The 144,179-nt window shown below is 40.4% G+C and overlaps 3 protein-coding genes across 3 annotated transcripts; 1 reads left to right on the top strand and 2 right to left on the bottom strand.

The window, feature by feature from the left end:
* The first annotated feature begins 12,994 nt into the window (after window positions 1–12,994).
* LOC125083471 (ubiquitin-conjugating enzyme E2 L3-like) lies at window positions 12,995–13,682 on the top strand. The gene has a single exon (XM_047700100.1). It carries the CDS (start codon window positions 13,007–13,009, stop codon window positions 13,469–13,471), a length of 465 nt encoding a protein of 154 aa, XP_047556056.1. The 5' UTR covers window positions 12,995–13,006; the 3' UTR covers window positions 13,472–13,682.
* Window positions 13,683–43,144: 29,462 nt separating this feature from the next.
* CAVIN4 (caveolae associated protein 4) lies at window positions 43,145–53,669 on the bottom strand. The gene is made up of 2 exons (XM_047700906.1): window positions 53,151–53,669; window positions 43,145–45,521 (listed from the first exon to the last, which is right to left on the bottom strand). Exons 1-2 carry the CDS (start codon window positions 53,556–53,558, stop codon window positions 44,865–44,867), a joined length of 1,065 nt encoding a protein of 354 aa, XP_047556862.1. The 5' UTR covers window positions 53,559–53,669; the 3' UTR covers window positions 43,145–44,864.
* Window positions 53,670–54,059: 390 nt separating this feature from the next.
* TMEFF1 (transmembrane protein with EGF like and two follistatin like domains 1) lies at window positions 54,060–142,623 on the bottom strand. Its single transcript, XM_047700291.1, has 10 exons — window positions 141,967–142,623; window positions 115,208–115,317; window positions 106,812–106,941; window positions 103,174–103,200; window positions 100,876–100,972; window positions 83,283–83,431; window positions 80,773–80,838; window positions 67,557–67,680; window positions 58,645–58,803; window positions 54,060–55,183 (listed from the first exon to the last, which is right to left on the bottom strand). The coding sequence occupies exons 1-10, from the start codon at window positions 142,160–142,162 to the stop codon at window positions 55,099–55,101; spliced, it is 1,143 nt and encodes a 380-aa protein (XP_047556247.1). The 5' UTR covers window positions 142,163–142,623; the 3' UTR covers window positions 54,060–55,098.
* Between the last annotated feature and the right edge of the window lie 1,556 nt (window positions 142,624–144,179).

Below are 144,179 nucleotides of genomic sequence, written 5' to 3'. Positions count from 1 at the left end.
ATGTGTGTACTGGGGGGGGGGGGCGGTGAGGGAGAGTAGTACATACTAACTAGAAGGAATTTCTGGGGTAGTGGAACCGTTTTATAACATTTTTAAGAGTTATAAAATTTAAGCAGAGATCACTGGTGGTGAGAGAAGGAAAGAAACAGCAATTTTCTAGCCTGGTAGATAGGCCAAAAATAGCATGTGAAGGGGAAAAAAAAGAACTTCAAAGGACATTTGTTTCCACCTTTTAAGGCATACTTGGGAAATTCACCAAAAGATGACATTTTAAAATGCTTCTCTTTTATAATGGTTACTCAAACTAGCCTTCACCCGGCCCATGAGTGCAAATAGGAGATAAAACCACCAACCCAGAAAAACACCAGCTGTCAGAACAGACTGTCACATTGCAACTTCACTTAATTCAGGCACAGAAATGCCTTCACTGAAGCACCAGGCTCTCTTCTCTCCCTCCTCCTGTGGGGGACACTTCGACACAGCCAAATCATTTTCTCTTGCCTTGCAGTCATCTGTCTGTCGTCTTTGAGAATATTTATTATATTTCCATTTTTTGTAAGTGTTCAAATTTCCTTCATCACTAAAAACCATATATAACACCCCCTTCAGTTTGTATGAAAATTCATTCAACCAGCTCTTTCCCAATAAAAATGGAGTGCACTTTTCCTCACTTTGGATTTCACTAATTCCCTCAATAAGTTCTAACAGAATTACACCTATATTTCATCTCCCAATGCCTTTTTTCCACTAATTCATTGGAGGATTGCTAGTTCAAACTATTTCAAGAGCCCAGATAATTGATTGATGCTGACTGGTATTACTCCATTTCTCCAGAAGATTGAACAAAAAGAAATGGGATTAAATCACATCTGAGAGGAAATACTGAGACAGAAAGAAAAAGCTTCTTAAGTATATAAATCAAATGTTACAAGAGTTTCTATGAAGGTTATAGAACACCAATCATCAGATTCTTTTAAAAAAGGAGTTGAGACTATTTTTAAAGCCCAACCTCCTTCTTGATGCCTTATCCTTCACAAAAATTCTATGATTAACAGATATTACAGCAGCAGACACTACTAACTGCCTACCCAACATCCATTCTTCCCTCTTCCTGACCAACAGACTCCTCTTACGCTGCTAGAGATGACCATGTAACCTCGCTAATGAAATGTACGCAGGGGCACCTGAGGGGATTAGTCATTAAGCATCTGACTCTTGATTTCAGCTCAGGTCTTGATCTCAGGGTTGTGAGTTCAGGCCCTGTGTTGTGCTCCATACTGGGTGAGAAGCCCACTTTAAAAAAACAAAAACAAAAACAAAAAAACAGTAACTGAGAAGGAGCTTCTGAGGAAGATTTATAAAAAGGAACCAGACTCAGCAGTCATGTTCCTTTTACCCTTTGTCCTTTGCTCTTTTTCCTTTCCCATTCTTCCAACTGACAGGCAAACTCAAACCTTAGAGATGTAGCCACCATCTTGGATATGTGACAAAGGAAGTCACACATTAGGGGCCCCTGGGTGGCTCAGTGGGTTAAAGCCTCTGCCTTCAGCTCAGGTCATGATCTCAGGGTCCTGGGATCAAGCCACATCAGGCTCCCTGCTCAACGGGGAGCCTACTTCTCCCTCTCCTCCCTGTTCCTGCTCTCTCACTAGCTCTGTCACTATCTCTCTCTCTCTCTCTCTCCCAAATAAATAAATAAAATCTTAAAAAAAAAAAAAAGTCACACAGTAAACACAGCAGAGGAGGAAGACATAGGCACCTTGTGCTGGTAGTCCAGCCAAGGATAACATCTTCTAGACTTTCTGTTACAGGACAAAAATAAAATCCTTTTTTAGTTAAACCATTGTCATGGGTTTTCCTATTATCTACAGCCAAACCTGAAGTTCACTGGTACAATTATATTCCCTCTTTCTTAAAAACGGTCTACCTTGGCTCCTGTGAAACCACATTCTCCTGGTTTTCCTCCTCTCTATCCCTTCCTTCTCTTTCTCCTTTGCTGCATCTTCTCTGTTTAGCCTCCTCAGAACCCTCCTGGGATTAGTCTTGGGCTCTTTGATATGCAAAATAATGGCCTCCAAAATTGCTCACATACTAATACTCAGATGATGTGGCATCTGAGGCACATGGCAAAAGGAACTTTGCAGGTATGATTAAGGATCTTGACATGAGGAAATCATCCTGGATTATCCACGTGGACCCAATGAAATCACAAGGACCTTTATAAGGGAAAGGGGGAGGCAGGAGAGTCAGAGTTAGAAATTAAGTTACGATGATGGAAACGGTGAGTGATATAAATATAAACATGGAAAGGAGGGGCCACAAGCCAGTGAAAGCAGGTACCTCTGAAAGCTAGAAAAGGTGAGAAAACAGATTCTGCCCTGGAGTCTCCGCAGAGAACTCAGCCTGCCAACACCTGATTTCAGCCCAGTAAGACCCATTTCGGACTTCTGACCCTCAGGACAATAAATAATAAATTCATGTTGTTTTAAGCTACTACTTTTAAAGTAATCTGTCACAGCCATGATAGGATGCTAATACAGGTTCCATTTCTTTCTCTATCTCTATATTCTTCCTGAGAGACCTCAAGGCATCCTGTGGCTTTAAAAACTATCTGTATTCAGCAAATTTCCAAATCTTTCTCAGCAAATCTCACTTAATCCAGGATGCCAGATTTGTATATTCAAATTAATACTTATGGGTGACAAAAACAAATTGTAGCCCTTTACAAATGCAGACTTATCCAAGCCTATTTTTATCTGAATGTGTTACTTGTTGAATGAGTCTTTCTGTGCCCCTCACAGGTGATGATGAGACAACAGCCAACAATAGTGAAGATGTAGTGACAGCACAGGCCACCAACTACTTCATTCATTCATTCCTTCCTCCAAATACGGTTACTGACCCAACCTAGAATGTGCCAGTTGCCATGCCAATCCCCAAAGTGGATAAGGCATGTTCTTTCTTGCGCATCTAGTAGATATCTCAAACTCCACACAGCCATTTCAGGACCCCTGACTCCCCCAGCTCATCCCACAGCATCTTCCCCTCCCCACCAGAAAACACTCTGCTCCTTTCCCAGGCTTCCTCATCTCAGTAAAATGCACCATCATCTACCCCGTTGCTCAAGCCAAAAACCTGAGTTTACCTTGCACTCATTCCTCTTCCCTCATTCCGCACATCCAGCCTATAAGCAAATCCTATCAACTCCATCTTCAAAACACACCCAAATGCATCAGCATCTTCCCTCTCTACTGCCTTCTCTTGCAATCCAAGCCACTGCCATCGCTCATGTGGAACACTGCAACCACCTCCAGCAATCTAGTCCCCACACAGCAGCCACGAGGACATGTTTTAAGTGTAAATTAGACCCCACCACTCCCCTGCTCAAAATCATCAATGACGCCCTGATGTTCTCAGAATAAGGTCAATCGGCTTTCAGAGACTTTCTTCCTGCTTCCTCTCAACCTTGTCCCATGCCTGGCTTGAATGAGGAAAAGAGGACAGTAGCCTCACTGTATCCTCAGATGCTGCCTCACCACCCACGAAAGGCACACACAAGACCTAAACTAAATTAACTGGTAGCAAATGCAGACAAAAGGAGTTAAGCCTGCATTCTCTATGGGCGCTGCTTCTATGACTCCAGCGCTCACCCTGGTCAGTCTAATGGTCTGGTGGGGTCCCCCGACCTAGGCTCAGTGTAGAATAATACCCCAAGGACTCTCAGCTTAGAAACACTATGAAGAGTATAAAAAGACTGGTGGGAGATTCCTAAACCCTCAGTTTGTAACGGGAACAAAACAGTTCACTCAGTATACTAATACACGAAAAGCCATCAAAAATGTTGAGGGGATTCTGGTATGTCTCGTTACACTATGGACTGATAATAATATAACTGCATTAGTATTTGCACAGCTCACATTTACGGAGAATTCACTAGGATCCAGAAACTTTGCTACGAGCTTTATGTGAGGTGTGCTATCATTACTCTTATTTTACAGGTAGCATGAATGAGTTGGAAGAACACAAGGTCACAGAGTTATTACCTGGCAGATTCAGGCTACAAACCTGGTGACCTGAATCCTGAGCCCACACACCTAACCACAGTACTAGCCTGAATTAAGCACCAGGGTCTGAGATTAGTCAAACTTTCTCAGGTGGTTCTCTCTGGACCCTTTTCTGAATGGCTTAGCATGCATGGCTCCCATTCCCACCCAGTTCTCTGTTGGGATGTCTGGAAGTCTTCTGTTTATTTCAAGACTTTTGTTGCAAAGTCTTGAGTCTCTGCTTAAGTACTTATCCCAAGGGCTGATTTCATCATATCCTAAATCCCGACCCATCTGGCTTTGCTTCCCTCCCACAGATTCTGGCTAATGCTGTGACGGCTGCTTGGTGGGGGAGCCCCCTGGCTCTCCAACCTGAGTGCCCTCTCCAGGGGGCTCTGTGGACCCCAATGTCCCCCACTCTGTAGCTCAGCACTGGCAGCAGGATTAGCATATCCCAAAGTCTCACTGACATGAAGAATATATAACTGCTTGAAGTGCAAAGTTAAAACAAGTCCTTCATCAGACAGAAATCTGGAGGGAATGACATTCCCTATGAAATATATTTAACAACTCCACATTAAATGTTTAATTATTCCATGCCCAATTTTATATAGGTTATCCTAAACTACTCTAATAGGGAGCAGGACTTTTTAATCACATTTGGTAGATTCTAAATTGAAAACACGTTAATAAATGAAATCACCAAGTGCTTTGATTTCTTCAGATTTCCACCCTGCAGTGCACAACGGGGGGTCGGGGGTACCTTCTCTCCAAACGATACTCTCGTGGCACTTGAGTCATATAGTAAGTGACAAATAGTCTTTCCATCACGCTTTTTTGCTTTGGCATTTGGCCGTTTACCACAAAGGAGGTGAAGATGACAAGGATCAAAGACAGAAGTGTGGAGTCCTGCTACCTATTTTTCCTACCAAATATTTAAGGGACATGGTCTCTACATCATATGTCTTTGCTTTGGGTTCACATTATGGGGCTACTCAGAAGAGCCTGGGAGAATTCTAGCCAAACTGAAAAGGAAAAGGCACCCACAGAGTTATCATTCATGTTTTCAAGCAGGTAGCAGCATATTTTTAAATGCCAAATAATATGAATAAGTACGATGTCGGAACGCTTAAAAAATCCATCTACGTTTTAACCACTAACATCTCCTGCCTCACTAAATGCCATAGGTAAACTTCCAAATGGGGGCCATGTCACTTTAAGAAAATTAAGGCCCTAAACATAGTAGAAGCATAGCCAATTACAGTTACCAAAAATAATTCATGTCTATGTTGCTCAGGGCACAAGACACTGTTTATACCCAAGAAGAGATCGGGCTTTGCGGCATGGTAGCTCCTCACAGCTGTCAGAAGCTAGTTTCCTTATCAGTCCAGCAGGAGTGTAATTAAAGACAATAGCCAGAGCAGCTGTATTGAAAAAACAAGTCATTTGTCTTCCCCTTCCCCCACCCCTTCTGCTCACATAGTTAATCTGAATATAACATCAGCTCCATCGTCAAGCCTTCTTCAAAAGGCAGAATAATAGAAAACATATATCTGTTTCCCACTGTGGATTGTGAAGGTTGAAGAAACACTTGCTCTTATCTTGGTGTTACATTATATATAACGAAAGTAATTTAAGCCTGGAAATTCAAAAACTCCTAAGATAGGGCAAGTTTTTGAAGAATGAGAAAATTTTTATCAGGAATAGAGAGAATCTCGGGAAATGACCTAAACTTTGGTGTCCTGGAGAATGTTTAACAACAGGCCATTGAGGAGGAAAGCCCTGCTTTGTAACATTTCCAGTTTCTGTAGTTAAATATCCTCACCGTGGTTGATGTCAGGCTACCAAGGTGACATCAGAGAACAGGTGGAGAGACGCAGGAGGAGGCCAATACAGTGTTTACACCACACATACAATAGATGTGCATCAACTCCTGAGCACAGATGATAGATAATCTGGACATAATCCCAAGAACATAGATTTTAAAAAAAAAAAAAAAAAACACTAGGAAGTGGTGAGTTTTGATTATTTGTTACCTTGTTTTTAATGTAATTTACTGACATTTTATATAATTTAATTTTTAATAATGGCTCTGTTTATTGCCTTGTAGAATTCCTGAGAACCCTCATTTCTCACAAACTGACCCCAGTCCACCACGATCTATACTATATGCTGCCTGCCACGTTCCTAGAAGTCACAAATTGTCCTCAAGTTTTAACAGATAGAAGAAGATGCAAAAGAACAACAGTCGTTTTTTTCAAGAACGGAATTTTGTCCCTTCCTTAAATCATGTTCCCAACACCTATCTTTCTAGAATAATCTCCCCGAAGCCAGGGGAAAAAAAAAAAAAAAAAACTCTAGGAACATGCGTATAAGTTGTTACTGAAACAGTGAGAACACAGGTACTTTTCACAATCATGATTGTTGAGAAGGTGTTTTGTAGTCCTCTCTTCATGCACACCTATATAACTAAACGCTAGTAGGAAATCTTGGCTAAGACACTGAGACAAAAAAGCCAAGCCCCCAGTGAGGGGCAAAGATTTGCTGAGAACTTGCAAAAGAAGTGATTAAAAAACAGTTACACAGATTTCTACTTCGAAGATGGAGCTGACCTACTTCTCCCAGTCTCTCCCACTAAGTTACAACTAAAAACCCTGGACATTATACATAAAACAAAAGAAAGTCCCTGAAACATGGAGAGAAAAGACAGGCAGTGAGGGAGTAACACAGAAGTGAGTTTCCTGGCTTATGTTTTTGCCTCCTACATCCCAGAGTAGAGTTGAAGAAGCCAGCAACCCAGAAACACTAATGGGGGTGACTAAAAAGCCCCCCAAAGTCTGCACTCTCTAGCCAAAGGATCTTGGAGGATGGGACAATCCTGTATCTTGGCTATACTGATATCGGTGTGCTGACTGTGTGACACTGTACTGTAGTTTTGCAAAAGGTTATCATGGGAGGAAAGTGAGTAAAGGACACACAGGATCTGTCTGAATTATTTCATACAACTGCATGTGAATTTATAAATATGTCAAAATCAAAAATGTAATTTTAAAAAAGTTATGTGTCTCCTACTCCCTCAGCTATATCAAGATATAAAAGGGTCAGAAGTCAGAGATTAGGAAGTTCAGAGAAAGTTATTGGTGTACCAAGAGGCCCACCCTCTCTCCCAAGGTAGCAAACTAGGGGCTGTTTTCTCCATCCCTGCAAATGAAAATAGAAGAAGACCTGCAAATCAAATTAAGAAGACCATTTAGAGACCATGTTGGCCCCGAGAGATGGAGACATATAAACTGATTCCCACCCAAAAAATTTAAAAGGCAAGATGGGACGCCTGGGTGGCTCAGTGGGTTAAGCCACTGCCTTCGGCTCAGGTCATGATCTCAGAGTCCTGGGATCAAGCCCCGCATCGGGCTCTCTGCTCAGCAGGGAGCCTGCTTCCTCCTCTCTCTCTGCCTGCCTCTCTGCCTACTTGTGATCTGTCAAATAAATAAAAATCTTTAAAATAAAAAAAAAATTTAAAAGGCAAGAAACCAGTTAGCTAGACGTTTTGGTAGAAAAGCAAAAGAGAGGGGCACCTGGGTGGCTCAGTGGGTTAAGCCACTGCCTTCAGCTCAGGTCATGATCTCAGGGTCCTGGGATCGAGTCCCACGTCGGGCTCTCTGCTCGGCAGGGAGCCTGCTTCTCTCTCTCTCTGCCTGCCTCTCTGTCTACTCGTGATCTCTCTCTGTCAAATAAATAAACAAAATCTTTAAATAAAAAAAAAAAAGAAAAGCAAAAGAGAGGTGGCTACTTGGGGCAGCCTATATTCCTGGTGTTTGTGAAACAAAAAATATGTGATTATTTCCTGTGGACCAGATGGAGACCATGTGCAAGACAGCTACCCTGGATCTTCTTAGCTGGTCCAAGAGAGTCCCTGGAGGGGCAGAAAGACCTCAGCAGGAAGAAGTTCGGATGCTTCTGAGTTCCCAAGGGATAAGGAAGTTTTCTAAACCTCCATTCAGAAGAAAAATGCCAATGTCAATGCAACTGGTGCCTTTCCTCTTCTGAGGGATCAATTACCAAGGTCAGCAACATGGGGGAAGAGGAACAGAAGCATTAGGTGGGTAAAGAACACAGAGCAGCAATTGCTGTGTAGTGTCACATGTGGAGTTTTCTTGTGTTGCCTCAAGATGGCAAACACTCGTTACTGGTTCTCAAACTGATCAATCCTGAGGGCTTTGGAAAACAGGGGCTTGTAGAGCATTTCATTTTTAACCATCAAATAAACAGGTCAGGGTCTTCATTGCTGACATGCACTCTGAACTGTTTTTTAATGAACACAATTACAACAAACACAGCAAGAGTAAATTCATTAAAAAGAAGGAATTCAATGGAATCATTTTCCCCCTAAAACATACTCTCTGATGTTGCAGTCTTCTGTGAAATGACATACTTTTATGGGCTTCTTACTTCTCCTGCCCACCTCACACCCCTGCTCCAAACCCATCCTCACTCCATTCTCTTCTCCAAAGACAGAAAAGTCTAACTCTTGAGTCATTTTCCAGGGCACAAACCACATAAGCTAGTGGGTGAAACCACCATGCAGAAAAGGGTCAGTATGTAACTATGCTTTCTTCCTTCTCGGGTTGTTTGCTGTTGAACTGATGTGCTGATCCATGTCCTGGACATGCATGGTCTTAGGATGAGAAAATGATTCTCAAGAGATGTTAAGGGGAACAAAAGGAGATTACAGGAAGTTACTAGAGTTTGTAATATCTTGCTTCTGGTAGCTTTTATTCCATTCTTTTTCTAAAAAGACATCGTAACATACTTTTTTATTTTGCACCCAATAACTCTATTATTCAAAATCCTTGAAGTTCTAATTCTGCCACCTGTTTCCACTAACTCAAGGTGGATTGTTTCCTTGTGTGTTGTGTACTTTCACATTTAAAGCCCATGTTTAGTGGAGCTAGACACCCTTGAGGCTGAGTTGAGGATGTGTGTTTGCTTCGTGCAGATGCCTTGGGGCTCTTTCCGCATTAGGACTTTCATATTACTTGAGGATTACTGGATATGAATCAAATGCACAGGGTGAATAAAAGGACTGCGACTACACGTTCTCAGAGAGTACCTTTTTCCTGCCCAGAGCTCAATGGAAACACACAAATCACAACCTCATCTCCCTTTGTATGTGGATTGATTTTTTTTTTTCCTAGTTTGCCCTTTCCCAGCTATTCAGCCCTTGAGGACCATGGCCTTAGACTGGAGCTCCTCTCCATGGGCCCCTCATCCTCAGCACAAGCTCTTATCCCTACTCCCAAACCTAAGCTCCTTGACTACCGGCAACCTCTCACAGGACAACCCATACCTCAGCATCCACTCACTCCTGTTTTTAGTTTTTGTTTTAGTCCTTAACAATTTCTCTTTCTCTTGAACTCAGTTATTCTTCAAATAGATATCTATTATATTTTACCTAGTTTCCCAAGCATTCTGTAACAGGAAAGATTTCAGGTTATCTAATCTCCAAATTGGCAAAAGAAAAGTCCTGTATGTAGAGAATTCAATTTACTATATATTATATAATCTACCCCATCAATGCTTCTCAGACTTCTATTTACATAAATATGAGCTGAGGATGTTGATAAAATGCACATTCTGATTCTAGGTCTTGGACTGGGGCAAAGAGTAGACTTTTCTAACAAGCCCCCAGTAAGGCCAATACTGCTGATCTGCAAACCACACACTGAATTGCAAGTTTCTCGATGAATATGTTTTTAAGTAGTAGTTATCTACAGATACACTACAAGTGACTTAATCTTATCCTTTATACTTTTCCGTTTTCTGAATGTTTCAATGATTTGAAAAATAATGATGTTATTTCCATTTTTAAGAAAACATACTCAGCTTATAATTACTTTCTAATTACTTTATGGTTTAGGATCTCAAAATCCTACTAGATCTACTTTACTCCTTCTGTCTCCACTGACGTAGTTTTGTTCACTACTACGCTGTCACACAGAAAAATGTTATTTCCCTGGAGAGAAAGAACTGTACCTTATTGTAAGACTAGCAAGATCTTATATTCAAAAAGCAATCAAAACAAATTTTTTTAAAGATTTTATTTATTTGAGAGAGAATAAGTGAGAGAGAGCATGAGAGAGGAGAAGGTCAGAGGGAGAAGCAGACTCCCCAAGGAGCTGGGAGCCGGATGCGGGACTTGATCCTGGAAGTCCGGGATCCTGACCTGAGCCCAAGGCAGTCGCTCAATCAACTGAGCCACCCAGGCGCCCCAAAAATATTTCTAAAGAACAACCAACTCTGGTCATCTTTCAACCTCTAACTTCAAAACCAAGTACATAACAAGAACACTCCCATCATTTACTCATTTAATAAACATTAACTGATATGCCAGGGGCACCCATCAGTCTCTTCCCATAAGGAACTTTAGAGTTTTAGCTACCTGTACAATTTGAGTCAAATAATCGACATCTCAGTCATAATAATAGCTAACACTTACTGAACAACCATTGGATGCCAAGCATCTGACATGTATTATTTCACTTAATCCTTCAACGGTTCTCTAAAGGAGGTACTACTGTTACCCTTATTTTATTTATTTTTTAAAAGATTTCATTTGACAGAAAGAGAGACAGTGAGAGGGAACACAAGCAGGGGGATTGGGAGAGGGAGAAGCAGGCTTCCCACTAAACAGGGAAGACCGATGCAGAGCTCAATCCCAGGACCCCAGGATCACGAGCTGACCCAAAGGCAGACGCTTAATGACTGAGCCACCCAGGCACTCCTTATTTTATTTTCCTAAAGATTTTATTTATTTATTTGACAAAGAGAGAGAGAGCACAAGCAGGGGAAGTAGCAGAGGGAGAAGCAGGCTCCCCATTGAGCAGGGAGCCCAGTGCAGCTGGATCCCAGGACCCTGGGATCATGACCTGAGCGGAAGGCAGACACTTTGACTAAGCCACCCAGTTGTCCCTTATTCTTTTTTTATAGATGAGAAACACTGAAGCTTATAGAGAGGCTGATAACTTTCCCATGGTCACTCCACTAGTAAACTGTAGAGTAAGAATTTAAAATCATGTCATCCTGACTCTGGAACCCAAATTCTTACCCACTAGGCTATACCACAGTGACACATAAATTTCAAAGCACTCTGGTTCAGGCATGAGGCAAAGATAACAACGTAAGGCAAGCAGGGGAGGGACCACAATGAGATCCAGGGGTTTCTCATTCCTGTGGACATGAAATATGGGCTGAGGATGGATGGCAGACTGCAAACACCAGCTTCAGGGAAGACACACCCAAGGTCTGGTCTGAAGAAAGCTTAATTCCAAATTAGATGAAACACAGAGGCTGAGTCTGCTGCCCTCCTGACCCCGACTGGAACAGCTCTCGCTGCAACGATGCTGGGCTTTCAGATGTCCAGCTGCAGGGAATTGAGGGACAAAATGAAGTTGGAGGCTCTGTGGTAGGGGCAGGAATAAAAGCACAGACACCGGTATGGTGACACCCAACTTCACTGATGTGCTGAAGAAAGCCCACCATTTAGTAATCACTTTTTATTAGGATGAAGAAATTAGGATTTTCACAATACACTGTGGTATTTGAAAATGCCATTACCTGGGTCTGGAGGACACAGCCCTGTAAAATGTATAGCTTCTGGTTTTTAAATAGAAGACAAGTTCAGAAGAGGGTTTGTCGAGTTGAAAGCATGAGAACCTAAGAGTAACAGGATTAGGGAGTGAGCTCCTGAGTGGTACTTTTAAATCGTTAGATAGATAGATATCAGTGCCAACAAACAACAAGTATGCTTGCGCCCACCTACTAGCAGATGCAAGCTCTTCTAAAGAAAAGATATTCAAAAAAAAAAAAAGGTATTTTCAAAAACTCAGACTAAATGGGATAGAATAAAATTCTCACATCTGAATAGAGGGTTACACAGCCTTGAAAATCTCATTTTAATTGTTTATATCACTGTTTGCCATCTGCAAAAATTCTACCTAGAAAAATTAAGAGAAAAAAACTGTACACATTTTTTAATAATAACTCATGGTCTTGAATATTATGAAAATAAGCATTATGTAATTATTCACCTATCAGATTCTTGCCTAAGGCTGATTAATCTCAGAACACCAGCAAGGTGTAAATGAAGCCATGCCAAGGGTCAGTCCTTATGATGGCTATTCAGGGTGACTCTGCTTCATGACTGCCACCTGACCCTCACTTCAGCCGGTGGCAAGGGCACAAAGCAAGAGAGAGGTAGAAACAGTCCTAGTGATCACAGAGGAATGGCACTGCTTTTCCATATAAAGGAAAACATATTATTAGGTCATGGAAGACATTTAGTAGGTAAATTCACTCAAATGACTTACCACTTCATAGCCTGTAATTTTATGTGATTCTTTTTTTAATAGCACACTGAACAGATGCACATTTCCCATTTACATTCAAAATGACAGCAAATTCTCTTTCCACCAATATGGCTCTTGTGAACAATGAGGAAAGAGAAGGCGAATGTTCTAGGGAACCACACAGATCTCTGGCCCTGGCTGCCTGTCTCAACATTCCTCTGCCTCCATTTGCCCTCTTCACCTAGATGAGCCCCTTCCCTATAGTCCCTTTATAACCTTTGAAGTTCTATTCTTCCCTCTCTCAGCCCCTGAAAATATGAATGTACTTATCACTTAATAGATACAAATATATAATACATAAGAGATCATCCAATTCTCAGGAAAGAGAAAGTGACCCATCTCCCTTTCTCTCACTATAACACCTGTCTTCACCCATCCATCCATTAAAGGTTTGCTGTGACTTTAAATGCATTTTTGATAGTATAAGAGAAATACAGTAGGCCCTAGGTAATTAATCCCCTTTTCTTCTCCATTCCTTTCCCCTACCTTACCCACACTTTACAGAGAGCTCTCCTCTCCTTTAAAAAATAAATTTTGAAGAGCAGCACCAGATCCAAGATGGCGGCCAGCAGGAGGCTGATGAAGGAGCTTGAAGAAATCCGCAAATGTGGAATGAAAAACTTCCGTAACATCCAGGTTGATGAAGCTAATTTATTGACTTGGCAAGGGCTTATTGTTCCTGACAACCCTCCATATGATAAGGGGGCCTTCAGAATCGAAATCAACTTTCCAGCAGAGTACCCATTCAAACCACCGAAGATCACATTTAAAACAAAGATCTATCACCCGAACATTGATGAAAAGGGGCAGGTCTGTCTGCCAGTAATTAGTGCTGAAAACTGGAAGCCAGCAACCAAAACCGACCAAGTAATCCAGTCCCTCATAGCACTGGTGAACGACCCCCAGCCCGAGCACCCACTTCAGGCTGACCTAGCTGAAGAATACTCTAAGGACCGTAAAAAATTCTGTAAGAACGCTGAAGAGTTTACAAAGAAATACGGGGAGAAGCGACCTGTGGACTAAACTCTGCCGCGACCGATTCCAGCGAGTGTGAGCGGAGACCCTGAACAGCGCATTCAGACACCCCGCAAAGCAGGACTCTGTGGAAAATTGACACGTGCCGCCGCCTGGCGTTTGCTTGTGGCAGTTACTAACTTTCTACAGTTTTCTTAATCAAAAGTGGTCTAGGTAACCTGTAAAGAAAGGATTAAAAATTTAAGATGTTCTAAAAAAATAAATAAATAAATAAAAATAAATAAATAAATTTTGAAGAATGCTCTTTAGGAATGTGTAATACCCTATTGATTGTTAAATTGACCTTTAAAAAGTTTTTGAAAGACTGTGTGGACACATACCCTTTGTTCCCATGGCTTTTCACTTTTATATGAGCACCATCAGTAATACTTAGCCACCTAAAGTTTAAATTTTCTCTGAGGATTATGCTGAAGGCTTACGAGTCTTCTTTCAGAAGATAAAAGACAGCAGTCTCCTGCACATAATGTCCCTCTTGCATCAAGCATTTTTTTAATAAGAAAATTAACATCCTCAAGTTTAGTAAAAACAATTTGATTCAAAGGAGAACTGATTGCTGCAGATGGTCCTCAAATTCTGTTGCAACTTTGGAAAACATTCTTCCCAAGTAACCAAAAATGATTAATCTAATACAAAAAAATTAAATCTCAGTTCTTCCATAGAAAATGTAGCAAGAGCCAGTGTCTTGCAGAGCTAGAATTGAGAAGAATAGCAGGTCAAACAAAGGCACCGCATTAAAATATTTGTCAATCGCGGGGTAGCTCATATTATTGTTGACTATTTGCTCCCTACCCTGCAAGAATTACACATCTTTGCTGTTTGCCATGATTCCTGCAAAACAGAGCACATCTCACTGCCCATAGTCAGACTTGGCCATTGGCTTGACTGGACAATGAAAGTCAGCAGAAACCAGTGTGCTTACTCCAAGGGGAAGCTTATTTAAGAGGCCTGCTCTTGCTTTTTAATCTCTGCCTAAAGGATAGCATATCCTTGATGGGATGCCCCATTAGTCTGGATTCCAAAATGAAGACTCACGGATAAGAGCCATATGGAACAGAGACCTGGCCACAGCTGCATGCTCAGGCAACGAGCCTGAGCTTACCTATAGTGGTAAGCTTGAACCCATCCCATCCTCCGAGGACATGCACTGGGATGAAGAAATAAATTTTTGTTGTTATTTGCCACTGAGATTGGGGGGTTGCTTTTTATCACAGATTAGATGATTAATACAACAAACGAGTCATGATGTGCTTATCCCAAGAATGGGGAGACTAGGTTTCTGCATTCTAGGAAAAAGGAAAAAGAACATCTATAGAACATTTGCTCAAGGCTAACTACTATTCTAAGAGTTTTCATGAAATTGCCCACCAATCAGATGTCCAAAAAAAAAAACCTCTTGAGTCTCATCCAGAAAATGAAAGGTTAGGCTTTTATGAACTCTAAGTAAGTCTGCAGAGCCAGCATTCTATTATGAGTTCCTTACTGGAACCATTCAGAAAAGTAAAATTCACTATATAATTTAGAGTCACTACATTTTCAAGAGAGTGGCCAAGAGTGGATATCTGGCCCTTTGTTTTTCCATAATATGACTGATTTTAATGTACCAAGAATTACTAGTACCATTTTCAAAGAAAATTGTCTTCCAGTTTCCTAATGTTCTCTAATGTTTGAAACTTTTATTTCAGAGAACAAAACCCATTTTTTATTTCCTATACTCACCTACTTATTACCTAACTATCAAAAATGTTGGAATTCTTCCATCTTTAATGGCAATCTTCGATTAAATTTTAGCTTCCTTTGATATTGCCATGAATTTTGTTAAGATGCCTGTAAACATAATGATAATAAAGTGAATCTGACTAATAATTTGTCTTCTCCAAAAGTTTATAAGTGATAATAGTGATATCATCAAAAGATTTCAAGTCATCAGAGTCTAGTATTATTAAAGATCAATACTGTCACCATTAATGAGACATAATCATTGTTCTCAGAAGGGAGATATATCTAGAGTTTGATAAATGGATTTCAAAATAAAGAGCAGAAATAATCTAGCCAGGCTGAAAGAAAGCTTTTAAAGGCTGGCAATGTCAAATATGATATTCTAAGGCAAAATTCTCCTATCCTCGCTTCTGATCTGAAAAAAAAAATTTTTTTGTAGAAAGATACCACTTACATTTTATAGTGCTATTAATACTTTTAACCATTTTATTCAACATTTTAACTACACACCTGTTGGGTAGAACAAGAAATCTATAAATGTACCAATCTTTTTAGTTCTAAGCAAAGAATGAAAAACTATTGGGCCAGAATTAGAAACACAGTATTAGAAAAAATATATGAAAGCTATTTTTTTCCAAAGTATATCATTAAAATTCACTGTTATGAACATTCATTTAACATGTGCCCTGTTATATCTGTACGTGAAATAAAGGCACAGACTAGAAATTAAAAAGGTAAATTTAGAAAGGGGATTATGGTTGATTTTCTTTAAGTATCTTTTATTTTTATTTTTTTTATTTTTTTTTAAAGATTTTATTTATTTATTCGACAGAGAAAGATCACAAGTAGACGGAGAGGCAGGCAGAGAGAGAGAGAGAGAGAGAGAGAGAGAGGGAAGCAGGCTCCCTGCTGAGCAGAGAGCCCGATGTGGGCCTCGATCCCAGGACCCTGAGATCATGACCTGAGCCGAAGGCAGCAGCTTAACCCACTGAGCCACCCAGGCGCCCAAGTATCTTTTATTTTTAAACAAATAACAAATAAATAAATAAACAAATAACAAATAAACAAATAAATGCTGCTACTATTGTCTTATGATATGCTTATTTTAATGTTGTATTTATATATGTTAATTTTAGTAAATCTAAGCAATCCATGCTCTTTCCAGAAAACATATACATCACAAATAAAAAAGAAAACAAAAGCATCCATATTCCTATAAAAATTCCAAATTCTTGGAGTCTTTTGTCTGTGTATATTTATATGAATAGAGGGAAAAAACAGTTTCCACTTCAAGGATATCTCAGAATAGCCATCCTATTGAGAACAACAAAAAGAAGGACACATTGTTTTAAAATATATATTTGAGGGCACCTGGGTGGCTCAGTGGGTTAAGCCTCTGCCTTTGGCTCAGGTCATGATCTCAGGGTCCTGGGATCGAGTGCCACATCGGGCTCTCTGCTTGGCAGGGAGCCTGCTTCCTCCTCTCTCTCTCTCTCTGCCTGCCTCTCTGCCTACTTGTGATTTCTCTCTGTCGAATAAATAAATAAAATCCTAAAAATAAATAAATAAATAAATAAATAAATAAATAGATAGATAAATAAATAAATAAAATATATATTTGAAATAAACGTTGGTCTCAAAAAACTACCAAGTTAGTGACAAGTTATAGCATCAAGATTTAAGAGAAAAAGGAAACCAAAAGGGTAATTCCAGAACTCAGGGCACTTTTCCCTCTGGGCAAATTGCCAGTTTTGAAAAGGATAAACAACAAATAAGAACCTGAGAAGGTGAACACAATTTTCTTCACTCTCACAGAACTAGGGGAATAAAAATTTAAGTTTAAGGCATCCCAAAAAGGAGTGGCTCAGTAAACACTCAACACTTCCTGTGAGATTCTGAAAGAACATAAGGGTGAATTAGAAACAGACAAGCCCTCACAAGAACTGGAGCTCAGATCTGATCTCAGGTTCTGATGGGATGACATTGATTCTATCCAGATGAACTGTATACAAAAGCCAAAGGAAGAAAAAAAATGGAAGAAAAAAAACATCACCCAGAGCCTCAAATTATCTCTAAAATTTTTTTACAAACAATGCCTGCCCCTCAATTTAAAAAAAAAAAAAAAGCATATAAGAGAACAGGCTTTACCTGAAAATCAAAGAAAAAAAAAAACAACAGAAATAAACTCACAAGTGATACAAATATTGAAGTATCAAAGACAGATAAACTATATTTAATCAATAACTGAGAAGATGGAATTTCAGAGAACTGGAAAGCAGAAAATAAATCAAACAGAAAGCCTAGAATTGAAAAATAAAACACAGTAAATTGGCAATAGGAGATGACATGCAATTGAAAAGATAATTAGTGAAGAGAACATCAGAGGAGAATATATACACTGACACGTGGAAAATCAAAATGAAAAAAATAGAAATGATCCTAAAAGACACATAGACTATGATGAAACTGTCCAAAAAATAAGAGAAAATAAAGCAGAAGTGATATTTGAAGAAATAATAGCAAAACTCTTCCCCCCAAAATGTCAAAAACACCAAGAAATGCTACAAACTCCAAGAAGAGTAAATACAAAGAAAACCACACCATGAGCAGAGCATTCTCAAACTGAAAAACAAAGATAAAATCTTCAAGTCAACCAGAGGAAGAGAGATGTATTACCTTTAAAAGAACAACACTAGGGACGCCTGGGTGGCTCAGTGGGTTAAGCCACTGCCTTAGGCTCAGGTCATGATCTCGGGGTCCTGGGATCGAGTCCCGCGTCGGGCTCTCTGCTCAGCAGGGAGCCTGCTTCCCTCTCTGTCTCTGTCTCTCTCTCTGCCTGCCTCTCTGTCTACTTGTGATCTCTCTGTGTCAAATAAATAAATAAAATCTTTAAAAAAAAAAAAAAAAAGAACAACACTAAAACCATCAGCTGATTGCTCAACAGGAAAGAAAACAATGGAACAACATCCTCAAAGTGGTAAAGAAAACATCTCCTAATACAGAATTCTATATCCACCAAAAATATCCTTCAAAGTTTAAGGCAAATACATTTAATACAAAAACTGAGAAGATGTGTGATTAGCACAAAGGCACTCATGGAAATTCAAAAGGGAATGCTGCAAGAGAAAGAAAAATCATCCCAGAAAGAAATGCCAAGATGCAGAATAGAATGCAGAACAATGGAAAGGGCAAAGTATGTCAGTACATGGAAGTAAATATTGATGAGGATATAATAAGAATGTCATATGGAGTTTAAAACATATCTTAATAACCTTGACATTAGTAGCACATAAGGCAAGAGGGGGCTGCTCCACCATCTTTGCATTATCCAGACCTGGTAAAAGTAGTAAGACTACTCTCTGCTCCACAGGGAACCTGCTTCCTCCTCTCTCTCTGCTTGCCTCTCTGCCCACTTGTGATCTCTCTCTGTCAAATAAATAAAATCTTTAAAAAAAAAAATAAGCAACTCAATTACATGGAAAAGACAGACCATAAATAAGTGAGATTGGAAATTAAAAGGGGGAAAATAATATATACTATGCAAACCCTCACTAAAAGAAAGCTGGTAGAGCTTCACTACCATAAGATAAAGCCAACTTCAAGGCAAGAAGCACTAGTCTTCAGATGGAAGGAGGGATTTTATTTTTTTAAAGATTTTATTTGAGAGAGAGGTAGAGAGAGACAGAGAGCGTGAGCAGCACGAAGGGCAGAGCGAGAAGCAGACTCACCACTGAGCAAGGAGCCTGACGCAGGACTCGATCCCAGGACCGCGGGATCACAACCTGAGGGGGAGGCAGCGCCTAACCAACTGAGCCACCCAGGTGCCCCAAGAGGAATGTTTTTTATGATGATAAAAGCAGAGATCTAAAGGGAAAATACAATGCCTACCTTTGTATTATGAACCTAAGAACACTACCTCAAAATACAGAAAGCCTAAAACTGGCAAAAAGAAAAGAAAAGAAAAATCCACATCATGGTTAGAAACTTGAACACATTCTTCTCAGTTACTCATAGAAAAACCAAATATGACATCAGTAAGGATGTAGGTTTGGACAAGATTAACAAATGACTTACGGGACAGATCAAGAGCAAAACACCCAACCAGTGCCAACTACACATTCTTTACAAATACCAAAGGATATTTACCAAACTGTCTCAGATCTGAGCCAAAAATCAAGCTTCAAGCAATTTTAGGAGATTTAAGTAATACATGTCATGTCCTGACTAACTGCAGAGGAATTAGACTAGTAATTAATACTAAAAAGATAACTGAAAAAAATCCCCATAAGTTTGGACATTGACTAATGCCCTTCTAAATAGCTCATGGGCTGAAGAAGATAATAAAAGTGAGAAATACTTGAGATGAATGACAATAATTTTCTTTAAACTACACATTCATTTTTTACAGATGAAGAACTAGCTCCACACTTAGAAGGACATTCATGGCCTGAAATGTGCATTTAAGAAAATTGAGAAAGGCTAAAAATCAGTGATCACAGCACTCATCTCACAAAGTCAGTAAGAGAAAGATTGTAAAATTAAACCCAAAAAAGCTGAAGAGAGGAAAAAACAAAGATCAGAAATTAAATAAAAAACAACCATATAAGAAAATCAAAAAAGCAAAAGACTGCTTCCTTGAAAGACCTATGAAAATTAATCAACCCCCACCAAGACCAAGACAAAAGGCAAAAAACAGGAATAAAAATAGACATCAACTGCAGTATCTACAGACATTAAAACATGAGGAAATATTAACTTTATGCCCCAAAAATTGAAATAATAAATTAAATGGATTAATTCCCAGAAAAACATAACTCAGCAAAAGTATCAGAAAATCTGAAGAGTCCTCTATCTACTAGAGAAATTGAATATAGCCTGGTGTTTTTTCATAGAGCAATAGATTAGAAACATTTCCTTATGACATTACATATACTTGTTCAAGGATAGAGAACAGTCATTATAGTATACTTAAGACTGGGGTTTCACTTAAGCTTTGCTAATTCTTAACCATGTGACCTTTGATAAATTATACAACCTCTTCATACCATAATTTTTAAAATTCTGACCTCACAGACGGAATATTAAATTTACTTAGTACAGTGTCTTGGATCTAGTAAATGTTTGAGAATGACAGCAATGCGTATGTTTAATGACTGCATGGTAGCCTATATTCCCTTCTTATAAACACTGCAACAAATCCCTATCTACCTTAACACACATCCCTAATTTCCTCAGGACAAAATCCTGGACATGAAATTAATGGATCAAGAAATTCATGATGCATTGGGTCCAATCATCCTTCAGAAAAGCTGAATCAGCTTACATGTCCACAGACAGTATAAAAAATGCTCATTTTCCTACACCCTTGGCCACCTGGATATTATCCTTTTGTATTTTTGCTGGTTTGGTAGAACAAAGTGGTAGATCAGTATTACATTTATTTTGCATTATATGAATTCTTTAATAAGTATGAACACTTATTAGATCTATTGGCATCTACAATTGTCCTTTTATTAATTGCCTTTTCCTATCTTTTACCTGAGCAGAAGAAAAGGATGACAACTGCAGAAATCACACAGTCCTGGTGGTCAAGGAGCTCCAAAGCAAGTACGTTTTGGTTCGCAAACCCAGGGTGAGGAGAGGTAGAAAAAGAGACAGATCAATCCAGATTGGCAGCTGGCCAGTTCAAAAAGCAAGGGAACTTCCTAAGGAGGTCTGTTGGGGGCAGCCACAAGGTGAAGTGATCTCCACACTGGCCAGCTAGAATCTTAAGTTTATATAGAGGCCTTCATGGGGTTCCCTCCCATATACCACCCACTGTGGGAATGGTGGACAAATGGGGCCGATAGAACCACCCAAGGGAAGAGGAGGGGGTGAGGAGCCTCTGACTGCCCACATCCAGCTTGCGGGTCAGCCGGCAGTCACGTCCTCTCATGACTGCCTCCAACAGGGCCATCCGAAAATGGTCTAGATAGTCTCGCCTTTCTGGGGACCTAAAAACTGTTGGCATATAGGCCGCCTTCTTGACAGCCCTTTTTCATTCGTTTTTCTTCTGGGATATTTGTACTTTTTCGTATTGCTTTGTATGAGCTTTTTAGAGTTTGTTGTTTACCTTTTAATTCTGTTTAGGTTTATTTACTTTCATTCTCCTTAAATAAGGGTAGTATTAAGGCCATGGATTTGTCTCTGCAATTTTGGTTGTATCCTGTGGTTTTTTAATAGGTAGTTTCTTTTATTTTCAATTTTTGCATCTACAATTTATTTTTCTTAGCATCTGGATTTAGTACATAAATATAAAAGAGAAAACAAAATCAGGACAGCAGAAGGACCAACTCACATTATCTGTTAGGTTTCAATTCTTGAATAATTTAGAATATCAAACAAAGTACATGAAAACCATATCATGAGGATATGCTCATCTAGAGTGGATTGAGGTTTTTTGTGTTTTTTTTTTCCAATTCAAAGGTTAAAGAAAAAATATGGGAGCAGAGAGAGAATATAAATTCTAAAAGGCAAAACTTATACATAGTCACTGTCAGAAGCTGTATGTGTTTGAAATTATACTGGAGTCATGATCAGACAATGCTTTAACCTACCAGATGTGATCCATAACCCGTGGGTCTCAGGAAATGAGAACAATCCAATGCCAGGCTGTAGACCAGCACAAGCTGCCGGGGAGCCCTTAGCAATTGCAAACGAAAAACATGTCACCACGACAAACTTCCCTGAGGTCTGTTTTCCTGGAACTAGAAATTACCTCCATGATTAACAGTGTGTGCAGTAGCATTGTTTCTCTTACAGCACTGGCAGTTTAGAGATTATTGGCATTTCTAAAAGAGCCATCTAATAAGCGATTTTGAAATAAGTTGAATTGAGGACACTCCAAGGCTTCTTGTCAAATTAAGCTCCTGTTACGTGGCTAAAGAGACAGGTCATGAGTAATCCCAAAACCGGGCCTGTAGGGATGCAAAATTTAATGAACTGATGCAGAGGCACGGACTGAACCCAGGTAATTACTGAATTTTACACTGTATCTTTTTAGGTGAAAGCGGCATGTAAAATCTGGGCAACATATGAGAAAAACAGGCAACCCTGATTTTGCTCAATCATATTTGTGAGTGTTTATCAAAAAGATCAAACTGCCCAATCCAGTGAAGTTCAGTAGTTTCCCTTATCCGTAGGGGATGCATTCTGAGACCCCACCGGGTGACTGAAACCCCTCATAGTACTGAATCCTGTATATATTGTGTTTTTTTCCTATACACACATACCTATGCTAGAGTTAAGATTATAAATTAGGCACCGTAAGAAATTAACAACGATAACTACTAATAGAACACTTCTAACAATATACTGTTCCACTATACACATATAACAAATATACACTTACAACAATAAAAGCTATGTGACTACAGTCTCTTTCTCAAAACCTCAGCGTGCTGTACTCACCCTTCTCCTAATGACGTGAGATGGTAAAACGCCCACCTGATGAGAGAGCCCTGAGTGACGCTAGCGTTATGACGTAATTAACGTGAGGCTACATCAGAGGGAGGAGCATCCGCTTCCAGACCAGGGTGGTCTGCCAAAGGAGGCTGAAGCCTCGGAGAGCGAAACCGCATATAATGTGGACCCGTGCCGACTACCGCTCTGAGAGCTCAGAAAAGCAAAGTAACCAGCAACAGACAAAATACGCAGCTGCGAACGGGACACTCATTCTACCTCTATTTTGGTACCCGTAACCCTGTGTCCGTCAAAGCATAGCTGAAAGGGGCTCAGGCACTGGCTTTTTTCAAATGCCACAGAATTTCTTGACATCAGCATTTCCCAAACGGACTTCCCACAGAATCCTTATAATCCAGTGCGCATTTAACTTGGGTCTGGGAAACACCATTTCGAGTATATTTTATAAAAGAATGTTTACTGACATGCATACAATATATTCCCAAATAGTTCAGCACTATAAGATAGTAGCAATTGTTATTAGATATTTTCTGTATTATTTATTTATGTATCTAAATATATGTAAAATATTTATATAGTTATATTTTGTTACTATAGACACATATACAATTGATCTACATTATTCCTAGGTTCCAATTTGCAAATTTGTCTATTTGCCAAAATTTATTTGTAACCCCAAAATCAATACTCAGGGGACTCTTGCAGTCATTCACTGATATTCAAAAAAATGAGGAAAATTTTGAGTTGCCCAACATTCAGGTTCTTAGATGAGGTTAAACAGGCGACATTCAGCCTTCTTGTTTTAACTCTACTACAAACAGAGGTCCTTTTCATGGTTTACTTAGTGCCATCTTTTTCCATATTCTTGTGCTTTTTGTTGGTAATTTTACATGGACCCCAATCATAGGCTGAAGCGCTGTCTAGTGTTCCTAAGTGCAAGAAGGCTGGGATGTGCCTGATGCAGAAAATACATGTCACAGCTTCATTCAGACGTGAGTTATAGTGCTGCTTGCTACAAATTGAATATTAACAAATCAACGATGATATTAAATAGTGTCTTTCAATAGAAACACATATAAAACAAGGTTATATATTGATCAGTTGACAAAAATGTGACCAGAGGCTCACAGGAAACCTAACCCTGTATTTGCCCTACAAGCAATGCTGCAGTTTTGGCTAATTCAGTGTTCGAGGCAACTTTATAGAATATAACTGCCAGCAAATAACAAGAATAAGTTATACATAAATTGAGTCACAGAAACTTAAAGAACTTCTATTTTTTTAAGCTAGAGAAATGAGCCTGAATAAGGTCCATCTCTGGTAGCTATTCATTTTTTCAGTTAATATAGATTGAATTCTTCTATGCATTGGGTATAAAAGTGGTGCACAAATATGGACATTGCCCTGAATTTCTAGATGTTTGTGTTCTAACAGGGAAGGGCCACCATTCATTTATGCTGTATAATGCACAACCTGACTGGGGAAAAGAGATGTAACCAAATAATCACATTAATAAATTAATGATCTCAGACTTGGATTAGTGTAAGAGAAGAATATGGTTCTCTAACAAAGAGTCACCCAACTTAGATGGAGGTGGGAGATTAGGATAGTATTCCAATCAAAAAACATGGCCTGGGGGGCGCCTGGGGGGCTCAGTGGGTTGAAGCCTCTGCCTTCAGCTCGGGTCATGATCTCAGGGTCCTGGGATGGGCCCCGCATCGGGCTCTCTGCTCAGCGGGGAGCCTGCTTCCTCCTCTCTCTCTGCCTGCCTCTCTGCCTACTTGTGATCTCTGTCTGCCAAATAAATAAGTAAAATCTTAAAAAAAAAAAAAAAAAAAAAAAAAAAAAACATGGCCTGGGCAAAGGCTTGTACCACGAAACAGCATGATATTCTGTAGTAACTGTAAGAAGGACATTGTGCCTAAACCAAAGGAAAGAAAATAAAAATGGTCCAAAATAAAACTGGAGAGACAGGCAGTGGGTGAACCATCCAAGGCCTTGTAAGCCAAGCTAAAAGATGTTGGTTTTATTCTGAGTGCAACTGGAAGCCACTTATAAAGGGTGGTTATATTATGTACCCTAAAAGATCGTTCTGGCTACAGTGTAGCCAAAGCGGAAGGGGGTGGGTAGAAGAGTTAAATTAGCATAACCTCCCTCAAGTGTAACTAAGTATGCAGACTGGACCTTACCGTAAGGACTATCTACTATCTTTACCCAAAATGTTTTGTCAGGAAGATCTGTAGAAAATGTATTTTACTATTTAGAACCTGTAAAATGAGTTAATGTGATTCTGACTTAGCACACTCTGAGCACTCACAAACTCATAAATAAGTGTAGGGGGCACAATTTGCTATCCCAACATATGCCTCCTTGGCATGTGGATTATTTCAGGTCATTTTTAAGAAATAGAAGACTCAAGAAATTTTTCTTTTTTTGCCTCCCTTGTAACTGCCTAAAAGAATTTTGATAGAGGACCTGCTTCAAGAAGGAAGCCATCACCATGGATACCTATAGTGTAATATCAACTAGATATGATAGACAGGGAGAAACCTAGCAAGGCCCACTTGATCTAAATCCACTCTATGTTCTGTTGTTTCTACGGCCCAACAAATATGTTTTTTAATTGCTTTGTTTTGTTTTTTAAAGATTTTTATTTATTTATTTGACAGATCACAAGTAGGCAGAGAGGCAGGCAGAGAGAGAGAGGACGGGAAGCAGGCTCCCCACTGAGCAGAGAGCCCAATGCGGGGCTCGATCCCAGGACCCTGGGATCATGACCTGAGCCAAAGGCAGAGGCTTTAACCCACTGAGCCACCCAGGTGCCCCATGTTTTTGAAATCTTTACTCTTCCCATGCTTCTTGTGAATTGCATTCCTTCCCTTAGAAGCCCCAGGGCCCTATCCCCTTCTCCTTAGGCCAGAATGACATATAAACCTCATTTTTTCCTGACTGTCTTTGGAATCTTGTTTTTATGTGGATTCCCCATATATATGTAATTAAATTCCATTTTTTCCTATTAATCTGTTTTATGTCAATTTAATTCTTAGACTAGCCAAAAGAACTTGAAGCGTAGAAGAAAATCTTTCCTCCCCCAAGTAAGCCACACCATCCATCACAAGAATATTTATTGAATGAAAGGTAAATAGCTACAGGGCCTTGGTTGGTATCTTGACAAATGAAATAATTAGTATAACAGTGACTTATTAGTCTTCCTGTGGGAAAGCATTCTAAGAAACCACAAAGAATTTACATCACATATGACCATATTTTCTATTTTAAAACAGAAAAAATATAGCACACTTAAATGTATAATTCCCAGAAAGAATTAATAAATATAATTCTGACTTACATGGGTACAACTTCTAAGAAACTCCAAGGAATACATATCATTCCCATCTAGAATGTTTGCTTCTTGGAAAGAAAGATCTTTCCCCAAAAGATCAAATCACTACTTTTTATGAAAAGTCAGCTAAATGCTAACCAGATATTAAGGCTTCTAAATGTTTACATTCCTCTAAACCAAAAGTTTCCCGATTTTGTCTTAAAGGGCCAAATAGTAAATATTTTTGACCTGACCAAATGGTCTCTATCACAACTATTCACAGTCATACAAAAAACTGACAATATGTCAACAAATGGATATGGCTGGGTTCCAATTATATTCACTTACAAAAACAGGCAAAGAGCCAGATTTGGCCCTAGGGCCATAGTTTGCTGACCTTTCCTCTAGAAATCAGTTAATGCAAAACAAAGTGTGAGGAGTCGGGCAGTAAACACTTCCCACCTTTCTTCCCCCATGAATCAGAATTCAATGGTCTTGTTTTCTTTTTTTTTTTTTTAAGATTTTATTTATTTATTTGACAGATCACAAGTAGGCAGAGAGGGAGGCAGAGAGAGAGAGGGGGAAGCAGGCTCCCCGCTGAGCAGAGAGCCTGATGCGGGGCTCGATCCCAGAACCTTGGGATCATGACCTGAGCCTAAGGCAGAGGCTTTAACCCACTGAGCCACCCAGGCACCCCAGTGGTCTTGTTTTCTAAAGAGAGAGAGAGAGAGAGAGAGAGAGAGAGACACACACACACACACACACACACACACACACACACACACGAAAAAATAGCATCTCGGGGAAGCAAACAAGAATCTCTCCTTTGTCTTGATTATTAGCATTCCAGACTGTTCCTCAGACTCCGTGAAGAAATGCAGATGCAGAGGACATTTTCAGAGAAATCTTCTGTAATATGTAACTCAATCTCACTTTAAGGGGATCATCTTCTGGCCCAGAAAGTCATTATAGCCTGAAGCACCACTTCTTATCACAAAGGGTATCAAGTACCAGAGTGTCTTAGCCTGCCATCTTGTGGCAGATTGGAGTAAGGAAAAGAAGTTGAACCAAGACCCCTGGCCAAGGGGAAATGCCTGCTTTGTAACAGCACTGGCAGTATGTGCTAGATGCACAGGCCATAGAGGGAGCAAAAAAAGCCACAGTCCCTTGTCCTCAAGAAGTTTACAATCTGTAGGACTGCAGATATTTCTCAAAAAAAAATTGTACAAATATATGTAAAGTTACAACCATAGATAATGGTCTGACGGAGCCTTACATGCCGCCCTGAAAGTGAATATGAGAGACTCAACCTAAACAGGGAAAGTGGAGAAAGTTTCCCTAAAGATGAGATGATTAACATGAGGCCTGAACAAGAACAGGGATTTCCTAGATGAGAAAGTGAGGGAAGATGATTTTAGGGAACGGGGACAGTGTCCATAAAAACCCTGCCACAGGAGGAAAGCAAGAGGGACCCTGGTATGAGATAAATCCAAGGAGGGAAAGAGAGGACAGACTAGACAGAACCTCAGAAACCATGAAAATGACGGGGTTTTCTTTATCCTATAAGCAGAGTGAAACCATAACATGGTCTTAAAGAAGAGTGACGAAATCAGACTTAACATTTCAAGAAGATTGAACGTGTTATCAGTCAGGGTCCAGTCAGGATATAGAAACTGCCCAGTAATTTGAACAGGGAAAATTTAAATCAAGACTTACTATTGGGGCGCCTGGGTGGCTCAGTGGGTTAAAGCCTCTGCCTTCGGCTCAGGTCATGATCTCAGGGTTCTGGGATCGAGCCCCGCATCGGGCTCTCTGCTCGGCAGGGAGCCTGCTTCCTCCTCTCTCTCTGCCTGCCTCTCTGCTTACTTGTAATCTCTCTCTCTGTCAAATAAATAAATAAAATCTTTAAAAAAAAAAAAAAAAAAAAGACTTACTATTTATCAGGAAATTGAAGTAATGAGGAGAACCCTAAAAAATACAGGCATAGAGACGTAAGAAGCAACCACTCCCCAAGCAAGGTCTCCCTAGTCCTAGGGCTGAGCCCCAGATCTTCTGGAGAGGGAACCTCTGTGGCTCCCTGATGGCAGAAAAGTCACAATGCTGCAGCTTGCAGCAAATGTCCTCTCTGGGTGCCAGGGCAGCCCTTCAAAGGTAGGTAATTCTTTGGAGGCACATCACTATGAAACCATCTAAGGTGGGGGTGGGCAATCCATGAAAAGTGTCTGGCTGCTGGGCACCCCTGGCCAGAAGACACCACAGAAGCTGGGCTCAGGAACCTGGTCCTCGAGAAGCTGGGCACTGGAAAACCTGTGAACAATGCAGGAGACTTCAGGGAGCAGGACATCCCAACTATAAAAGAAAACCCCTGGGGCACCTGGGTGGCTCAGTTGGTTGAGGATCTGCCTTCAGCTCAGGTCATGATCTCCAGGTCCTGGGATGGAGCCCCATGTCAGGCTCCCAGCTCGGCAGGGAGTCTGCTTCTCCCTCTACCTCTGCTTCTCCCCCTGCTTGTACTGTCTCTTTCTCAAATGAAAAGAAAAGCCCTTCTTCCTCCAGTGCCTCTCCAGTGCCCTCTACTGACGAAGTTTAGCATGGTGCCCGCTGGCAAAGGAAAATATTTAAAGGACACAACAGAGCCGGCAATTTGAAGTCAGTATCCATCTTGTTAGTTCGGATGAAAGAACATTAGAGGGGCGCCTGGGTGGCTCAGTGGGTTAAAGCCTCTGCCTTCGGCTCAGGTCGTGATCCCGGTATCGAGTCGATGTGGGTCCCGGTATCGAGCCCCACATCAGGCTCTCTGCTCAGGAGTTGCCTGCTTCCTCCTCTCTCTCTACTTGTGATCTGTGTCTGTCAAATAAATAAATAAAATCTTTTAAAAAATAAAAAATAAAAAAAAAGAACATTAGAGGTTATACCCTCCCCAGGCTTGGCCAGAAAGGACACAGATCCAGGCCCAAGAGATAGTGGTGCTTGTTTATCACTCAAAGGAACATGAAGAAATGCAACCATGCTAGCTTACCCGCATATGAGTTGTTAGTATGAGCACGTACAGGCAGCTAATCGGCACTAGCCTCAACACGAGCACCACATGCACCTAATAAAACCTCTAACGCAAGAAATAAAGATATTTTTTAGATTCCAAGTCTCTTGAGATAGAACAGGCCTGATGAAGGGGCACCAGTCACTAACATGACTATACAGACCTGCAATCAACAGCACCCACCTTCTCAGGAGACCCCTATCTCAAATTTTGCCCTCAAAAACCCTCATTCGTAAGCCATCAGGGAGTTCTGGACTTCACACATTAGCCCCCTATTCTCCATATTACTGTATAGCCCATCTTTCTTCACTGCAAAAGCTTGATGTTAGTCTTTTGTTGGCTCACTGTGCATGCCACTGATAAACTCTCATTTGGTTCAGTTACAAATGCACCGTGGATCTGAAACTGAGATTGGCCTCTATGTGGAGAGCCTCTAAAAGAGGAGGAAATAGGCCAGTTTAGGAGGTACTGAGTAGCAGAGAGGGGAAGAGGAGAGAGAATAGAGAATTCAGCACCTATAAGGTGCTGAACAGAACACACTAGCATGGGAACACTTGGGTGGCTCGGTTGGTTAAGCGTCTACCTTCGGCTCGGGTCATGATCCCAGGGTCCTGGGATCGAGTCCCACATCTGGCTCCTTGCTCATCAGAGAGCCTGCTTCTCCCTCTGCCTGCTGCTCCCCTTGCTTGTGCTCTTTCACTCTTTCTCTGACAAATAAAATCTTAAAAAAAAAAAATACACTAATATGTTCCATCACGTACTACAGAAAAGACACCAAATAGTGTGGTTTATGTCAGTGGGCTCACTAGACTTGCAGAAGTGCTGCTTTGGAAGGCATGGCTAAGAGAGCAAGGAGGGTCAGCTGTCATGGGTCTGAAAATAAGAGACTGACAGCATTAGCTGCACTGAAGCAAATCTTTGCAGACAAAAGGCACAGGTGTGGTACTCCTCCCAAGAGACAGACTTGTCAGGCTTACAAAACACATCATGTACAATCAAAGCTACACCTAATCCATGCAAACACTACCACAGCCAGGCTTGCCAAAGCAGGCCTTTGGGTATAAAAAGTTACTAGAGAAAAGTGAGCATGATTTGTAACATTCCTATTCTTAAAAAAGCTTTTAAATAAATGATCTTTTTAATTTTTACTATTATTATATTAACAGACAGCAAGCCTGGCCTTCTGGGGCTTCACACAGGCTTTCAATTCACCTGCTGTTTCAAGATCCAGGGGGCGGGGAGGGGGGTGTATGTCCGGTCCAGGTGAAGAGGGTAAAGCACCACACATGGTCTGCAAGGAGTCACCCCTCATTTCTCCAAAGCATTAATATCACCAGCTGGTAGAACTTGAAAACTGCTTGAGAAGTTAGGGTTGAAGTAAAGTTGTCAACAGCTAAAATTTACTAAACATGAAAGCAAACAGGAGTTATGGCTCCTTCTGGGGAGTGGAACTGAGGGTGGGGAGAGGAGTGGGGTAGTTGTTTTGAACTAAATCCTTCTATGTGGTTTGATATTTTTTTTACCAGGCCTGAAATAAAAGTGGACAGAAGCTTTCAAATGAGTAAAGTCATTTTATAACCCTGGCCTGGAATTTTAATCACTTAAAGATTACTCTTGGGTCTGAAAGTGACTCAAGGACTTTTTATGATGTGAGAGAGGTTAAGGAAGTTAGAGGACATGGATGAGATGGTCTGTGGGGAAAGAACACAATGTCCCTCTGCTGGCACTTCTGTGATCTCAGCTCTCTCAATACAAGTGTACCCACAGGAAGTGCACTGAAAAAGAGCTAGTTTAGAATCGAGCTCTGCTAGTAAGGAGGGCACTTGTGATAAGCACTGGGTGTTGCATTAAGGATGAACCACTAAATTCTACACCTGAAACTAACAACTAACTGGAATTTAAATAAAAACTTGGGAGGGAAAAAAAAAAAGAATTGAGCTCTGCTTGTTCAGTGGAACTGGGATTTGGTCTGAATCTAGGGGTAGCCTTGGTTTCTGACATAGAGATGACCAACAGCCTTTTTTTCATGAAGGTTTTCCTTGCTCCTTGCAGACTGATTCTGATAATGCTACAGCATCGAACCAAAACTCTTGTTTTGGTGGCATTAATCAATATATCAAAATATTTGGAGGCATCATCAGTAGTGAGACAGACCATCCTGGCAGTGAGTTTGCAAAGGAGGACTTGGCTAAAAACCTTGAAACCATCCTCCCGCCCATAAAGAGATATAAAAGGGTAAGAGTACAGTCTGGAAGAGGATGGAAGATTTCTTTAGAGACCTGCTGATCTTCCAACCAAAGGTGGCAAGTATGAGAGGCTTGCTTCTAACTTGAAGCCTAGCGGAGGAGACCTCCACAGAATCCCCCAGAGTTTGCAGCTGAGGAGTCCCAGTGGATTGCTGTCTTGACTCCCACCTGGGAAATATGGAAAACAATGGTGACCTCCAGGTGTGGCAAATCCTCAGGGCTGATTCTTTTTCTTGTGGAGCACTTTCAGAGGTTCCTCCTGCAATGCCCCTCCTGCAGCACGACGCTCAACGTCAGCATCTAATAGTACATCTAATAGTATAGCTCCTTCCCCCTCTGCTGAGGTCCCCTAACCCCTGAAAAAGTCCCGTTAGGAGAATTCTTATCCAAGTGACCACCACGCCAGCTCCCCCACCCACAGCCCACCTGGCGCAGACACAACTCATTCATCATTGCCCTCCTCAAAACTGCAACTGGTTCCTAAATCTAATGCCACCTATGGGACGGTAATTGCACCTGCCACCCACAAAGCTTTGAATTAAAAGCTTGGCTGCCAGCCCTAAGTAACGACTCAAGAAAAGAATATTGGTACGTAGACTGTAAACAGACCAACATACACACTCTAAACTTCTGGCTTGCACTGGTGTAACAGCAGAATATTGCACCGTAAGTACATGATTATATTTTCATTCACGAATTCCCTATTGGTAGGCGGTTAAATGGCCACCAACTTTTTATTAACGCAAATCCTACAAATCCAACTGTGGGATCACGTGGGGCTCCAGTCAAGCGCAGAACGGGGGACCTTGACACTCGGGAGACACTCGCCGCGCAGCATCTCGCGCCTGCGCACGGAGACGCCCCACCACCGCCACCACCACGACCTCCTCCAAGCCGCTGTCCGTCGCGCCAGCAGTGCGCATGCGTCACCCAGCAGGTGCTTCGCGTCCATCTTCTCCATTCCTGTCGCCCTCTTCACTCCTCCTGCTTCCTCGTGGGACCTGTTTCAAGATGGTAGGGGGTGACTTCTGGAACAAACCCTGTTCGGGGGAGCACGCCCATCCACGGCCCGCCTGCCCGGAAGCGTGCGCTTACCGCCTACCTGGGGGACTGGGCAGGGCTCCAGGGAAGCAGGGAGCCTCTCAGGACCGAGGTCCCGCCCCGTTCGCAGCACCAGCTCCAGGTAGGCGGGGTGGTATTCTGCTTGAAGATTTGTTGTGAGGTTAAAGAAAGTACTAAAAGTTCTTTATACTTAAAGAGCACAAGAAATTTGTAGCTATTGTTACCTCCCTCGATGTCTACTCATTTTCCTTACGCGTTAATAATTAATTGGCTCCACTTCAAGATTAATTTTGTGGGTTCAGTCCACTTTCAGTTTCTCAAGAACTTCTAGTTGTCACTCCTGTAGCCTCCACTTTATACTTTTCTAACTGGACATTCTCTTTCAGCCCATCTCCCCTACCATTTATATATAAATATCCTTCTGTTGTCTTGGGTCCTCACTGCTACCTCTACCTCTCCTCCTCGTTCTTCCTATCTCATGAAAACTGTAAAGGATGACCCTATCCATCTCTTCTTCTCCCCTACCCCATCTTCTTCACTGGAATCTGGCTTCTTGTAACCACAACTCTAAAACTGTCCCCAGCGAGTGCCATTAGATACAATGAACAAACGGGTCCATGCTGCGCTCTCCACACCTAACACGTCTGTCTGAAATCGCTGTAAACCCTTCTGCACTCCCGTTGATATCCATAATGCCCACACTCCTCGTTTTCCTACCTGTGATCACTCTATCTGCCACGAGTTTGACTTCCTTGTTCTGCCTCCTTCTGGTTCCCAAGTCACACTAGCCCTGTTTGTTTCATGCTTTCATAGGGGAGCTCTTTTATGTCACTGTTTTGCAGTGTCAGTGACCCTAATTCCATACCTCTAGCCTAGATTTTTCTTCTGAACTTCAGACTCTCGGCTATCCCACAGGAACCCCAGACTCAACACCTCTAAAATTTACCTTTTTCAGCAAACCTGCTTCAATTTCTGTGTATTATCGTTTTCCTGTGCTCTTCATCTCAGTGGATGGCGTCATGTGCTGTCTCAAGCCAGAAATGAAGCAGCTACCTTAGACTTCTACCTCTCCCTCATGCCCAGTTGTGGGTCTGTTCTCTAGGAAATCGACTCTTTTTTTTTTAAAGATTTTATTTATTTGACAGAGAGAGATCACAAGTAGGCAGAGAGGCAGGCAGAGAGAGAGAGAGAGAGAGAGAGGGAAGCAGGCTCCCTGCTGAGCAGAGAGCCCGATGCGGGACTCGATCCCAGGCCCCTGAGATCATGACCTGAGCCGAAGGCAGAGGCTTTAACCCACTGAGCCATCCAGGCACCCCAGGAAATCGACTCTTGAGACTTGAGTGTAGGTGGTTGCGGCAGGCTGGGGCAGGGGGGCGGGGTTGCTCTCAAGAATAGCACCTCTGAGGACTGAGGGAGGGAGGATGAGGTGGAGTTAAATAGTTAATGCAGTTAAAACAGTGCCCTCAGCCAATCCTATGGAGACCTGGAATGGCCTTTCAAAACTGTTCCACATTGAGGCAAAGGGTGGAGCACATCCCCCCAATTAACCTGTCATTGGATGTGGGCTGCTTTCAAGAAGGGGTGTGCCTTAGGTGGGGTGGCTCTCTGTACTGAGGGCAATTCCTATAGAGGATCTAAGCTGAAAAAGGCATTGGCCATCAAAATTCTCAGCATCTGGAGGGATGAGTGCCTTGTCTAAAAGAAGAAAATCGGGTGCCTGGGTGGCTCAGTGGGTTAAGCCTCTGCTTTAGGCTCAGGTCATGATCCCAGGGTCCTGGAATCCAGGCCCACATTGGGCTCTCTGCTCAGCAGGGAGCCCTCTTTCCCCTCTCTCTCTACCTCTCTGCCTACTTGTGATCTCTCTCTCTCTCTCTCTCTCTCTCTCTCTGATAGATAAATAAAATCTTTTTTTAAAAAATAAAAGAGGAAAATCACACACACCACAATACCCACTACATCTCCATACTCAGTCACCAAGTGTTTTACCTATTTCTACATTTTATTTTTTTTAAGATTTTATTTATTTATTTGACAGACAGAGATCACAAGTAGACAGAGAGGCAGGCAGAGAGAGAGAAGGAAGCAGGCTCCCCGCTGAGCAGAGAGCCCGATGCAGCTTGATCTCAGGACCCTGGGATCATGACCCAAGCCGAAGGCAGAGGTTTTAACCCACTGAGCCACTCAAGCGCCCCTATTTCTACATTTTAATTTCAAGCAAGATCTCTCCTTCTCTTTAGACCACTCTCTTTACTATTCAAAAAAAAAATTTTTTTAGTCTAAATGCACCAGGCACTGTGGCAGAAACGAAGTAATGGGTGAAGCAGACATAGTTTCAGCTTTCAAGATGTTTACAGTCTAGTTGGGAAGTGAATAATCATCCAAATATATACTTTAAACCTATGATAAGTGTTCTGAAGAAAAATTAAAAGTGCAGAATTTCAGAGTTGTGCAACATCACCATAATAAAAATAAATAAATAAAAAGTGCAGAATGCTATGAGATCTTATAAGGAGGCTTGCGCAGCATAGTGGGGTGGAGGCAGGGAACAGTTCCCTGAAGAAGTGTCAAAAACAAGTAGGGATTTACTACGTGTGTGCTTGGCTGTTGGACTGGAGTAAGAGGAGAGAGGTGTGGACAAGACAAGGAAACTGCCTTTGCTAAGTCTTGCGACAGATGGGACAAGGGGCTGGAGGACCTGAAAGACCAGCACGTCTGCAATGCAGAAACTGAGAGGGAGAAGCAGCAAGAGATGAAAATGAAGAGGCAGGCAGGAACCAAGTCATGGAGAGCTAGATACTTGGGTCTTTTTTCCTACAACTAATGAAAGCCACTGAACGGTTTTAATCTCAGTGTAGCATAAATGATGTACCTTAGTTAAGCAGAATATTCAACCACCCCAATCAGTGTAGATAAGATGGATCATATAGATATACAAATGTGTTAAAAGCTAAGTTCTGCTATATTCAAGGAAGGTAATATTATTACAATAGCCTGCTTCTCTACCTCTAATGGCTTCTTATGGTTCCTCTGAACAATAACTCCTAGCTTACTAAGTGCCAGTGTGTTAAGTGCTTTGCATAAATTAAATGACTTATATTTGTGGAGCATAACAAATAGCATGGAGGACAAGGGGAGATGGAGAGGAGAAGGGAGTTGAGGGAAATTGGAAGGGGAGGTGAACCATGAGAGACTATGGACTCTGAAAAACGATCTGAGAATTTTGAAGGGGTGGGGGGTGGGAGGTTGGGGGCACCAGGTGGTGGGTATTGTAGAGGGCACGGATTGCATGGAGCACTGGGTGTGGTGCAAAAATAATGAATACTGTTATGCTGAAAAAAAATAAAAAAATTAAAAAAAAAATTAAATGACTTAATAAAGCATCTTTATGTAGTGGGTACTATTTGGACATTGTGATAGAGAGTGCAACTTGTATAAGTTCTCAAAGCCCGTAAATGGTAGAATAAGACATGAAGCCAGATGTCTAATTATAAAACTAAAGTTATTCACTAATACACTGAATTAAAAAGCTAAAGCTACTGACTAAGCTTTGGAAACATCCAACCTCACTTGACTTGAGTATTTCCACACTGCCTTGAACTTCTTCCCATCATGCCCAACTCATGAGATCAGACCTATCTGGTACATCAATGTCCACCAAACCCCATGCAACAAACCACAGGCTACCTTTTGAGGGCCAGCCTAGAACCAGAATGCTTTCCCCTGGTTGATCCCACTGGTCCTGACTTATTCCCTCCTTACGAGCCTATGATTTTGATGCTCTAATCTTCTGGCAGCTAACCCTAACACCTTTAAAAAAAAATATTTGCTAGAAAAACACAAACTTACCTGAATACGAGCCAAAGAAAAAGAAGAAGGCAAATCTGTAGTCTTGTCCTAATAATAACTGTTTTATCATCCTGTTTTTTATTTCTATGTTAAAGCTTACCCTCTATTCCTAATCAAAAGCTATTGCGTTCCAAACTCTAGGTTTATAAGGTTATGAAAGTATCCACTAGATGTCAGCCTTGAGCTGCAATGGGCTTTACTGAGCTGGGCCAAGGAGCGAGCTATTAAGGAGGGAGCATGGACTGGAAAACGTTTGGAGTTTTGGTGATTTCTTTTGCAGTGTAACTGTAGTTAGCTCTTTGTACCAACACCATAGTTTGATTTTTAGACAAGTATAACTAGATCAATACATTTGATCGTGTCACTTCTCTGCTCAACAAGGTCCAATGTGTCCCCTTCTCACTCAGAGTAAAAACCAAACTCTTTACCACAGCCTATGACACCCCACTCTTCCATTCCCGTCCTCACCCACTTCAGCCACACTGTTCCCTGAACCCACCTAATCAGGACACTGTAGCCACCTTCTCTAGAGAGGCCCTCCCAGACACCCTTTGTAAAATGGCACCCAGGCCACATCACAACACCCGTAACGCCCTAACCATCCCCCCCCCAATCTGACTTACTTTTCTTCCTAATGCTTATCACCTAAATATTACATTTACTTATTGTCAGTCTCTTTCTGGAATGTTAACTCTCTGACAGCAGCAACTTTTGTCTTATTCACTGCTTTATTCCCAGAGCCTAGAAGAGTACCAAGCTTGTAGGAGGTGCTCAGGTAAATACCATATAAATGAATTACCCTAATTCAAAGATATCCAGAAAAGATCTCACACTTCTAAGAGTCATTTGTTTTCATTCAGTAAATACTTATTAAATACCTAATATAAAGAAGGCATTGAATTACGGGAAGTATAAGAGACATTATCTTACTACAGTGAGGCAAAGTCTCTTGCTCATGTAACATCTCAGAGATAATGCATGCGTAATATTTAAAAGGTTTAACTACATGACAATCATGACTGCCCACTGTGGAAAACTCTGGAACAACAAAAACATGCATTCATCTCTAGGCATATTTACTATCCTGCCTCCAAATAGAAGATTGTTCAATTCTTAAACCCTCCCTGAAAGATGTTTTTCTGCAGAGTAGGAACCTTTCTTTGTGGGTAACCCAATTTCCTTCCCCCGCATTTGAAACCCACTTATTTTGCTTTGTCCTCAATGACAATAAAAACTACCCAGTTATCTTTTTCCAGAATATTCAATATGCACTATTTAAAGGTGTTCCTGGCTTTGATCTTTAATTCGAAGCTGAGTTGTATTTTTGCCCAGAAGACTCAATTTTAAGTTTCATGAGTTCCATTTTCACTCCCATTCCTACACCTCATGCCCCTGGGAAAAAAACAATCATTGTCCTTTCTGGGGGGTGGGGGGAGTGGTAGTCAAGAAAAATAATCCACCATATGCATATAGTCTGGGTTGCATCAAACACTAGGAGTAAATTCAGGCTCCTCTGGACCCAAACCAATTATCTGACCTCTTTCCAGCCCCTCTACCCTCACAGATGCAGTCATTCTGGAGGAAAAATAGGAGGGAGATGCATAAGCTGATTATTACTGGAAGATGACAATTTTTTAAGAAATGCATTTAAATAAATCTTGAGTGATTTTACTCTCCAACACAGGTTTGCTGGTAATGCTGTTGCTGTTAAATGTGAGAAATATGTAGGAGTTTCAAGTAGAGAACATTTTGGTGCACTGTCCTGTGGACCTATGGCCTATTTGGATATTTCCTCCCCCTGTGGAAGGCAGTTTTGTCCTGTTTCTTTACAGTTGACAAGTACAGGAATGTTTCCCTCTGAAATCTTATCCATTGCTTTGAACTACAGCCAAGTACATCCTACGCATGATCCTGTTAATTTATTTTCCTTATGGAAAATCCCAAATAAATGGGGCCACTTGAAAGGTGCTAATACAATTAAAATGACAAACTCAGAGGCACCTGGGTGGCTCAGTGGGTTAAGCCTCTGCATTCGGCTCAGGTCCTGATCTCAGGGTCCTGGGATCGAGCCCCGAATCGGGCTCTCTGCTCAGCAGGGAGCCTGCTTCCCCCTCTCTCTCTGCCTGTCTCTCTGCCTACTTGTGATCTCTGTCAAATTAAATAAATAAAATCTTTTTTAAAAAAATAACAAACTCATTTCGATGGATTTATTTTATCTTAAAACAATGTATCGACATAACCAGTTTGTTGAGAATTTAAAGCTTTTTTAGATAAAAGGCCTAATGAGGCCCTAGTAAGTTATGAATATTAGCCCCTGAGATTTCAAGGAGAACTTGGCTGCTTTACAACAGTACAATGTAGGCAAACTTCAATCAGGAATACTACCTGAATGGACTCACAGCAAGAAAGTGAACTGAACCCCCCAGACTGTGGTGCTCCTTCTAGTTCGAAATTTAAACTTAGAACAGTATCTATTGTTTCTCTTCTTTTTAAGTGAACAATATCGGGAAGGTTGAGAAACCCAATAATATTTGAGGACAGAGAGTTCCTGCTCTTACAAAGGTAATGGTAGTCACAGACTGATCAGGAGAAAATTGTTCTTGAAATGAGAGCCCAAGAATCGTTCAGGAAATAGCTTAATTTGGAAGGTAGCCAACTTCTTTACCCACTCCCTTCCTCAAAGTCCAACTGCCCCAATTTTGTTATGAAAATAAGTTCACTTATCTGTACTTTGTCTAACAACCCTGTTTCTCCAGCCCTCCCCTTTGGGCTATGGCCTACCTGCCTGAAACCCTCACCTTGGTCCTACCAAAGAGATGAGCTCCTCAATTCATTATGTCCAAGCTAGACCTACAAGGAGTAGCAGCTACCTTTGTGGGGCTGTTTAACTCTGCACTTTAGGCCTCAATAGCAGAAACCAGGCTGTGGCTTCAAATTGGACCTTAGGTTCTGGTGTGGTGGGTTTTCCAGTCCTAGAGTCCTGGTCTCTCTGCCTCTCATCTCCTTGCTACCTGCTCACCTGAGGGGAGGTCTTCTATCCCCACAGCTCCCTCTGGGTAAGCATGTGAGGCAGGCCTGTGGGCTTCGCTACTAGCCGTTAAAATGAACTCTGCTTCCACTCCACAAACCTTGTTGCTCTCCCTACTACCACCTTAGAGCAGGCAGGCAGAGAAATCTCCTGTCTTAGGTCCAAGACACATTTTCCAACAGAATTTACCAGATGCTCTACCTTTGAGAGATTTACTGGACTTTTGCCCAGTCAGTAATAATGACACCTTGGTCTCCATTTTGCTGACAATCCTCATATGAACTCTTCTATCAGCCAGAACTTTGGAGAAAATAAAATGGGTTGCCTCAAACCCCATCTTCAAACCCCTAATACATTTATGATGCCATGACTCAGATCTAACACAGCAGACGCTAGGGAATTAGATTTGCAACCACAGTACCCACAATGAGATTGAACCGTGGCAGCTGATAGGAGTTAACTACATAAAACTAGGTAATTGATCTTGGTCAGTGTACCAGGTTATAGCAGCTTTTACTACAATGTCAGCTGCTTTGACACTGTACTGTCAATCACAGCTCTAACTGGAATCTTCAGGGGCCAAACAACGGATATTAGAGGAAAAAAAAAAAAAAAAAAACACCTCCATTCTAAGTGTCAAGAGTTTTTCTTTGGACCATACAATGAACAAGTAGAAATCTGGCCTTGGACAAAGATAGAAATGGAAGAAGTTCTCACAGTAGCTTAAACCTAAAAGACAATGCTGCTTCTCAAGGACTCTGGAGTCCGAGTAGATAGAACACACTTGCTAGAGCCAGGAAAGGACCACTTCAAATCAGGCTTTGCTTCGAACATTGGTGAGAACCATGATGGCAAGATTAGGCAAATCTCTAGTGTGGAAACTTAAGGAGTATAGGCATCGTTCCCCTTTGGTATCAGGCTACGCCAAGAGACCAGGAACCAAGGTTATCAGAGCAGAGAGTAAGAAGAGGATCAGGAGAATGTGGTCTTAAAATGCCTGGACAGGGGGCGTGTGGGTGGCCCAGAGGGTTAAGCCTCTGCCTTCAGGTCAGGTCATGCATGGTCTCAGGGTCCTGGGATAGAGTCCCACATCAGGCTCTCTGCTCAGTAGGGAGCTTGCTTCCCCCCCTCTCTCTGCCTGTTTCCCTGCCTACTTGTGATCTGTGTGTGTGTGTCAAATAAATCTTTTTTAAAAAATCCCTGGACAGAATATCATATGTCCTATCCCAATGAATGACATAGCCACTTGCCCAAGTTCCAGTTATCATTTTCTCCCCATCACAACCCATACCCCAAGTTTATCCTGTCCATACTTCTGCTAATGTTATAGGGCAGGTACTACTCTCTCACCTAGGAAAACACAAGGGCCCTAGTAACTGGTCTCTCTGCATCTGGTATGGTAATAAGAGCATCCTTTTGTAAACATAAGTCATGGCACTCCATGGCTTAAAACCCATCAATGGCTCTTCTATAGCCTTTGACATAAAACCCAAAACACCTTCACACAACCTCCATAGCTAAATCTTGTCTTTAATTCTGTTATTTAGCTGACTCTTCGTTAGTCTTCAAATGGCAAGTGAAGCATCATTTTCTCTAGCTTTGCCTGGTAGCCCCTAGCCCGCTTGTTAGATGCTCTTCCTCTGTGGCCCCATCATCCTTTTTTAAATCTGAGGCTCCTATCACAATATTGGGTTACCTAACTCCTCCACCAGGGGAAGAACTTACATGCAGGAACCATGTCCTTCATGGTATTTAATGATAGCTAGCATGTGGGAGGCTCCCCCAAGTGCTGGTGACCCAAAGAGGAATAAAATACAGTTCCTGCCCTTGAGAAGCATAGTCTAGAAAGCAGTTAAACAAATAAACTGGAAGACAATGTAAGTGCTATGACCGATGTATGATCAGAATTCTATACAAAGCACCTTTCATTTTTACAGTTCCATCGTCTTACACACACCACGAGTCACGTTGCTGAATTTTTGCTTGACGGTCTCCCAGAAAACTGTAAGCCCAAGATAAGGGTTGAAAAAGTGGGAGGGAGGGGGAGACACAGACTATGTTCTATTCATCTTTGAATCCTCAGTGCCTCACATAAAAGCTGGCATATAAAGGTGCTATATATATTGAATATATGGAGTAATTAATCATACCCTTCCTGAGTGGGGGGGGGGGGGTGGGAGGTGACCAAAGAAAGCCAAAATGAGGAAAATTGACATTACCACTGAACTTGAACGTCCTCTCCCAGAATGAAAGGGAGACAAATGACAGGTGCAAAGGCATCAAGAGGCAGAGCAGTTGGGGGAGGGGAGGAGCTGGACAAGCACAGCTGGTTTTAGAAAGATGTGCAAAGTAAATTCAAAGTCTGAGTATATTCTACCACTCCACTCTGACCTCTCCAGGATCCTTGGATGTCCTAAGCAACTCACAGCGAAGGTCTTCTATCTACCTATGAAATATACTGAAGAATTCGGACCTGGTAAGGACAGTTATAAATCCTCACACATCACGTAACTCAGAGGTAGTGGGTCACCAGAATAATACACAAAATTCAGCCCTAAGACTTCTTCATTTTTCATTCACTACAGACCCAACAGGGTGCCCAATATTCAAATAGAATTGAAGATGAAACCATAAGCATCATTTCTCATAGTCTTGACTCCAATATGCCAGAAGAATTTATCTTGGGAATGTAAACTGTAATTTTTTTAGTAGGGTTCAATAAAAGAAGCTATAGAAAACATGTCTCAGAGGGGGGTGGGGAGGCTCAGTAATTTGGGCCTGGAATGGAATTGTAGAGCTAAAAATGCTTCTGTGAAATATTTTATGTAATAGAACCCATGCTCTTTACCTGATAGATTTGCAATGAACTTCAGGCTTTGTTCTAAACCAAACACTTCAATGTGGATAAAAGGCAAAGAATGAAGTCAAAATGAAAATACTGTATTTCAGTTTGTATTTTTAAATTTATGAAAAGTTGTTGAAAGGAGATCACACACACACCCCCCAACATGTTCCCAGCAAGCTAGATTTTCATGCTCCTCTTATCGCTGTTTCACTCTTGGCCTGTTTTTTAATGAACGAGCCAGAACCAGCCCAGCATAACTCTCAGAGGAAAGCCCCCGGACCTGCCATGCATAGGAGACAAAGCCACACCACCAACAGTCCTTGCCGTTGGCGTCTTATGGATGTTGCACGATTTTGCCCCATAAAAGGAAAAAAACTAAATCCCGCTCATGTTTTTATTGAATAAAGTGTTTAGAATCTAACATGTATGATTTCAAAAACACAGAAGAGTAAGAAAAGCAGAAAATCTGTGTTGTCTGAAACTTCTGAACTAAGGAACATTGACGAGAATGTTCTTTGCATGAAATGGCGATGTGGGATTATAAAGCCTATAATGAATAGACACTCTTTACATCAAGAAAACGGGGTGAAGAGAGAAAAAATTATGAATGTGGAATTGAGAAATGCCCTAAATATACTGGAAAATGTCAAGAGACAGAAGCAATATGGAGCGGAAAATCCTAGTACCGAGAAAGCAGCATAAGGTTTCAGTGAAACTCTGCTAACATTCAGCTGTGTTTCTGGGGTTGTACAAAGTCTACCAGGATAAAACGCTGACCAGGTTATAATGCTTTCCACATCAAAATTCAAATGTATCCCAATGGAAATACTCCATAACGTCAAGTCTGGTGATGTAATAGGTCAGTAAGGAAACAAACTTTACAAAAATTCCTTGAGAGTTATATTTGCAGTTATGTTTTAGCCCAATTGATATTTATTCTGCATAAGGCCAGAAAAAAGAAAAGGCTTATAACCTTCTTATATTCTTCTTAACTTAGAAACATATCTATTATGAGAAGGGTTACTATATCAAATTCATGCCATGTTATTTGCATCCATTATTAGTAAAAATATTTACAAACAGGATACCAACATCAAACTTTTTCAAATTCAAATTTATTATGGCTTTAAGGAAATACGTGACGAGGCATCCAAGCTCTTTCTAAACTACATTTTTAAAAATTGTTCTTTTCAAAGAATGTTGTAAACACTTTAGTGTTCAATATAAAAAGATGATTGAGATGCACAACTCATGATTTTATGTATTCATGCAGAGTGAAGAGGAAATGATGTTGAGTCAAACTCCCAAACCCAAATATCTGGGGAACCGAGTCCAATACTTGAAAGCTGATTTGTGTGTGTCTGACTCTGTGTATCTGTGTATATTTGTTTAATTTTTAACTACTTTAGGAGCACCCCAAATTGATCTGAAAGCTGCCTGTCTAAACTCTTCAAATTCAACAATTCCATCATTTCTTCCCCATTATAAAACCAGAAGACTTAAACATACCAGAAGTGCAGAACCAGTAGGACCATTTCTCTCCTTAGCAATAATATCAACTTCCAGATTGGCTAGGTCTAAAGCTAATGGTTAAGTGGAATCTGGCTTCCTCCCAAACCAGCTACGATGCATTCCTATGGTCCCTGTTTTAGACAGACAGGCCCTGAGGGGTTCACCCTGGAAAACAGAAACATGAGGTCATTTCCAAAACCCACTGCCATCAGGAAAGACTTTAGAAAGTCCTCTTGAAGACACACAGTCATCGTTTTATGCTTCATGCAGTTCAAAGATTGCTCTAGTCTACCATAGCTCTAAATCAAAAGAAAATTAGAAAAGGAGTTTCCAGGAAATATTTTAAGACCCTTACTGAAGGTTGGATTTTAGTCTTTTGACAAAAAAGATGTCACCCGAACATTTATTTTTCATTCCTATTCTGTGAAAAGGCTTCCGAAGACCAACTTTGGCTTCTGTCTAACTTAGGTCCTCAATGCTTGGTGCCTAAGTCTTTTTCAGAAGGTCTAATTATTTCAATTCTGTTCCTCAGGAACGAGTGGGGTTTGTTTTCTCTGGAGGTGCTCCCTGTTCCCCCCAGAATATGTAACATTTCCTTTGATCATCACAACAGTCCTCTGAGACTAGAGAGACAAACCCTCTCCATTTTACTGATGAGTTTATTAGCAAGTGACTTGCTAAGTGGCGTGGTGTAAGTAAAACTAGAATGCCAGAACAAAACACTCGAGTCCAGCACTTCATAGTTTTTATGCAAAAGCATCAAAAAGAGGTATGACTACTAATTGACTAATGAATCTATTTGAACATGTGGATGATATAATCTCCACATGGGTTATTCCCTTTTGAGCTTGGCCACAACACCCATCTAGACCAAAACTGGGAGTTTACTTGCAAATGATGGCTACAACTTTGCCCTTCACATGTTTTAGACACCAAACGCCTAACTGCCCTTGCTAAGAAACTACTTTCCTCCTGGGCAAGAGAAAAGAACTTAAAAATCCACAGCTGCCAAGAGAATGACTTAAAAGATAAAGTTGATAGAATCGTATAAGCCCAGGGAAGAAAAAGGAATTCCCAAGGAAGTTATAAGGAAATGTCTATACTTGTGTTATCTTTAAGATTTTAAACATCAGAAATGAAACCAGCCGTATCATTCATGTTTTCCTATGAACAAATGTAAATGACTACACTATTTAATAAATGTACATGACTGTACTATGTCATCAACGTCAATGACTATACTATTTAAACTAGAACCTTGTGATTGAAGAGATGTATACTTATGTTTAGTTCCTCTTTATGATTACTGCTTTAAATCTAGCAAAAGAGATTCATCGTCCTCAACTTTCACTTGGGGTTTAAAAGTAACTTTCAAAGGCTCGGGGATTGAGATCTCCCCTTCTTCTCTGGGAGGATACGCAGCCCTGGCCTCCTCGCGGTCTGTTTCACTGAGCTCATCAGTGTAGAGCTCACTGATGGGGCCCAGAGACTCGCTTCTGGCAATGATGTCCACACCCATCTCCCTGACCTCCTCCGCATCCTGGGCCACAGTTCGGTCTTTTGCTTTCCGAAGGCGACGCATCTTAAAAGCTTCCCTTGAGGGAGCTGCGTTAGAAATGGATTTCTTAAACCTTTCCCCTGACTGTCTCAGCCTTTCCCCCGACTGCCTTAGCCTTTCTCTCCTCTCCGGGGTCACTATTCTAGTTCTAATTCTGTTCACTTTCTTGTCCAAATTCTGCCGTGTCTTCTGCATGTTTTCTTTGGAAAATGCCTTTTTGATATTATCAATGCGCTCCTTGCCTGACTTTCTAAGCCTGGAAGATCTGCTTTCTTCGACATAATATTCTTCATCTGAAGACAGATCTATTGGGGGGTCAAAGACATCCTCGTCGGTCTCTTGATTCTCAGTCAGGCTTCTGTCTTTAACAATAGACAGGGATGTCGGACACCGAATCTCCTCCTGGACGAGAAAAAAAGAAAGCGCGTTAGGTATCCGTTCTTTCACCTTCTGGCCATGCCATTTCCATCTCCTCCACGGGCTGTGCACCCTCTGCCTGCTCCTTAACTGTTGGCTTTTCTCAGGGTTTCTCTCTCCTTGTCTCTTGTGGCTTCGTCTCCCCAGCTCAGCTGGAGCAACCTGATCCACTCCTCTGCTTGCAGAACCAATGGTAAGCACCCGCACAAATATTTTATCTTCACCTCTCCCCTTCTCCTAAGATGACACACAATTCTAAATGTTACCTGGATGTAACAGAGACACGTCAAACTTAACATTAACATACCAGGGGCCCCTGGGTGCCTCGGCCAGGTAAGCGTCTGACTCTTGATTTCAGCTCAGGTCTTTTTTTTTTTTTTTTTTAATATGTTATTTATTTATTTATTTGAGAGAGCAAGCGAGAGAGAGAGAGAGAGAGAGCGCGCTAGAGAGCACAAGCAGGGGTAGGGGCAGAGGGACAGGGAGAAGCAATCTCACTGCTGAGCAAGCAGCCAGATTCAGGGCTCAATCCCAGGACTCCAGGATCATGACCTGAGCCAAAGGCAGATGCTTAACCAACCAAACCACTCAGGGGCCCCTCAGCTCAGATCTTGAGCTCAGGGTCCTGAGTTCAAGCCCGACATGGGCTCCATGACGGACATGAAGCTTACATACATACATACATACATAAATAAAATTTATAAAACTTAACATGTCCAAAAATTAAGGTCCACATAGCATCTTCTCCATACCTGCTTCTTTTCCTGGGTCTCCCAGCACCAAGCCCCCTCTAGGTATGACCCAAATAGAAATCTAGGAATTTCAACCCAAGTATTTCCTCTCCTTCTCATCCCATATCCAACAGGTCACCAAGCACCGTTAATAACACTGCTTAATAACCCCTGTCCCCTCCTCCTTCCTCCTTGTCTCTACCAATGTCTTAATTCAGGTCTCTGTCATCTCAAGCCTGAACTTATACAATAATACGTCTACCTCCAAAGCATAACCTAAGTATTTCCTGGGAAAAATTTCTAAAGCATAGCTCTGATCACATCCTTTCTCTACTTCAAAACTTTTGGGAACTCGTCAATACTCACAGGACAGAGTTCAGTTCTTTAATATGATTAGAAGGCTCTTCAGTTTGAGCTAAACCTACTTTCCAGTCCAGCAACATACAACCACTGTCTGCTCCTCAAACAGAGTGTTTTCGTCTCTCCATGACTTTGTATACTTTTACTACCTTTTTTTTTTTTGCTTCTTTTAATGCCTTTCATCCCTTTTCAGCTCTGTCAACAAAATCTTCAAGAATCAATTCAAATGTCCCCAACTTCCCCTCAAGAAGCTAATTCTTTTTTCAGTTTATACCAGAATGACATGTACACACCTCTACTTACAACACTTAATCACTATTTGAATTGAACTGGAACTCTACTCATTTATATACTGAGGCCTTCACTAAAGAATAGGTTTGATGAAAGCAGAAATGTGTCCTGTGTTTTATACCCACTATCTGTCAGAGAGCCTTGTACATAGTAGTTACACTCAATAAATGGCTGTTCAATCAAATAGGGCATACACCTTCAATCAATGGTTTCTAAGCACCTAGCATGCACCAGTCAATGTTCTAGGAACTGAGAACCTCCTAGGAAGAAAACAGAGTAAAAGAGCTTATATTCTTGTAGAGAGAGAAATAAACAAGTTAAATATGTAATCTGTTGGATGGTGATAAATGCTTAAGTGAAAAGTAAAGTAGGGAAGGGGACTATACAGTGGTAAGTAAGATGATTAGAAAGTCCTCACTGATAAGATGACATCCTAGCCTAGACCAGAAGGTAATACACACATCTGGGAGAAAAACCAAAATGGCAAGGAAGGCAGTAGTATTGTGGGAGCAGAGAGATCAAGGGGCAACAAGAGGAGGAAAGAGAGGTAGTGGGAAGGCCAGCTCATGCAGAGTTCTGTATCCAATAATAAGGACCATGGCTCTTATTCTGAGTTTGACAGGAAGTCCTTTTATTTTAAGGATTTTATTTATTTAAGAGAGAAAGAGAAAACGTGCATGAGCAGGGGGAGGAGAAGAAGGAGAAACAGACTCCCCGAGGAGCAGGGAGCCCAATGCGGGGCTCGATCCCAGGACCCCGGGAACATGACCTGAGCTGAAGGCAGACACTGAACTGACTAAGCCACCCAGGCGCCCCTTCCACATTTTTATCATGAAAATTCTTTTCACTAAACTGACAACGCCTGATAGGAAGCCCTCTTAAAAGTTTTGAGAATAGTGACATGATTTGACCCATGCTATGAAAGGATGACTCTGTTGAAAACAGGCCCTAGCCCGTGAGAGAAGAAGCAAGGATGGCAGTTGGAGACCACTGAGGTAAGTCAGGTGAGAGATGCATGAGGACTCTGGCAGAGGCCGTGGGGAGCAGCCTTATTCTGGATCTCCTGGGAAGGTAGGCACTAACAGGACTTACTGCTAGATTTGGAGATGCTAGATGTGGAGTGTCAGCATCAAGGACGATTTTCGAGTACATGGCCTGAGCAGCAGAAGGATAGATCTCCCATTAACTGACATGGGGAAGAAAGCAGGAGGAAGAAACTGGAGGGTAAGGTTGGGATCCGAGATGTCAAGTAGGCAGCTGCGCTTACAAGCCTGGAATTCAGGAAAGAGGTCTGGACTAGAGATATAAATTTAGGAATCATTAATGTCAAGAACTAAAAATCATGAAACAAGGTGAAGGAGACTCCTAAGAGACTGAGTGAATGGGTCAACACTCAATGTTACCCAAACTTCTGGGGCCAAGGTACATTTCCAGAATATTTCAGATTTGGGGAAAACAACATATTACATTACATTCCTAGTTAGACCTTCGGAAGAAACAATTCTGTGATATGAATGTGAATATTCACTCTAAGGTGGAATAAAGAGTATAAACAGACTTGTGCTATTTCTGGTCAGTTTTGTCACCAAATGAGTTCAGGTCAATCCTAGGTCTTGCTACCCAGTACATTATGAAAACTTTTTTAGAAATGTCTGGATTTGGGACGCCCGGGTGGCTCAGTTGGTTAAGCAGCTGCCTTCGGCTCAGGTCATGATCCCAGTGTACTGGGTTCGAGTCCCACATTGGGCTCCTTGCTCGTCAGGGAACCTGCTTCTCCCTCTGCCTCTGCCTGCCATTCTGTCTGCCTGTGCTCGCTCTCTCTCTCTGACAAATAAATAAATAAAATCTTAAAAAAAAAAAAAAGAAATTTCTGGATTTTGGTATTTGGACAGATAAATGGATTTCTAGATAAAAAGGAAGAGATGAGAAAGAACCAGAAAGGAGACATAGCCAGTGAGGCAGGAGGAAATCCAAAAAAGCAGCACCCCTGAAGGCAAAGGAAAAGAAGTTTCAAGAAGAGAGGGAGGGACCAACTATGTCAGATATACCAACGGATAAGGATGAGAATTTGATTTGGGAACATGGCAGACACTGGGGACCCTTGAGAACCAGCCCAGAAACACAACTGCTAAAGAAACCCAAATACTGAGAGATTATTTACAAAACTAAACAGGCAAAACTTTAAGGATCATGAGATTTAAGGGAACCCATGAGTTAAAATTTCTAAAAGAAACTAGGCTCCTATTTGAGATCCAGATTAAATCTACTCAATCAAAAAAAAATTAATATATAAGAAATAGGCTTATTCCAAAACCCATTAGCCTGACAGTCAAGAAGTTCCTTGGAAACTTATTGCTTTGGATACTTGCTTAAAATTAAATTCTTTGGCTACAGGATTGGAGAGTCTAGCAGCTTAAAAAAGAAGAAAAGAAAGGTGGGCGTCTCATAACTCTCTGATGAATCAGTGAGAAGCAGCAAAATTATTCCTCTCCTTTCCTGACACCTGCTATAGGGAGTAGCTTCAGCAACAACAAGTGGGTTGGTATGGCCTGAGAAAGTATAATTAGAATAGGAAGGAGCCAAAAAATAATTATTGCTTGGTAGGGGGAAAACCCTCACAATCTTGCTATGAAGGAATCAAACATAGCTTAACTCAGGAATCATATTCCATTCTTTTCAATTGCACTAATTATATAACAATCACCCTTAAAAACAAAACAAAAGTAGTCAGAGAAAGTACTTGTGACATGGATCTATTTGTTGCAATTCCTACTGAGTCAGAGATACCATGAATTAATGATGAATATACTGTAATAATAACTGAAGATTACGGGGTTGAGTTACAGTTGATTTCCAAATATTATATCTCTTCTTTTTAAGATTTTATTTATTTGACAGAGAGCACAAGTGGGGAAGGAGGGAGGGAGGGAGAAGCGAGAAGCAGACTCCCTGCTGAGCAGGGAGCCCGACCTGGGGCTTGATCCCAGGATCCCAAGATCATGACCTGAGCCAAAGGCAGACACTGAATCAACTGAGCCACCCACGCACCCCTTTATATCTTTTATGTAAAAGTCCAGGTAAAACGACTTTTGTAAAACAAAGCGAGTACTATGGTTAGGGTAAAGTAGCTTTGACTGAGTACCAAAGTAACGTAGCTAGGGGACTTTTGAATATAGAGAAGTCCAGGGCTCATCATTAGGGAATGGCTGAACACCTCATTTGGTAACCACAGGCATGTGGTTTGTAAGCAAAATTGCTAGAAGAGATGGTATGACTGCGGCCTGCATGAGAAGGTCATCAAGGTGACATTCAAAGAGAAATCGTAACTGTATGAAAAAGAGCAGATAATTTTTTTAACACCAATGTCCAGGATTAGGCTAAAGTTCCTGTGGGAGATAAAACGCCCATAAAGATTGTCCCCAGAAGATGTATCCAGGGAAAACCTTTTGGGGAAAAACCCAAATGGAAATGGAAGTATACTACAGCTGAATTATTCCAGCTTCAAGTTAATTTTAGTAGGACAGGTGATCTCAGTATAACCACTTATACATATCAACTAGGAGAATGAAGTATAAGAACTAATTTTAACTAAGTATAACCGTGTGCATACTGTATAGAGTTCTAACAGCTAATGAATCATCAAATCCATTGTTATTTGCCTTCATCTTTTCTCTACAAGCTCTACAAGCTTTCACTACAAGCTCTATAAAAGCGGCTGCTTACTGACAAACTCCGGCTTCCTCTGAGCAACCTAATTTCATAGAACTTTCACAGCACTGTATCTTACAAGGAACGAGATCTGGCTTAAATTAGCGCCTCTCGATAGCTTCTTCATACTATCTGCTTGTTCAACTAATTACAGAAACTCAAAGAGAAAAATAGCAAGTTTCAGGGAATAAAGAGGTGAATATAGAAAATAATCTTAACTATAAAAAAAAACACAAAAATTGTGTCAATAGACAAGAGTCAATTTGAACTTTTCAGAAACTTCTTTCCTCAAGCCTTTGTAGATCTTGATTGGTACCTGGTCCGCTCTTTGCACAAACGTTCTCAGGAGAAATGCTAGATACCAAGAATGTTTCCTGGCATGCCCCTTGCAAGTGAAGGGTACAACATAACCCATTCCTGCTAATGCCCTTGGGAGGTGAACTGAAGAATGGATCCTACATTCTCTAATATCAAATCTAGATCCCCATTACATATACTAACACTGGCACTGGCTTCTTTTTCTTAAATAAAACAGGTTCTTAAAAACTGATTCCATATAGGGGAAGGGAGGGAAAAATGAAACAAGATGAAACCAGAGAGGGAGACAAACCATAAGAGACTCTTAATCTCAGGAAACAAACTGAGGGTTGCTGGGGGGTGGGGGAGGAGGAGTGGGGTGGCTGAGTGATGGACATTGGGGAGGGTATGTGCTATGGTGAGTGCTGTAAATTGTGTAAAACTGATGATTCACAGACCTGTACCCCTGAAGCAAATAATACATTATACGTTAATTAAAAAAACAAACAAACCCACAGATCCCAAATACTACTCTGCCATCTCTATGTAACTTTATCATCAACAGAGCATGAAGGAGACCTGTCTAACATGTAGACAATGCTGTGGAGATTTGTGGCCTACATCCCTCATGTCTTACAAGTATCTGCCTACATAATCCAACTGTGTTCTTATTTTGTTTTTACTCATTGAAGGTTTTTTCCTCTGCAGAGGGATATCCATCCATTTTAAAAATACACTGTGGTAACACTGTGTGTTTGTGTGTGTGTATACCAAAACTTCCCCCTGGAAATGTTGTACTAGTTAATACTCAGTTACTGCTTCCACCAGAGTATGAAAGTGCTTGGCTTTTTTAACCCTTAAAACTCTGAATATATGTTTTAAAAAACTGAAAATACCTAAATAGACATAAGTGGAATTCTGATCTTTTATTTTGTCTTTTGTGAAGAGTCTGGTAACGACTTTCCCATTTTTCTTTCACAGGAGGAGAGTTCAACTTTTTCCTTTTGATTTGTTAAGAGTTTTAAAATATATTCAGATACTATGCATTTTGCCATGGATGTGTTCCTACTTCAAAAAATATGAATGCCAGGGACGCCTGGGTGGCTCAGTTGGTTAAGCAGTTGCCTTCGGCTCAGGTCATGATCCCAGCGTCCTGGGATCGAGTCCCACATCGGGCTCCTTGTTCTGTGGGGAGCCTGCTTCTCCCTCTGCCTCTGCCTGCCACTCTGTCTGCCTGTGCTTGCTCTCTCTCTCTCTGACAAATAAATAAAATCTTTAAAAAAAAAATATGAATGCCAAATGCAGTGTAATATGCTAACATAGCACAATGCACAATGTCACACTAAACTACATCAAATAAGTGGAATCAAAAGACTTTGTAATCAAACAGAAGCAATTACTTATATGACTCCAATATCTGTAAAAGTGTAACAACCATAAAAACAATGGCCTGATTATTTGTTGAGGTTTTTTTTTTTTAAGATTTTATTTATTTTTTTGACAGAGAGAGAGAGATCATAAGTAGTCAGAGAGGCAGGCAGAGAGAGAGGGGGAAGCAGGCTCCCCGCTGAGCAGAGAGCCGGATGCGGGGCTCGATCCCAGCACCCTGAGATCATGACCTGAGCCGAAGGCAGAGGTTTAACCCACTGAGCCACCCAGGCGCCCCTTTTGAGTTTTTCTTATTATTATTGTAACCTACATATTATCACATGTAAAAATTCCAAAAGAAAAATAATATTCCGAAAATTTTGTATTTTACTGTTTAGGGCTTTTCAGTCTCTCCGTAATAAAGGGGAAAACCACATTGTGGGACTACAGGTCCTCAGTTTCTTTTTTTTTATACAACAAAGAGGTGTTTTAAACCCGAGTCCTCTTAGATCTCTTCTAAAACCAACATTCTCAGTCTCCAAAAGGGCATCGTGCTGATACGGCTAATATGCTGAAAGAGCCTTCCCAATATTAAGTTTCAAAGGCAAGAAATAGCCTCAGCTATGATCCACAGTTCCTGTTACACAAAATGGATGAGAAACTCCAAGTACTGCTAGCACAGCACATTAGTCGACACAGACATGGCTTTATCCTGGGCATGTCCCTGAGACAGAACTCCATTCCATGAATATAGACAACAGTTAGGATGGGGTGCTGGAAACTTCTCATGTGACTGGTTGGCAATTCAAGGACGTTAAGATTTTGCAGTAATCAAGCCAAATGCAGGTGCCAAGCTTACCTGGAATATTACCACACGGAATTTATTTTTCTTCATTATTTCCTCTTGCTTGGATTCGACTTTTTTCACGTGAACTTGTTGCCTCTCCACCCGGGCCTTCACGTCTTTAATGTGAGCACTGACTTTTCGAGTTTTCTCAAACAACTTGTTAACGACATAGCCTGTATTGCTGTGGGACTGTGACAGCTTCAGCAGGTCAATCTGGACGGACTTTATGGCATTTTCCATCTCCCTATGTCTCTCCTCTAGTCTCTTCTGGCTTGCCTGCACACTGTCCACGATGGTGGCTACCTTGTCCAGCACAGTCACGATGGTGAGAGCAGCGTCTTGGTCTTCATCTTCTGTGACACTCGAGAGGCGATTCTGGTGGATTTTATCGGCATTTGAAGAAGACCCATTATGTTCCATTTTAGTTATTTCTCAGTGAAAGATGTCCCACCACAATCAGTTCTGGCACTAAGAGTAAAAAGTTAGCTCGATAACAGGCAACAGGGTTGTTTAAAGGGTTGGAAACCCCACCCCTGGAGACTGGTCAAGTATTTATAACTACAAATACCCACACATGACTGTTCTGCAACATGAACCCTTGCAGAGCACTGGGTACTGTTCCAAACATGCTTGGTGACTGACTAATGGACTCAAATAAGTCTGTGTGCAGACAAGAGGAAAGTTTAAAAAAAAAAAAAAAAAGTTCCAGAAGCCGCCATGTTACTAATATTAAGCCTAAAAGCCAAATGACCAAAAAAGCAAATGCTGCATGTTGGGGGAAGCTTCTGCCTTTAGGTAATTTCAAACAGTATTTGTAAAAGCAAAGGGGAATTTTGAACTGAACTCTTTTTCTACTTACTTCATATACTAAATGTTATCAGTAACAAAGAATGTGGTAAATAAACACACCAAAACAGAGGCCATATAGTGAAAACATTATATTATAACATGCTTTTCCAAACCAAATATTAAAATTAATATTTAATTTTGAACATATTCTTAAATTCTACATGCATATACCTAAAGTACATGTTAAACAGCTGAATACATTCTACTCACATTTCAGATCTTTAAACACCAACAATCTATTAATATAGCTATTACTACAGGACAAATTTGGATAGAGGTCTTAGATAATTTTTAAGCTCACCTTAAGAGCACCAATCATTAACAATCATTTTTGCATTTTATTCACAAACACGGATACAATTTGTTTATTCATGTTAAAACAAATATTTTCTTAAAAATGAATGTGTATTAAAGTAGTTTAACTGATAGAGGAAGCTTTATTCCAATCTGTTTGTTAAACAGACACTTTTCACAGTATCTAAATCTACTTTCCAGTGATTCGTTCCATCTTTGCTACCAGATACTTTTCCAAATTATCAGAGTTATTTTTTTTTCAAAGAGAGGAATAATTCCAATCCATACCGCTTATAAATATTTTACATCTAACACACACAACTTTACAGTTCATGCGATAGGCAGTGTCTAAAAAATCAGTTACTAAATCTCAAAAACATTTAAATGTCTATTTAAACACAGTGTCTTCTAGATTCTTTGTCTTTTTTTTTTGTAAGAAAAGTAATCTGTAAACATCTTTACCTTTAGTTCATGCTTGGTCATTTGTTGTGGTCATTGTGGAAGAAGTGGGTATGACTTTATAACCATTTGTGAAGTGGTCCATCTTTGCAAAAATATTACATTCCATGGGTAAAGAACAAGTCTTAGAATTACCATGTGGTATAAATTTGTGAACTCAATTTCTGTATTTAAAAACATAAAACAAAGACTACTAAACAGTCCAAAACTGTTGTAGCTGAATATTCTAAATACAAGCCAACAGTACTACACTAAAAATGTCCAAAAATAAGGCCTCTGAAATAAATATTTCCATTCTTTAAAAAAAGACATAATAAATGTACATCACATGGTTAGTGTACATATAAAAGTCATCAGTTTAAACCATTCTGGATGACGTATCTGAAGTAAAATGACCTAGGTTTTGCTTCTGTCGCCGTCCTCTGTTGTTTTTAGGGCATTTTCTGTTGAGTTAAAAAAAAAAAAAAAGTCATTTTGTTTAAGGTATTTCAAATGTTTCCATAGTAATACACGTTTCACACACAAAGCCATACTGGGAAAAAAGGATGCTGTTTGATGCAAGACAGGCTGAGAACCAACATGTCAGCCTGCTGTCTTCCCTACACAGCTGGGAGGGGAGAGGGTTAGGTACAGGACACAGGTGTGAGCACAAGCAAAGCTCACTCCTGGGTCTCCACTGCTGCCTATGTGTCCCTGAGAGGAATCCCCACCCTTCTTCTGACCTAGCAACTCCCTAGCCACGGTGACTGATAACACATAAACCTTGAACATAAGAAAGGATCCTGGCCTATGGACTTCTGTGGAGCACCGGGACACCCCCAAAGTGACAAGAACAGCCTGGATGAAGGAGTAATTAGGAAAAAGTGTGCATGCACAAACAGGAAATGCTTAGTGATTTTAGACAATGACTTAAAAGAAGTTGTTCCACAGCCTGCTTGGGCAAACCACAGAACCCGGTAAAGAACTGTTATGCTGGGGATAAGGACAGTCCTTGACTCTCCTCTCAGTTTACCATACCTGCTTCTCCATGGTAGTTTAAGCCTCACTGTGTGGCACCTGCTCTTGGGCCTGCCCACCGGAACGCAAACATGCAAGCTTGTACTCTGCACCAAGTGCTGTGGCACACAATGTGGAACGAAGGCAATGGGATGAATCCCAGTAATGTTAAGCTTGGACTCTGCTAAAAACTAGCTGTGCAACACCCTTTTCCTATATGTGAAATATTAAAAGTTGGGACCAATCTCCCATATCTCCCTGCCAGCTAGGAATTTATAATCTAATGGCAAGAAAGTCATGTGACAAGAAGTACTCCAGAAGTTTCACATTTTTAATTCAGTTTCAAAGAGCTTTGCCTTAACTTAAAAGTCTTGATAGTAACACTCCCATTTCATATACTGTATTTCATAAATTTTATCTCACTAATCCTCCTAAAAACACTTTGTGGGAGACAGTGATGGAATCCTCTCCATTTCATGGTTGAGAGGCCAAGCAAACTTCTTTAACTGTCACCAACTCACTATGATGTTGGAAGACTTCCAACTCCCTGGGGCCATGGTTTTGTCATCTATGAAATAAAGGGATTTGGCTAGGAGAATGTTTGAGGTCCCTGCTATTTTATCATTCTAAGAGTCTAAAAATATGAAAGAAGATTCCAAGCATAAAAGAAGAAAGTTTTACTCATGCAGTCTTCATAAGTGAGTCAGTGGGAATATCCTTTTAAAGGAAGATTCCTCTCATGTAACAGCCACCACAGGGTAAGTGAACAGCTGTCCCATAATGGACTGTGTGGGAGAGGAACTCCTTAAAAATTCAGTGGAGCTAAGTCCAAGTACATAATTATAATATTTTAAATTCATGACCAAAACATTTGAGGGGGGAAATACCACAATAAGAAGACAGGCCTCAAGGAGAGATACATGATAAATTCAGTGAGATGACCCTTCAGTCACGGAGACAGTGGGCAGTGAAGACAGTGTAACAAGGCTGCAAAAACACTGTGATGTTGAAAGTGTCTGGGAAGGCAGCAAATGGAACTGGGATATCAGCTAGAAGGCACAGACTTTAAAAATATCTGTCAGGTAATTTTAACTTAGTAGAAATAGAATTTATAAGATTATAGCACATGGAGAACAGAAGCAAAGAGCAGGACAAATGGCTGAATTAGGATTGGTAAAAGGGCTTAACTATCTCCGTGATCTTGAGTAAGGTTCTTCCCCCATCCAAGCCCTCCAATTTCCTGACTTCTCTATAATGGAAGGGGGTGACTCAAAGTTGTTTCCTGCTGACTCAAAACCTCCTTTGATCTTCTTAAAGATGATACTTTCAACAGGCCTCAAAAGCTTCCCTCATCTATATCTTATTTCTTTCTTTCACCCTCCATATAATTTATTATTCCATTCCTGCTTTCCTCAAATAATGTCCTATATGGTTCTCCTGGCCTCACATTTTTCCTCTACCAGGGAAATTTTGCAGATGACACTCAGATCAATGCTCTGAAAAAATGATTCATACCAAGTCGTCCCCCCAACTCTGTTCAAAAATCAAGTCTGAACCTTGCTCCCATGCAGTGGTCATACTTGGCAAATATATTTCCTGAGAGTGACTCAAAATGGACCCTCCTCCACATGGTTCAGTGGAAAAAGAAATGGTCTGGAAATCAAGCAGCAATGAATCCAAATCCAGGTACTTCCATTACTAGCTGGATGACCACAGGCAAATGACCTAATCTAAGTCTATATTAAATGGCCACGGGCAGCCCTGATGTTACACAGGTTCCTTCTATTTGCCCTTTCTGCTGTCATTATTTTTTATATCATTACGTCCCTATTTTAATCTACTGCCCAATTTTATACCCAGTAGTCTTGTCTAAGGGCAGATCATCTGTTCTGTGGAATAAAGCCCACTGACTTCAGCACCTAAATTTTAGGAAAAGTACCTGTTACTCAGAGAACACTTTTTTGTATAATTTCTAGATTTATCGTTTCAGCTCCAGATGGCTGAGGATACTGAAGGTCTGGCTTCTATCCAGATCTAGGATAGAAGAGCCATAAACTCATTATGGCCTGCCAATATCTGTACTTGATATGCTCCAATCCTCGCCCAGAATAATGCAGAAAAGTACATAGATGGTGTTTATATGACTTCTGAACCAAATTGTAAAGGAGGTAGGAAGAGCCATGCAAGACGAAAAGACATGTCACTGGGAAGCAGAAAGACAATATGAACGGGCTTTAGTTTGACTTTTCTGGGGCCCAGTTCATTTTTGACTTACACATTTCACTCAGTTTGGAAAACACCCATTTTATGCCTACTGTATCCAAATACGTCTTTTAATTTGGGAGTTTAGTTATGATAAATGCCAATGGTTTTAGTTATGATGGAGAATTTTACAGATGACTTATGACTGTATTCCAGAAAATGAAGTAATGTTAAGACAATGACATAATAAGAAAAGCAGTTTTCTTTAATCTCTGGTTTCATCCTTTCTTACTATACATTTACTACAGATAAAAGTATATTCTTAGGGCATAAAAAAACACCTCCCAGTTCCCCAGAGCTTTAAAAATCTTGGCATGGTCCTTCTGCTACTACCATCGTCATCCCTGAGTGCAGTTCTAAGATCCCTAAATTCCTCTATGCTACTGAATATTCTCATGCTCCCTCTGCCTACAGCCCAGCTATACCTGGAACCCTGAGAATGAATTCTTGCACATATTCTAAAGAAGCAAGATAAGGAGTGGTTAGACCTACATAGAAACCTTAGGCAACTGACCCTAGGATTTTCTTCCTAACAGACTGGAGGACCTAAAGCACCTATCATTTTGAGTGTGCTTCAAGGTTCTTCTTTAATTTAACAGCTACCCACTTCTAATTTAAGGTTGGTATTTCTTAGGTCATTACCTACCTTGTTATGCACATGACAATTGCTACTATAATGGCAATCTGTACAGCTCCAATAATGGCTGCAATAAGAACATGAGTGAGCTTTTGCCTACTTGGCACAACATAGAGAATACTAAAGTCCGTCTTTTCACAGTGCTGTCCAGTGTAACCAGATTCACATCTGAAAGGGGGGGAGGGGAGAAAGATTCCTATGAGAATTGCAAATTTCAATAATCCTAGGTTTTAAAATTAAAAACAAATAAAAATGATAAATTTATCCTGAAAAACCACTGCCATTTGCCTATTTCTTTAAACTCTATTCAATATGTCTATTTCACATAGTGCTTCTTTTATCCATCATTACAGCACATTAGTTTTAAAGTCACTGAATGGTCTTTATTATCTTCATTTAAAAAACAGTACTTAATAGTACATTCAAGTAGCTGTAATATAGCTAACATCTATTCCTCACTCTAAGACACGTGAGTCATCTTCCATTTTTCACAATCATGAATGAGGTATGGCAAACATTTGTTGTGTGCATTTCTATATTTAGTGTTATTCCTTAGGCTAGGTACTTGAAATGGGATGGCTGAATAAATAGGTATAAACATTTACAGTTCTCCGAACATAGCACCAAATTATATTCAACACACTTTCAGCATACATTAAATATACATTAAATATAATCATTTAAGATGTAAGGGGAAAGAAAAATAGGTTATTAATGACAGAAACAGAACCAAGTAGGTGCTAATCTTAGAAATTATCTGAATTCCAAGTAAAAGTAAATAAAAAGGCAACAACATCAGCTGATGATAATAATTTGACAGAGGGAAACATTTAAGATATTTAACAGAAATTTCACATGTTTTAGCTGACAGAAGTGTAATGTATAAATTAGCCAGCCTTCAGTTAGACCTGATTAATAAAACCTCTGAAATGTAAGGGTAGTGTAGTTATTTACATCCCACACTTCATTTAAAAAAAAAAAAAAGATTTTTTTAATAGAGTACACATAAAGAAACCTGGGAGTAGGAAAATAAGAAGCCAGGGGTGATGTGAGTCCTCTAATCCCCATGCCTGAGGTTCATTTACAGTTGCCAGAAAGTTTCACATTGAGTTCTAAGTTTACTAGTGGACAAAAAAAAAAAAAAAAAAAAAGTAGTAAGATAGATTTACAGACCATGGAATGTAATTGAGAGCCCAGAAATATACCCATACATCTATGGTCAACTGATTTTTTTTTTTAAGATTTATTTATTTATTTGACAGAGAAAGTGAGAGAGTACAAGCAGGCAGAGCAGCAGAGGGTGAGGGAGAAGCAGGCTCCCCACTGAGCAGGGAGCCTGATGCAGGGCTCGATTCCAGGACCCTGGGATCATGACCTGAGCCCAAGGTAGACGCTTAATGACTGAGCCACCCAGGAGCCCCCTAGTCAACTGACTTTTAACAAGGGTGCGAAGACCACTAAATGAGAAAAAATAATCTCATAAAAGCGGCTGGGACAACTGGACATCCACATGTGAAAGAATGAAGTTGGGCCTTTTCTTCACAACATACACAAAAAAAAATAATTCAAAATGGATCACAGACCTAAATGTAAGAGCTATAACTATAAAACTCTTAGGGAAAAAAGAAGTAAATTCTCATAACCTGGATTAGGCAGTGATTTCTTAGATAGGATACCAAAGCACAAGCAACAAAACAGTTTAACTGGACTAAATCAAAATTAAAATCTTTTGTGTTTAAGGACACTATCAAGAAACTGAAAAGGTAACCAGGAGAACAGAACATTTTTGCAAATTATCTGGTTAGAGACTTGTATCTATAATACATTAAAAAAACTATTACAAACTCATTAATAAAAAGAAGAAAAAATTACGAAATGGGCAAATCATTACAATGATCTGAATAGACTTTTTTTTTTCCAAACAAGATATACATATGGCAAATAAGCCCATGAAAAGATAGCAACATCATAAGTCATCATGGAAATGCAAATCAAAATCACAATAAGATACCGCTCTATACCCACTAGAATGGCTAGAATCAAAAAGTCAGATAATATCTGTTGGCAAAGATAGTGTAGGGAATGAAAAATGGCCGACGCACTTTTTTTTCTTTTAAAGATTTTTTTTTTTTTTTTTTTACAGAGAGAGATCACAAGTGGGCAGAGAGGCAAGCAGAGAGAGAGAGAGGAGGAAGCAGGTTCCCCGTGGAGCAGAGAGCCCGATGTGGGACTCGATCCCAGGACCCTGAGATCATGACCTGAGCCGAAGGCAGAGGCTTAACCCACTGAGCCACCCAGGTGCCCCAGCCGACGCACTTTTGAGAAAAATCTGGCAGTCCTCAAAAGTTAAACCCAGAGTTACCATTTGGCCCAACAATTCCGTTCCAAGACACTTCCCCAACTGAAAGCAACCAAGTCCACACAAAAACTTGCAAAAAATGATACAGGGCAACATTGTTCATTAATAGCCAAAAAATGGAAACGACCCAAATATTCATCAATTGGTAAGCAGATCACAAAACATGGTCTTTTTTTTTTTTTTTTTTTTTTTGACAGAGAGAGATCACAAGTAGACGGAGAGGCAGGCAGAGAGAGAGAGAGAGAGAGGGAAGCAGGCACCCTGCTGAGCAGGGAGCCCGATGCGGGACTCGATCCCAGGACCCTGAGATCATGACCCAAGCCGAAGGCAGCGGCTTAATCCACTGAGCCACCCAGGTGCCCCACAAAACATGGTCTTAAGGAATAAAGCACGGACACACTACAACATGGATAAACCTTGAAAACACGATGTTAGGTGAAAGAAGACACAGAAGACCACGTTCTACAAGTCCACTTAAATGAAACATCCAGAACAGGCAGATCGATAGAGACAAAATAGATTAGTGATTGTCTAAAACTGAGGGGAACAGGGAGATTTGGGAGTAATAGTTACAGGACACAGAGTTTCTTCTGGAGGTGATGAACTGTTCTAAAACTGACTGTGGTGACTGCAAAACTGAAAAAAAATACTAAATACTAAAAACCACTGGTTTAAAAAAAAGAAGAAGAAGAAGAGGGGCACCTGGGTGGCTCTGTCAGTTAGGCATCTGCCTTCTGTTCACGTCCTGACCCTGAAGTCCTAGGATCGAGCTCCGTGTAGGCTTCCCTACTCAGAAGGAAATCTGCTTCTCCCACTCCCTGGTTCTCTCCCTGCTCTCACACACACACACACACACACACACACACACACACACACACACTCATATAAATAAATAAAATCTTTAAAAAAGAATGAAAAAGAAAATGAAAACAAGAAAGTGGAAAAATCATTAACATAAAACACAATCTCCACAAAATAAAATCAAACCAGTTGTTCAAAACAACCACAGTGACTATCATTAGTAGATTCAAGGGGATTTTGTCTCATTGGTCCTGATTTAAAGAGGGAACTTTCTGATACAGAGAACATCTTCCTCAATAATACAGCTGTAATAAATTCAAAAATATAATGAAATCTTACAGGATTTTTAAAATAATGCCTTTTGTGGTAGGCTAATGGTGAAAAGTCAAAGCTCAATAAAATAAAAACAGCTCCATGGGGAGCTGTAACAGTATCCTGGATATGAAGTTCTCTGACAGTTTAGCTTAATCCAAAGATTAAAATCAGAATATCAGAAAGAATGTATAAGCCATATATTATTCAGGCAATCCTCTTCGGATATTATTTTCTGCAACTGACTTTTGGGTTATACTCTCCAAATACCTGAAGTAATGACTTCTAAGTTATTACTACTTCTTCCGTTACTGATTAAAGACAGATCCAGGCATTTGGTCCTCTAACCCTCTACTCTTTCATGCCACACACTGTCCATAGTCACCTCATTCACTACCATGCCTCATGGGCTGATTCATCCACTCACCCATTTACTGAGCTTCTGACATGTGCCAAGTACTGTAGTGGGTATTTGGGATACATCAGTGAGCAAAACGAATGAAGACCCCTGATCTGGTTAACCTCTAATTGGGGAAGGGAGGGTCCATAAACATTGATAAGTAAATTAAATGGTATTCTTAGAGGTTCACGGGACTACACAAAGAGAGACAGGAGAGTTAGTAAAGGGAAATGATGAGTGCCAGTTATAGGCCAAGAAGGGAGGGTTGCAATTTTAAACAAGATGGAAGGGTAGTCTTCGTTAAGAAGGTGACATGTGAGCAAAGACATGAAAGGGTTGAGAAAGCCTGCCATGTGGACAATAGGAAGGAGAACACAGAACACAGCAAAGGAAGAGTCTGTGCAAAGACCCTGAGGAGGAAGCACGAGACATGGCGTGTCCAAGAATACCAAGTGTGGGGGCGCCTGGGTGGCTCATTTGTGAAGCATCTGCCTTTGGCTCAGGTCATGATCCCAGGGTCCTGGGATCGAGCCCCACATTGGGCTCCCTGCTCAGTGGAGAGTCTGCTTCTCCCTCGTCCTCTGCCTGCCCTTGCCCCTCCTTCCCCAAAATCCCACCCTGTTCATGCTCGCTCTCTTCCTCAAATAAATAAATAAATAAAATATTTAAAAAAAAAAAAAAAAAAAAAAGAATAGCAAGTGTGACTGGCGTGGAGCAGCAAGCCGAAGGGAAGAAGGGGACCAAGACGGAGAGGTGAAGTGGCCACGACGTATAGGGCTTCTGCACTTGGTGACAGGAAGGAGCCACTAGGAACTTTTCAGCAGAGATATGACATGAACTGACTTTCATTTGAAAAGTCTCCATCCAGCTGCTGTGTTGAGAATGAGCTGTAGGATACAATTCGGGAGGCTGTTGTAGTAATGCCAGGGAGAAAAAAATGGTGACCTAGACTAGGAATAGCAGTGGCAATCGTGAGAAGAACTCAAATTCTGGATATATTCTAAATAGAGATAATAGGATTTCTCAACTAGACTTGGTACGGAGTATGAGAGAGAAAGAAGTCAAAGATGTATCAGAGGTGTTTTATTTAAGCAAAGGAAAAGGGGGAGTTGACATCAACAGAGATGAAGAAGGCTGCAGGTAGAGCAGGTTTAGGGGAGGGAAGGCAGATCAGGAGATCATCTTAGGTCCTGCTGAAATTGATGAGTCAAGACGTCCATGCAAAAACGTCAAGGAAGGAAAGTCTATGAGTCTATGAATCTATGAGTCTCAAGTTGAGGAGAGAGGTCTGGGACTTATGTAAAGTAGGAATCATCAGCCTATGTCATGAAAAGCCTTAAGGCTGGATGGCATCACTAACGAGGAAGACCAGAACTAGACTTCGGTGCATTCCAACACTGAGAGAGGTCAGGGAGCAAACGGGAACCAGCCAAGAAGATGCAAAAGAATGGCCAGTGAGACAGCAGAAAACAGAGAGAGAATGCAATCCCTGGAGCCAAGTGACGAATGCATATCACACAGGAGGGAGCAATCAACCATATCAAATGCTACTGGTTGTTGAAAAGCTTACTCCGGTGGATTCAAGAGAGACGGAAAGTGAAGAGGTGGAGACAGAGTGTAGGCAACTAACTCTTTTAAGTTCTACAAAGAAAAGAAATGGGATGGTTGCTGGTAGGACAGTGAGGGTTTTTTCCCCAGGACAGAAGAAATGAAAATATAAATAAATTTATAATTATACATATAAAAAAGAATATATATAATATAAATACATATAAATTACATATTACATATATTACATATTAAATACACAAGAATATATGGAACACAGAAAAGGGGGGAGTATTTCTGGGAGGTGAGAGTAAAAAGTCTATGAGTTCTCTTCATATTGCTTCAGTGTTCTCAGTGAACTCAGAAACAAGATGGTCAGCTAAGGATGAGGGGGGTACTGACAATCTGAAGAGAAGGGTGACCGTAGAAAGCTGTCATCTAGGACAGAAGGAGAATGAATGGACTGCAGGTCAGAAGGCCAACTTGGCAGCCTGTAGGCCCCGCTTCGAGTATAAATGTCAGGGAGACGCCTTAACCGGGTGGTGTGCTTTTCAACAATTGCCATGTGGGCCATTCAGCTGTATGTGTATACAGCAGGCAGGAAGGCATGAATCAGGATTAGAGTTTTGTCAAGTGAGTATGATAAAGCAAGAGAGGAACTACCATGGCCAGCCACAGAGTTTAAGATGAATAAGGAGGGGATGAAGACATGCAAGGGGCGAGGGACACAGGTGCCATGATCGATAAACTGGAGGCCTAGAGGCATGGAAGCTAGGCTGGGTAGGAGCTGCGAGGGATATGCTAGGGTAGAATCCCGCACGTATGCCTCCGACCTGCATCTGTCACCTGAATTCTCAAACTAATATATATCCCGCAGCCTACTAGACACCTGTAAGTGGATCCCCCACAGGCACTCGAGACCAAGCATACTACACTGAACATCATTTCCCCACAAAGCTCCTCCCTCTTCCCATTCCCTTTCTCCACTCAATTCTGCCTCAGCCAGAAACCCAGGGGACACTCTTGACTCCTCCTTCCCACGACCCTCCATCAGCTCCCCCACAAACCCAACTGGTCACCAAAACCTAGGGGTTGAATCACCGTATCTTCTCTCTGCAATTCATCTGCTGAACTCAGTGAAACTCTAACTCCTCTCCTTAGTTCAGGTTCTCACTCCTTACTGACATTCAGTATCCTGATCCATTTTCCACAAAACCACCAGAATAGCTTTCGGATCTGATCACAACTTCCTTAACTAAAATCCTTAAGTGCCTTCTTACTACCTTTCAAATAAAGGGCAAGCTCCTGGGGTGGCACAAATGTTCCTGTGTAAGACCTGCCCCTCTTCTCACCATGTTGTTCGCTCTCCTCAGGCTGAAATTCCTTGTCCGAAGTCCCAAATCATCTCGTGTATATCTATCTATGTATGGCAGCATTTTTCATATTATATTTTAACTGCTTTATTATTAGTCTCTTCTACCAAACGGTGGGTTTTTTGGAAGCCAAGATCCCTGGGTCCCTGTCATACTTGAATTTGAGACCCAAGGGCCAGGAAGAATTTGCTACAAAGTAAGTAATAAGTAAACAAACAAATTAATGGTGGGATAATGCTAGAAAATTCTCCATTTTGAAATTTAGAAAATTCTCCATAATGCTTCCTGCTACCCAAACACATCCACCTACTAGTCGAAGTACACGTGATGTTATGGCCTGATTCTTGCAGACTTTGTAAATGCTGAGACAAAGAAAAAGATCTACTTGCTTTTTAGGAGTTACAAGAGTGCAGAAAAGAGATTCTCTGGCATTTAAAAAACATCTCTAGTCTGGAGAAGAAGGAAAAATTGATCATCATTACATGGCATTCAAAAAATAGTTACTAAGTAGCTAATGGGCCAGGCCCCACCCTAAACACTGGGAAGACAGGGTTAGCAAAACAGAATCCCTAACCAAACAACACTTACAACCTCCTAACATTAACTGCTATTTATTAAATGTATACCAAAGACCAGATATTGTGCTAAGCACTTTGCATATATTATCTCACTTAGTTTTAGCAACAATTTAAATTTAGCAACAATTTTAGGAGGTAGGTATTATTATTACAATTTTAGAAATGAGAAAATGAGGCTTAAACATTTAAGTAACTTCTGAAGGGCACAGACAAGAACTGGCCCATCTGGTGGACCTGCTCCCAAAGCCTTTAACAGCTTATACCATTCAGTCATCTCACTGTCAATTACTGGAAAAGTAAATGCTGCAAAGTGACCTGGTATCACTTCACTAACAGGACATCCACCTCTCTCATCCTTCACTCTTAGGTATCCTGAAAGATGCCCTATCCTAAGAGAACACCATGATCTGAACTTCTATCAAGATATGCATGCATGTGGGACGGATATGAGGACTCCCCCAAATGATTTTGTTTTAAAATTGGCCTGCTCCCCTCTGTACAGCTGTGTTTCCTTAATGTTCAAGAAAGGAGAAGTGGGAGCAGAGCGATAGCTCCACTGAAGTCAAGGGGCACTTTTGATCAAGAAAAAGTCAAAAGCTTAATAAAGAATTGTTTAATCATTAACAGTGTATAGTATTTTTGTTTTATTTTTTAAGCAGGAGGAGAGGAAGAAGATGAAAAAGCCAGGAGAAGTGAGCTAAGGGTAGAGGGACCAGGAGACCTGATTTCAAACAGCTTTCTTTCACTTTCTGGAGAGAAAGATCCACTGGCTTCTAGGTTGACAGAACAAAAGAAAAGTATAGTATTTTTTCATGATTTGATGTTAAGACTAAGAAAGAGAAAAAAGGATTCTGGCCCAACTGCAGGAGGCAGGAGTGAGCAGAATGACAGCAATCTCCCCTCATCTGTGGAAACGTTAGCATGCTAAGGAGACCGACAGGAGGTAGAGGATCAGCTCGCAGCAGCAGCAAGAAGGGCTACCAGCAAACAGACACAGAACAGCAAAAAGCATTACAATCATTAGGCTGAGAGTCAGGAAATCTGAGATCTAGTTTTGCTGCTGCTGACCTTGAACAAGTCACAGAACCTCTCCGGCATCAGACAGTTGAAGATTTACACCTTTCCCATTTCCACTTCTCTCCTCACACCTGGTTCCACATCCCCATTCCCTTATTTTTAGAAATCTATTTTAGTGTTATGTTTTATTTGAGTTACATGTTCTCTGTTCTTAACACATTCTTTAGTCCCTAAATCACCTTGTGACAGATTGCCTAAACCAAAATAGTGCTGGAATATGGCATATTTTTATATGAAAAAAATGTATTAAAAATGTTAAGTCCACAATCTTAAAACCCTAATATGACATCTGGTTTTGATTTTGCATACTATACTTATCAGTGCTTTCCAAATGATGCCACTAATTTATTTTTTGATTGAAGTGCAAATAATTATTACTCTTTGGTAATATTTAATCCGTAATTCATTGCTTTCTACAAAGCAGTGACTGAAGGAAAAAATTCCTCACCTCTGACCTGGAGGTGTTCACCTACCTACAAGAAGCCTTCTGAGTCGAATAGATGAATTCACACCTCCCGTGGATGCAGTAACCATTGAGGTTTTCAGGGCAGGGCATGTGGTTTCCAATATACACATCTTCTCTTTGATCACTAGCGTCTAAAAAGAACATAAACCAGGTCAATAAACAGTGAAAAGCAAACTGAAAAATAGGGACTTTTCAAAGGTTCTGACAACAAATAAATTTGCAGGGTAATTTGGAAAAGAAATTACCAGAAGCCCAGATTGGGGGCTGAGTAAGAACCGAGATCTCATTCTGACATAAACAAAGCAGTCTGTTTAGAGTCAAAGTATTTAAAAATAGTTGCAGGATATAACCACCCTGAGCTACTATTGTTTACAAACAATCTGCCCCCCCCAAAACATAAACATCCTGGCCAAAGAAATAAATGCTACCTCTATAAGAAAGGTCATCTCTATGACCAAGAGATAGTATATTACAGCACTGGCCTTTGGAGACTTAACTCTAATTCACTTGGGGACTATGAAATTGAAGCCAAAAAGAATGGAATGGCAGAGAGGAAGTTATGGGACTCTGAAATTTTAGGGTGAAAGGTTTATTTTTGGAATGAAAACTATTAAGCATATTGATTTTTTTTCTTTCAAATGAAAATATATTTGCTGTTTTTTAAATCTGGTTTTTCTTTTTATATGTTTTTGCATAAAAAAGTCAAATGACACAGAGAACAAATAGAATTTTAAATCACCTGAAACCCAAAGAGAACCATTATAACCATGCTGATACACATCTGTTCAGACTTAGGTACACTGATTGGAACTGAACTGAGTTGAATGAAGAAAATGGGAGTCTGATAAGTAATTTCAACGTCAGAAATGGGAAGAGAGGGTGCCTGGGTGGATCGGCTGGTTGAGCATCTGACTCAATTTTGGCTCAGGTCATGATCTCAGGGTCTTGACAGTGAGCCCCATGTAGGGCTCTGGGCTGGGGGTGGAGACTGCTTGGGATTCTTTTCTCCCTTTCCCTCGGCCCCTCCCTCCCACCTTCTCTTCCCTCTTTAAAAAAGAAAGAAAGAAAAAAAGAAAGAAAGAAAAGGGAAGAAAATCAGGAAAGAAAGATAAAAAAAAGCAGGAAAGATGGAAGCATGAGGACCCAGTCTTCAAAATTAATTTCATGCATTCATTCTCTCTTATCTCTCTCTTCCCCCCCAAACCCTCAGTCTCTGTCTCTCATGTACTTGCATAAGCACATATTCATCCACATACCCACACATTCTGCAATGGATTTTTAAACTTTTTCGGGGGGGGGGGGGTGGGAGGGCATATTCATTAATACATTCATCCTCAGCTCTATGAACTCAAGAGTCCCCAACGTTTATAGGCCTGTCCTTATGTAGGAAAAATCCCCAGGTTCCTATCAGTTTCTCAAAGTTCTAGCTTAAATTCTGTGCATTATTAGCTATGTGACCTTGAGTATACCACCCTAAGACTGAGATTGCATAACTGTAAAGTCAGGATCGTAACAGAACCTGTACTTCCCATAGTTTTGAGAGGATTATAGGGAGATCAGGTTGTCCCTGATAAGACCAAACTGATGTCATTTTAGCCTCAAAATTTATGTATTTACATTGTATTAATTTAGGGCTATAAAGAAAACTGAACCAGAAGTCAAGAAATTCAACATGTAAATTCTCAATTTTAAGGTACCTCTGCTCTTTGTGACTGAGGTCAAATCACATTGTCTAAGGCAGCTGAGTAAGATCAGCATTGTCTGACATAATATAAGACATGAGTAATTTTTTATTTTCTAGTAGTCGTATTTTTTAAAAGTAAAAAGAAATAGGTAAACTGATTTTAATCACATATTTAATCTAATACATCAAATAAGTATCATTTCAATATATAATCAATATAAAAAACTGTGATTCTTTTTACACACATTGTCTTAAATAAGTCTTTAAACTCTGGTGAGCTCTTAACACAGCACATCTCAATTCCAACTAGCCATGTTTCAAGTACTCAATATCTACCATGTAAGACAGCACAGTATAGATGATTATTCATTTATCATTTATTATTACCTTCCATATTCCAGACACTGTGCTAGGTGCTGGGAACAGAAAAATATCCTATCCTCAAAGGGCTCATAAAGTCTCTTCCAGCTCCCAAACTACAATTCTGCCACAGCAGAAGAAATCACACCCTACTTCAGGGCGGCTATCATCCTAAGCACCCACTTCTCTACTACAATACTCACGGTATTGTCTTAGAACCGTTTGGGTTTTTAAACTCGGTGTGTACCATGAGACTGTGGGCTCCTTAAGAATCTAGACATTTCGGAGCGCCTGGGTGGCTCAGCGGGTTAAGCCGCTGCCTTCGGCTCAGGTCATGATCTCAGGGTCCTGGGATCGAGCCCCGCATCAGGCTCTCTGCTCAGCGGAGAACCTGCTTCCTCCTCTCTCTCTGCCTGCCTCTCTGCCTGCTTGTGATCTCTCTCTGTCAAATAAATAAATAAAAAATCTTAAAAAAAAAAAAAAAAGAATCTAGACATTTTTATTATTCATTTCTGTATAACTCCTAACACTTAGAACATAGTACTTTTCTTGCTATGGTTTCAAATTAAAAGTGCTATTCTACATTTGCGATCAACCCATAAGTGACTTGAGGAATGCAACGGTCTCCCACAGCACTCATCATCCTGCAACTTCTCAGAACATGGTATTTTCATGGTGTATTAGACAACAAAGTACATAATAATGGGACTACAGAGACTGGGGTTATGCACCAACCTATAATAATAAGATCTTATAGTCCGTATAATAATGGTACTGTATAGGTCTATAGAGGCTGTGGTAATGTACTAATCGACCATAAGAAAGTCCTATAAACAGCAGGAGATTTCGAGAATGATGCAGAACTGAAGACTATCAGAGAATCCAGCTACATCACAGCAATAAGAGAAAGTTAACTAAATCCAAAACAGGGTTTTGAAAAATGAGTAAACAAAGTATAGCACCAGTAACATTTACTGAATGAATTAATGAAGGAATGTGGTATCAGGCTCTAGGCAAAGCAAAGCCACCTAAAAACATGGACATGTGTGAATGTGGATAGCTCAGTTGGTAAAAACATGGACATGTCCAGTAGACTGAAGTCTGTGGTTGTCACAGAATTTAAATGAAGCATTCTGGGGGCGCCTGGGTGGCTCAGTGGGTTAAGTCTCTGCCTTCGGCTCAGGTCATGATCTCAGGGTCCTGGGATGGAGCCCCGCATCAGGCTCTCTGCTCAGTGGGGAGCCTGCTTCCCCCCACACCTTGCCGATTGCTCTGCCTACTTGTGATCTCTCTCTCTCTCTGTCAAATAAATAAATAAAATCTTCAAAAAAAAAAAGGGCTTTAAAAAAAATTAAGCATTCTGCTCAATGCTGGCTCTAGTCATTCCATTATTCTTACATACTATTTTTGTGCACAACCATACACTCAACTAAGCTACAGAGGATATAAAGAAAAAGTATACACGGTCCCTGCCTCTAAGAAGCTTATAATCAATTCAGGGAATCAACATCCACACACAAAAAAACTGAAAAACACAACAGAAGAGTTCCCACAAGAGAGTCAACAATTAAATGTAAAAGAAGGTTTTATAATAGGGGATGCTATGGGAAGTTCAAGCTTAAAGGAGAACTCATTGTAAGTGATATCACTCAGGGAAGGATTCACAGAAAGGGCAGGACTTAAGTTATCTCTCAAAGCATATACAGATTTATTCAGATAGAAGAAGAGTGGAAACCAAAAGGAAGCTAGTGGAACCAAAAGGAAGAAGAGTGGAAACCAAAAGGAAGTTAGTGAAACCAAAAGGAAGCTAGTGGAACGAAAAGGAAGAAGAAGAGTGGAAACCAAAAGGAATGCACACAGCATTCTCAATAAGAACAAGAAACAGATGAACCTGAGCAAGAGCTGGATATTCAAACTGGGGAAGGGTGTAAGTCAAAATTGGGAAAATGAGCTGAAATCAGATTATGGAAAAACAGGAACTCCAGGTGAGAAATGTTTTCTTAAAGATTGATTGATTGATTTGAGTAGGGGTAGAAAAAGGAGAGAATCTCATACAGACTCCCCACTAAGCCATGGAGCCAGACACAGAGCTTGATCTCACAAGAGTCAGATGCTCAACCAACTAGGTCGCCCAAGTGCCCCCAAAAACGTTTTCTTAATCATATGGATAAGGAAGATACTGAAGGCCTCCTAGCTGGACAGTAATACAATGAGAGTGGTTGCCAAGACCTGGTGGTTAGGGGGAATAGGGAGTAACTGCTAATGGGTGTGAGGTTTCTTTTGGGGTAATGAAAAAGGCCTAAAATTTGATTCTGATATGATGCTTAAACAATCCTAAATATACTTAAAAATTAAATTGAGGGTGCCTGGCTAACCCAGCCAGTAGAGCATGCAACTCTTGGTCTCAGGGCAATGAGTTCCAACTCATGTTTGGTGTAGAGATTACTTTTAATTTTTTTTTTTTTTTTTAGATTTTATTTATTTATTGGACAGAGAGAGAGAGAGCAAGACAACAAAAGCAGGGGGAATACCAGAGGAACCAGGACCCTGAGATCATAACCTGAGCCAAAGGCAGATAGTTAACTGACTGGGAGCCACCCAGGTGCCTCTTTTTTTAATTTTAAAAAATTGAATTGCACACTTTAAACAGGTGAACTTGAGAGTATGTAAATTGTGTCTCAAAAAGCTGTTAAAAAATTTAACTGGGTAACAGCATGCAAGATAAAGAGGTAAGGGAACTAGGAAGATCAGGTGACCAATTAGAAAGTTACTACATAATCCAAACTATGGCAACGAAAAGCTAAGCTAGAGCTTAGCATTGGGAATAAATATTAGAGAAAAAATAAATACAGCTTGAAGATGTTTTGAAATGAGCTCTCCAAAACTCAAAGCTAGAAGGGCTGTTGAGGGCCATCTGGTCTGATGAAGGAATCCCTTTAGCTACAACCCAGAAATCCTGTTTCTAATTTACCACTTTCGAAGGTGAAGAACTCAACATAATTAATTCCAATATTATCAAATGTTCCTTATGTTGAATGAAATCTCTCCTTATCTGTTGATTTCCCTGTATCTGTTTACCCCATAAATCCCACCCAACAATTTTTTTTCTGAAGGTCAAACTTCCCCAGTTCCATTCTTTAGATACTTTGCAACAACCACCTTTACAAACATTGCCCAGCGCTAACCCCTTCAATGTACTTTAGGCATCTAGCAAACAGAACTATTCTTTGAAGATACTTTTAATACAGAATTATACAAAATGACTCTTCTCCAAGGAAAATATGCATGAATTCAAAGAAAATATGGTCATAAACACACGAAAGATACTCAACATCACTAATCATTAGGCAAATGCAAATAAAAAACCGTAACACAGCACTCCACAACCATGAGGATGACTACTATCCCAAAACAAAACAAAATATTTAAGTGTTGGCAAGCATGCAAAGAAATTAGAACTTCTGAGCACTGCTGATGAAAATGTATGATATAGCCACTATGGAAAACAGTATGGTGGTTCCTCAAAAAATTAAAAATACAATTATCATATGATCCAGCAATTCCATTTGTGGGGATATATGCAAAAGAACTGAAAGCAGAGTCTCAAAGAGATAGCTATATACTCATATTCACAGCAACATTCATAATGGCTAAAAGGTGGAAGCCAACACAAGTGTCCATCAATGAATGAATGGATAAACAAGATGCAGTACATACATCTGATGCAACATTATTTAACCTCAAGAAAGACATTCTGACTTTCTTTTTTTTTTTTTTTAAAGATTTTATTTATTTATTTGACAGAGAGAGATCACAAGTAGGCAGAGAGGCAGGCAGAGAGAGAGGAAGGGAAGCAGGCTCCCTGCTGAGCAGAGAGCCCGATGCGGGACTTGATCCCAGGACCCCGAGATCATGACCTGAGCCGAAGGCAGCGGCTTAACCCACTAAGCCACCCAGGCGCCCCTGACTTTCTTTTTTAAGATTGTATGTATGTATGTATGTATGTATGTATGTATGCATGTATGTATGCATGTATGTATGCATGTATGTATGCATGTATGCATTCATTCATTCATTTATTTATTTATTTATTTATTTATTTATTTATTTATTTGAAGGAGGGAAGCACAAGTAGGGGAAGCAGCAGGCAGAGCGAGAGGGAGAAGCAGGTTCCCTGCTGAGCAGAGAGCCTGACATGGGGCTCGATACCAGGATGCCGGGGATGGTAACCTGAGCCGAAGGCAGGCGCTTAACAACTGAGCCACCCAGGCCCCCCAGACATTCTGACTTATGCCACAATACAGATTAACCTCCAGGACATTATGTTCACTGAAATAAGCCAGTCACGAAAAGACAAACACTGTAGGATTCCACTGGGAGGAGGTACTTAGAGTAGCCAAAATTATAGAAACAAAAAGAATGATAGTTACAGGGTTGAGAGGAAGGGTAAGTGGGAAGCTACTGTTCATTGGGTATAGCTCCCATTTTACAAGATGAAAGAGTTTTAGGAGCACCCTGGGTGGCTCAGTCATATAAGCAAGCATCTGACTCTTGCTTTGTGCTCAGGTCGTGACCTCAGTGTAATGGGATCAAGCTCCACATGCAGCTCCACACTCAGCGGTGAGTCTGCTTACAGATTCTCTCTCTCCCTCTGCCTCTGCTCCTCCCTCCATGTGCATGTATTTTCTCTCTCTCAACTGAATGAATAAATCTTTAATTAAAAAAAAAAAAGATGAAAGAGCTCTAGAAATGAATGGTCGTGGTTGCACAACATCATGAATGCATTTAATACTACTGAGCTATGCACTTAAAATGGTTAAAATGGCAAATTTTGTTATATACATTTCACCAAAATAAAAAAAATTAAAAGAAAAATGACTCTAAATATGAGCCTAATGACAGGAGGTTCAGTAGAAAAATGTAGTAAAGCTGAGTTCAAATTTAGACCTCTAGGGGCGCCTGGGTGGCTCAGTGGATTAAGCCTCTGCTTTCGGCTCAGGTCATGGTCTCAGGTCCTGGAATCCAGCTCCATATCCGCTCTCGGCTCAGCAGGGAGCCTGCTTTCCCCTCTGTCTCTCTGCCTGCCTCTCTGCCTACTTGTGATCTCTCTCTGTGTCAAATAAATAAATAAAATCTTTAAAAAAAATTTTAGACCTCTGACTAGAGTTATCCAAAAGTATTTACTAAGCACCTATTATGTTCCAGACAATACATACGGATATATGAAACTAGAGCTTAAGATTAAGCTCTAAATTAAGTCTAGAGAACAAAGATTCACCAAGGTGACAGCCGAAAGTACATTAAAGTTCTGAAGGAAAGTAAGGGTTTAAAAAAGCAAGCAAGAGGGCAGAAGAGAATTCTGGAATAGCTATGATACAGAAAAAGAGCACCAGGGCTTAGAGTCAGAAAAGCCTGCATTCTAGTCCTTGCTCTGCTATTCTACATGAGCCACAAATTTGTAGTTTCAGCTTCTTCATCTGCAAAAGGAGGATAACATGGTTGTAATAAGGATCAAATACTAACACAAATATGTGAAAGCAGCTGACACACGGAAGGGCACACGAGCAATAACAACTGAATGGATGAATAGCCATGAACCACATTAACCATGACCTAGATATAGGTAGACTCACCAATGGTGAGACGTTAGACCACAGCCCGGTACCAACAATGAAAACAGAAAACAAAAGTATCAACAGTCACCACAGTAACATCAAGTGATATATCCAGTGAAAGTGGATATATATATCCAAGTGAAAAATCCAGGGATATAGCATTTCATAATCAGAGTAATCCTGGGCAGTAGATATTAGCATCCCTGCTATATAGGTATGATCACTGAGGCTCAGCGAAAGCAGGCCACACAGCCTTTAAGTGTAGACCAAGTCTGATTCCATAGAGCAAGCTCTGAACCATCCCACTATATCTCACCTCACTACCCTGGGAGATGTGTAGGAAATGGACAAAAGCAGAACGTCCAAGCACCTGCTCTCTGGACCACGTAAATTAGATTAACTTCAAAAAGGAAAAGGAAAAAGTCTTTAAGACATCAGGAAGCACAGGTTCAGAAACCACAGCAGCGATGTAGTCTCGCACAGCAAGAACTGGACACAGAATGGTCTTCTCCAAACAATGCCCTCAGGCAAGTGGTGACAGGCTCCATGAACAGCTGCAAGTGCTCGTCTCTGAACAATGTCTGTGTGTGTGAGATATAAAGAGAACACTCGGTCACCCAGTGGTTCCTTCCACCCACAGAGGCATTCAGAAACAAACCTGCCACCAGCGGCAGTGTTTTCAAATACAAAGGAGAGTATGGTTCTAAGCAATGATGTTATAAGAAAATCCAGCACCAGATGGCCTATCTGCAAAGGCATGTCCCACTGGAGGGCGGTCCTGGTCCATCAATGCACAACCCAAATAAAGCACAAGGAGTTGCTATTAACAACCAAGACACGCACCTGCTAGGTCATTTGCTGAGGCCACAACAACCACATCAACACTGTACCAGGAACTCTCGGGCTCATTTCTACAGATCCCTACAGTTAAAACATTTAATATATTCTTTCTTGTTTCACAAACATATCCCTCCATACATCGTTCCCTAACCCCAGTCTCCTCAGACCCCATCAAAGGTATAAAGGTAGGCATAAAAGCCTACCTACCCTCCAAAACCTCCCAACTCATTCCTAAATCCCCCTATTTTCCATACAAACCCTAACTTCTCCTTTCCTAGTCTTTCCAACACAGCCCAGTGAAACACGTTTTCTGATGTGAATAAACTCATCCACCTCCTCAACCATCCCCTTAGGAAGTACTACTTTCATTTCCCTGATAGACCAAGATCACATTACTTCCTACATCCCTTTTCCTTCCACTTTCCCCGGTAACCTCCAGATCATATTCCACTATCCTCTCCCAACGACCTTCATCTCTTAGGGGTCTGCACCATCCACCCAGGCGGCCTGCTCAAAGTCCTCCCCATGACTCTCTGCAGCACACACTCTCAGATTTCCCACAAGATTTTAGCAACTGGCTCAGTTTTACCATTCAATGAGGGGACTTTATCAAGACCGTTTTTAAAAGGGCACATCAAAAGAGCTGTATTAAGATGTGCAAACGGGAGTCACCAAGAAATGGGAAAAATAATACCAATACCTCAGTATCTCTGGTATCCCTGGTCAGCAGGAGGACAGAGACTATTGAGAAGATGAGGCCAAAGATGGGATGAGGGCTGGGGGTGAAGTGAACCTCAGGAATGAACAAGAGAGTCTTGGAAGTAAAAAAGGTGTTATGGTTAGATGTTAGGCTGTAGGAAAATATCCTTTGGATAAAAGTGGTCATGTCGAAATGTCACATGCAACAAAGGAACTTCCTGGGCAGATGGGAATATTAAGAGACTCCAATAAAATTCCTGGGGTGTATTCATTTTTCAAAACTGATACCTTAACATTCTTGTAGCTCCCTGAATGGAAATTAGACCTCAAAAAAAAAAAAAAAAACCAAAACAAAACAAAAAAAAACCAACCTGTAAAATAAGAATAATAATAATCAAGTGGGTAGTGATATATAGACAAAATAAGAATGACAGAATGCTGGAAACTGCTGAAGGTAACTTAGGGTTCATTATACTATTCTGTTTATATATGCATGAAATTTTCTACAATCAAGTTTTTAAAATGTCACATACCCATCTCCCACATCCCTCATGTTCAACCATCATACCCTGCATGGCTTCAACATCTACAACACAGCTTCCAACACTGCAATTTCAGTATTTACCAGAGATTTCCCAATAGCCCAAAAAAGCACCAATTCAGCCACCATGCTGGACAGTCAAATGTTCCATTTCATGAGCACTATTCTCCAAGAGCTCAACTTTAAAAAATCTTCCGTACTAAGCACTATCTTCCAATTTGTCCAGCTTTGTGCTGGTGCTGTGTTGCTGCTTTTCACTTTGCAGCCTCCATCCCTAGATGCCTGCCTGCCTACCTAGTCTTGGTTGTGTATTGGGGATACAAAAATGTACTAAAGGCCTCCTACAATTGATTGTGAGGACAAAAAATAGAAGCAAATGGGGGGGGGGAATACAAAATAGTTACATTTTGACCTCTACTACCCACTACTACAACATTTCTCAACTCTTTCACAATCTGGATTTCATATTTATAACTCTAGAGAAACTCCTTCTTCCGAGATAACCAATGATTCCCTTGTCTTCAGAGTCAATGCTTGTCCTCTGATACCTTTATGTGACCTCTCCATATTGGCTTCTGTGCCACTGCCGCCTTCTAGGTTTTCTCTGGAACCTGTTTCTGCTTCATCCTAAGCCTCCTCTCCTTTGTAGTAACTGTACCGTATAATAGAACTTTCTGCCACTCTTGATATGTTCTATGTCTGTGTTTTCCAATACAGTAGCCACTGGCCACATGTGGCTATTTAAATTTAAGTTAATTGAAATGAAATTAAAGGTTTGGTTTCTCAGTCATCCTAGCCCTATCTCAAGAGTGCAAGAGTCGGGGTGCCTGGGTGGCTCAGTGGTTAAAGCCTCTGCCTTCGGCTCAGGTCATAATCCCAGGGTCCTGGGATCGAGCCTCACATCGGGCTCTCTGCTCAGCAGAGAGCCTGCCTCCTCCTCCTCTCTCTCTCTGCCTGCCTCTATGCCTACTTGTGATCTGTCAAATAAATAAAAAATCTTTAAAAAAAAAAAAAAGAGTGCAAGAGTCTAAACAATGAAGCTCTATTTTCTTACTCATACTCAGGACTTCACTTATCTATCACCTCAATCTCCAAAGATTGCAAATTTATGCTAAATAAAGCCATCCGCAGAGTTCCACAAGCAACTCAAACTCCAAAATTACTCACCTCCACCATCAACTTCTCCCTTACCTTACCTCAAACATATTTCCCCTCCCAACATCCTTAGTTGTATAAATAGAAACCATCATCCAAGTCATCTGAACTCTCTATCCCTCTAATCTAAGCCAAAATCTATTCCCTTTGAATCTACCTAACAGATCTCCCATCTCCAGTCCAATATATATAATAATAAGCACCATCTTCCTGACAGGTACCATTCATTCAACTGGTTAACTTTGCAGCCTTATCTTTTTCAAAGCTATTAATGATTCTTCACTTCCTACAAATAAAGTTTAAATTTCCTAGGACAACATAGCTTTTAAGACACCTCTTCCATTAGTTCTTCATATCCTCACAATTTTCCACCAAGTAGTAATCTCCTTTTCTGAATTCCCATTGCACTTTTAACCACATTTATAACAATAACAAATTTTTACTTTGTTAGAGGGTTATATTCATTTCTTACTAAACCAAAGGCTCCTTAAAGATGGATGTCATGTATTTGTTATCTTTCTACCCACTAACAGGGTCTGATGAAACGACGACTATAAAGTAGGCACATAATAAATTAGATCTACTGATTATGATAATTTCATTTGAGTTATAGGTCAATTCTTACATATAAAGAATTTTCAGTATCTCAAAAGTGGCCTAGGCACTAAATTATCGCTCTAGTTTTATCAAAGGCAGACAAGTATTTAGGGCATACACAATTCCCCAAATTACCTTAAATATGAGTTCCTACCTACTGGAAAATAGCCTTCATATTCTGGTCATGTACTAACAGTACAGAGAATAAAACTACAGCTGATGTATTATGTCTCCTATGGGAATACAGGAGATTTTCTATTTTAAAAATAGCACTTGTATCAACATAGAAAATTGATACTTCAGGAGCTCATGGGATATAAATGATTCAGGTGTGATAGGATTCCAGTGAAGAAAATAACAAATTCTTCAATGATAATAACAATTATTTATTAAGCACTTAAGAGTATGTCCAATACTGTTCTAAGTGCTTGACATGTATTATTTAATTTTTTAAAGATTAATTATTTATTTGAGAGAGAGAGAGAGAGAGAATAAACATGCAAGGAGGGGCAGGGGCAGAGGGAGAGTGAGAGAATCTTCAAGCAGACTCCCCACTGAGCACGGGGCCCAACTTGGTGCTTGATCTCACCACCCATAAGATCATGACCTGAGGCTAAACCAAGAGTCGGACATTTAACTGACTGAGCTCCTAGGAGCCCCTATATTATTTACTTTTTATAAAACTATGAGATAGATACTATTATTATTCTCATTTTACATATTTTTTTAGAAATTAGGCATAAAAGGTAGATCACACATCTAAAAACAATTCTCCATTAGTATAACCTAACAAATGGGTAGAAGATGCATGTGTGAAAGAGCAATTATATTTAAGTCTCAAACTAGGAGTCCCATGATCTAGACCTGCTTCAGTTCACTAGAGAGAGCCTCATAAAGCCTCAATGTTCCCCTTGGTCCTTAGGCCTCAGAGTAGTTTAAGAATCATATTAAATCAAAGAGCACTGGAGTTAATGTCAAGATACCTGGAATCCAATCCCTGCTGCTCTGACTTTTACTACATGTAAGACTCTGTACCAATAAATCCTACAGTTTCTTTGAGTTTCATCCATTCTTTTGACAAGTATGGAGCACCTAAGTATGTGCCAAACATTCTGCCAAGAGTTAGGAATACAAAAGTGAACATGACAGATGCAGACACAGTCTCCTGTCCTCACAAAACTCAGAGCCTAAAGGGGGATACAGATGAGTAAAAAAAGACAATTATAATTAAAGTAGGTTAAGTGTTTGCATAGGAGAGCATATAGATACACATCTAATCTAGACTTAGGGTCAAGGATTACTTCCCAAAGGAAAATGACTAAGGGAAAAGCTAAGACTGAAGGGATTTATATTAGTTAGAGAAAAGTTCCAGGCAGAGGGAATAAGGATCAAAGACCTGTGCACAGAGGGCAAGCATTAATAGTATATTCTAAAGAAGTAAAGAGGATTTTAAAAGCAAAGATGAGGGATCTTTCAGTGTAATTTCTTACAACTACATGTGAATCTGCAATATTTCAATAAAAATTTTAATTAAAGAAAGTATATATGAGAGGACTCTGTAAATTGAGAATAAGCAGCTTAGCTTTTTAATATTATTAATAATGTATTCCATAATGTATTGCTACAGAGAACAAAGTTGGAATGATCATTATAATGGAAATAGAACTACAAAGGACAGCTAGTGACCGTATTTCAATAGTTGGCCGAAATCTGGAAAATCACGATTCAGTACCTTTCACATCTGGTCGATACGGTAGTCCATCATCTTTTTTTCCCAACAAACTAGTGTCATCTGTGTCTATAAAAGAAAAGTTTTCAGATTAAGAAACATAGGATGTTTAAGTCATACCATGAAGCTCCCAAATATTCCAAATGCTCCAGTCCTTCCCAACTCTGTCCACTTATCTTGCTCACATTTCCCAGCATTCTCTTCATCTATTGTGCCATTTCTATCTCGGGCCTCAAGGCACCCCAAATATATACACGTTCTGCAAGATGAACAACTAACTTCATTTAGATTTCAGCTCAAATGTCATCTCCTTAAAAAGTCTTCCCTGTGCAAGCTAAAATAACACAGACCCTAAAGGCAAAGGATTAGCCCTCTCTCCAAGGGACAATGATCTCAAGATTTACCTCTCCTACCACTGTTTCTCTGAAAACATATCAGATTAAGATAAAGGTGGGGGGCGCCTGGGTGGCTCAGTGGGTTAAAGCTTCTGCTTTCGGCTTGGGTCATGATCCCAGGGTCCTGGGATCGAGCCCCACATCGGGCTCTCTGCTCGGTGGGGAGCCTGCTTCCTCCTCTCTCTCTGCCTGCTTCTCTGCCTACTTGTGATCTCTGTCTGTCAAATAAATAAATAAAATCTTTAAAAAAAAAAAAGATAAAGGTGGAATCTCAGCTTTGTTATCAGACAAAACTTCGACAGAAATGACCCCAGACTGGTGAACTGTATTTGGGCTGGGAACACTGTAACTGAACCAAAAATGCATGTTGGGGGCACGTGGGTGGCTCAGTGGGTTAAAGCATCTGCCTTCGGCTTGGGTCATGATCCCAGGGTTCCGGGATCAAGCCCCCACATTGGACTCTCTGCTCAGCAGGGAGTCTGCTTCCCTTCCTCTCTCTCTCTCTCTGCTTGCCTCTCTGCCTACTTGTGTTCTCTGTCAAATAAATAAAATCTTAAAAAAAAAAAAAGATGTCAAAAATGCATGTTGGAAGCACAAGCTTCAGCGTCCCACTACATAGTGAGAAAGGAAAGGGAAGGTGGGATTAGGTATGAATGGAAGTATTACCAAAAGGACCAAGATAAAAGTTAAGGACCAGGGGCTCGGTGGATTAAGCCTCTGCCTTCAGCTCAGGTCATGATCTCAGGGACCTGGGATCGAGTCCCACATTGGGCTCTCTGCTCAGCGGGGGGCCTGCTTCCCTCTCTGCTTGCCTCTCTGCCTACTTGTGATCTCTGTCTGTCAAATAAGTAAATAAAATCTTTTTTTAAAAAAAAAGTTAAGGACCAACTACTCCAAAGGATTCTAAATAGGCATCAATTTCAATTAGTAAAATTCTCAAGGTTGACCTACTTGGAAGTTTGAATTTGTAGGTAGAACCATTCAATCATGAACCAGTTCTTCATAGAAGGCATTATTTCTCCAAGCTACTGTTTCAACTTGGGCTTTAAATGCCACTCTATGAAAGAAAAACAAACTATGCACTTCTTTAAGATCAAGGCTAGGTGGAGTGTCTACCTACAAGGGGTCTCTATCAGCAAATGGTGTGTTCTCCCACCCATATCTGATCTGCACCCGGAAATCCTCTGATGAGCTTCTTGAGCATTCTCTGGTAGCTTAAAGCAGAGATACTGCAATCCCTAGTGTTGTATTTCACAAATAATTTCTTACCAGTATAAAGTACCAAACTCTGGCTTACAACATTTTCCCCTCAGCTTAGATAAAAACATATACCCTTAGTCCAAAAAAGGCAGGAGGGTTGGGCCTTGTAAGCAGGAAAGACCCGCAAGTCCATGACAATGTGTCGGCTCTTGTATGTTGTAAGTTACTAGGAAATAACACATTATCCTAGCCCATACGTGTATTACTAAGGAACTTGAGAAGTTCTGCCTTTAGTGACTGGATATTTCTAGTTGAAATGGAAAACAAAAACAAATTCTTAGCTGGTATCGTGGCTCTAAACTATGACAAAAAGCCAAGAAAAGAATTTTCTTGGTAACAAAGAATTTTAAACTGAAAGTAATAATTTTTCCTTACATTCTATAACCTCACACCAAAATCTCTAACAGTACAAAATATGTAGGGGCAAAACTACATGTAGAGAAAACATGAAAACAAAGTGAACTTTTATGCTCTAGAAAAAAAATATGAATATATGGTAATGCTTATAGTTTTACTATAATTAAAATAAGTCGACTATTAAATAGCTATAATCATTACTATAAATTTGAAACAACCTTTAAGAACTATGAATGTATCTACAAGTCTATGTTAGGAAAGGCTTAGTAACTACATGATCAACAGAAAAGCATTGTTTGAGTCTTGAGAAGATGAAAATAAATGAAAAAAAATCTGAATTAGTAACAACAAAGAAATTCTAAAATACAAAGTAATAGAAGAAACAAATAGAACATCAAAGACTTCTCATTTTACAAATATGGAACACTACCTAAATGACAAATAAGATTTCAGACATAGAATATTAAAGACAGGTCTCTGGATGAGTAGAATGGATTTTACCTGTGCAATGACCGAGATGCCTTATATCAATTTGTTCTTGCTTTATACAAGATGCTTCTCGAACAAAACAAGGATTGTTGTAGGAACTCCCATCAGAAGCACACACAGGATTAAAACTGTAGCCACTGCAATCTATATTACACACACACCTGTTGGAAAAGACAAAAATTACTTATATTTACAACAAAAGTATTTCACAGTGCTGTATTTCTCACTTTCTTCTTTTCTGCTTGCTGTTAACAGAAGTCAATATATTGTTTTAAGTCACTGATAAAAAAAAATTAAGCAAAGTGAACGCTCAGCTAACAATTTCTTTCAGGTGAGAATTTAGAGATAATTTCATCTGGATATTATTAATCCAGTGGTTTCCCCAGAATTTTCATATCTAGATACAATAATCAAGGGATGTCAAATGTCCACAATGTTAATTAAAAAGCAACATGCCGGAATACTATGCAGCCATCAAAAGAAATGAAATCTTGCCATTTGCGACGACATGGATGGAACTAGAGGGTATCATGCTTAGCGAAATAAGTCAATCAGAGAAAGACAACTATCATATGATCTCCCTGATATGAGGGAGCGGAGATGCAACATGGGGGGTTAAGGGGGTAGGAGAAGAGTAAATGAAACAAGATGGGATTGGGAGGGAGAAAAACCATAAGTGACTCTTAATCTCACAAAACAACCTGAGGGTTGATGGGGGGAGGGGTGTTGGGAGTTGGGGGTGGGGTTATGGACATTGGGGAGGGTATGTGCTATGGTGAGTGCTGTGAAGTGTGTAAACCTGGCGATTCACAGACCTGTACCCCTGGGGATAAAAATATATTATATGTTTATAAAAAATAAAATTAAAAAAAAAAAAAAAGCAACATGCCGTAGTGGAAAGGACACAGAACCAAGTCAAAAGTCATGAATCTAAATCTCAGCCCAACTAATTACTAGATTTGGGTCCAGATTCTTCCCCTAAGTCTTAGTTTGATCTGTAAAATAGAGGTTATAATAATATACCAACCTCACCAAATAACTAGAAAGACTAAAAAACATAATTTGATATGTAACATGTAAAATGAAAGCCCTCCAAAGTGTTTCTGGCTGCACATCTACCTGTATCGCTGAGTGTCCCCTCAACACTGACACAGCACAAGAGATCCCAGGCATGATCACTCCTCCCAAGAACAAAAAAGTCTAAATGAGAGTATAAAAATAAGAAAAAAAAACAGGAGCACCTGGGTGGCTCAGTCAGTTAAGCCTCTGCCTTCAGCTTACATCATGATCTCAGGGTCCTGGGATCAAGTCCCACATCAGGCTCCCTGCCCAGCGGGGAGCCTACTTCTCCCTCTGCCTCTGCCTGCTTCCCCCCACCTCCCTCCGCTTGTACTCTCTCTCTTTCTCTCTCTGACAAATAAATGAATAAAATCTTTTAAAAGATAAATAAATAAAAATAAAATTCAAAAAATTGAGACTCTTCTGCTTCTAGCAACACTGTAGACTCAGAGGTTATGCTAAGCTTCCCACTGAAAACAACAAAAATTACAGGAAAAGTATTTTAAAATATCCTCTCAAATGCATTCATAAGTTGACAAGAAATCAAGGAATATTCAGAATAAAAGTTATATGAAGACAGGAACACAGAAAGGTCAATTGAGCTGGCTAAAGCTGATTTTCACCTTGAAAAGTGTTTACCAAACTGGGTAAATTCAATTACCAACTTTTGTAGCCTTGCAGGCCTCTGGGAACAGAAGACAAACAATGCCGACCTACCTAAGATGGGGAGTTTGTATGTGCTATGGTGAGTGTTGTGAAGTGTGTAAACCTGGCGATTCGCAGACCTGTACCCCTGGGGATAAAAATATATGTTTATAAAGCTGTAAAAAAAAAAAAAAAAAAAAAAAAAAAGAAAAAAAAAAAAAAAAAGATGGGGAGTTTGAAGACCCTGGGAAAGCTGGAACCTCAAAAAGCTACAACTCTCAACATAAGGGTAAACTAGAAATGAGTTTCCATATTCCACAGGGACTATTTAAAGTGGGAAAGAAAATGCTGTGTTGAGCCATGGCACTGAAGAGAGGGAAGAAAGACATCTCCCCTGAGAACTGAAAGCCACAAGCCAGCCCTCACATGGGTAATTACAACTTAAAATACTACTTGGGTGTTCTGAAAAACCTCAAGCCCAGAGTTTATTTTAAGAGCCAAGGACTGGAAAGGCCCCTAGGCAGCTGACAGAAGCAAATGCAATCTCCTTTGGAGAAACCAACTTTATTATCCTCGACCTCAAACATTTTCCAAGATACACTTGTGAGGAAAAAATAAGCAGATCACACTCACTCAGTCATATATCTACAACAAATAAGGAAACAAAACACCATGAGTAGAACAAAATGATCTGAAAATGAACCAAGGAGGGGTACCCAGCTGGGTCAGCCAGTGAAGCATGTGACTCTCAAGGGTAGAAGAGTAACTTAAAAAAAAAAAGGAAGGAAGGAAGGAAGAAAATGAACCAAACAGAATTTCTAATAGGTAAGAATGTATTATTAGAAATAAAAAAACTTGGGGCACCTGGGTGGCTCAGTCGGTTGAGCATCTGATTCTTCATTTAGGCTCAGGTCATTATCTCTGGGTTGTGAAATTGAGCCCTGCATTGGGCTCTGCACTGGGTGGGAAGCCTGCTTAGGATTTCCTCTCCTCCTCACACTCTGCCCCTCCCACTCCATGGCATGTACACTCTCTCTCTTTCTCTCAAAAAATAAAAAATAAAAGGAAATTTAAAAACGCAATAGACAGACTTCACAGCAAATTAGATAAACAAAAGGTGAGTTAGGGAACTGGAAGACAAGTCAAAGGAAATTACTCAAACCACAGCAGAGAGTAAAGAGGTGGTACACAGGGAAAAAAAGATGAAAAGACATGGAAGACAGAAGTGACAGAATTTGGAAAACTTGGACTGGACCTCAAGAAGGAGTAAAAGGAATGAGGCAAGGGCAATATTCTCAGCAATTCTTTGTCAAACTTTCGAAAACTAAAAAAAGATACTTATCTAAATATTCAAGAAGCCTGATACATTCCAAACAGGATTATTAAAAAGAAATCTAGACAAAGAGATATCACAGTGGAACTTTACAGCAACAACAAAAAAGAATATTTTAAAAGCAGTCATAAAGAGAAAGGTTACTTTTAAAAGAGGTAAGAGTAAGAGGGACAAGTGTCTTCAAAAGCAATACTGAAGCCAAATTATTTATAGTCAGACAGTGAAATAATGCCCACAATGTGCTGAGATTAAAATAGAATTCTATATAAAGACAAATATCTTTCATGAATGAGGGTAAAATAAAAGTAATTTGGAAGAAGTAATAACTTAAGAGTTTGTCATCCAATGGCTATCAGTAAAGTTAATCATAAAGGCAGTTGAACAATGATCTCATAAAGAAGATCTGAAATGCAAATGAAGAACAAAAGCATAAATATATAGGTAACATTAACAAAGCTAGCCTTGCAAGGGCCCAACAATTTCACTGGTAGGTAAGGTTCCTTAAAATCTCATATACATGTGCATCAGGAAATGTAAATATGAACATTCAAAGCAGGATTACTCATGAGAACAAAAGACTGGAAACAATCCAAATGTCCATCAACAGTAAAATGCACTGTAAAAGTCCAAAAATTAAATTCAATAAGCAGTGAAACTGAATGAACCATGTGCATTCACATGAATGAATCCCAAAAACATAATTGCTAAGCAAAAGAAGGTACATAGAGAGATGATTCCATTTTACACAAAACTCAAAATCAACTAAGAGATTTATCATATGTGGTAAAAACCATTTTAAAAGCAAAGAAAATGCAGGATACTAGGTAGGTAGAGGAAAGATGCAGTCAGGGAGAACATCAAAGGGCAGCTCTGAAGTATTGATAATATTCTATTTCTGATTTGGGAGGTAGGATTCACAAAACTTTGTTTCATTTTTGTGCATCAAACCAAGTGTGTAAGTTTTCATGCATTTTTAAATATATATTCTATTTCACAATTTAAAAATTAAGGCACCAGAAAAAAAATTAACAATTTGTATTTACTAAAGTCAGAAATGGCTTTTACACTTCAGCAGGCATGTAGGGATTGAGAATGTGACAGAGACCACATTTGGTCTGCAAAGCGTAAAATATTTATCATCTGGACCTTTATAGAAAATCCTTGCTGACCCCAGCTTGACGGGATATAAGTGACCAAAGTTGGAATGGCAATAAAAGAGAAAAGGTGGCTAATGAAAGATTATAGAGCTGTTTCAGGAATAAGAAAAGGCCCAGCAACAAAGGCAAGATACCATACCAATCCAGTGAGAAGAAACAAGTGATTCAGCAGTGGGCACTGAGCACAACTGTGACCGAGTGTAGGAGAAAATTAGCATTCCTCGGTGGGATGGCACCACTGCAGGTCAGACTAAGAACTCTGAGAACAAACCATGGCACATGAGGAAAGAAAATAAAATTACTATGCTAAGGAAGTCCAGCTCAGTGAAACCATGAGCAGAGGAGGAAAATATTAGACTCCAGAAGCTGCTGATGCTACTGATTACAGCGATTACAGCTGTTTGCATACTGACAGAGATGCGGAGGGCAAGATGCCCAAAGCATAGGCGTGTGCACTAGGATGGGAAGAAATCACTTCAGTAAATATGCCAAATTCAAAACATGTAACAACCATTTACTCTGCTCCTAAACTGTGTGAGAATACTCACCTTTGCCTTACTTAATCCTGACAACAAAGAATTATAAAAAGGGAAGATGAAGGGGTGCCTGGGTGGCTCAGTGGGTTAAAGCCTCTGCTTTTGGCTCAGGTCATGATCCTAGGGTCCTGGGATCGAGCCCCGAATCGGGCTCTCTGCTCAGCGGGGAGCCTGCTTCCTCCTCTCTCTCTCCCTGCCTGCCTCTCTGCCTACTTGTGATCTCTGTCAAATAAATAAATAAAATATTTTTTTTTTTTTTTTTAAGATTTATTTATTTGAGAGAGAGAGAGAGAGTGCATGTGTATGAGTATGGGGTGGGGGAACAGAGGAAGAGGGATAGAGAATCTTTTTTTTTTTTTTTTTTTTTTTTGACAGAGAGATCACAAGCAGGCAGAGAGAGAGGAGGAAGCAGGCTCCCCGAGAGAGCAGAGAGCCCGATGCGGGGCTCGATCCCAGGACTCCGAGATCATGACCTGAGCCGAAGGCAGCGGCTTAACCCACTGAGCCACCCAGGCGCCCCGATAAAATATTTTTTAAAAAAAGGGAAGATGAATATGAACAAAGGTAAAAAGCCCAAGATCACAAGACATAAACACTTCAAGTTTTTCCTCGTCTTAAAAAAGTGACCAAAAATTAAATCACTAGGCATCAATTCAAGAAGTTAGAAAAAAAACAATGAAATATGTCCAGTGAAAACAAAAAAGAATGGAAAAAACAGAGGAATGGATACAGATACATGGGGATACAGATATGGAATGTAGATAGATCTCAGCAGAAATAGGAAACAAAGTTACAATAGAAAGGATCCATAAAGCCAAATTTGGTCCTTTGAAAAGACTCTCATATCTACAAAGGAGGATAAATCCAGAAAGAGAGAAAAACACATGAGGAATGAAATAGACTACATTCAGTGGGGATTACGGTTTAACAGGTGATGAAGGATTATAAGCCACTTTAAGACAGCAAATTTGAGGGATACCTGGGTGGCTCAGTTGGTTAAGCAGCTGCCTTCGGCTCAGGTCATGATCCCAGTGTCCTGGGATCGAGTCCCACATCGGGCTCCTTGCTCATCAGGGAGCCTGCTTCTCCCTCTGCCTCTGCCTGCCGTTCTGTCTGCCTATGCTTGCTCTCTCTCCCTCTCTCTCTCTGACAAATAAATAAATAAAATCTTTAAAAAAAAAAAAAAAGACAGGGGGCGCCTGGGTGGCTCAGTGGTTTAAGCCGCTGCCTTCGGCTCAGGTCATGATCCTAGGTCCTGGGTTCGAGCCCCGCATCGGGCTTTCTGCTCAGCTGGGAGCCTGCTTCCTCCTCTCTCTCTGCCTGCCTCTCTGCTTACTTGTGATTTCTCTCTGTCAAATAAATAAATAAAATCTTAAAAAAAAGACAGCAAATTTGAAAACTTAGGTAAAATGAGTAACTTTTTAAAAATAGTAACTATCGAATTTAACTGGAACAAGACATAGAAGCTGAATGGTATTTTAATCGTTAAAGAATTAAACTGGTTGTCTGAAAACAAAAAAAGTTCTTCAAAGACAGTTTCAGAGGCAGGTGTTGTTTAAAAAGAAAATTTATGGGGGCACCTGGGTGGCTCAGTGGGTTAAAGCCTCTGCCTTCGGCTGAGGTCATGATCCCAGGGTCCTGGGATCGAGCCCCACATCGGGCTCTCTGCTCAGTGGGGAGCCTGCTTCCTCCTCTCTCTCTGCCTGCCTCTCTGCCTACTTGTGATTTCTGTCTGTCAAATAAATAAATACTCTTTAAAAAAAAAAAAAAGAAAGAAAGAAAATTTATGGGAGTGCCTGGTTGGCTCAGTCATTGGGCATCTGCCTTTGGCTCGGGTCATAATCTCAGCGTCCTGGGTTGAGCCTCACATCAGGCTCCCTGCTCGGTGTGAGGCCTGCTTCTCCTTTTCCCACTCCCCCTGCTTGTGTTCCCTCTCTCACTGTGTCTCTCTCTGCCAAATAAATAAAATCTTAAAAAAAAAAAAAAACCAAAAAACAAGAAAATTTATGAACACATTCATTCCAATCATTCAATAAATAGATCAATCTATTCTTTCACAAAGTCATCCAGAGAATAGAAGGAATACTCCCTAACTCACTTTCTAAGGCCACATAAACTTTAAAAAAATCAATAAAAGTAACAGATTACAACTCACTGAATAAAAACAAATAAAAAAGGAAGTCTCATGGCAGACGGAACACCAACCAGTACTTCACAGGCAGAGATACTGCAATTATAAAATAGCAGCAGGATATGATTTTAAAAAAAAAGGAGCACCATGAGAACAAAGATGAGCTCTTAGAAATTAAAATGACAGGGGCACCTGGGTGGCTCAGTCGGTTAAGTACCTGACTCTTGATTTCAGCTCAGGTCATGTTCTCAAGGTCATGGGATCAAGCCCCACATCAGGCTCCTTACTCAGTGAAGAATCTGCTGGAGAGACTCTCCCTCCTGCCTTCCCTCCTTTGGCCTCTCCCCCAGCTGGCACCTGCTTGCTCTTTCTCTCTCAAATAAATAAATAAAGCTTTACAGCAGAAACAAAAAACTCAAAAAAGGAGAGGTAGATAAATAGAAAATGGGAGAAAAAGTAAAAAATTAAAGGACTAATCCAGGATGTCCAACAACTAAATAACAGTAATACAAATAGAAAAGAGAGGAAAGGAAGTCATCATCAAAGAACTAACTGAAGAAGGGGTGCCTGGCTGGCTCAGTCAGCAAAGCATGTGACGTTTGATCTCAGGGTTGTGGGTTCAAGCCCCACATTGGCTGTGGAGATTAGTAAGAAAAAAAAAATTTTTTTTAAATGCTAATTGAAGAAAATTTCTCAAATCAGAAATAAGTAACTTTCTAAGAAAGGGTGTAACATTGTGAAATTCCAATATACTGGGGACCAAAAGATTCTACATGCTTCAATAGAGAGAAAACAGATCCTATAAAAAGGATCAGGAATCAGAATGGCTTCAGGCTTCTGCAGCAATACTGGAAGTTAGAAGACAACAGAGGCATGCTTTCACAATTCTGAGGGGAAATTATTTCCCATTTAGAATTATGTACTTGAGAAGTTATAAGTATTAGGTGTAAGATAAAAACAATTCCAGGGCGCCTGGCTGGCTCAGCCAGTGGAGCATGTGACTCTTGATCTTGCAGTTGTGAGTTCGAGCCCCATGCTGGGTGTAGAGATTATGTAAAAATAAAATCTTAAAAAAAAAAAACCTTTCAAACATTAAGTCTCAAAAGTTTTTGGCTTTTTTTTTTTAACATCTTGTACCCCTTTTCAAGAAGCTACTGAAAAATAGACTAAAATGAGAGAGTAAAACCAAGAAATAGAAACAAAAATACAAGAAGCAGACTATCCCATACAGAAGGGGAGGCAAGTTAATTTCTAGGATACTTGTGGTATAACAAAAAAAATATTTGGTCTTTGTCCCCCATTCCTGGCACAGAGCACCTAAAACTCTTGGAACTGTCTGATAGATGGGAGAATCTTTTATATGCTAAGGGAATGACTCACTGTGGGACTCACTGTGGGAAGGAAGGGAGGGACCAGTTTGACAACAGAAATACCAACCACAGTTAAGTCAGAACTTCCACTTCCCACCCCAAACCAACCCACCTGACTTCTGGGAACAGGGGAGAGAGAGAGGGATTGGAGATGGAGTTCAGTCACCAACAGTCAATAATTTTTTTTTTTAAAGATTTTTTTTTTATTTATTTGACAGATCACAAGTAGGCACAGAGGCAGGCAGAGAGAGAGGAGGAGGAGGAGGCAGGCTCCCTGCTGAGCAGAGAGCCCGATGTGAGGCTCGATCCCAGGACCCTGGGATCATGACCTGAGCCGAAGGCAGAGGCTTTAACCACTGAGCCACCCAGGCACCCCACCAACAGTCAATAATTTAACCAATAATGACACCGCAATAAAAAACTTTGAACAGGAGCATTCCAGGTTGGTGAACACACCCACGTGCTGGGAAGGTGGTGCACCTGATACCATGGAGACAGAAGAGAAACTCCTCAAGACCATTCCTGACCTCGCCCTATACACCTCTTCATCTGGCTGCCCATTTACGTCCTTCACAATAAACAGTAAGTGTAGCGCTGTGTGTCCTATTTGCAAATTCTCAAGCCTGAGGGGAGGTTGTAAAAATCTCCAAACTGGTAGAATGCTGGGAGAAGATGCAGGGAACCTCACTGGCAGGTGGTGTCTTGTGGGTCTGTGCCTTCATTCTGTGTCATCTGGGCTAACTCCAAGTGGAGAGCATCGGAAGTGAACTGAATCGTGGAACAGCTGGTTGGTAGAGAAGTAGAGAACTGGTTGTTGTTGGAAAAGATACAACACAAGTTAGATCCCAGGGTGGCAGCTCTATACGAGAGCAACCAGTCGACACTGAAACAGCTTCACTCTGCACAGTCCTATCGATGGCTGTGATTACCAACTACTAAGAGGTCTAGTGCTCCATGCCCTTCTTAGCCAGGGGACAGAATGCCCAGGTAAGCCTGCTCCAGACTCTGATCCACACTTGGCTCATCTTTACCATATGGTAGTGAAGTGTCCCCACTCTTCCCTCCATGTCCTACTGCCTGACTCTGAGCACACTCATTTAATTGACTTCTGAGAGCTAGAGGTCAGCTCTGGCAAGATAAGAAGGAGAAAACACAGAGCAGGCCCTTCTCTGACCACGTTCCTGCCAGTCCATACATGGCAACACTAGAATCCTGCCAGATGTCTCCTCTATGAGAAGTCCTAGGTTCCCCAGGACTCAGTCAAGCTCTTGGCCACTGACGTCCCCCGAAGGGAATCTTGTAAACTCTCCAGGAAACTGAAAGTCAGACTCTGACTCAGAAACCATTCAATGTATCTTCTTTTATAAGTTTTCATGCAACCATGGCACTACAGCCCTTTCCTTCTACAGCTGGGTTAATGCTCCACACTGGTAATACAGCAATATTCTATTTTATACCCTAGGTATTAGGTACCCAGATTTATTATTTTTTAAATTGTGTACATACGTAAGCCATATTTTACAACAGAAGTTTTAAATAAAGCATAGATCAATATGCACAGTGTATTACCATCAGTTTTAAAAAAGGAAAGAAAGAGAATATGTGTACCTACTTGCTTGTACACGCATAAAACAATCACTGGGAGATTAAATAAACATCACATGACTGCCTCTAGTAAAGACACCCGAATGGCTGGGGAACGGAGGCAGGAAGCAGATTTTTTACTGTGAATCCTTTTAAAGCTTTTGAGTTTCTAACACCGCAAATTTCAAAGGCATGAATGCATACATACATACATAAATGAATTCAATGACTTCTATGATTTTTGCAAATCACTACTCCCTAAGTCTTTAAAATAGGGATAATTCAGGGGCGCCTGGGTGGCTCAGTGGGTTGGGCCGCTGCCTTCAGCTCAGGTCATGATCCCAGGTCCTGGGTTCGAGCCCCATGTCGGGCTTTCTGCTCGGCGGGGAGCCTGCTTCCTCCTCTCTCTCTGCCTGCCTCTCTGCCTACTTGTGATTTCTCTCTGTCAAATAAATAAATAAAATCTTTAAAAATAATAATAATAATAATAATAAAATAGGGATAATACCTCATAATACTGGTGAAAGAACCAAATAAGCTTTTGTAAAAAACTCTTTGAAATCAAATACTATGTACATATGAAAGCAGTATTATTATTATTATTGAAAAAAATCTATCCTTTCCCTTCCTTTCTCTTCACTTTATATAAAAAGTGTTATTCCTTCCTGATATGGTAAGTTTATTTAGCAGTTAAGAAAAACACTGGCTTAACCAATGTATGTGGGGATGCCTGGGTGGCTCAGTCAGTTTAGTGTCTGCCTTTGGCTCAGGTCCATAACCTCAGGGTTCTGGGATCGTGCCCCATATTGGGCTCTGTACTCAGCTGGGAGTCTGCTTCTCTCTCTCTCCCTTTCCCTCTCCCTCTCCCTCTGCTCATGCTCACTCTCTCAAATAAATAAAATCTTAAAAAAAAAAAACCTAATTCATGTGAAGTTGTTTAGATTTAACAAACACCTATGAAGCCTGCAAAAAGTTCAGTACAATACCAGTCTTTTTCATGTATATTAAATCCATACAATGACCCTGTGTGCAGCTCTAAGTGAGTAATAAAGCCCTAGTATGAACAGCCATGAGTTCAACAAAGACCTACAGAGGGATACTACAACCCAACCTTATGGCAAGTTCAACCAGTATAGAAATCAGCAAGACAAAGTCCCTGTCCTTAGGGAGCCAACCATCTGCTAGTGATCCCAACAGCATAAGTGCCACGTAGAGGTTATTTCTCAAGAACAAGGAGCAACACAGAATAAGGTCACCTAACTCATAGGGATTGTGGAGGACAGCAAGGGAGGCTTCTGGGAAGAGACACTGACTTGTGACCTGAGTCACACCTCATCCAAGTCGAGAAGGAAGAGTAGGAATTAGATAGATAAATAGAGATGGGACTCCAGGCAGAGGGAATGAGAGGCAAACTATCAAAGAGTAGCACATTATTCAGAAAACTGCAAAAGGTTATGGGGATATGGTGTTCTGCATTTTTAAAAACAGACCTCTCAAAGGAAACCTTTACTGACAGCTGTGTAGTGTTGAGTAGTAGCAGGAAGGCTCTGTACTGTAGTAGGAAAGTATTTCTGGATGAGGAGCCTGCTATTGCTAACACCCAGCTTATACTATGTATAAACTAATATTTAATAGTGTTGTTTTCAGTTATCAGAAGAAAAAGAACAACCTATAATTATTTTTCCATTATAATCTAAGGGGCCGGTATACGAATTTGTTAAACCTAAATAGTTTTAGAAGTCTGTATTCTATATACCCAGAGAAGGGTGATGTTAAATGACAAAAAATTACTGTCATCTCTGATTAGGAAGAAATAAAGAATAGATAATGGAAGGAGAGGAACTTCTTTGGTTCTTTTTTTAAAAAGTCTATGTGGCATCCAGAAAGGAGAACATAATGGAGGACACACATGTATAGCATCACTCTCTCGGCTTAAACCAGAAAAAAGATTTCCTTGCACCTACTGAGAGAGACTCATCAGACTGTGACACTGACAAGCCATCTGTGTCAAACAGAAAATGGTCCCATGATGGACAAAGATGTCTAAGCAGGTAGATTAAGTGTTTATCAATGTTGTCTGTCACACCGCATACCTACGGTGATTCTCTGAGCAACTCTGAAATCTCCCATCACTCAGAGAAAGAGCATCTCCAAAAAGATTGACATCAAAAAGGCAGGAGAGCAGGGACTATTTCCACAAAGGGCATCACACATGAAGTTCAAAAGAAGTAATTCAAGGACTTTTATAACTCATCTGTATTGACATTATGCCTGATGATTCTACCGAATCTCAAACCATTCGTGGGTAGAGACTTAGGTCCGGACTATAAAGGTACTGATGTGAAGGAGTTTTAGGATTATCTGGCCCCACTGTCCAGACGAACAACTAATGGCCATCCTGCAGCAGTCACTTCACCTTTGGCCAGATTAGAAATGCTGTTTAGAAAAGGAGGGGTTGCTACAAACATATGGTTCAAGAAATATAACCTGCTGTAAAGCAGGAGCTGTTTCCAAGTTTTAAGACTACGCAGATCTGGGCTGAAGCCTTTATTTGCTGGTGCAAGACTCTGAGGCTCTTCCTGCCTCCATTCTAGGAGCCCATACAGAAACGGGGGCCAGAAACTCAAAGCGGTTTGAAATGCTGAGCCCCCCACAAGGAGAGCAGCTGTTCTGCAGACTTCCACAGTACTGCGACAGACTTTACAGGAATGAGAAATAAAGTTCTGTCAAACGCCCCCTCTGTCCCCCCAAAAAAGACTAAGCAGAAAGTCCATCCACTGTACTTCAATGGTCACAACGGAAAACTAAAACCTCATCTGGGCGGGGGGAGGGAGGGAGTCAAATTTCTTGGAACCTCACAACCTAGCTCCAGGTATAAATTCAAAAGGGAAGCATCATTGAAGATAGCTATCACTAACCCATGTGAACACCAGAGTGTCACCGAAGAGGCACAATGTGCTTCAGGAAGGAAGAGGGGGAAAAAAGCCTTTCAGAAGCTAAAACTAATTTAAATTATAAATAAATTAGCCACTGAGCAAACAAGAGATAAAATACATGCTTTATTTATTAATAAAGTCCATACACTTCACTCAGAACAACCTATTTACTCTTTTACATTTAGAATTTATTCCTATATTAGACACTGTTCCTATAGGTCTATTATCTCCTATTCTGGGAAAGAAGAGAAGCAATCTTAAAAGCTGGGGTCATCTATACTCAGGTTCATTGTCAAAGCACCTTAACAGTACTCAGAAGCAGCAGCTAAGAACCTGAGGTGGGAGAAGAAAAATTATTTTCAAAGAACCCAAAACACAAAGCAGAATGCAGCCATAAGCTCAGGGACGAAGCAACCACCGTTGAGAACATCAGGGTGTACACAACGCATTAGAAAAATCCCTTGTCGTTGGACCTGTGTTCTGGGCAACTGCAAGCCATTCAGCCTCTTCTGAGACCAGCTTCACTTGTAAAATCAGGATAATACTTCTTGCCACCAGACAGAACTGCCCTAAAGAGCTGAAAAACAATTTATGTAACAATAGCTGAAAAATCTAACACACTATACAATATGAAACACTAAGACAATATATTTAAATAAATTTCCATTTAAATGGCTAAATAAAAAATTAGCACTTCTCTTAATACGTAAAGAATTAAGTTACATGATACCACTGATCCCACAAAATGCCAGGGTTGTTTTCTAAACTAGTAGGAAAAAAAGAGAGAGAGCTTTAAAGCAAGAGATTTTAGCTGCCCTAGGAAACCAGATAGGGTATAAGCATTTCTTCTAATAGAAAACACATTTCAGGGCGCCTGGGTAGCTCAGTGGGTTAAGCCGCTGCCTTCGGCTCAGGTCATGATCTCAGGGTCCTGGGATCGAGTCCCGCATCGGGCTCTCTGCTCAGCAGGGAGCCTGCTCCCTCCTCTCTCTCCACCTGCCTCTCTCTCTACTTGTGATCTCTCTCTGTCAAATAAATAAATAAAATCTTTAAAAAAAAAAAAAAAAAAAGAAAACACATTTCAAAATGAGAAAAAATATTTTTAAATGAATATCCATACCTAAAAGATAACATGAAATATAATATACAACATGAAATATAATATCAATTATAGTATCGAGGAATATTTTTCAAACTATAGGTCATAATCACTAGTGGATAAAGAAGTCAATTCTGGGGGTGACTGGGTGGCTCAGTGGGTTAAAGCCTCTGTCTTCGGCTCAGGTCATGATCCCAGGGTCCTGGGATCGAGCCCCACATCAGACTCTCTGCTCAGAAGAGGGCCTGCTTCCCCCTCTCTGCCTGTCTCTCTACCTACTTGTGATCTCTCTCTCCCTGTCAAATAAATAAATAAAATCTTAAAAAAAAAAAAAAAAAAGAAGTCAATTCTGGCATTTTTTAAGGAAATCAGATAGAAAATATGAGAGTACCTCGCATTTAATAAAGGTAACTATTATTTCATACAACTTTGTTTTACTTAATCTGTATTATTACCATGTGTATACATACGCAAGTGCTAGGTCACAGTGTAAATCTCCTTCTTACGTGGAGCTGTGGTTAAAAACACCTAAAAGTCACTGATACGAAACAGATAAGCATGTGGCCTTCTAGATGGCAGCTAAGGTGTAAAAACAAGAAATTTAGAAGCAGCCAGTACTGAGAGTGGCCAGAAGAAAATAAGGAAAGGAAAGTAACCTCAGCTGGGATCAGGTTGAAGAGGGCAGTGTTTTTTAAAAAGTCATCAAGCATCAGTCCTTGAAGTAGGAAAGGTATAACAGCATTCTTTCTGGGAACCAAACAGGCTAACGGCTGGCGGAGCGGCGGGGGTGGGGGTCGCTACTGGAATTTAGTAGACTCTGCCCCATAAAACCTCTGACTTTAATCCTTACTTTTCTCATCTGTGAAGTGAAAGAACTAGGCTAGAAGATAAATTTTAAGATCCTACTCAACCTTAACATTTTCTGATTCTGGTAGAGTTTATAATAATTAAGCCATGACATGAGTACTTATTTTATAACTATAGTTTTAACTTTTTTTTTAAGATTTTTTATTTATTTATTTGTCAGAGAGAGAGAGGGAGAGAGAGCGAGCACAGGCAGACAGAATGGCAGGCAGAGGCAGAGGGAGAAGCAGGCTCCCTGATGAGCAAGGAGCCCGATGTGGGACTCGATCCCAGGATGCTGGGATCATGACCTGAGCAGAAGGCAGCTGCTTAACCAACTGAGCCACCCAGGCGTCCCTATAGTTTTAACTTTTAATTAAAAAATTAAATAACATCTTCCTAATAAATAATGGGTGTTTTTATATAAAAATCAAGGCTGGGTGGCTACAGCTACATATGGACATCTCTCAATTTTGCCTACTGAAAAGGTTTTGTGGGCTGGGTCAGAATTACCCTTAGGCAAACTAAACTATGCAGCTATTCACCTGGAAGTAATCATGAAAAACCCACAAGGATTTGAATAACCAGAAGGAGTTAAATAACCTCCTTATAATTTCCTCAGTACTGGGGCACCTGGATGGCTCAGTGGTTTAAAGCCTCTGCCTTCAGCTCAGATCATGATCTCAGGGTCCAGGGAGCCTGCTTCCCTTCCTCTCTCTCTGCCTACTTGTGATCTCTGTCAAATAAATAAATACATACATACATACATACATACATAAATAATTTCCTCGGTACCACGGCCCACTTAAAAGTTAAAAAAAAAAAATACAATAGCCATTGAGGTATGCCCAATTGTTAAACTCACTACAATCAGTAGTAAGTGTTCTATACATAAAAGATTAATGTCCTAAAATATCCTTCTGTCTTCTTCCATTGTAGGATTAGCCATTTTAGCTTAACCACTTACGTAAATTTAGGTAAAGGTACCAACTGCTTCCTTAATGTTTTCCCATTATTGCACCAATTTCCTGGCCTGAACTTGGCCACCTGTCCCAGTCTTCATGTTCCCTGGCTGGCTCCTCAGCCTGCATGCTCCTTTCTACTGGTAAGCTCTTCCCTGGTCTGTGCCCACTTCCTTATGCTTAAAGCCTGTTATCTGCAAAAACGTTGGTTGCAGGTCCTCAAACAGACGAACAAAATGAATTTCATACCTGCAAGGGAGTTACTCTGACTGGGCATAGGGTACATATTATCTTACGAGGTGGTGTTCCTAGAAAGATGTATATTCTACTATAGAGATGTCATATGTGAGGCTGCCTCTGAGACTAGATGGAAACTGTTCTACTTCCAAGCAGAAGATCTCTATCTCTTTCAATTAAGGGATGAAAAATGAGAGCAGAGAAATGTCTAAAACAGGACTGGAAAGAGCTACTACCATCAAAAGAGTAAGAACAAATCAACAGACCAAGCCAATCAATCAATCACTGACAACTATTTTGACTCTGAACATCTTTATAGAACAGTCCTGAACAAAAACACTAAAAAGAACTAAATCTCTACTAAAGTAGACATACACACACACACCCAGTACTTCATCATGCCATACCATGAGCACAAAGCAAGAGAAGGAGCACATAACATCTCTTGTCTGTTCTCTCTGCAAGTCCATATCACTCATCACTTCTTTCCTGTTCTGCAGACCCACATCTACTTTGGAAAACATGTACTTCCCAATCAAATCACTCTGACTGAAATGGATGGACACATGTCAACCCAAGTGACCAACATGTAGAAACAGAGCAAATGCCAAGTTTTGCTAAATTCACATTTTACTAAACTTGTCTTGTGCCAATTCTCACCACCTTTAAAATATATCAAGTAAATTATCAGACATTAATTTTACCATATACCACCCAAACAGCCAATTTTGAATCATAATCCTGAAAAAGGTGCGATCCTGATTTTCAAAACTCCCTATGGGTATTAATGCTGATTAAACCATATTACTACTATTCAGTGAAAGACCTGAATATGTATTTGAGGGCTGAATAAAACCTGGGACCAGAAAACACACAGTGAAAATATGTGTGAGCAAGGAAGAAAGTGCAAATCTCTATAAAATAAGTGTTTTAAACTATCCACTAAGGGGAAATTAGGGATGTGAAGATCCATTTGGGCTATAATGTCCTGAAGTCAGCATTAAAGCTTTTAGAATAAACTATGCAAAAAGCAAACACCGCGGGGAAATGAGAGGTTGAGAATGGGAATAAATAAACAGGAAGAAACAAACATAACGGTGTCAATGATGTCAGTATTGTTGCTCTTCACCCCATACCGTGTGAAAATTGGACAGACAATGCTGTCCAGCTACAAAACCCACCTTACTGAAAGCTGAATATGAGTGAAAAAATAAAACAACAACAGGTCAGTCTGTGCAAATGGGATTTCTAAAAATATTTTACTCATTACATAATAATTACTATATCTCAAATTCTGGATTTTCCTTACATGGAAATACGTGCAAAGTTTTTACATAAAAATGCAAGTTAAGAAAAAGAGAAACTTATTAACACTAGTAGAAAGTATAATGGTAGAAGAATTCAGAATAAAAGTATTTTTGAGGAATAAAACTGGCACTTAGGACAAAATATATAAAACTGTCAATAAAAATAAAGGGAGAGGTAAACCTAAAAAAATTATACATGGATTCTCATTCTAAAATATAATACTTTAACTTAAATAGCTATGATATTATATCAACATAAGAGAAAAATTAATACAAACACCGTTAAAAAAATATAGAAGGCACATACAAAATACCTAGAATCAGGTTAAAAGATCCCTCTCTACAATATAATACTGTTGATGATTAACTTCCAAGAAAATGCATCCCTTTCCCTCAATCAACTCACCCAACATTTTCTGCATCTTCATCACACTCAGCTTTATATTTGCAAGGTCCACACTTGGAGTGTTTTCTGTGAACTTCTGCCCCTGACCCCTCCTCTTCTGTTTAAAAAGAAAAATTAAATTTTCAAGCAAAAGTTGGGTTCCTTTCCAGATAAGCTTCACGTTTTCAGCAGCCATTATCCTATATCTAAGGAAAATATACCTGAGCTCTTGAAAATAATTACTTCCAAAATCTATCAATGCTTGGGCCCCAAAATGTTGCCAATACAGAGTACAACATAATCTATGAGGAAAATAAGTATTGGTACTAGCAAAACAATCCCTTAACCTATGTACAAAGGTGCAATATAGGTTTTGACAATTGCCTTTAGAAGAATTATCACATAACATTAAATAAGAAAGAGAAAATAAAACATGGGTAATAAATTTGGTCCAGTGATTACCCTACTGAAATAGTGTGTGTGATGCTGGTCAGCAAATAAATGATTAAATGCAGTAGAGTATAACCACTTCTTCACATCAGTTTCAAACCTGCCTTTCTTACTCTATTAACAACTAATTCCAGAATAAAAAATATATATATTTATCTCCAAATCTGTGAAAGGAAAGGGGTCTCCTTATGAAAGACTTGCCTCTTTTCCTACTTTGCCATTTAGCACAGCCATAAGTACCCAGAATACAGAAGTGTGTGGGTCTCCTACGATCCACACCTCTAAGTCCCCAACTCCTATCCCACATTTAAGGGCTTTTACATTTGTGGGGCTCATCAAGAATGGATCCTACCCTGATCGTTTCAAACTGGGCAGGGAGCTCTGTTCTGAGAGCAATTTAGGGATTCAGCTTTCTCAAGGGATCTCCCATTCTGGATTTGGAAAAGAACACCTTATTCAGGGGGTGTCAATTAGTAAAGAAGATAGGAAAAGGAAAAATCCATAAACCTAAAATGTCTCAGTTTGGTAATACTTCCAAACTTTCCATTTTTTAGTGTCTGCCTACACTTTAAGTAGAAATCTTGCCCCAAATTCTTATGAACACTCCCCGATTCCAGGGAATCCTATGTATTTCTGAGGCTTTGGTATGGACACCCCGAGCTCCCTTAAGTTTATGTACTAATCTGAACAAAGCAGTTGGCCTTTCTAAATTCATACTCCCTAAAGAGAAATTGTCCACCTTATATCCTCGGAGTAAGACATCCAGTATTTACACTATTTACACAAATCTTGACACAAACCTTGACATACACAAAACTTCCACTTCTTTTGTATAAGAACAATTTCCTTACTGAATATCTGACCACAGGGATTAGACTACATGATCTCTCTTAAAATCCTTTCCAGCTCTCAGGTATAGAATTGATGGCCTGATGGTCCTTCAGAAGAGATCATGAAGCCTCTGCTTGAACATGTCTATTTAAATCATACCTTATTATGGGATATAGCTTTAATTTTTTTCCCCTCTGAAACTGTCATCCCATTTCTTCTATTCCCTAAAGTGACCTTTGAAGTGCCTTCCAACTCTGACATTTTAGGATTCTATGAAATGTGGAAGTCTGAAGTAAGGTTTCGATAGTATCGAAAGGATCACGATTGTAATTTTCATCTGTTTAAGTGTGAATTTTACTAGAGTAAGTTTTCTTTGAGTGGATCTCCACAGTACCAACAGCATTATTTTGCATACCGTGGATACTAAGTATGACAGCTTCATTAGAGTTGACATAAATTAATCATTCTTAATTCTGATAATTTAGAGTAAACTCTTGTTAAATGCTATTACCAGATGTTACTTTTTTAAACAGAAGTGATTTATATATCTGTAAAATAAAATTTCAAAACACAGATTCTACTACAGTTATTCTGCAAGCCTTCTCTTTGCCATGCACAACTCGCTCCAGAGTTTTATAATCCTGAAGCTTGAAAATTCCTTAAGAGCAAAAATTTGTAAGCAAGGGGTGAGAGATTCACCAATACTCTGGTGCAACCCAAAATCACCTGTGGGGATGATCCCAAGGAGAAGGCACTTTGGTGCAATCTCAATTTTAACAGGAGTTACATTTCCACTTTTTGTGTCAACAAAACTTTAGCGAAAATAACCGCATGATACAAAGTGCCTAGGGTTGCGAGTGATGGCTAAGAGTTTCTTTCTGGAGTAAGGAAAATGTTCTAAAATTGACTGCAGTGATGAATGCATAACTCTATGTACCAAAAGCCACTGCACTGTTATGTGAATTTTACCTCAATAAAGCTGTTCAAAACAGAAAATGACAGAAAACAAACGTCCTTTAAGGGGTACTTGAAACTTACCTCCTTCTCCAGATCCAGAGCCATTATCTGAGAATAAAAACAAACAGTGAATAGAAATATATTTTGCTGGAAATTTCATCTTATCCAATGGTAAAATTTCCTATCAAAAATCAAACTGTGATGGGGTGCATGGGTAGCTCAGTCAGTTGAGCCTCTGACTCTTGGTTTCAGCTCAGGTCACGATCTCAGGGTTGTGAGATCGAGCCCTGCATTGGGCACCATGCTCATTAGGGAGTCTGCTTGAGATTCTCTCTCTCCCCCACTCTGCCTCTCCCCCAAACCCCCACTCACACATGTTTGGGCGCTCACTCGCTCTCTTGCTCTCTAAAATGAATAAATAAATCTTTTAAAGAAATCAAACTGTGATAGGAATGCTCATGTAGCCTTTCTGTTATTATTTTTTTTTTAATATGGAACTAAACTGTTCCTATATACCTGTTCCATGTCTTTTTCCAAACAGAAATTCCTTGGACACACGATCATCTATACCTCATACATCTGTTGTAGCCCATTTAGGAAATATGCAGGTGCCTTGCACAGAGTAAAGGCCAACAAACACTGTAAAGTAAATGGCTAGATAAAAGTAATTTTAATTAACTCACTTAAAAGGAAAAAAAATTAATTTTGTTAAAGCTTGAGAGGAATAATGAATAAACTACTTTTATTAGAAAGGGAGGAAAAGAGCTTTAGGTCTTGCTCCAAAAATCCTAATGAAATCTGTGGACAAAGGCCAAAAGCCAAAAGGTAAGAAAAAGCCTCAAGGCTTAAAAGGGAAGAACTTCAGAGCTGAGGTTTTCAAATTACTGCTAAAATTAGCTTCATCTAGGAAACTTAACCAGAAGCACTCTCACCAAGGTGTAGGTGAGACATTCATCACTAATGAAATTAAAGAGTCTCCCTCAATATTACCAGCAAGAAGTCAGCCTAAAATGTAATTAATATGAAATATTTATTTTATAAATCCTTAAAAGGCCAACATATGGTATAGAGCATGTTACAAAGAGGGTAATGCTATAGTATCATCAGCATGATATAGTAAAAAGCAGAGATGGCAAGTGATGCACTTGACACATTTTATCCAGCACTTTCGGGGAGGATGGGGGAGAGACATCCTTAAGAACCCACTTCACGGGGCACCTGGGTGGCTCAGTGGGTTAAGCCGCTGCCTTCGGCTCAGGTCATGATCTCAGGGTCCTGGGATCGAGTCCCGCATCGGGCTCTCTGCTCAGCAGGGAGCCTGCTTCCCTCTCTCTCTCTCTCTCTGCCTGCCTCTCTGTCTACTTGTGATCTCTCTCTGTCAAATAAATAAATAAAATCTTAAAAAAAAAAAAATTAAAAAAAAAAAAAAAGAACCCACTTCAGCTCTTCACAGAGTTCCCCAGAATGGGAGATAATGCCCTTCATAATATCACTCCTTCCCCTTTAATCTCCTTCAGATAACGATCGAATTCCCAAAACATGGTAGAAACAGGAGGAACTAGAAAAATACATATTTTTTGTAATGTCTACTGTAAAATCTTCATGGGGTTTTATAAAGTCTTAAATTGTATTCAATTTTGATTGATCATAAACAATTACATCTGAGTAAATAAGGAGGAAAAGAAAGATTGGAAGAGCAGAAAAAAAACAAGAAAGAAGGGAACTCAATTTAAAATTGTTTTAGGACCAAACTTTTCTTAGGAAAACACTCCCTTTTTCCTTCTATTCTAAATACATTGACTGGGTACATATTAAGTGCTAGGCAACACAATAAATGCTAGGAATAAACTGATAAATAAGGAAGCCCCAGTGCATGAGATACTCATGCCCAACCAGTTTTCAAACCATCCCCATACCTTCCCTTCCCTTAGTGCCCTTAAAAATTCTTTAAAAAAATTAAATATCATGACTCCCCCGATAATGAGATTGAATTCTTCTTGTAGATTATATTTTCATTGCACATGTGCCTTCCACCATCCACACAACTCCACCCCTACCCAGGGACTAGGCTGTACCTCCCCAGGCAGGGCATACTGCCTTCCTGCTGAGAAGCAACTGCTCTGGCAGGAGACACATGTGTCAGAGAAACGAAACGCTAGGATATATACTGAGAGATAGGCACAAAGTATGAACAAACTCTGCCAGGAGATGCCACGGAAGAAAAACTACGAAGGGTAAAAGGGTAAAGCTCAACCTTAAAGCATACGACAGGAGATTTCAAGTAAACAAAAGAGAACGTTATTTCTAGCACAGGGACCAGGACTAATAAAAAGACCAAATGAGATGAACAACACTGGCCCACCGAGCAACTAACAAGACCAATATAGCAGCTCACAGCTTAGCTGATTCAATCTTCATTTAACAATCCCGAGATGACATCCATTTAACAGTTTAAGTAACTGGGGCTCAGAGGGTCTAAGTGACTTATCCAAGGTCATACAATAAGAAAGAGCTGGAAGTTAACACCCAGTCTTTTAACCTGTGCTGTGCTTTTTCCAATCTACCATCCTGCTTCTAATCTGGGATTATAAAGGGTTCTGTATTCTTTTTTAGTTTCTAAACCAAGTCTGTGAAACACAAGGTACTTAGAGAAATAGACAAGAATCACAATAAACAATAGTCTATTAGGCCAAGAATACAATCATTTCTCCAAGCACCTAATTATCTGGTATAGGGAAAAGAATTTGTCTTTGTCCAAAGACAGGTTTGGTTTTTGTCTCAGCTTCTGAAAGGTAATCTATATCATACCTGATAGAAGTGTCATGTTTAGTAGGGAGGGCACTGACCACATCAGATCTTAAGGTGGGGTTGGCCACACACAACAGTCCTACGGTGAAGGCTGGTCAAGCCACAAGGACCAACCATGTAATTTAGAGTAGGGGGACTTTCAGTCATGTGGTACCAGTGGACCTGGAGTTGGAGATCAACCACTTAGACAATGGATCATTCATGCTTATATAATGGAGCCCCAGTAAAAATTCTGAACACAGGCACGGTAACATAAAGGGAAAGTAAAAAAATACACTGTATCATATAAGAAATGTCTATACCTTTACTGCTAATCTTCATACAGTAATTCAAATTACAATACATCACCTGCATCCCTGCCCCGAAATACAAATGCAAGTAAGAAACTTACATCCATGCCTTCCAAAAATAATCGCTACCGATTCAGGAAGGAAAAGAGAAGGAAGAAATACAAAAAAACTGGAGGAATATAGGTGACAAAGACTGGCAGACAGAAGAGAGAAGATATAAAAAGAGACAAGCTTGGAAAGAGACACATCCTGGGATGCCACTAATGGCTTTCTATGGATAGTCTCCACCCCTCCCCCGCACCAAGAAAATAAAAATCAACAAAACAGATCCCATATCATTTCTCACGCCAAATCTTGTTCTATCTAATATTTAAACCATAAGGCAAAAGATATGCAAAGTCCCCATGAAAATGGCAATAAGCATTAACAATGTACAGGATGTAACACAATATTCGACCATCTGGGGTTAAAAAGCAACAACATGAAATGCTGACAAAAAAGAGCTCCCCACACAAATGATCCATACAGTAGTTCTGGGAATACACCTCTGACTGGAAATTTCCTTTTAGAAACCATGGTGGAATCATTTCTAAAGTTTACTCAGAAAAATAGCACACATACCAGAGTAGCATGGGCCTCTTGCTACTACTGTTATCTCTTTCTGGTGCTTACAAGCAGCCCTTCTGAGAAAGCATTCATTTTGGTAAGTGTCCCCATTTGATCCACAGACAGGAATGTAATTTGTATGACACTGCAAAATAAACAAAAATAAATTTTCAAAACTAGGCATGAATATTAATAGTTTATTTCATATTCATGAATGTAATACTATAGTATTGTGACTTAGTTCTACTCCAGAATAGTTTGTTCTTTTATTTGGGTTTTTTTTTTTTTAAAGAGAATTATACCACTTTCTCACAACTTTTTTCACATTTATAATGAAAATAATTATCAACTATCCACAAAAATGAGAATGAAAATCCCATGCTACCTACTTCATCTGCTTGTTACAAAGATCAAGTGAGGTAAGAGGGAAATTCTTGGCAATGTTTGTAATAAGCTAAGAAGCACTAACTATATAACGTCATTTTATTACTATCAAAATTCATTTATTCAATACCTGTGGAATGCGAAGTCCCAAGGTAAACACTATAGAAAACAGGTCCACCTCCAAGTCCACCAGCATCCATGTGACTATGGACTAGTATCATCACCGTTTTCCCCCCTGTAACATGGTAATTATAATAGCCATCCACCTAATAAAGTTGTTATGAGGAATAAGAGAAATCCATCTTTACATTTATATCTGGTCATAGTAAATTCCCAATAAGTATTAGCTGGTTTTGCTATGCTCTCATCATTTCTGAGTCTTAGGTAGTTGCCCAGAGTCATAGCCAAGAATAGGAAACCTCTGATTTCCTACTCTAGGATGTGTGATGTACTCTAACCACTACACACTCAAGTTATTCAGCAGTGTCATTGTGTCACTCAGTGGTAGTGAACAGGAGGTTCACTAGTGCAAGCTATGACCCCAAAATCCAACCTAACAAGCACATACCTAGGAGTGAGCATGAGATGGAAGATGCAGACCTACTGTTCTCTCAGTCTGTGTCTGGGGGGTCTCTCTTAGGAATGTCTCATTTTGTTATGGGCAAATGAAGGGATTTGGACAATTTTAACATGTGACTTCTAACATGGGCACTGACTTAACCCAAGATCCTGACTCTACCTGAGGTCTGCTGCCTCCTCACTGCCATCCACACTGGGGGAAAGAACTCTCCCCTATACCTTCTATTTACCTGGAAGAACATGATCCAAAGTAATTCAGAAAGGTGCAAAGTGCACAGCTCTGGAGCCACATCCATGCAAGCATTTGTTGTGTACCTACTGTGTGTCAGGAACTGTGCTAAATACAATAAATAAGAGAGTAACAACAAGGTTGGGACAGTCGATATTACCTGCCATCCTGACTAGGCCCCAGGGTGCCCAGATTCAATATTATTTCTGGATGCTCTATGACAGTTTTCTGGATGAATTTCCATTTGAATCAATGGACTGAGTCAATGTTGGTGGGACCATCCAATACACTGAGGGCTTAAGTAGAACAAAAAAGGGGAGGAAAGGAGAATGGCTCTCCCTGCCTGATTTGGGACATGGGTATTCTCCTGGTTCTGTGGCCTTCGGATTGGGACTGGAACTATACTACCAGTTTTCCTGGATCTCCAGCTTCCAAAGAGTGGATCATGGGACTTTTCAGCCTCCATAATCAAGCAAATCAATCCCTTATAATATAAACACTCCCCCTCCATACCCCCCCATATACATATACCATATATATTTCCTATTGGTTCTATATCTCTGGAGAACCCTAATACAAAGATCTTATAAGAAGGCATGACATCTAGCAAGAACAGATACTAATAAATTCAGGAAAAAAGACAATCCAGAGCACTCCAGGGAGAAGAACAAATTTGAAGAAAGAAAAAAGGGTAATAGTCATAGGTCCTCCTCTCTGTACATAACTCAAGTGTTTTGTTCTGGGTTTTCTGGGGGTTTTTTTTTGCAGATTTATTTATTTGAGAGAAAGCGAGGGAGAGCACAAGTGGGAGGGGCAGAAGGAAAGGGAGAGAGTCTTAAGCAACTCCACACTTAGCACGGACCAAAACATGGGGCTCAATCTCATGACCCTGAGATAATGACCTCAGCCAAAACCAAGAGTCAGATGCTTAGCTGGCTGTGCTACCCCTATAACCCACGTTTTAAAGGAAAAATGCAATTTTGATAATTTTTCTCGGTACAAAATAAAAGTTGCTTTGTTTATGTAATAGCTCTTATTAGCAGACTGAAAAAAACAATTTTAGACTTTATTTAAAATCCTGTTATTATCCTTTAAAATGTGTTAAATTATATACCAGAAAGCTCATATTAACACTAAAAGCATGCTGAATCACAAGCAAGTTTTTTAAATGGAATTGAAAGATACTGCTAAAGCACCCAGCAGAGAAATGTTTAATGGACATATGAGGTGATTTTTCTTCAACTGGCAATAACCTAACTCTAACTTGAACAGATTTATAAATTATAAGGAGGCAGAGTAGTCAAAGGAAAGTTCATTCAGCAGCAGGATTAAATCAGGCTGTAAGCCCTTAGGCAGTTTGCTCCTACAGGGCAAGCAACTTGTCTTCAAACATCTTTATATCCTCAGCGTCTAGCACTGAGCACAAAGCAAGCACTGGATAAATGTCTAGTGATCTCAACTCCTAACTTTTATTTCTCTTCCCTTCTTTGCCACCAGGTAAGAATGCTAAGGATTCAGACAGATCATGAGAGGATTTTCTAGCTGTTCAAATACATTTAAAAAGGTCCAAAAGGCTACTTTTTATAATCTTAGAGTTGGAGGGAAAGACTTTCAACTAATGAAAAGCAGAATCCTAAAAACAAAAATAGAAAAATATGGTATGAAAATTCAAAATGTCTTTATATCAAAAATTATTAAAAATGAAAATGACACTAACTTCTTTAACATTTTTTTAATCTGTATAAACTAAAAAGGAACCTAAGACAAATATTTTGAGTGATTTAGTACTGAAAAGAGAAATAAAAACACCTACAATTGACTCTTAAACATGGGGATTTGGCTCCAAAAATTCATGCATAACCTGACTCTCCCAAATCTTAATACCTACTGTTGACAAGAAGCCTTACCAATAACATAGTCAATTAACACATATTTGGTTTGTTACATGTATGATATGTTGTATTTTTACAATAAAATAGGCTAGAGAAAAGAAAATGGTATTAAGAAAATCATCTAAGGGACGCCCATGCAGCTCAGTTGGTTAAGCAGCTGCCTTCGGCTTGGGTCATGAGCCCAGGGTCCTGGGATGGAGTCCTGCATCGGGCTCCTTGCTTAGCAGGGAGCCTGCTTCTCTCTCTGTCTCTGCCTGCCACTCTGCCTGCTTGTGCTCTCTCTCTGACAAATGAATGAATAAAATCTTTAAATAGATAGGTAGGTAGGTAGGTAGGTAGGTAGGTAGATAGATAGGAAGGAAGGAAGGAAGGAAGGAAGGAAGGAAGGAAGGAAGGAAGAGAAAGAAAGAAAGAAAGAAAGAAAGAAAGAAAGAAAGAAAGAATAAAGAGGTTGCCTGGATGGCTCAGTTAAGCATCTGCCTTTGGTATAGGTCATGGTCCCAGGGTCCTGAGATCGAATTCTACATCATGCTCCCTGCTCAGCAGGGAACCTGCTTCTCCCTCTACCCCTCCCCTTGCTTGTGCTTTCTCTCTCTCTCTCAAATGAATAAATAAAAATCTTAAAATAAAAAAAAGAAAATCATATAAAAGAGAAAATATATTTACAGTACTGTACAATAATAAATCCATGTATAAGTAGACCCACACAGTTCAAGCCTGTGCAGTTCAAGATCAACTACATACACTTGTATAACACATAATATTTCTAGAAGGTAATACAAAGTAACAAATGTTGCCTTTGAGAAGAGCAATTAGTAATCTGGAGTGAAAGGAAGACATTTTTTCTTTTCTTTTCTTTTCTTTTTTTTTTTTTTAAAGATTTTATTTATTTATTTGACAGAGAGAGAGAGACAGAGATCACAAGCAGGCAGAGAGGCAGGCAGAGGCAGAGAGAGAAGCAGGCTCCCCACTGAGCAAGGAGCCCAATGCGGGGCTCGATCCCAGGACCCTGAGATCATGACCTGAGCTGAAGGCAGCGGCTTAACCCACTGAGCCACCCAGGCGCCCCCATTTTTTCAATATATTATAGATCTTCTTATATAATGTTCAAGTTGTTTAATATGGGCATAGTACTCTTTTAAAAAACATAACAATAGTACCTACATCACAGGTTCTCATAAGAGTTTATGAGTTATAGAGGAATATATATATATATATGTATATATGTGTGTGTATGTGTGTATATATTTAGAACCATTAATGGATATAATGCTCAGCATAAGCAATATATAAATATTCAAATAGTACACTCTTATATAGTATCCGCACATTCATACTCACATACATACATATGTCTACAATTCATACAAGGGAAAAAGAAAATACTCCAAAAAATGGGCAAAGATTATGAAATATTGATTCACAAAAAAAAAGGTCAATATATGGCACATTTTCAATTTCTCTAATAATCAAATGAAAAATTTTTTAAAGATTTTATTTATTTATTTGACAGAGATCACAAGTAGGCAGAGAGGCAGGCGGGGGTGGGGGGAAGCAGGCTCCCTGCTGAGCAGAGAGCCCGATGTGAGGCTCGATCCCAGGACCCTGGGATTATGACCTGAGCCAAAGGCAGAGGCCTTAACCCACTGAGCCACCCAGGCATCCCAAAAAATGAAAATTTTTTTTTTTAAATTTTTTCCTGGGGCACCTGGGTGGCTCAGTGGTTAAAGTCTCTGCCTTCGGCTCAGGTCATGATCCCAGGGTCCTGGGATCGAGCCCCACATCGGACTCTCTGCTCAGCGGGGAGACTGCTTCCTCCTCTCTCTCTGCCTGCCTCTCTGCCTACTTCTGATTTCTGTCTGTCAAATAAATAAATAAAATTTTTTCCTTGCAGATTCACAAAATTTAAAAGTATTAACAAAAATCCACTATCAGGAGGCCAAGGGGAAACAAGCACATCAGATATACTGATTGCTATTGGTGAGAATGTTATCTACCCATGAGCATCCCACTGCTCAACAATTCCACATCAAAGAATTTAACCTAGAGAAATTTAAGACAGTTGAAAGAGGGAACAGCTTCAGTCTTCCCAATACAGAGGTGACTAAAACACCAATAAGAAACCCATAATCTTTCTGGCTTAAAAACCAAAGGACAGAGTTCAAGGCAACCTCAGAGCCACTAAAAAGAGAGAAAACCCCAGAAAGGAAAGAGTCAGAAGGGACTCTGAGATTCGGTATATAAATTCCTATCAAATTTCTGGCTGACTCCCAAACCACTCATGGGATATATTCCAAGTAGCCCAGCTAAGGTTAAAAGTAATGAATTAATATTTGTGTTGCTTTCCACAACAGGGATACAGCATTCTGTAGTTTGAGGTCAGCCAACTTAACTGTTTCAAAAATAACAATACTCTTCAGGGGAACATGACAGATTTCAAACACTAAAATATATCACTGACATGTTAGGATAAATTCAAAATTACTCTAATACAAGGAAAAAGGAAAACACAATCCATTCTCAAATGAAAAATCAAGAGATGATCCCTGAGATGTTTCAGATGAAAGTAGCAAAGATTTTAAAGCAGCAATAGTATCTATACTCAAGGAAACTATGCTTGTAATGAACGAAAAGACAGGAAATCTCAGTCAAGAAATCAAAACTAGAGGGGTGCCTGGGTGGCACAGTTAGCTGAGCGTCTGACTCTTGGTTTCAGCTCAGGTCATGATCTTAGCGTCATAAGTTTGAGTTCTGCATCAGGATCCACGCTCGGTGTAGAGTCTGCTTGAGATTCTCTCTCCCTCTCTCTCTGGCCCTCACACCAACCATTGTTTTCTCTCTAAAATAAATTTTAAAATCTTACAAAAAAATCAAAACTATAAAGTCTAGGGGTGCCTGGGTGGCTCAGTGGGTTAAAGCCTCTGCCTTTGGCTCGGGTCATGATCTCAGGGTCCTGGGATCGAGCCCTACATCGGGCTCTCTGCTCAGCAGGGAGCCTGCTTCCCTTCCTCTCTCTCTGCCTGCCTTTCTGCCTACTTGTGATCTCTGTCTGTCAAATAAATAAATAAAATCTTTAAAAAAAACCAAACAAACTATAAAGTCTAGAAATAAAATATCTGAGAGGTGCCTGGGTGACTCAGTTAAACATCCAAGCTCTCGATTTCAGCTCAAGTTATGATCTCAGGGTTATGGGATCGAGCCCCGCATTTGGGCTCTGCACTGGGTGTGGAGCCTGCTTAAGATTCTCTCTCTCTCTCTCTCTTCCCTTTCTCTGCCCCCCCACCAAAAAAAAAAATCTAAAAATAAAAACTCACTGGATAGACTGAATGGAGAGGACAAAAGAAGGGATTAGGGAACCTGAAGATAGATCATAAAAAATTATCTAATGTGAAGACCAGAAACAAGAAAACTCCATGAGGGCTGAGTTACACTATGTACACCAATAACTTCTTTTAAGGAAAGAAGCCCGCTTTAGCTGTTATCCCTTTTATGAGGATCTGGGGTGCAGGCAGGGAAGCCAGACACAACACACTAGCCGGAACATTCACTGCATGAGTAACCATGCAGGGGTGGGCACAAGGTCAGCTGAAGCCATGTCAAAGGTGACTATTGTCAGTAACAGTGGATTATAAAGTCTCTTTTGACTATGAAGAGCTTGTCCAGATAGACAATAGTGTAAGCCCCTACTCTTCCTCTGATGGTTTATAGTTTTCAGAGAGATTTCATATGCAAGCTCTCTGATTCTGATTCTCATTACAATATCATAAAAAAAGGAGAGAAAACGTGCCTTCTCTTTTCAGATGGATCATACACGAACTTCCTGACGTTACAGGGTTACTAGAAATACTGACTGTCCTATGCTTTTGTTCCTAATCTCTGTACCATTTCCTTCTCTTAAAATCCAAAATGGTGGGTACAATTAGAATAAGATAACGAGTGGAAAAAATTTCAGTTTGTTTCATCTCAAATTCTGAATCAGCCACCAGATCCTGAATAATATTCTGAAGCCAGATAATTTAATCACATCAAATAAAAAAAGAAAAATTGAATGTAACACATTTCACATCCTTTCTCTTTAGTTTTTTGTTTGTTTTGTTTTAAGAAACACAATTACAACTTAAAAGAGCATCTGAAAAGCGAAGATGTTAGTTTGAGGTTTCCCTGTCTAGTTTATCTCTAACCCTGGTCTATCCTGAGGCACCAAGTCAGCCATGTTCTTTGGCCTAAAAAAATGAGACACCGGCAAATAAAAATGGAAGGGAAGACCATAACTCATAAAGAAATTGAATCACCATGTTGTATACCTGAACTAATGTAAATTGTAGGTCAACTATACTTAAAAAAAAAAATTTAGGGGTGCCTAGGTTGCTCAGTCAGCTAAGTATCTGCCTTTGGCTCAGGTCATGATCCCAGGATGCTGGGATCAAGCTCCCCATCGGGCTCCATGCTCACCGGGAGGCATGCTTCTCCTTCTCCCTCTGCTGCTCCCCCTGCCTATGCGCTCACTCTCTCTCTCTCAAATAAATTAAATTAACTTAAAAAAAGAATAAAAAATTTAGGGGCACCTGAGTGGCTCAGTGGGTTAAGCCTCCGCCTTCGGCTCAGGTCATGATCTCAGGGTCCTGGGATCAAGCCCCGCATCAGGCTCTCTGCTCAGTGGGGAGTCTGCTTCCCCTCTCCCCCTCTGCCCACCTCTCTGCCTACTTGTGATCCGTATCTGTCAAATAAATAAATAAAATCTTAAAAAAAATAAAAATAAAAAATGTAAAAAATAAATTTAATGGATGGGGAAAAAACTACAAAAGAAGGAAAGGGGAAAAAAGCCAATGGGGTGGAGGGGGCTGTTGGGCAGAAGGAGAGAATCTCAAGCAGACTCCCTGCTGAGCATGCATGGAGCCCAACATGGGGCTCTCGATCCCATGATCCTGAGATCATGATTTAATATAGTCTATAAGGATTTCTGAACTGAAATCAAGAGTCAGACGTTCAACCAACTGAGCCACCCAGGTGCCCCCACAAAACATCAACATTTAAAATAAGAGATTCATTTCCTTTTAGTAACAATTAGAACTTACATTTGAATAGAACTTTAATATTTTTTTCAAATCATCTTCTCACCTATTATTGCCAATCTGTCCTCTTAACTCAAGAAAAGAAGCATGGAAGGTAGAAATAATAGTACTTCATCTGACAAAAGAAAAATCAATGGGCTGTGAACCCAATTTCTTTCAGGGTTCAAGGTTTTTTAAGCTTTTTAATTTGAAGAATGCAGAACAATAAAATATTAAAAATGTAAAAATTTTTCAGAGTAGATTTGGTTTCCTCACCTGAAATTGACATGCACATTTCAAACTGTCCCCATCTTCTTTACACACTCCTCCATATTTACATGACGACTCATCACAAACTCTTACATCAGACTCCCTCACATTTAATTCTGAAAAAGAAGGGAAAAAAATGTTTTATGTCATCTTGTACTCAAATGCACATATATAAAAGGGGGAAAAAAGCCTTAAAATGTGTTGATCACCTCATTCACAAGTATAATAATAAGACATAACATACAAAAATCAAGTCCCATAGGACACAAAATGTTCAGAATTCCCCAAGGAGAATCTTGCAGAATAGTATGCCTAATAGTAACTCAAACCAAAATAAAACTCAAAATTTCAAGATTTCACAGAATTCCCAAAGGTAAATCTACAGAATTTTTCTATTTGGCCTGCCAAGAGCTTAAGACAGCTTTCCTACTATTGTCTTATTATCTTAGATTATCTTTTTTCTTCTTTATAGATTTTTTAAAAAATAATCTCTATATCCAATATGCAGCTCAAACACATGACCCCCAAATCAAGAGTTGCGTGCTCTACTGGCTGAGCCAGCCAGGCAAGCCCTTAGATTAAATCTATTTTTCTAAGGAGTAAGTTCCTTTTAAGGAGAACAAATAAGAATAATTAAAAGAAATCTTAATCCTTTTGATAAAATTTCAGGTGATTATAACTCACTCTAGACAAGATTATTTTAATTACAAAAAAATTATAAAGTAAACTTGCATTTCATATAATAGATATATATGGAGCATTTGCATGCACAGAATTAAAAATAGTACTCTTAAAATTTTTAAATGACTCATTTAATTCTACTCTCACAGGAAGCAGAGCCAATCAACAATACTAGCATCCTGTGGTCATTTCATTCCTGCACCAAGACCACTGGTCTTGCTCTGGAACTACCAAATTAAGCTTTCTAGAATCACACTGAATTGAATGAAAACCACTATAAGGCAATTTTTATATCCACCCTATCTGGAATGAGAGAGATAACAACAAACAATAAAATGACAGCAACTAGCAAAGAAGAAACAAATGATTGTTTAAAAAAAACCTAGCCCAGGAGCGCCTGGGTGGCTCAGCGGGTTAAGCCGCTGCCTTCGGCTCAGGTCATGATCTCAGGGTCCTGGGATCGAGCCCCGCATCAGGCTCTCTGCTCAGCAGAGAACCTGCTTCCTCCTCTCTCTCTGCCTGCCTCTCTGCCTGCTTGTGATCTCTCTCTGTCAAATTAAAAAAAAAAAAAAAAAAAAAAAAAAAACTTTAAAAAAAACCTAGCCCGTTGTAGAGGTGAACAAATGTGTGGGAACAGGAAGGCCTGAGTTAGCTTCTGACCGTGTCGCTCAGTAGCTAAGGGCTCCAGGGAGGGCACAAACTTTCCTACAGCTCAGGATCATGATGAGGTCTTGGCAAACAGATCTCAGGGAACATTTCTCCAGCAATCCCGCATCCCTGATTGTTTTCTAGTTCTAGATTTCAAAGCAGGACCCACTGGACTGAGTCAAGAAGGTTCTGTATCTAGTGACTAGTAACATTTCTTTGCCTCTCTCTGTCCCCATTTGTTCTCACTGCTCTACCATGGTATCTTGGGTCTCCTACTCCTCCTAGGTGACCCTCTGAGGGACTGGCAGTCAAGTACCTAAATACCCAGGGAGTTGAGTCAACAGTAATTATCTGGGGGCACCTGGGTGGCTCAGTGGGTTAAGCCTCTGCCTTCATCTCAGGTCATGCGTAGTCTCAGGGTCCTGGGATTGAGTCCCGCATCGGGCTCTCTGCTCGGCAGAGAGCCTGCTTCCTCCTCTCTCTGCCTGCCTCTCTGCCTACTTGGGATCTCTGTCAAATAAATAAATAAAATCTTTAAAAAAAAAAAAGAAAAAGGTAATTATCTGAATAACCACTCTCAACCAAGCACTGCACTGGGTGAAGGATACATCTATGTAACTATAGTTTATAAAATTTTTCTTTTCCTTAAATGAAACTCAAGTGTTTGGGGGGGGGGGGGAGACAAGAGCTGAAGGCAACATGAAACTATTAGTTATTTTGTTGTTCTCATTGTTTCACAAACTATTTCAGGCAGATGCTCATTTTTTTATTCCTTTCACCTTGGCCATTTGGCTAGGGAGGCTCTATGCTCTTGGCTTCCCATATCTCCCAATTTCTACTCAGGCATCCTTCTCCCCCTTGAAGACTTGCATTAGCACTTAAGGCTCAATCCCAAGCATGGAGTTTGCTTTTTTCCTTCTATCTACCTACATTCCTACTAGGAACTTACACAAGGTCCAGTTCCAATTACTGTCTCATATATGTACATCTTGAAACTCAAGGAAGATTAACTAAGTATTAATAAAGAACTGCTCGGGAGAAGAGAGTAAGAGTGCATAATATCTTTGTTCAACCATAGGCATAGCCAATTTTAGGGGTCATACAAATAAAAACAAATGTACAATTGAAGAAATAAAATTTGGTGCATTTAAAGTTCACACTGGGTTCCAACAGAATCAGACATATAAAACAAGAAAAAGTAAAGTTTTTATTTTACTTCTGGGCCAAGATCATGCTCTGAGCTGCTCTGACTTGTGACTTGGGCTTGAGATTCTTTGAGGTATGTTTTACCCATTGTATTTTTAAAGTACAATGGGATTGCAGTCTACAACCGAAATCATCCCTGCCACTAAGATTCACCTATCTCCGGAGACTGAGAGTTTTTCAAAGCATCTGTTTGCATGAGGTTACACTAAGAAACATTTTGGGACAATAATCACGCTTACTAAAGAGAGACAGAGAAGCTTGGCACAATAACCAAACCTTGAACAGGAGGAATGGTCACATGCACAGGTTGGTTGGTGTCTACCACCTGGACTGCTCCCCCAGCCCAGACCCAAGAGCTCATCATAACAGAAGAGCTACAGTGAGAAACTAAATAACAGCTTTCACTGAAAGCTTTGAAGCAACAAGATTAAAGAGCTCTGCTTTGATGCCCACACAACAAGATATAATAGTGGGGGAGAAAAGAGGCTGGGATACCTCAACAGCCCCAGCTCAGCATTATACCTGGCAGGACAGCTCAAGGCCAAGGAGATAATCAGGCACAGAGATACCCCTCTGTTATCTAGGGACAGCAAACATGGCAGAAGAAAAAGACGTGCTATGTGGCAGTGGCCACACCCTTTGGTGACTCCAAGAATAAACAATTTGGGGGGCAATTTAGGGGAGCTAGCAGTTCTACATTAATAGGTAAGAGTAAAAGTCATGAAATTCTGATTACACTGGTTATTAGTCATGTCTTATTTTATGCCTATTCAGTTATTAAATTCATGCTATTTTCATGTGTATTAATGTGTTAAATGTGATTATTTAGTTGATCAGGAAACAATTAAGTATCTACTATATATCTAATACTATGCTAAGAAATTGGGACATGCGGAAAAATAAATAACAGAGAGCCTATGATCTTGATAACATATGGAACAATTAGTGATGAATTCAAGACGGTCTATAAGGAGAAAATGCTGTTGTACATGCTATGATTGCTCTAAGAATTTCAAGAAGTAGGAGATAAAAATGGATTTGAAGCAGACGATGCAGTGTCAATGATGGCAAGACTCACTTTGACTTTGAAAAATTAATAAAACTTTTTGGCTGATTATAAAACTGATATAGGATTAAAAAAACGAACATAGGATCACTATACAGAATTTAGAAACAACATTTAAAAGTAAAGAATGTATTAAGGGGGCACCTGGGTGGTTCAGTGGGTTAAAGCCTCTGCTTTCGGCTCAGATCATGATCTCAGGGGCCTGGGATCGAGCCCCACATGGGGCTCTCTGCTCAGCAGGGAGCCTGCTTCCTCTTCTCTCTCTGCCTACTTGTGATCTCTGTCTGTCAAATAAATAAATAAAATCTTTAAAAAAAAAAAAAGAAGAATGTTTTAGGGGCACCTGGGTGGCTCAGTCGGTTAAGCACCTGCCTTAAGTGAACACCATGATCTCGGGGTCCTACGATCAAGCCCCACATGGGGCTCCCTGCTCCGTGGGGAGTCTACTTCTCCCCCTCCCTCTGCCCCTCTCCCTTCCTCAGCTCACACACAGGCACACATGTACTTTCTCTCTCTCTCAAATAAAATCTTAAAAAAAAATAAAAATAAAAATAATGTTTTCATTGCCCATAACATGTAATACTGAAAGAGAATGTTTTTATCTAGAAAAATAATTTAAGTGAAAGTAGAGAAACAGTAAATAAACAGTACACATAATAATATTGGTGGTTCCCTAACCATGCCCCTTATGAAAACGGGTGTCCTGAAGTGTACCTTCATTAAAATCAAATAAGAATTTCATTTTCTCATTTGCAAGGGGGAAAAAAAGTCAATGTCAAGAGTTTTCTCATTTTAGGGACGCCTGGGTGGCTCAGTTGGTTGGGCGGCTGCCTTCGGCTCGGGTCATGATCCCAGCGTCCTGGGATCGAGTCCCACATCGGGCTCCTTGCTCAGCGGGGAGCCTGCTTCTCCCTCTGCCTCTGCCTGCCACTCTGTCTGCCTGTGCTCATGCTCTCTCTCCCTCTCTAACAAATAAATAAATAAAATCTTTAAAAAAAAAAAAAAAGAGTTTTCTCATTTTAAAAGTTTTTTTCACATACTTCTTAAACCTTCAATATTTGAGATTACTTCCTTGCTAGCTATCAACAAAACTAATGTTCCACAAATAAATAAAGAATATTAATAGGAAAATTCCAAGCATTTTATGAGAACAAAAGATCATGAATGTCACAAGCTCATGAATGTACATTTTAAATTGTTTTGTTACTGTGGCAGTCACAGCTAATTGTCTACCTTGGATCTGTTCTTACTTCGTAAGAGAACCCCAGTTTTGTTCAGAGGAATGAGATGCTCAGCTAAATTATCAGTATTTCCCAGACCCCCTTGCAATGTACCACAGTTTATACATAATCACTATCCCTTACTCCTTCATTCTTCCACTCTCTGTCCTTTCTGGAGAGTAAAACCCTTGCCTAGGTTGTAGTGGCCATCTTACACACACAAAGATGACAGCAACAAGCTACAGATGGTAGACCAGAAAGACAAGAGCAAGAGTGTGGAAAGAGAACTATAGAATCATCACACCTACCCTGGATTTCATGCATTCAGACTCACTGTTATAGCAAACAAACACGGAAGTAAAGCCCTTATCATTTAATCCACTATTGGTCAGGTCACTGATACATATAATAAAACATAAACCTGACATATTGATTGCACAAAAATTTAATTAAGATAAATATTTCTGAGCATAAGTCTTAAATAATTTGGTGCTACATCTCTGTCCACGTGATACATTTATTAAGAGCATCGTGACCTCCTGGTATTCTTAGTTCTCTCACAAATTTGAAAACCAACGCCTTAGCTCAAACTTAGTACAGAAGGAATTCTATTTTGGGACCATCTTCTGAATGTTATTTCTTTTCAAGTATTCAATATAGTACCAGGCATCAAGAGGGCACTCTATTACCTGTCAATGATGATGATGATTACACAGCTGCCTTCCTGAACCCAAAATGGAAACTCAGCAAAACAGATGAGCCATTACTAAGGCCCTCAACTCTCCAAATAGAAATAATTTACACAAAGAAGCACTCAGAACAGTGGCTCACAACAAAAATATTTTGCTCTAGTTGCAAATGCGCCCATCACACAATTTTCTAAATGTAAAACTTGTCTCCATGTTCATTAAATCTCAAAGCTGGGAAACAATACGCACCCGTGGAAGGAACCCTACTGACTGAACCTGAGATGCCCCAATCCCCAACTTTCAGCAACACTAACTAGGTTCGGGCTACAGTTCAAAATGAAACTCAGAGACTTTTCTACCACCCCTCCATTAAACAGAAAGTAGTCTGGGGAATCTTATGAGATAGCTAACACCAATGGAGAGCCAAAAGTGAAAAAACTTTGCATGATGTTACAACAGAATTCAGGACTTCTCAACCTCAACACTACTGACATCTTGAACTAGTTCTTTGATGCATGGGGCTATCCTGTTCACTGAAGGATGTTTAGCAACATCTCTGGCCTCTATCCACTAGATGTCAGCAGGACCATCCCCCATGTCCACTGGGAAGTAAATCACTCTCTGCTGAGAACCACTGTCAAAGAAGACCAAAGGGGCGCCGGGTGGCTCAGTTGTTAAGCGTCTACCTTCAGCTCAGGTCATGATCCCAGGGTCCTGGGATGGAGCCCCACATGAGGCTTCCTGCTCAGCAGGAAGCCTGCCTCTCCCTCTCCCACTCCCCACTTGTGTTCCCTCTCTTGCTGTGTGTCTCTGTCAAATAAATAAATAAAATCTTTAAAAACAAACAAACAACAAAGATTAACAAAGCCTTGATTAAAGGCTTTACATTTCATTCTCTAACATAATCACTATAAAGAAAATGAGTCAGTCACACATCAGTCTCCAAGATCTCTGCACATGACCACCGCTAGTTTTCATTTCAATAGAAGGATCTCAATATATTGCAATCAAATTTATGTCAAGTCCTAGCTCAGAGTGAGTGTCCCTCCTTTAATAATGCTTCAACCTGGGCGCCTAGGTGGCTCAGTGGGTTAAGCCGCTGCCTTCGGCTCAGGTCATGATCTCAGGGTCCTGGGATCGAGGCCCGCATCGGGCTCTCTGCTCAGCGGGGAGCCTGCTTCCCTCTCTCTCTCTCTGCCTGCCTCTCTGCCTACTTGTGATCTCTCTGTGTCAAATAAATAAATAAAATCTTAAAAAAAAAAAAATAATGCTTCAACCTGTAGCAAGCCTGGCTTCCTCCCACTTCCTATCAAAATTCTGCCAAAGGTCAACAGAAGCTCCTATTTTAAAGGTTTCATGACTTTTTTCTTAGCCTTCCAACTCTTTTATGGGCCTTTCCCCAGGAGCTGATTACTCCTGGCCTCCCCTTCCAACCTAATAATCCTGATTATTTGCTCAACTGTCTGACCACTTCTCATTTAGTCACTCCTTTTCCCTTCTCTTACTGTTCAGTCCATGTCCACAGCACTCAGAGAACTTCACTCCAGCTTAACCAGCTCTCCAGGGAAACCAAAGTATGCTCTTCTCTGTAAAACATACCAACCAATGCCCATAGCACAGTGAATCTCCAAGGCTACTAAGCCACTCTCTACAGCACTCTTCAGGATTTTAGCTCCAACCAGGGGAGCTGCTCTTGTGCTTCAACCAGTCCATGTATTTGTTACTGGAATTACATGGTTTCAACATTTCACAGAATGAAAATAAACTGTTATGAAAATAAAACTGAATGCTATGGCAAGACTTAAGGTGATCCACTTTGAAAAAGATGCTACTGTATTACATACAGGCAAGAGAAAAATCTAGAATTCTGCACCCACCCGTCTTTACGTTCCCTTTTAAAGAGATTAAAACTGGTATTTGTAACCAATGTATGCTTGTTCAAGAGAGAAAATTCCAACTATTCTCAAAGAAAAATTCTGAGCTCTCTTTCAAAATGGTGTTTAAATAGGGGTGACTGGGTGGCTCAGTCAGTTAAGTGTTCAACACTTGATTATGGCTCAGGTCATGATCTTAGGGTTGTGGGATCAAGCTCCTTGCTGGGGCTTACAGCCTGCTTAAGATTCTCTCTCTCTCCCCCCCTACCCCCCCACCCCTGCTCTCTCCCTAAAAATAAAAAAATAATTTTAAACCAAAGTAGTATTCAATAAATCTATATATGTTTTTAAGTTCAAATAAAATGCTACATGCATTTATAATTTCTTTTTGTGACTCCCCACTTTAAATAACTTTCTTGATTAAGCAATAACTACAAGAATCTTAAGGCACCAAGACAAGAGAGCTCCAATGCATAAAAACGTTCTGCCCTCAGCCATCCCACTGTGTCCTCTTGTCTTGCTTCATCTCTCTCAGCATTCTCATCCACTTACATCACTTCAAGTCTTTAAACGGGCTTTTCCCCAACCTTATTAAATCCATCTCATCTGCCATTTCCAGTCCTCAGAGCACTGCAGGGGGAAAGTCCTACAATGAATGCGAAGTACTTATCAACATACGCTAATCTTTAGTTCATCTTTAGTTGATTTCTTATTGACTACCCATAGGACATGATCCAACTCTTTACCTTGTTCTTAGTTCTTACAATAACCTCATTTCAAGGGGTTTATACACATGTCTAGATGTTAACAGTATTTGGGAAAACCTCCCTTTTTTTAGAAAAATACACCAATCCAAACTGACAGGACCCCAGTCTCTACACTAGAAAACAGTAGAAATATTTGAAATATTTAAATATTTAAAATATCCCACACTGGGGCGCCTGGGTGGCTCAGTCATTAAGCCTTTGGCTCAGGTCATGATCCCAAGGTCCTGGGACTGAGTCCAGCATGAGGCTCCCTGCTCAGCGGGAAGCCTGCTTCTCCTACTCCCCCCGCTTGTTGTTCCCTTTCTCACTGTGTCTCTGTCAAATAAATAAGTAAAACCTTTAAGAAATAATAAAAATAAATAAATATATAAAATAGAATGTCCCATACCAGAAAATGGTGTGGTACAGCCATGGAATACTGTAGAGCTATTTAAAAAGTTGTATATAATATGGGGCAATATGGAAATAGGCTTATAAATGTCAAATGAAAAAGCAGAAAACAAAACTATACACATGTACTAAGATTATGTATAAAAAAGGCATACAGGAAAATCCAGCCAGAAAAAAAACTAAAATGGTAAAGTTACTGTGTTTACACCAATTGAGCAATGGATGATTCTCTCCTCTTTTCAAGTTTCCATATTGGTTATAATTAATGGGGGCTGGGAGGGAATGTGATTTCAAACACAATCCCAGAGACAGTTTGCTATATAATGGACTAAGTCCTCATTTGAGGGTCAGGTTCACATGCCACTTCTTCACCTTTTAGAATAACACCTTCTGGGGCACCTGGGTGGCTCTGTGAGTTAAAGCCTCTGCCTTTGTCTCAGGTCATGATCTCAGGGTCTTGGGATCAAGCCCCACATTGGGCTCTCTCCTCAGCAGGAAGCCTACTTCTCCCTCCATCTCTCTCTGCCTGCCTCTCTGCCTACTTGTGATCTCTGTCTGTCAAATAAATAAATAAAATCTTAAAAAAAAAAAAAAATAACACCTTCCCTTCCCAAGATATTGTAATGATTAGATGTGTTCTAAAAAGCAACAGTACCCAGACTAAGTAGGTACACAATAAAAATTTATTTTCTTTCTTTCTCCAGACCAATCTAAGGGACACATTTAATGACACAAATCACTGAAAATACATTTCAAGGTAAAAATCAAACAGTATATTTAGTTAATGTTGACATGAGTCTAAGCAATGAGAGGAATTAGAAATTAAATTCTTCTCAATTTGTTTATTAACCATATTATATTAGTTATCCTCTACCATAAAGATATGAGAGGGAAAATTAACTGTACTCAGTATTTCATAATACAAAACCAAAAGTAGTGTACATTATTAATATTAAAAAGCATTAATGGCAGAGATGACTAAAACTCTCTAAGCTATATTTAACAAAAGAAATTTCACATATGCCACACAATTATCTGACTCTGCTATTTGTCATCCCATGCTACACACTTCTGCCAAGCTACCCTTTGTTAAGTACCACTTCGAAGGTGTCGGTCCTCCACCCAACACCTACAATCATTCCCAGCTGCCTCCATTCTAAATGCCTCTGCTTCAGGCAAGGAGATGGGGAAGATGGTCTAGTGCAGGATCAGAAAGAAGGCAAGACCCGGATCCCGAGAGAGGGGGAGTAAAGGTCCTTGGGGTCTTCTCAGTCCTATCTAGTCCTATTCACAGGTTCCAAACTGCAATTCTCTCTCCTACTCCTTTTTCTCACTAGCTTGGCAAACCTGTGTTTTCCCTCTTACAAATCTATAAACAGTTATATTGCAGTTATTAAAAAGAATGATGAAGAATCTTCATATTTCCTGACGTAACACATATTTAAAGGCAGGTTTTTTTGTTTTTTGTTTTATTTGACATAAGGAGAAAGAGAGCACAATCAAGAGGAGCAGAAGGCAGAGGTGGAGGCAGAAACAGGCTCCCTGCTGAATAGGGAACCTGATGCGGGACTCAGTCCCAGGACTCTGGGATCATTAACTGAGCTGAAGGCAGAGGCTTAACAACTGAGCCACCCAGGTGCCCCAAAGGCAGATTTTTTAAAATGTATGACACAAACTACTTTTTAATGCCTATATACAAAAATCTGAAAAGTATATACATGAAAATATAAACCACAGTTATCTCTTGGTGAAATTTGAACTTTCTTCTTTATTCTGTGTTTTTCTGAGTTTTTTTGAGTTTTCTGAGTTTGTCTGAGTTTTACAATGAACTTGTATTATTTTTTAAATGAGATAAAACAAATATGTGCTACAGCATGTAAGAATCTTGAAAAAATTATGTTTGGTGAATGAAGCCAAGCACAAAAGGCCACACATTGTATGACTCCATTTTTTATGAAATGTCCAGAATAAGTAAATCCATTAAGACACAGAATCTCTACATGGTTGTCAGAGCATGGGAGCAGAGAAGTATTGAGGTTGACTGTTAATAGGTATGGAAATTCTTTCTGGAGTGATGGAAATGTTCTATAATTATATAGTAGATAGCAGTGATAGTTATACAACATATTGAATATATTAAAAACCACTGAACTGTATACTTTACAATGGCAAACTTTACATTATGTGAATTATGTTTCAATTAAAAAAATAATTTTAAAATCAGATAAAACAGCCCTATTAAATTTTGAAAAAAAATTAAAGAAAAATGCACAGGCATTATCATCTGATATCTAAGAGGCAGGGTTAGGACAACATCACCTACATCAGTACACTGGCTCTATACTTATCAGCTCTGTGACCATAGTAATTAACCACTCTCTACCTCTATTTCCTCATCTGTAAAATGGGGACAATAAAAGTACCATCTCATAATGTTGGCAGAGAGTTAAATAAAGATATGGAAAGCACTCAGAGCACTGCATGACACATCATAAGTGCTACACTGTTAGCTTTTTTTATGGTTATCACACCAGCACTGGAGAAGGTATGGAAAATGAGCACTCAAACCAATCATGAGAGTATAAATTGGCAGAACCTCTCAGAGAATAATGTGGCAGTATATAATGAAGTTTTGTGGGTTTTTTTTAAAGATTTTATTTATTTATTTGACAGACAGAAATCACAAGTAGGCAGAGAGGCAGGCAGAGAGAGAGGGGGAAGCAGACTCCCTGCTGAGCAGAGAGCCCAATGCGGGGCTTGATCCCAAGACCCTGAGATCATGACCTGAGCCGAAAGGCAGAGGCTTTAACCCACTGAGCCACCCAGGTGCCCCTATAATGAAGTTTTATAAACCTTTATCCTTTAATCCAATAATTCTATTTCTAAGAAATTATAATAAGGACAGAAGAAAAAAACCTATGTATGTATACATGATTGTTAACAACAGCAGTTTTTATAACAGCAAAGTAGAAAATGGCCTCAGTATTCACCTATTGGGAATTAAATAAATTATTGATGAAATACTATGCAGCCATTAAAGTATATGGTAGAATCGTATTTCCATACTGATAATGGAAAGACCAAGATCCACTATGAAGTGAAGAAAAACAGGTTATAAAGCTATATAGAGCCACAATCTAACTTATATTCTATAACATACACATGTTTACATATGTATTTTAAGATTTTTGCAAGCACAATTAGCACATTTCCTCCATCAAAAATGTTTAAATATAAATAAATAAATCTAAACACAATATCACCTTCTGGCTCAATTTCTTTTTTTTTAAATTTGTTATTAACATATAATTATTATTAGCCCCAGGGGTACAGGTCTGTGAATTGCCAGGTTTACACACTTCACAGCACTCACCATAGCACATACCTTCCCCAATGTCCATAACCCAACCACCCTCTCCCTATCCCCCTCCCCCCAGCAACCCTCAGTTTGTTTTGTGAGATTAAAAGTCTCTTATGGTTTGTCTCCGTCCCGATCCCTTGTTTCATTTATTCCTTTCCTACCCCCCAAACCCCCCACGTTGCCTCTCAACTTCCTCATATCAGGGAGATCATATGATAATTGTCTTTCTCTGATTGACTTATTCCACTCAGCATAATACCTCTAGTTCCATCCACGTCATTGCAAATGGCAAGATTTCATTTCTTTTGATGGCTATATAGTATTCCATTGTATATACATACCACCTCTTCTTTATCCATTCATCTGTTGATGGACATCTAGCTTCCTTCCATAGTTTGGCTATTGTGGACATTGCTGCTATAAACATTTGGGTGCATGTGCTCCTTCAGATCACTTCATTTTTATCTTTAGGGTAAATACCCAGCAGTGCGATTGCTGGGTCGTAGGGTAGCTCTATTTTCAACTTTTTAAGGAACCTCCATACTGTTTTCCCGAGTGGCTGCATCTGGCTCAATTTCTAACCACTATTCCTTAGTGTCTGGAACACTAAGTGAATAAGCAGTAGCCAGAAACCAGGGAAGTCACCCACAAAGATAAAAATCTACAAAACGAGCTGCAAGTTGGCACTGGAGAACCTGACATTACTTTAAAAGAACATTAAAAAGGACTTCACAGGGGCGCCTTGGTGTTTCAGTCAGTTAAGTGTCTGCCTTCAGCTCAGGTGATGATCCCGGAGTCCCAGGATCCAGCCCTGCATCAGGCTGCCTGCTCAGCAGAGAGCCTGCTTCTCCCTCTACCCCTCACATTGCTCAGGCTCGCTCGCTCTCTCTCACTCAATCTCTCAAACAAATAAAATCTTAAAAGACTTCACAAAACCCTGCTGCATTAGGAAGAGTTCCAGACTTGCAGTTCCAATTATTTGATTAAATAACTCATTGGTATTAGGCAAGCACTAAGTCTCTCCCTAGTTCCCTGGAGTAAAAATGGGCATAATAATTTCTCATACAATTCTGAGGAGCAAATGAGATCTTTACAAAAGAGCAATGGAAACTATACAGGATACTTTTCCTCTTTAGGTAAAACAACCAAAATCAAAACTTTACCTTTTTTTTTTTAAGACTGTATTTATTTATTTGAGAGAGAGGCAGAGAGAGCTCAAGCAGGAGAGGGGAAGAGGGTGAAGGACAAGCAGACTCCCCGCTGAACAGGGAGCTCCACATGGGGCTGGATCCTAGGACCCTGGGATAATGACCTGAGCCAAGTTAGATGCTTCACTGATTGAGCCACCCAGGTGCTCCCAAAACCAAACCCTTAAAAAGATACAATCACAATCCCAGGAAACCATTATAAAATAGTGAAGAATTTGAAAAAAAAAAAGGGGGGGGGCACCTGGGTGGCTCCATGGGTGTCCAGCTCTGCCTTCAGCTCAGGTCATGGTCTCGGGGTCCTGGGATTGAGCCCCACATAGGGCTCTCCGCGCAGCAGGGAGTCTGCTTCCCCCTCTCCCTCTCCCTGCCTCTCTGCCTACTTGTGATCTCTCTGTGTGTCAAATAAATAAGTAAAATCTTTTTTTTTTTTTTTTTAATTCCCTAGGTCTGGGCGCCTGGGTGGCTCAGTGGGTTAAGCTGCTGCCTTCGGCTCAGGTCATGATCTCAGGGTCCTGGGATCGAGCCCCGCATTGGGCTCTCTGCTCAGCAGAGAACCTGCTTCCCTCTCTCTCTCTCTGCCTGCCTCTCCATCTACTTGTGATCTCTCTCTGTCAAATAAATAAATAAAATTCCCTAGGTCTAATTAAGTGGAAATTAGGGAATACTTATGATCTGAACTTGAAGAAAGGACCAATAAAGGTAAACACACAGCACCATCTTAAAAATAAAAAATACCTTAAACCACTTTAAAGAGAAAAAAGTATGAAAAAAATGAACACAGGACACTAAACACTGACTAAAATGACTTGTGAATAAAGAGGAATCTAAATGTACCATTTAGGCTATGAACAACAGAACTGATATAAAAATATCAGCAGTTTACATTCACTTGCAAAACAGTATTAGATGAAAGCTAAGGCGAAATAAACTAAACTTAAAATTCCCAAAAGAGGGGCATGTGAGTGGCTCCGTCAGCTGGATATCTGTCTTCCACTTGGTTCATGGTCTCAGCGTCCTGGGATAGTCCCCTGTTGGGATCCCTGCCGGGCAGGGAGTCTGCTTCTCCCTCTGCCACTGTCCCCCAATCCTGTTCCCACGCGCACGCAATCTCTTTCTCTCTCTCTCTCTCCTCTCTCACAAAAATAAATAAAATCTTTAAAAAAAAATTTTTTTTGTGGAATAAAATGAAACAATTTCAGCATAAACATTAAGATATTACAGGAGAGAACGGCAATCATCACAGATTTCTTCTTTATATTTTTCCATATTCCTCAAGTTCTTTATTACATCAAATACTGCCTGTATAAGAACAACAACAACAAAAAAAAAAAGTGTGGGTTTTTCTTTTTAACCATGGAAGAGAAAAACTCAGAATATCTGCACAAAAATAAGAGAAATGGAACTGGAGCTAAAAACATAATACCTGCCAAATTTTCTGAAGGCAGAAAAATGTGTTAAGAACTTCAGAACCTGAAACTTTTTAAAAAATGATGAGACAACCGAGCCATGAAAAATACATGACTCCTGTAAAAAAGAAATCTATTCAAATAGTAACAAAGGATTAACAGTAAAGCATCTAATAAACTGAAAGCAAATACTGAGGGAATTTTAAGATTTAAACACTTTCAAAGTGCATGAGAAGAGAATGTATGCCAACTCTTAAATGCCTCATTTAACCCATGAGAGAAGCTAATAATGGAACTAATTGTAGAAATAATGAAAATACTTCTGTTAAAACAATGTTTCTTACAATGAAAAAGAGGGGGGAAAGGGGAGAAGGAGGAAGGGAATAAATGAGTTAACACTTATTAATCCAGCTTAAAAGAAACTAAGAATTTAAATTCCATTAAAGAAAGGGACATATACAGGGGAAATGAGGGATTTTAAAAAATGAAATGGTTAGTTATAATAAAAAAAAAAGACAGTAATGAGTGTTGATCAGGATGTGGAGAAATTGGAACCTTCACACATTGCTGGTGAAAATGTAAAATGGAGTATAGTTTGGCAGGTCCTCAAAATGTTAAACAGGTTTACTATATGACCCAGCACTTCTACTCCTAGGTATAAACCTGAGAGAACTGAAAACATATGTCCCAACATAAATTTGCACATGAATGTTCATAGAAGCATTATTCATAATCATTATTCATAACAGCCATAAAGAAGAAAACAATCCAAATGTCCATCAGCTGATAAATGGATAAGCGAAATGCAGTATACCTATCCAAAACAGGCAAATATTCAGCAAAAAGTACATTAGTGGCTGCCTAGAGCTGAGGGACTAGGGTTTAGAAAGTAAATGCTAGGGGCGTCTGGGTGGCTCAGTGGGTTATGCTGCTGCCTTCGGCTCAGGTCATGATCTCAGGGTCCTGGGATCGAGTCCGGCATCGGGCTCTCTGCTCAGCAGGGAGCCTGCTTCCCTCTCTCTCTGTCTCTCTCTGCCTGCCTCTCTGTCTACTTGTGATCTCTCTCTGTCAAATAAGTAAATAAAATCTTTAAAAAAAAAAAGTGAATGCTAAATAGTATGAAGTTTCCTTGGAGTAAGACGAAAATATTCTACAATTGATTGTGGTGATGGTTGTATAATCTTGTGTCCATACTACTAAAAAATAGTGGATTAATGGATTATACACTTCAAAAAATGATGATGATGATGGAGGGTAGCACAAATATCATTACCTCATTTTATGTCAGTGGGCGAATGCTTAAAAAACAGTCTACATCTGTATTGGGAAGCAAACCCCAACACTGAAAACTAAAAGGCAAACACAAATCCAGAAAAAGATGGATATCATTATGACTTCAGGAAATACTTTTGTTTTTGTGTTTTTGAGAGAGAGAGAGAAGGCACATGCATGTGAGCGGGGGGGGGGGGGGGGGGGGTGGGATGTGGAATCCTAAGTAGGCCCCACACAGTGCTCCATCCCTTGACACCAAGATCATGATCTGAGCCAAAATTAATAGACACACCCAACTGAGCTCCCCAGGCGCCCCTACAGGACATACTTTAAATCTACCCTACACAAAAATAAAAGTATAACAAAAAATGAAATAAATAAAATTCAATGCGTATGTCCCAAACAGAATAACAAAAATATAAGAAAAACAAAAATAAACCTATTATCAGTGTAATTGGAGGCTTCACTATTTCATAACAGGAAATGACAAAGAATTTTTAAAAGTATGGAACTGATACAAAGCATAAATTAAACGATTGCCTTTGGTAGGCTCCAACCTGGCAGAATCAGGTTCAGGAAAAAAGATTTCAACAGATAAATAGGGAAAGTTATAGAAAGAGACTATGATAAGGCAAATGTAAAATCTTAACAACTGGAAAACCTGGGTGTACTACTGAACTTTTCTCTAAGTTTGAAATTAATTCAAAATTTAAAAATTTTAAGTAAAATCAATAGTTATATAACAGGGGACTAAGACGCCAAGGATGTTAACACTTTCTTTCCTGGACTACAAGGATAACACACAAAATTTGTTCTCCTACTGGGAGGCAGAGAGACACCTAATTTTAATACAGAAAGCTAAAAATTCTATGCCCCATTCTTAAACCATAATGCAAAAACCACAAAACAAAGTATCTGTAACATATCTACACTTACATGTTTTATAACAATCATGAGAGGAATTTTACCTGAAATGCCTCTCATGGTAAGGAAAAAGACACATAATGATCAGTTGCCACCTAAAGAATGTAAAAAGAGGAAAAAAAGGGAAAGTTGAAGGGGGAAGGTAGTACTAAGATATAAAATTAATCAAAAAAATAAATATGATACAAACATCATTAGAGAACATTTCAAGGAAAATGGTATAATGAGAAATGCAGAGTAGCTTTCAAATATGAAGAGGCAGAAGGTGGATTCAAGGAAAGGTTTGAGAAGGAAAAGAATGGAGTGCAGTCAAAGTCACAAGGAACACTGGCAGGAGAGGTGCTCAGGGTTGGGCACTGCAGAAATAAGAACATGCATCCAACCTGGTCATGGTGAATAACAGGAATGAGGAAAGAAATACACACCAATTTGACTTTCCTCCAAACAAGCTCTCCATCTCAAATTAAATGCATCACACTTCACACCGCCTCCTACAGCAAAAGATCCAGAAGCTAAGGGAGAAAAAGATCAATGAAAGCCTAGCTGGGCAGGGACTGGCAAAGAGAAGTGCTCACACCCCATCGGACAGCTCTGGCTGACTTTTGCCCTGTAGAAACAAGAGCCCAATGTTGCCAATACCTCCACGGTTTAGAAGGGAAGACCACAATCCAAACTTTTAAGTGAAACCTCTGGATTTTTAATGGTTAGTAACCAATGCAATTTTTAAAAACACTGCAGGCCATACAAGTGCTCTCAGTTCTGCCCACGTCCGCTGTTGTTCTCTACACTGTGCTCCCAGTCTCTTTTCTTCTCCCAGTCACCTTCACCACTGCCAGCCTTTGCTTTCTAAAACCATGATGTCACTCAAATCCATTAAGTTTCCCTTCATCTTTAGAGCAAGTGCCAAACCTTTGGCACAGCCTTCAAGGCCTTCTACTAATGTGGCAACATGTGATTCATCTCTAGCTTTAATCCCCACACCCCAATATCCCAAAAGATTCCCTTTGCTGCCCCACCTTCGTGCTCTTTCTATCACCATTCCCTCGGGCTTGAATACCCACCCTTCCCAGCTCTCCTCGGTTTCTACGTTCATTCAGTTATTCATTCTACAAATAAATATGTAAGGGGCACCTAATTTTGTGCCAAAACAGACAAAACTCCCTGCCCTCTCTGAGCTACACAGAGGAAACAGACAATAACATGTAGAGTAGGTCACATAGGAGAAGGTGCTTTGGAACAGGAAAAAAAAAAATTAGGAAAGATTAAGGTGGGAGAGGGGCAGAGAGGATAGAAGATAGAAAAGACTGAAATTTGGGACGCCTGGGTGGCTCAGTTGGTTGGACAACTGCCTTCGGCTCAGGTCATGATCCTGGAGTCCCGGGATCGAGTCCCGCATCGGACTCCTGGCTCCACGGGGAGTCTGCTTCTCTCTCTGACCTTCTCCTCGCTCATGCTCTCTCTCACTGTCTCTCTATCAAATAAATAAATAAAATCTTAAAAAAAAAAAAAAGACTGAAATTTTAAGGCATCATTTTGAAAGTGACATTAAAGATCTGAAGGAGCTGAGGGGATAAATAACGGGAATAAGAAGGTTACAGGCAGGGGCACGTGGGTGGCTCAGTGGGTTAAAGCCTCTGCCTTCAGCTCAGGTCATGGTCTCAGGGTCCTGGGATCGAGCCCCGCGTCGGGTTCTCTCCGCTCAGCGGGGAGACTGCTTCCCCCTCTCTCTCTGCCTGCCTCTCTACTTGTGATCTCTCTCTGTCAAATAAATAAAATCTTTAAAAAAAAGAAGAAGAAGAAGAAGAAGAAGGTTACAGGCAAAAGGAGTATCAACAGCAAAGCCCTCAGGCAAAAGTGTGCCTAGTGTTTCAAGCTGACATTCTACTCTGCCTTAGAAGGCCCAACTGAGTGCCACTTACTCAGGAAGATTTTTTTTTTTTTATTCCTACAAACCAGAATTACTCATTCCCTCAAAACTGTACTCATATCTTCCTTAGGTCACCTGGATAGTGAAAACTTTCTTTTTAAGCATATATGAATGACCACTGATCAATTAATCAAGAGTCAGGTAGAAAATCATTTTAAAATGAGTCAGTATCCAATCATTTAAAAATGAGACATATACATTTTGAACTTCACACATATAAACATACATTTCCTCATGTAGCACCAAAACCTTTGGGTCTACCAAACACAGTTCCCTCCTTTCTAGGATAAACTTCACCTATTATCTACAATGTCCATTTTCCTTTCCTTTAAAGTAAAAGGGAGACTTAAAAGTACTGAAATTTTTGTTAAGAGCAGAATCCTTCCAGAGATTTATAAGGTTTCCCCAATCTGTCTCAGTTGTCTTGACCACAATCTAATTCATTGAAAGGCAATTCTCCCAGCCTCTAGTCTTTATCAAGTCTATCCAAAGCATTTCATAAAAAACAAATTTTTGCATTAATATTACACCAATCTGAGTAATTTTTATTAATTTATACTCAAAGGGCCACTGGTATAAATAATTTTGAGAACAAACACAAATGATTCTTGGTAAGCAGAGAAATAAAGGAAACATAAGCCAACTCAAGCTAATCTACCAGCTTAAGCATCTGTGTGCAATAGGAATTGGTTAGTATGGTTTATTAAGGGAATGTCCAATCCAAAATGTTAAAATCAAGCCCAGCAAAGGATCTGAATAGATGTTCCTCTAAACAAGATATATAAATAGTCAATAAATACATAAACATGTGCTCAACATCATTAGTCATTAGGGAAATGCAAATCAAAACCACACTGATATACAACTTCACATACACAAGGATGACTATAATCAAAAAGACAGTAATAAGGGACACCTGGGTGGCTCAGTTGGTTAAGCAGCTGCCTTCGGCTCAGGTCATGATCCCAGCGTCCTGGGATCGAGTCCCACATCGGGCTCCTTGCTCGTCAGGGAGCCTGCTTCTCCCTCTGCCTCTGCCTGCCATTCTGTCTGCCTGTGCTCGCTCTCTCTCCCTCTCTCTCTCTGACAAATAAATAAATAAAATCTTAAAAAAAAAAAAAAAAAGACAGTAATAAGTACTGGCCAGGATATGGGGAAATTGGAACCTCACTGCTGGTGAAAATGTACAACAGTACAGCTGCTTTGGAAAACAGTTGGGGAGGGGGGGCGCCTGGGTGGCTCAGATAGCAAGCATCTGCCTTCTGCTCAGGGTCATGATCCCGGCATCCTGGGATCAAGCCCCACATTGGGTTCCCTGCTCCATGAGAAGCCTGCTTCTCCCTCTCTCGCTTCCCCTGCTTGTATTCCCTCTCTCACGGTTTCTCTCTCTGTGTCAAATAAATAAATAAAATCTTAAAAAAAAAAAAAAGAAAAAGAAAACAGTTTGGGCAGGGGGACGCCTAGATGGCTCAGTGGGTTAAGCCTCTGCCTTCCGATTAGGTCATGATCTCAAGGTCCTGGGATTGAGCCCTGCATCAGGCTCTCTGCTCAGAAGGGAGCCTGCTACCCCCTCTCTCTCTGCCTGCCTACTTGTGATCTCTCCCTCTCTGTATCAAATAAATAAAATCTTAAAAAAAAAAAAAAAGAAAGAAAGAAAGAAAAGAAAAGAAAACAGTTTAGGAGTTCCTCAAACTGTTAAACATGGAGTTACCACATGACTCAAAAATTTTATTCCTAGGTATACATACACCCTAGAGAACTGAAAACATACGTCCATACAAAAATGTCCACATGAATGTTTGCAGCAGCATTATTCATAATAGATGAAAAGTGGAAACAATCCAAATGTCCAGCAACTGAGGAATGGATAAAAAGACATGGTATATATCCATATAATGGAATATGATGCAACCATAAAAAGCACTGAAGTTCTGACATAAGCTACAACATACATGAACCTTGAAAACACTACACTCAGTGAAAGAAGCCAATCACCAAGGCCACATGTTGTTTGATTCCATCTACATGCAATGTCCAAAAAGGCAAATCCAAAGAGACTGAAAAGAGATTCATAGTGGCCAGGGGTTGTGGGGAGCGAGGAACATGAGGTGACTATGACTGTTTGCAGGTATGGGGTTTCTTCTTGGGGTGATGAAAATGTCATTAGATAGTCAAGATGGTTGCTCAACTCTGTGAATATATATAATTGTACACCTTTTAAAAATTCCAGTGCTGTCAGTGTTCAATAAACGCTTATTAACTGGGAGGTGGATAGGGGGACTGTTGAAAGCCCAGATGTATTAAATAGAAATTTCTTCATACAGATTTATAAGAAGCTAACTACTTCTGTTAGAATATGAAGCCCTTGAAGGCAGGGATGGCCTCTCATTTATTTCCCTTTAACATCTAGCATATTAGAGCACCCAAAGCAGGTACTCAGTCAAGGCTCAATAAATAAATTAATAAATACCCACATATTACATAGCAGGGATCTAGAAATCCTGATCGAGATTCCACAAAGATTTTTTAAAAATTCACTTTTTAGTCCCCGAAATCCTAAGTTGCTACTAACAAGGCATGTCTCAATATGAAGTTTACACCACCTGTACCATCCTAACCACCGTATCACAATCCAGAGGACCCATTTCTAAATTCTGTGACTTTTTTAAAACCTAGTTCAAATCCTCCACCTTATATCTATCGCCAAATGTCACCTATTGGTCTCTCAGTATATTTTTCCACTTCTTTAACCACATTCCCTAAGATGGAAATGTTCCTCATCTGTTTTAGCCTCATCTGTTCTTTTCAAACAACCTAGAGTCAAAAAGAAGCACTGTCATTATTTTCATGTTACAAATGAGGGGGGGAAAATGCCATGTTTAAGGTCACCTGGTCCCTTAGGTTCAAAGTTCATCCTTCTTCACATAAATCATGTATTTCCAAACTTTCTTCTCTTTGGAGGAACAGGGAACTTTCTGATAAGTTAGATATTAAAAGATTAAGTACAAATAAGATATAAAACACCAAACCAACAATTATAAAGTCCAGAATGACTGAAGAGCTGAAGCATGAGAACAATTTTTTTAAAAAGGCTTGTTTGGAGCACCTGGGTGGCTCAGTTGTTGGGCATCTGCCTTCGGCTGGGGTCATGGTCCCAAGGTCCTGGGATGGAGCCCACCACCGGACCCCCTGTGCAGAGGGAGGCCTGCTTCTCCCTTTCCCACTCCCCCTGTTTGTATTCCCTCTCTTGCTGTGTTTCTCTTGATCAAATAAATAAAATCTTAAAAAAAAAAAAAAAGGCATGTTTAGAATAAGAAAAAATAAACAAAGGGCCCACTGTTTTGGGAAGATTTTGTAATATCAAGAGATGACAAGGACAAATACAGACCCATTCAGCTTCTTCTTTGCTTGGGTAATCTTCATCAAGGAGCTCAATCTTAAAGGGTAGAACTCTTGATAAAACGAAGCTAACATCTGAGGTAAGTGGCAGGAAGAAAGGATAGTTACATAATACAGAGCTAGTTCAAAGGAATTTGCATTCTGACTGACTTATTCGCTAAGCATAATACCCTCTAGTTTCATCCACATAGTTGCAAATGGCAAGATTTCATTTTTTTGATGGCTGAGTAGTCAATCAGAGAAAGACAATTACCATATGATCCCACTCATATGTGGAATTTTAAAAACAAAACAGAATCATAGGGAAGATAAGAAAAAATAAAACAAGAGGAAATCAGAGAGGGAGACAAACCATAAGAGACTCTTAATCATAGGAAACAAACTGAGGATTGCTGGAGGGGAGGGGGGTGGGGTGATGGGATCACTAGGTGATGGACATTAAGGAGGGCACTGTAGTAAGCACTGGGTATTATATAAGACTGATAAATCACTGACCTCTGCCTCTGAAGCTAATAATACATTATATGTTAATTGAATTTAAACAAAAATAAAATAAATAAATAAATCCCACAAGACTGCAGGAAACCCAAGGGTAGAGAACCTCTTTTCTTGAATATTTTATAATTAGGTATAATGTGCCCAATTGAGAATAAAAACAAAAAATGAATGCGTGGGGAGAAAAAAAAGAATCTGCATTCTGATCTAAACAAATCACACTCTATGATACTAAAAAAACTTTTAGATCTGACTGCTGATTATCTAAGCTATCTTGACAAGATGCCAGAAGACCAGAGATGAAGGAATGCATGCTCCATTTTCAAAAGAGGAGAATTGCCTATCCAGAAAAACATCTATGGGTAAACTTGCCATGTATCCCCTGAAAAAGTCTAGAATGGGTAAATACATTTTTTTTTAAAGATTTTATTTATTTGACAGAGAGAGATCACAAGTAGACGGAGAGGCAGGCAGAGAGAGAGAGAGAGGGAAGCAGGCTTCTTGCTGAGCAGAGAGCCCGATGCTGGACTCGATCCCAGGACCCTGAGATCATGACCTGAGCCGAAGGCAGCGGCTTAACCCACTGAGCCACCCAGGCGCCCGGTAAATACATTTTGAACACAATAAAAAGTAAAGCCACCTGGGCTCTTTATTAATATTAAGGCAGGCTACACAACATTTGCTATTAGATAAGATTACTAAAATGGAAACAGGGAGAATGATACAGACATATACATAACTGATTCTAACAAGATGATCTGACAGAATCTTTAAATAATAGTCTAGTGAACAAAATGGGAAAATGTTGAACAGCAGAAATTCAAAAATCTGTTAAACTCTACGAGGATGCATAGGTAGTTGAAGAGCTGGTTGATTAATGTATCAACATTAACCAATTCAGCAGGAAGTCTCCTATGAAATATCACAGAGTTACATCTTTTTCCAGGATCTAGACAACTTCTATTAATTAACTAAAGCCATAGACCTGCTTTTTAGATTTGCAAGGGCCACTAATGCTATGAGTGACCAAAACACACTAAGCCTCAAAGAAAGGTCAGAGTAGGCTGAAATGATGATCCAAAATTAAAAATGAAAATTAACAGGGACTGAACTATAGGAAACAAACTGAGGGTTGCTGGAGGGTTGCTAGAGGGTGGGGGATGGGGTAACTGGGTGATGGGCATTAAGGAGGGCACTTAAAGTAATGAGCACTGGGTCTTATGTGCAACTGACGAATCACTAAATTCTACCTTGAAACTAAGAATAATATAGTATATGTCAATTAAATTGAATTTTTTTTAAAATTTTTTTAAAAAAGAAAATCAACAGGAAGTCAAGGCCAGCATTTAGATTTTGGTGAAAATCAAATATAGGAATAAAGGAATAAACTTCAGTTTATGTGGAAATACCTGGGTAATAAGAGCAACTACAAAAAAAAATCTATGTGAATCTCAAGCTGCATTAACAGATGCACATTATAATTCTTTTTTTTTTTTAAGATTTTATTTATTTATTTGACAGACAGAGATCACAAGTAGGCAGAGAGAGAGAGAGAGGAGGAGGAGGCAGGCCTCCCGCTAAGCAGAGAGCCCGTTGCGGGGCTCAATCCCAGGATCCTGGGATCATGACCTGAGCCAAAGGCAAGAGGCTTTAACCCACTGAGCCACCCAGGCGCCCCGCACATTATAATTCTTAAAAAATTATTTTTCCATATGAATCACTCCCGGATTTTCATCCTAGAAACAGTTATAACAAGAATCTACAAGTATCATTTAGTTAAAACTCTAGCTTTATCTTTTTTAAGATTTTATTTATTTATTTGAGAGAGAAAGTGCACGACCAGGGAGGGAAAGAGAGAAGCTGAGCAGGGAGCCTGATGTGGGGCCTCAATCCAGGACTCCCAGGTTCATGACCTGAGCCAAAGCCAGATGGTTAACTGTTTGAGCCACCCAGGCACCCCAAAACTCTAGGTTTAGACCCAGAGTTATTCAAATGAATCTTAGCATTAAAAAACATTTTATTTGATAAGCCTAATTTATTGACATGTATATTAATATATCCTTGAAAGAAGGCTAGATATTATTAAATCCAAGTCCCTTTCTTAATAGAAGAGGAAATTAAGAAAATTGACTAACTTGCTCCAAATAGCATAGCTGCTTAGCAAGAGCTATGATCTCCAAATCAGTCCCCTTTTCCTACACCATGAGGGTTTCCAGCCCTCTGTGTCCTTTCTTAAAAGTTGTATTTTCACTAAAGAATTAGAAAACATACACAAAAACATCCATCAGCACACACTGTGTTTTGCTAAGGACAAATTAGCTTAGCAAGAACAAATAATCACAGCACATTAGCCAGTAAAATATTTTGACATGGTGTGATCACTTACAAGTTTGATAACAACAAATATTTTCTACAAAAAGACACTCCAATATACAAATGGTTTTTATTCTTAACCATGAATATATGATTATTTATTAAAGCCTTATCCCATATCCCACTTAACATTACAAAAATAAAGTGAAAGTTATTACATGGATGGAAAAGCTTTTAATGGACATGCCATTGTTTACAGAGCTCAAAATCCCTCTCCCATCATAAAACACACCATTATGAAAATTACTAAGAGATTTTAGACCTTGAAATCTAAACAGCAGGCCAAAGGTTTTCTTCACATAGGGTAGCATCTGTGCTGAGGCCCTCTTGCTCCCTCCTCACTCCCCCAGAAACAATGCTGCTTCAATAGCCCAAAGGTACAAAGGTTGTCTGGCAGGCAGGCCAGTGGATCCCCCAGTGGTCTGAAGTCCACCCTCTTTCCCCTCCTCCTCCTCCCCCCTCCCACCTCCCCCCAGGCCTTTTCACCCGCCCCCTTGGTTTAAAGAAGACAAGTGGAGAATTAAGAATTGATAAAAGGGTAAGTTAGCAAGACTGTGGCTTATGACGACTACCATCTGCTAGGCCAGCTTCAGGAGGGCCCACCCCACCACCCCTAAATCAGACCTGGAAGCTTCTCCTTGCCCCAGGGCTCCTCTGGGACCCCTTTTGAAAGGAAGAAGGAACTTTACTGCCCAGATAGCCTCATCACCAGTCACTTCCATTAGAGCCCCAGCAAGTTCTTTGTTTTCAAGGGGGGTGGGGGGCGGCCTCGGAAAAGAGGAGAGGTGACTCCCTTGCTCCCATTGCTGCCAATCTCCAGGCCCTCCAGCAAAACATACAAACACGCGCACAAGATCATTCTCTTTGAACTGGTTCCCTCTTTCCACACCACCTTAAAAACCCAGGGTCACACCTAGCTACACAGAGGCACTTCCTGAGATCTAATTACCTCTTTCTATACCCAAACCCTATACAGGAGGACTCCCTAGCTCCCTCCCTCCAAATGGACACAAACGGGGTTCACTCCAGGACTTCCATCCTTCTTCTTCAATGCATTCCCCAGGGTATATCCCCGAGCCACATGCAGAACGCACAAATACACAGGGTCATTTCCTGGGCCCCAAGACTTTTCCCTGCTCACATCCACAGACCCCGCGGTCACTCCAAGCCCCCGGAGTCCACCTCTGAACCCAAAGGATATATACACACGCACACACGCGCGCGCGCGCGCGCACACACACACACACACACACACACACACACAGTGACTTCTACCATCGTCAACCAACATCCTCTGGGCCACCCGTTCCCTTTACCCACAGGATCACTCCGAGACCCCAGTGTCCCAAGAACCTCCCAGCACATGGTCACTCCCTTGGCCCTCGGGCTCTGCCCGCCCCCCCGCCCCTCACCGTCTCTCTCTCTCTCTCTCTCTCTCTCTCTCTCTCTCTCTCTCTCACACACACACACACACACACACACACACTCCTGCCTCCCCTGAGCCTTCACAACACAAACACGCGCTCCCGCAAGCACACCCACGGTCACACCAGGAGCCCCGGCCGGCTTCCCCCGCCTTGCCGGGTCCCGTCCCCACCACCTCACCGCACGCCCGGCCGCTCTCGCCCAGACACTCGACACACATGGTCGCACGCACGGCCACTCCCCATGCTCAGCGCCGGGCCCCCGAGCCCCCAAGGCATGTTCGCGCCCTGCCCTCCGCCCTCGTTCACCCCCGGGGGCCCCCTCTCCCGGAGCCCCGCGCCCGGGCCTTTCCCAGCGCCGCGGCCAGGACGGGGAGGGTGGCGGCGGCGGCAGCGGAGGGAGGGGCCGCAGGGGCGGGCTCCGGCCGCTCCTACCTGAGCAGTTGATGCTTTTGCCTTTGCCGCCGGGACAGTCCCCGCCGCCGCCGCTGCCGCCACCCGGGGGCTGGTTGGACGCACGGCTCCCGGGCAGAGAGAAGGCGAAGAGCAGAAGCACCGACGTGTAACAGCAGAAGGCGAGCGGGGGCGCGGCAGGCAGCCGAAGCGGCGCCTCAGCGGCCGCGGCGCCCATGACTGGCGCCCCTGGACGGCGGGAAGCGCAGGGAGCCGCAGGCCCGGGGCATCCAGCCGCGCGCCGGGAGCCCCGCCGCTACCTCGGCGCCTCCTAGCAGCAACGCCGCTGCGCCGGGGAGCAGCCCCTCAGCATCCCGGTCCCACCCGCAGCGCCCGCCAGGCCCCGGCCCGCCGCGCTCGGGACGGAGTCTGAGGGTCCGGGCGCGCGCGAGGGTCGCGGGCGCGCGAGGGTGCGCGCGAGGGTACGAGCCCGCGTGGCGGGGGGAGACCGAGGCTGGGGGCGTGAACGGGCGCGCGCGCGGCGGGCGGGGGTCGTGGGGCGGGGGCAGGCCCAGCCCCTCACTCGCCGCTCGCCTTCCCTTTGTGTCCGCGGCCGTCGCCACCGCGTCACAAAGACCCCGGCCCGCCCGGTGAGGGGCGCGTGACAGAGCCGCGGGCGGGAGGGGTGGCTGCGACCCCGCCCCGCGCACACCCCCAGCGCCCGCGTCGGCAGCTCCGCCCCCGCCCGCGGCCGGCACCGCCTCCGGGGGAGCTATTGTTCCTGCGGCGGGGCGGGAGTGCCGAGGGCGGGGGTCGCGGGCGCTCCTCCGCGAAACCGCGGAGGATTGGCGGCCAGCAGGGATGCTCCGTATGTACTACCGTAACAGACATTTTTGCCGCCCTTTGCAAGTGGTTTTGAAGCATTTCCTTCGCCCAGCACCCGGGTTGGGAAAGAAGGGCAGGTGGTCTATTATACATCTAATTTCTAGGTGAAGAAATTGAGCCGCGGAGAGGTGAAGGTGACTTGTCCAAGGTCGCATACCAAGAAATGGACTGGACTCGAACTGGAACCCAAGTTCTGACTCCAACTCTGCAGTTCTTAGAGATGGGGTAAATGGCTAAATTTCTAGGCTCCTCTCCCCCACCCCTTTCCTTCATACACCAACTGAATTTTAAATACGGTTTTAAAAGTCTATATTGTCCTTTCCCACCAATAACTAAAACAGAGAGAAGATTTGCCATATGCAAGACCTGGACGAAGCTCTCTTTACGAGCATTCTCTCCAATTCTTTTTTACAGCCCTGCAAGGGGAGTTTTCATTCTCATCCCCATTCCACAGATGAGGAAGTTGGGACCGAAAGACTTAAAGTGATCTGACTCCCAGTCCTGTGCTCTTCCCATCACATGATAGATGAGACCCTCAGGCAGTAAGATAATGGACTGAATTGTTGGAAGGTCTTCTGCCTTTTTCATAGATTATGCTGCTTCTCACCTTGAAATTTTTAAAATCTCATTGAAAGATTGATAAATATGACTCAAAGTTTTAAAATGTGTGAAAAGCCACCACAAGCAAAGCCACATCAGGGAAAATATTTTCAATGTGAATAAGAGACAATATACTTACTATAAAGAATACAAATCAAGAAGAAAAAGTTGACATAATAGAAAAATGAGAAACTGACTTGTCTTTTTAACATAAAATACAGACAAAATATATATGAAAAGGTATTTAAGCCCACTAGTAATAAACGTCAGATTAAAACCACAAGATGTTTTTTTCCTGAAAATGATTAACAATAGTTAAAAGAATTAACAAAACCTGGCACCCTTAATTTATACATTTTGGGAGGGCAATTCAAGTATATATCAAAAACCTTTAAAATAGGTTTATCCTTGGGGTGCCTCGGTGGCTCAGCAGGTTAAGCCTCTGCCTTTGGGTCAGGTCCTGATCTCAAGGTCCTGGGATCCAGCCCTGCATTGGGCTCTCTGCTCAGTGGGGAGCCTGCTTCCCCCCCACCTTCCAAATAAATAAATAAAATCTTTTTAAAAAATAGGTTTATCCTTTAAATCTAGGAATTCCATGTATTGGAATTTATCCTAAAGAAATCATTGTACAAGCACACTAAAATGTATATATGGATGTTCATGACTTTTTTGTAGTAGTAAACATAATTTAAATGTCCATGTGTGGAAAATAAAGTATGGTACCTCTTTGTATAGAGGAATATTTTGCAGTTTTATTTATGATAATAACA

The sequence above is a fragment of the Lutra lutra genome, chromosome 13, assembly GCF_902655055.1.
Source record: "Lutra lutra chromosome 13, mLutLut1.2, whole genome shotgun sequence".
NCBI classification, from domain to species: domain Eukaryota; kingdom Metazoa; phylum Chordata; class Mammalia; order Carnivora; family Mustelidae; genus Lutra; species Lutra lutra.
This window is presented reverse-complemented; position numbering and strand designations above follow the sequence as displayed.

Excerpts from the sequence above, each read along its gene's own strand:
- CAVIN4 (XM_047700906.1), bottom strand. The coding sequence starts at position 53,558 with ATGGAACATAATGGGTCTTCTTCAAATGCCGATAAAATCCACCAGAAT. Across the intron at positions 45,522-53,150 it reads TCCGTGTGGTAATATTCCAG|GAGGAGATTCGGTGTCCGAC; the intron begins GTAAGCTTGGCA and ends TTTCTCGTCCAG.
- TMEFF1 (XM_047700291.1), bottom strand. The coding sequence starts at position 142,162 with ATGGGCGCCGCGGCCGCTGAGGCGCCGCTTCGGCTGCCTGCCGCGCCC. Across the intron at positions 106,942-115,207 it reads AATGTGCATGTCAATTTCAG|TGTCATACAAATTACATTCC; the intron begins GTGAGGAAACCA and ends TTTATTTTGCAG. Across the intron at positions 83,432-100,875 it reads GAAGATGCAGAAAATGTTGG|GTGTGTGTGTAATATAGATT; the intron begins GTGAGTTGATTG and ends CTTTTCCAACAG.
- LOC125083471 (XM_047700100.1), top strand. The coding sequence starts at position 13,007 with ATGGCGGCCAGCAGGAGGCTGATGAAGGAGCTTGAAGAAATCCGCAAA.